At 42.6% G+C, this 144,179-nt stretch overlaps 1 protein-coding gene across 1 annotated transcript; it reads right to left on the bottom strand.

Annotated features, from left to right (window-relative positions):
* Positions 1 to 23,920: 23,920 nt before the first annotated feature.
* VMA21 (vacuolar ATPase assembly factor VMA21) lies at positions 23,921 to 139,830 on the bottom strand. Its single transcript, XM_078688662.1, has 3 exons — positions 139,535 to 139,830; positions 56,286 to 56,395; positions 23,921 to 26,210 (listed from the first exon to the last, which is right to left on the bottom strand). The coding sequence occupies exons 1-3, from the start codon at positions 139,651 to 139,653 to the stop codon at positions 26,068 to 26,070; spliced, it is 372 nt and encodes a 123-aa protein (XP_078544788.1). The 5' UTR covers positions 139,654 to 139,830; the 3' UTR covers positions 23,921 to 26,067.
* Positions 139,831 to 144,179: the final 4,349 nt, after the last annotated feature.

The following is a 144,179-nucleotide window of genomic DNA, read 5'->3' as shown; positions in this document are numbered from 1 at the left end:
TGGGATGTGGGTGTGGGGAGTGTGTGGGTGTGTGGGTGTGGGGTTGTGTGCATGTGGGTGTGTGTGGGACACACTTGTAGGTACCTAAAACAGCCACAGAACCCAAAAGCTCTTTTCAGAGCTACCCTACCTGTAATCACTCAAAATGATTATTTTACACTATTATTTTCACTATTTTTCACCAAAGTACGCTCCCCGGTACGCTCCCCGGTGTGCGTACCGGGCGCTCCCCCCTTTTGCTCATTTCCCCCTTTGATTTTTGCCACCTCTTGTATCTCAATCCTACCGAGACACAAGATGGTGGCCGCTGCTGACTTTTTTGAATGTTTACAGACACCCGAGAACCAATCAGCTTGCCGTGCGCAAGTCTAGTGGCGCGCCCGGAGCGCTCCCCGGTACGCGTTCCGGGGCGCGCTTACAGATATATAAAAGAATTTAAACCTAAATTACTCAAAATCCTCTGGAGCAAATATCTTGAGACATAGCAAAGGCACATCGGACTACCACACCCTACAATTTTGCCAAGTTTGGTGAAAATCCATTCAGCCGTTCGAGCTAAAAGTGCGACAGACCGCCCTATGGAAATTAACATGGGGAAAACATGTTTTGGGACCCCCCTTTTATCTCAGCCCCCGTTTGACGAATCCCCCCCAAACTTTCAGGGAAGGAGCGGAGCGCCGCGAGGCAAAGTTGCTGAAACATTCAGCCTGATTGCTCAACCGGCGCCAAAGTTATTCCAAATAGAATGTTGCGATTTCCCTATGGAAATCAATCCTAACTATATATACCTACTGGTGACCGCCAGTAGGTAATATATATATATATATCTCCCAACACAGAGTTGCCTGCGAATGAGGGAGCCCACAAAAAGTCATTTTCTTCTGCCAAGGAATTTTAATGGAGAGAAAACAGAACAGGACAGCAGCCGTGCCTCGCTGAAATAAACTGCCTCGCCCGACGCGTTTCATGCTGAAAAGCACTTTCTCAAGGGCCATGGACATCGTGTAGAGTAATGGACACGGTAGGTTTCAATGACCACAGTTTTTAAAGATTAATGTCCGATTAACACCGAGACTACAGCTACCACAAGCCACTGGGGTGGCCACACCCAGATGGGCGGGAACGCAGATTCTAAAACGGAACTCTCCATTTGGGGGCGTGGCAATAAGGGACTACTTTACATCCCGGGTAGTGTCAGGACTCGCACTACTTAGACCGGCATCGCCTTTGAGAAAGAAGTTTGTACTTCGAAACGAGTCAGGCGTATTAATGAAGGTCTCACTGTGAATGGATTTGGCAGTGCGTGGCAGTGTTCAAACCGTATAAAGGGCTGTGACCGTATGCTGCTTTTTCGAGTGCTCTTCATCCGGTGGGGAACTTTGTAGCATACAATACAATACAATATATATATATATATATATATATATATATATATATATATATATATATATATATATATATATTCACTGAAAAAACCATAGGTTATAGACCATATATAGTTAGGGATTAGCATTTACAAAACCTTATTTTACTCACACAAAACCATTGAAATTCCATATATAGTTAGTTGTACTAACTATATATCGCGCACCCGCAATCCACTGCTGATCATGTCACATATTACATCATTCATGACATGGTCAGTGACATCACTGATGACATCACTGATGACATCTCAAATGACATCACTGATGACATCACTGATGACATCTCAATGACATGACTGATGACATCACTGATGACATCTCAAATGACATCACTGATGACATCTCAAATGTCTTACATATTGAAGAATGAGTGGATGTATAAGTGTCTGGATGAAGGATTTAGTAGGTGTGTGACTGACTGTATGAGTGAGTGATTAAATGTGTGTCACTGAGTGCATGGGTTAGTGAGTAAACTGTCTTAATTTGTGCATCATTATGTCTGTTGTTCTGTAAACTGCTGCATGTGTTGATCAGTAGCTATATGAGTAAGTATATGGGTTATTGATTGGTTGCCCAAGTATTTGTATGGGAGACTGAGTGTGTGTGTGGGTGGCTGGGAGGTGTATGACTCTGTGCATAGATGTGTAAGCAGTTGATTCACTAGATATATGGATTCAAAAGTGCATGAGGAAACAGGTGTATGGGCGGTTGACTGAGTGCATTGGTGAGTGAATGGATATCTGAGTGCTACATGTCAAAGTAAGAACATATGTAAAACACAGTACATGTGAGAGTTGACATATATAAATAACTGTGCATAAGAGCCCGTGAATGTGTGAGTGGCTGTATTGATCATTGTGAACTTGTATCAGGGATTGTAAAAGAGAGTAAATATGTGTTAGTATATGTTTGAATAAGTAAGGTATGTATAACTGTATAGTTGAGGAAATGGAGGTGTAATTGATTCTTTGCATGACTGAGTAGGTGTGTGAGTAACTCCATGGATGAGTGACAGTCTGTGAGTGTCTGTTTACACTGAGTGTATCTAAGGTTATTTTAGAGTCTGAAGAAGTTCATCGTATTATCACATGAATGATGTCATCAGTGATGTCATCAGTAATGTCAAATGAGATGTCATCAGTGATGTCATCAGTCATGTCATTTGAGATGTCATCAGTGATGTCATCAGTGATGTCACTGACCATGTCATGAATGATGTAATATGTGACATGATCAGCAGTGGATTGCGGGTGCGCGATATATAGTTAGTACAACTAACTATATATGGAATTTCAATGGTTTTGTGTGAGTAAAATAAGGTTTTGTAAATGCTAATCCCTAACTATATATGGTCTATAACCCATGGTTTTTTCAGTGAATTTTCAAGGTTTTGTAAATGCTAATTCCTAACTATATATGGTCTATAACCTATGGTTTTTTCAGTGAATTTCAATGGTTTTTTAATAGCAAATATCAAAACCTTTACAATGTATTCTTCTTTAAATCGAAAAATATTTTTTACATGTTTTTAATACAATTTTTTTTTAATTATTTTTATTGTTTCGCTCCCGGTACGCGAACCGGTTAGCTTCCCGTTAGCTCAATTCGGAGCCGCGACCCGGTCCGCGAACCGGTAAACGTTCCGTTTGCGCAACTGTCGCGTTAGAAAACAACATCGTGACGCGTCGCGTCAGCATGACGTTTCGCGTTCTCGCGTGATACGTCATATGACGTGCTACGTTAGCGTACCCGGAAGCGCAGCGGTACGCGAACCGGAAGCGATCCGCTGCGCCGACCGCGTAACGTAAACACAGCAGGTCATGTGACTCGGTAATAACACTTTTCATTGGTTCATTTCACTGTTGGTTTCCTAATGATGTAATACTAGGTCATGTGATCTAAAATGAACACTTTTCATTGGTTTAGAACTTTTGCTTTTCCCAAATGATGAAAACCCCTCCTTCTTTCCTCACTCTGACTTTCATCTTGGTGAGAGAAAGACCCTTTATTTACATTGTGACATGGCTTCATTAGTAGCTTCAGCTGGTTCTAACCCACCACCTCCACCAAATCCAAAGAAGAGAGGACCACCTGCTGAAGTAATTTTACAACAAGAAGAGGAAGAACAGGAAGAGGAGGAAGAGGAGGAAGAGCCAAGGTTTTTGCCAGAGGAGCCCAGGAGGTATAATCGAAAAGAGAACTACATTTGGCAATTCTATAAATTTCCTGAGGGGCAAAAAAAAGTAAATGCACGCTACGTGTTTTGCCGTATATGCGGTGATAGACTGTCAAGGGGAACTGAAAAAAAATACAGTTACGGCAATTACACTATGCATCGGCATATGAGTAGGTGGCATCCTAATAATTATAGTGCTGCCCAGCTACGTGATGAGCAACAAAATCCCCTTCCGATGGCAAGAAGATCGGTTGTTCCAGAGGTGTCGGGACCAGAGGCGAGGGAGATGATCCCAAACATTCAAATGTTGTTTGGGCACGTGAAGCAAGTGTGCGTGCACTGCGGCGATTTCATTTGCTACAGGGAAAGTAGCATCATTTTGATTATGAGAGCTATTCAGAATCATGTTAATGTTTGTCCGAAACGCCCCAAAAAATAAATTCTTTTTTTTTTGTTGCTCCTGTTGAGCCCTTTACAATGGATCGTTTTTGTTTCCCCCCCCCAAAAAAAACCCAAAAAAATATAAAAACGTTCAGAAAATACAAAAAAAGTAAAAAAATGTTCAAAAAATACTAAAAAAAATATAAAACAACAAAAACATTAAAAAAAAAAGTTCTTTTCAGAACTACCTCCCCGTTATAAAAAAATTGGTAGAATATTTGGAACTCTGCCAACCTCTATTTCTCTTAGTTCGCTCCCCGGAGCGCTACCCGGTACGCGAACCGGAAGCTAACCAAAAAAATTCTTTTTTAAAAAAAAGAACAGTAAGTATAAGGGAAGGAAACAGACAGTTATGTGAAAAGAAAGACAGCTCTAGGGAGTAAAAAAGAGATACTGTTACCCACAATCCACTGCTGATGATGTCACATATTACATCATTCATGACATGGTCAGTAACATCATCAGCAGTGGATTGCGGGTAACAGTATCCTTAGTTTACTCCCTATAGCTGTCTTTCTTTTAACATAACTGTCTGTTTCCTTCCCTTATAGTTACTGTTCTTTTTTTAAAAAAATTTTTTTGATCAGTCAGAAACAGTGACATTAATAGAAACAGAGAGAGTGAACAAGAGTGAAGAACTATGGTCCTCCTCAGCCACCCTCAGAAAACCAAGGGGGTCAAGATACATCTACCGTGCCCCCTTCTACCCATTCTGAACATTATTTGCCCTCCATCTTGTATCTTGATTCGACCGAAACACAAAATGGTGGACTCCCGTAACGCTGCTGGTTTGCGAACCGTGCCACTTCCCGGGAAGCGGTCCAAAAAAAAAGGTGGGAAAGTAATTCACAGACACTAAGAGTAATAGAGACGGAGTGAGTGAACAAGACTGAGGAACTATGAGAAGAGAGGGACTGAGAAAAAGAGTGGAAGGAGTTGAGTAAGTAGGTAATAGAGAAAGGAATGAGGAAAGTAGCAAAGGCAGGAAACTGAGGGTTAAAGAAGTGAAGCAGTGGAACTAATAGTAGGTGAATGTGATAGAAATGTAACGAAAAGAGTACAAAATATTTACCTTATAATTGCCGTTAAATTACTCACTTTTTGTTTTTATACTTTCAATCTGTGAAAGAGAACCAACATTTGAAAAATATTAAAACATGTATTTAAAAATTACAAAAGACAAGGGAAAAGATTGAAGGACAAATAGTTTTTCAACAACTTTGACACTGACAGAAGCTTCTGCTTCTCCAGGCCCCCTACACAGTCCTAAAGATATACATTTTAAACTAACAGTATCTTGATGCAGATGAAGTGAGGCCTATCTTAAAACATGGTGCATCTTTTGCATTGCTCTTGTTTCAGAAAAGTGTCGCTTCAGGATGCCAATAACATGTCTCCTATCCAGAGGTTTGTTTGAGGTGAGGCCTACTCAGAGTTCAAGATGAGATTTACACTTGTTGAAGTGTACAGAGGAGATAATATCTGTGAAAGTCTACCAATGAAGTGAGTCATGTCCACTGCACTCTTCAACAAAGTACAAACCTCCTATGTTTCCCTGGACAGACCTAAACTTGATCTGCACAATGTGATTCGTAATGATAGGAAACACAGGTGATGTAATTGAAATACGTGCAATTTATTTTGCTCATTTCTCAATCACATCACTTGCGTTTCCTTTGCTTAGGTATCTCATTGTGCAGATGTAGTCTAGCATATGAAAGAATACGCAGAAGTGCAGCACTGTATGCAACACCTTTGACACTTACAGAAGCCTCACCTTCTCCATGCCTCCTACACAGTTCTACATGTACATCATAAATGCAAACAGTACAGAATTAATTATACATGTTAAATGGTTTATTTTTGCTGTTCTCAGAATGTATCAAAATTCACTAAAAACAGTGACTTAAAGGTATTCATCATATAACAGCGGGGAAAAAAAAACACAATCAAAATGATTGTGTTTAAAAAACCCATACAACATCAGAAATCAGAATTCAGAACTCCTTAAAGTTAACTTACTTTCCATGACGTCCAAGGATGTCCTATGAACAGCTTACACTCTTTTGTGCTGTTATTACTTTCAGCCCGCCACTTTCTGAAAGAAAATCTCCATCGTTTTTAAAAACACGTTACATCGAATAAATGACTTCTTGCTCTCTACCACAAGTTTCCTCAAGGCCAAATCTGGTCAGAGCCATTTATAACTCTTGGATTTCTTGTAAGCCAATCCCGTCATTTGGAATTTCCGCAACTTTCAGAATTAAAATGTTGAAGATCATTTTCACAATCCTGGAATAGTAATATCTTCCCCTTCTTGCTCAGTCATGTTCTACATTTCCTATGGCACTGATACTGCTTACTATGAAGCAGACTTACACTACCTCTATGACTACTACAATTATTTAATTCTCTACATCACTTTTAATCACAAAGCAATGTAAAACAGTAGACAGCATTGCAGACTTACATTCCCTCTACTCCATGTTTTGATTGGCTGCTTCAATTAGCTTATAAAAAGAAACAGTTTTTCTGAACTCATTCAAAGTGCACATATTTCTCCATGACGTCCAGTCCTATGGTTAGAAGTTATGTCTCTGAACTACACTTATCCTCAAGGCCAAATTGTGTAGGAGCCATTAGAACTTCTTGAAATTCCACAGAGCACATCCCGAGATTATTTCCCTAAAATTTTGGTTTTAAAAACTCCAGGTAAGAGTTTTTAAGGTCATACGGCAATTTTTTTTTGAAAATTAAAACAGAATCATTGCAGAATGACCAGCCATTTCTAGACTTTAAATAAGCTGTGTAATGTCCTGATGTTATTGAAGGGCCGTCATGATATATAATTGCTGCAGTTACAAAAGTCCTTCCTGATATTGACAACTGCGAAGCTACAAAAATTTTAATTAAAGTTGTCAATTTTGTTCCATCAGGCCTACATCGTTGGAACATTAAAATGACGTACTGGCCATATGTTCGTATAAATAATGTGGACATCATTTCAGATTTACATTGGCTACACTCCATGTTGTGATCAGCTGCTTTTACTAGCTTATTAAAGGAGACTGATTTACTGTCTGGCAAAGTTAAATATATAAATCTTTCTGAGTCTACACTAGTAGTACTTGATACCATACAGTTCTCGCAGTCATGCTGCCATTGATAAGAAAGCCCAAACAGCTGATCTACATCTACACCTTCAGCATGTAATACATCAAGCATGTACATTAAAAACTCCTGACAATCTTGCTGAATATTTTGAGAGAATTGTGTTTGGCCTGAACATCTGTCTAACAGATTTCGAATTTCAGACACACTTTCTATGTTTCTTCTATCAGTGCTACATTTCTCTAACACAGAATTTAACAAACTGCAAAATCTTTGATCAGAATTGACCACAATCTCTTCTTTTACATTTTCTAGAGAAAACAAAACATTAACCACTACATTAGCATAGCAGTTGACACCAGAACTGTTTTCAAACTGAAAACCAACAACATCTTCAACAGAATCCTTTTTGTTTCTGCTTGTAATTTTAGGTTCATTGACTTTTTGTCTTTTTGCTACAACCTCCCCAGTATTGTTCTCATTTCTTCGTTTCCGGCCTACCACACGTTTCTCAAACAAAGGATACTGAGGCAAATGTGGCGCATACTCTCTTCTTAACCTATTGTATTCCTTAACACAATCTAGATCCGCACAAATGTTTGTGACATCACACTCAATCAAGTACAATCCCGATAAAGTTCTAACTCGTGACAATGCCACATATGCCATACCCTCCTTGAACACAGAACTGCCAATATTCACCAATGCACTGTCTACACTTAAACCTTGCGATTTATGGATTGTCACCGCATATGCCAAGCAAACAGGAAACTGCTTACGGCGAACATATAAGTCTTTTACAAGCAAAAATCTAGCAGAACGACGACCAATTAGCTGTACTTCCTCAATGCCATCAAATTTAATTTTTAAAAATTCAATTCCATCTCTATTTCTGTATTTCACAAAATCAACAACATTACCCATTGATCCATTTACCAGACCTCTTTCAACATGTAAATTCCTTCTTAAAATTATACGGCAGTTCAAGCACACATTCAGAGTCTTTTCAAAACCTGCAGTTTTAGATATACTCTTCTCTAATGAATCCAATTTTGTTTTCAGATTCTCAGACAAAATAATTGTTGATCCCATATGCTCTACTCTATCAATAGCTTCCAGTTTCACAATCTCTTGCTTTTCTAAATGCAACATTTTGTTGTTAAATTTGGCACATTCTGCAAGAGTTGGCATCAAACATATTCCAGATTTCTTATCAGTAATTTTCTGAAAAATATTCTCAGGCACAACATCTTGTTCTGGATATAAATTTGACAGTAATCGTGCATGTAAAGCTTCTTTCCCATGCTCGGTCACTTTTCCAATTCTAACATCTTGTAGAATAGTCTTGTAAACTTCATCCTTCGCCTGACGCATATTTTCATGCAGTTCAGCATAATTGAAGTTTAACCATATATTGACGTTGCCAATGCTGCCTAGGCACTTCCTGGTATCTTCATGCGTGAGCATTTTGAACACAGGTTGCCCTTTCACTGGTGTCAGCTGCAAAAGATCTCCGAAAACAATGATGTGTTTGCCACCAAATAACACATCATACTCTGTTTTGAGAACTTCTTGCATCCTCAAATGCACAAAGGCAAGCATGACATTGGAAACCATGCTTACTTCGTCAATGATAAGAAGTTTCATTTTCCTCAAGATTCTTGAAACTTCAAAACAAGCATCTCCAGATAGCTTGTGATATTGTAATTTGTTGTCATGCTCCACTGGCAGCATCAGTAAACGATGTAAAGTAATCCCTTTAATATTATGTGCTGCCAGTCCAGTTGGAGCAGTGACAACACAAGACAGCGATGACTCTGTCCTTTCCTGCAAATAGCATGATATTGCTTTAATGAGGAAACTTTTTCCAGTTCCCGCTTCTCCACTCACGTACAGTCGGACAGGCTTCAACGACGTACATGAGCACTCTTTCTTATCATGACTTAATCCATGATCAATTTGCATGGTAACTTCGTCATATATTTTCCTCTGCTCAACGTTGAGTTGTCTTTCCAACTCTTCTAAGTTAACCGCATCCTCCTGAGCACGTGCCATGGCTCTTTCCACTTCATTCATAGCAGTGGCAGCTTCATTTTCGATAACAGGTCCTCCTAGTGGATCCTGACTCAATGAAGCAGAACTCTGACTGTCCTGAGAACTGTCTCTGGCAATCTCGGCTGCAATTGTTGCTTCCTGCTCAATTTCCGCATTCAACATTTCTACATATTTGGGAAAAGCAGGACATTCTATGGTCTCCTTGGCGGCATTGAAAGAGTCTTCGTAACAGAGGAAATCTCCAAGCAGTTCCTCTTCTGCACGCCAAGGCTTGAAAAGTTGCAAAAGTGCTAAATAGAAAAACTCCTTTTTTTCAGGAGATTCGCCACTCAATTTTCGATGGTTTACCAAGTGGCATTTTCTTTGCTTGACCAGACATCCCTCACTTCCTATTACAGCATACACTCCTTTCTCAGTATCTTCTTTGATGTTCCTCTTGAATATGTAATTTTGCAGAACCTCATACAGACAAACATTCTCGAGGTGACTGCTTCGATTTGGATAATATGTATCCAACATGTTTGTCTTCAAAATGTCGGTACTGTTTGGCTCCTTTTCCGCCAAATACTCAATTTCCCGCACAGGTTTGAGAACTCGATTACGCGTTGCAGCAAGACCAAGACTCGCCCAAACGATACTCCTGGACTTGGCATAGAGACTTGCTGAAGACAACCGGTCAGAACATTCGTACGCTCCGATTTCTCGATGCGACAACATCTTCAGACTGAAACTGTACAACTTCTTGCTGAGGCTCTTTTCATGGGAAATGTCCTCCCACATATCCTTCAATTCTGTCTTCTCTTTTTTGGTGATGTAAGACGTCACATACCGAGCCACAGCCATACAGTTATCAGCCACAAACTGTATATCCATGTTAGCATTCCACATGGACAAAATCACCGGGTTGTAGTCGTTGATGTACTTGGACTCTTCGTTCCTCTTCAAATTGTAAGTGTTTTTAGGTGATTTCTTCATGACATTGTGTCGCAGCGAAGACATCAAACTGTTTAATCTTCCTTTAGAAATCACCGGTCGTGGAAAGCCGAAACGACATTTAGTGTAGAACTTGTCTTTGTTTCGGAATTTACGACGGCAGTACTTTCCACATCGATGGCTTTGGAAACGCAGAACTTTTTCTCTTAGGCTTTTCTTCTCCTTTGCGTTTGGAACAGCACACGTAGAATACTGTTGGATGAAACTCATCACTGAGTCTTCTGGATCCGTTCCAAATTTAGGTGCATCCTTGATCCACAGCAACATATGTATATGAGGAGCACCTCTTGCTTGGTACTCTTTTCTCCAGAAGAAATCCAACACCTCTCCAAGAGGTGGATTCTTCTTATTCATGATGAAAGACATCATAGCTTCAAATCTATGATTGAAGTACCTACATACATTGACTGGATCCAAAGAGCACAGTTCTCCGGGTGTCTTGAATTCGATGTTATCTACGTTAGCATTTGCCTCTCGTAGAAATTCAAGTAAGTCTTCCCAGCCATACTCGGCACAGCTCAGAGTGAGGAACCATGTGGGAGTACCTAAGTTCCTCAGCATACATTTTAAATCACCATGACGACGGTACCAGTACTCATTAGTACCACGCTGACACGCCATGAGATTAATCAAGTGAGAATCCAAAATACTATCTTGGACATTGACTTTATCCATAAAGTCACTTGCTGAGATGTTTTGCATGTGTATACCACTTTTCAAGATGTGGTTCACTGCATATGACAGTCCAGACAGATCGCTTTCAAACAGGAGATGAAACAAATAAGGAATGCATTGTCGAAACCTAGCATCTCCTGCATACAATCGCAAAGTCCGGTATTCAGAAGCAGGAATTTGATGAGGTCGCTCATCATATCTTCCTCCCTGACCTGTTGGAAAAAGCTGTGGGAAACACCGAGCTTCCAAACTTTCCTCCCAAACACTAATGGGACTCCCTTTGGCTTGTTTCATTTGAAACAACTCAATAGCATTCCCCATGACTTCCTTGGAATGCAAAGGATGAACACTATAATGTTCATATATTTCTTCACTAGTAGAGGGTTCTACTTTCTCAATTTGACCAGCACACAAATCGCTATCCTCTTCCTCACTTACTTCCTCTTCTGCAACATATACATTCTTATAGTATTTATTATTTTTTTTCAAATACAATGTTGCCTTTTTGACTTTCCTAACATCTACTAAATCTTGCCATATTTTCTTATTCTTTGTCGGAACCCCATTAACTAAGATAACCAGAGGTTCCTCTTCCACTTTTTCTACTCCAATTGTGTTAATGTTTTTCTTCAAATCTAGAGGCAAATAAACAACTCTTCCCTTTAATCCTCTCTGTAAATCTGATGGAGGCAATTTCCCTGTCTTTGGCTCCATTCTTACAATAGCCTGAAAGGGATGGATACTTTGAATCAAAATAGATTCATAAGTATTTAAATCCTTCAATTCAGAAGGAATCTCAACCAATTCCAGATTATTATGAACTGCTCTAGCAGGCATCTGGTTTTGATTTAATTTGCAACAACAATAAGTACACACACGTTGATCCAATCCCAAATCAAAACAATTTTCTACCATCAAGTATGTTGCAAAATCCTTCCATTCACTATTATTTTCCCTTTCACTTTTTGCATATAAATCCACTAACTTAGTCTGATTCTTATAATAAGTGCGTCGACAACACACACAAGTGAAATTAGGCCTCTCACTTGATTTCACCTCAAACGTCGCAATTTCCCTCTGGAAATTATCTGTACTGGAAACCTGTACACTATTTTCCACATGACCCTCTTCTTCTTGCTCAATTTCAACATTCTCCTCTTTACTTCCAAAGTAACAAAACTCAATTTCTTCACATATATTCTTCACATCTATTTCAGAACCATGCAAAAGAGCAGCGCATAATTGTTTAAGCATAATTGCTGGACTCTTAGCATAATACAACATTCTAACTAATTTCCTCACTTTGTTATGATGCACTGCTAGCATCCTGAAATGATGAAAAACACTCTGGCATACTCTCCTGGAAAGACAAGCCAGTGAATGTCCATGCAAACCTGTCACTTCTCTTACTCTGCAAGGATCTATTTCTTGCAACAACATCATTTTCTGCTTCAAACTTTTCTTATTAAATGACCGTACAAAATCACAAAGCAAATTGATGGAATCCTGTCGCACACTGCAAATACTACTACACTTCCAGGTGTACACAGGACCCTTAGCACGTCTTCCTAAAACCTCATTACCTAACACCTCTTCTGCCTCTGTTGTCACAAGTTTTTCTTTTTCAACTGGACAACCATCTTTCACTTCATAAGCACGACCACTGGTGTCAACTGCATGCACCAAATCATTATCCTGGAAATAACTCTCCTCATTAAAAAATGCCTCACAGCTTGAACTATGCATCCATTCTCCAGAAAAAACTTCACAAAAATTACTACGATTAACTATTCTCTTCCATCTACTATTTCTTTTGAAATCAAAAATTGCCTTGTTTAGCTTCCTAATTCTATTGATTATCAAAATAAATAACTTACGTTTAATTTCAAATGCCTGATCAATAACTTTCTCAACTTTTTTTTTTGTCTTATAAAAAACCAGTTTCTGTTGACCTTTCTTAATATTTTTTAACAAATTGCCAATCATCCTGTTCCGGAACATTCGTTTACGAATCTCCCTAAACTGTTGTTTCCTTCTACTATCATGCACAGAGTTATCTCTTGCTCTAGCAGTAACATTTTTCATTGGCCTTTCCTTTCCATTTGATTTCCTTCTCGTTTTATGGACTGAAACATTTTCTGTAGTAATATTTTTTTTACTACACATATTTCTTATAAATTGTTTTGTGCTCTTACCCGGTGCTTTCTTCGTGACTTGACAAATCTTTTTGTTAGAGGACTGCTGCATATTTTTTTTCACCTGCTGTCTTTGACGTTTTGCAGCCTTTATCTGTCTTTCTATTGTAGGCATGGTGAAATCTTGAAATGATCTGCAGTTGAATCTGTGGAAAAATATAATAAATAATGTTATTAACCATTATTACCAAACAGTAAATCAGTAATAGTGATCAAAAACATAACACACTACTTGACATTTTAATTAGAAGATTTTTTAGTCGTTGGCAAATTTACAATACAGAAATACCAGAAAAGAAATGACATTTATATTTATGTTACCTATGCTATTTTATATGTGAATCTGATCTAATTTTATGAGCATATTTTAATATTTTATTGAAGACACTACACAACCTGCTTTTGAAGGTGTCTTTATTTTTAAATTAAACGGTTTACCTTTTTACTTTTTATTAATTAAACATTTTAAAAATAAATGTTTATATTTCCAAAGGCTCAAGCAGGTCAGCTTCCCATCCTATATCATATAATTCGGACAAATCTGCATCCTCATCACGCTCTTCTTCATCCTCAGGATTTAAATCATCCAAGGGATCAACATCCACTGATGTTTCAATTACAAGTTCAATGATGAGGTCAAAATCAACTGATTGCAGATTGTCGCTCATGTTGAGGTTGTCTTTATCTTTAAAGAAAGATAACAACAATGAGATGTTGCAGAGTAAGAGACAAATCTCACAGATTATAATAGTAAAATTGTTTAACAAGAGTAACATTTTGCAGCTATTATTTAGCCATGTCCAGCGATGCTGAGCAGGTGAAGCCTATGTCTAATTTTTCACTGAACAGGACTCATCTCTTCTTAACCTTGGATAAGTGTCACCGACTCTGTGTCCCCTGCACATACTTAAATGTAAAGGGGCAGATTTATGTTAAATGGCACATCCCCAGGCATGCACCAGTTAACGTGCACCACTGCTCTGCCACCCATGGTGTGCCGCATTTACAATCAGATAGGAGAAACCTGCGTCAAAACCCTGCGCCTGCTTGAAGCAGGCATAGGTCTTGACGCAACATTGTGGAGATGGTGCACCCCTGAGCCTTGCTGGAGCTGCATCGCACTTGCGATACAACTCCAGCAATGCGCCACCTTAACGGCACAGATGCGTCAAGCATCTGTGCCGTTTTTGCCCCATGCTGCGCCGCATTGTAAATGCAGCACACCATGGGTGGCGGAACACCGGCGCAAGATGACTGGCACATCCCTGGTGATGCGCCAGTCATCATAAATCTATCCCTAAGCTTCTTATCTTGTTAGAGATGAACTGCCATATGTATCATCAAAATATTTTGCATTTCCTAAATAGCTAATTTTAAGGAATAAATAGCGATTCTTTACCATTCCTAATTTGCGATGAGCAAATTGCTAATTGCAAGTTACCCATTCATTTCCATGGGCTAGGAGGCTCATAGGAATGAAGGTTTAATTTGCGATTAGCAATTTGCTCATCACAAATTAGGAATTTTTCCAAGGGTGCAGGGGTGTCTCAAGAACACCCTGCTGCACCCCTGAAAAAGAAATTTGGGGGCATATGGCACACATACATGCCCTAAGGGCATGTGTTGGCGTCATATGGGACCTTTTGTTTTTTTTAAAAAAAGCTTTTTGAAAAGAATTCACAAATTACCACCAATTTACCACAATAGTTTCCAAATCCTTAATGTCATTTTTTACATATTTTTTGTTTGATACATTGCATTTAAGTAGTCACAAAATTTGCAAATCCTTCAGTGCAATTGCAAAATAAGGAATAGCAAATTTTGCTACTCCTTATTTTGCATCAAACTTGTTTGATACATACCATTTGTCTAATTAACATTCGCAAAGGCCAAAATTCGTAGAATTTTGATCTTTGCGAATGCTAATTAGCTTGATACATATGGCCCCAAGTGAGGCCTGTCTTACGACATGGTGCATCTTTTGCATCACTGCTGCATCGGTTTCATGTGGTACGTTTTTTTTACACCATGACATATCTGCCTAAATGCATCAATTTGTAATGTTGTCGCCTCATAGCAAATCTTTTGCACCACCGCTGCATCATAAAAGTGACGCACAGTGGCACAAAAGAGGCATACACCTATCATAAATCTGTCCCTACCATTTTAAATGATTAATCCAGGATGACAATAAGGTGTGGCCTATCCAAAGGTTTGTTTAAGTTGAGGCCTACTCAGGATTGCAGATTAAAGTTACGCTTGATGAAGAATACAGAGGAGATAATACATGTAAAGGCCTACCAATGAAGTAAGTAATGTCCACTTTATTGCGCCAGTCATCATAAATGTATCCCTAAGCTTCTTATCTTGTTACAGATGAACCACCATATGTACCATCAAACTATTTTGCATTTCCTAAATAGCAAATTTTAAGGAATAAATAGCAATTCTTTACTATTCCTAATTTGCAATTAGCAAATTGCTAATTGCAAATTACCCATTCATTTCCATGGGCTAGGAGGCTCATAGGAATGAAGGTTGCAATTTGCGATTAGCAATTAGCTCATCACAAAATAGGAATTTTTTCAAGCGTGCAGGGGTATCTCAAGAACACCCTGCTGCACCCCTGAAAAATAAATTTAGGGGCATATGGCACACATACATGCCCTAAGGACATGTATGGGCGTCATATGGGACCTTTTGTTTTTTAGAAAAAAATGCTTTTTGAAAAGAATTCGCAAATTACCACAAACTAGAAGTTGGTGGTAGTTTCCAAATCCTTAATATCATTTTTTACATATTTTTTGTTTGATACATTGCATTTAAGGAATCGTAAAATTTGCAAATCCTTCAGTGCAATCGCAAAATAAGGAATAGCAAATTTTGAATTAAGGACATTTTAAGTCATTTCCATATGTGCAGTGTTTTGAAATTATGATTTGAAAATCGTTTTTGGGGAAAAGTAATGGTTTGCAAATTTATGACAAGGACATAATGGTGTATGCTTCTCTATAAGGCATTTCAGTGTCTCTGATGTCATTTTTCCCATATTACATTATAAGACCTTTCCCCATGGAGCACATTCCTTGTAAATATGCTCCCACCTGAGCATGGCGAATTTAGATTTTGACTGTTTGAGTCACATAACCATGTTAAAAGTGACCCAAAAAAATTGCAAACGTTTTAAAAAAACACATTCATGTGTCTTAAGGACATTTTAAGTCATTTCCCCATGGACAGTGTTTTTTAAGTGGCGCAAAAGAGGCATACACCTATCATAAATCTGTCCCTAGCATTTTAAATGATTAATTCAGGATGACAATAAGATGTGGCCTATCCAGAGGTTTGTTTAAGGTGAGGCCTACTCAGGATTGCAGATTAAAGTTACGCTTGATGAAGAATACAGAGGACATAATACATGTAAAGCTCTACCAATGAAGTAAGTGATGTCAACTTCATTGCGCCAGTCATCATAAATGTATCCCTAAGCTTCTTATCTTCTTAGACATCAACCGCCATATGTATCATATAACTATTTTGCATTTCCAAAATAGCGAATTTTAAGGAATAAATAGCGATTCTTTACCATTCCAAATTTGCGATGAGCAAATTGCTAATTGCAAATTACCCATTCATTTCCATGGGCTAGGAGGCTCATAGGAATGAAGGTGCAATTTGCGATTAACAATTTGCTCATCGCAAATTAGGAATTTTTCCAAAGCTGCAGGGGTGTCTCAATAACACCCTGCTGCACCCCTGAAAAAGAAATTTGGGGGCATATGGCGCACATAAATTTTAACAACATTCCTTTACCTCAAAAACGATTTTCAAATCATAATTTCAAAACACTGCACATGGGAAAATGACTTAAAATGTCCTTAAGACACATGAAAGCGTTTTTTGATTGCCTTTCCAGCATGGTTGGGTCACTTTTAACATGGCTATGTAACACAAACATTTAAAATCTAAATTTACCATGCACAGGTGGGAGCATATTTACAAGCAATTTGCGCCACAGAGAAAAGTCAGGGACAGTCAATTGCCTTATAAAGAAGCATACACCATTATGTCCTTGTCATAAATTTAAAAACAATTCCTTTACCTCAAAAACGATTTTCAAATCATAATTTCAAAACACTGCACATGGGAAAATTACTTAAAATGTCCTTAAGACACATAAAAGCGTTTTTTGATTGCCTTTCCTGCATGGTTGGGTCACTTTTAACATGGCTATGTAACACAAACATTCAAAATCTAAATTTTCCATGCACAGGTGGGAGCATATTTACAAGCAATTTGCGCCACATAATTCATAATTTTCTCCTTAAAGCACACTATTCTCTAAATTAAAGAAATATTTTCTCACCTTAGCAAATACTTTGAGTTTGAAAACAGTCTCAGAAACACACCAATTTGTCTTCAGCAGAGCAAAAGGTATGCACTCCAGAGTCTGCAGCTATCAAAAGCACAGAAATGCTGTAATTCTTCACACATATTTCTCATGTCACCCAATCAAAACTCTTCCCTCACTTTTTTTCAAATGAAAACCCTTCCCCCCTCTGCCCTTTCTGTCTTTTCTGCATGGCAACCACCTCTTGGAAGACTTCTGGTGTTTGCAAGTTCACACAACTTTGTTGCAATTGAACTCTGAACTCTCAGTGCACCTGCATATCCAGTGCATTCTTTCATTTAATGATTTTTTATTGACCATTCAAAATACATCTTTCAAAGAACACATCCGTGCACCCTAACTTTCTGTTTTCAGCAATCAAAATCCACCAATCACTGTTACTGCTTCATGAACACAGAAACTCCACAGTTTTTTTCATTTTAAACTCTCATTTTTTCAACTGCCATTTCATTGCCACACTTCATCTGACTGCAGGAGAACCTTCTCTCACCATGTTTTCTGTCTGGATTGTTGGACATAGTTATATTCACTGGGCTCAAAGGTACGTTGAAAACAGGAAATTACCTAACCTCAATTTACAAGATGTGGAAATTAAGTGGTTTGGCCACAGAGGATTAAAATGTCACCAATTGATACCATTGGTGAAAACCTTTATGCATTTGCCCAAACCTGACCTGTTAATTGTGCACTGTGGAGGTAATGACTTGGGCACTTTGACTGGTGTAGGTCTGGAAATGCTTTTAAAGGACACCTTTGAGCAATTAATGGCACTTTTTCCTCAGACTGCCTTGGTATATTCAAATATATGCCAAAGACAGAAATGGAGGTGGTCAAACCAATTTTGTCCACAAATTGAGAAGTCGAGGAAGCATGTAAACAAATCTGTTTCAGCTTACATGAGAGACCATGGAATGGGCTCCCTGTACAACAATAACTTGCGTTACTACATGCAAGATATCTACAGAGGAGATGGAGTTCACTTCTCAGATGAGGGCAACAGAGTTTTTACTCTGAATTTAAGAATGTGCATTGGTACCTACTTATAAGTACCTAAATGTACCATAAACCCAAAAGCTCTTCTCAGAGCTACCCTACATCTGATCACTCACAATTATTATTTTACTCTAACATTTTTCACTAATTTCCAACAAAGTACGCTCCCTGGGGCGCTACCCGGTACGCGAACCGGGAGCTAACCTCGCGAAATTTTTTTTAAAAATGTTTTTTTTTCGCACATATAAGCCTCCTCAGCCACCCTCAGAAAACCTAGGGGGTCAAGATAACTCTACCGTGCCCCCTTCTACCCATTCTGAACATTATTTGCCCTCCATCTTGTATCTTAATTCGACCGAAACACAAAATGGTGGACTCCCGGAACGCTTAAGGTTCGCGAACCGGGGCGCTCAACGGTTCGCGTACCGGGTCGCTCTCTGGGAAGCGCACCATCAAAAAAGGTGGGAAAGTAGTTCACAGAAAAGCCACTGGAGACAATTTCACCAAATATAGATTAGCTCATACTACATACCAATCCCTACCATTTTCACAAATTTGATTGGAATTCCATTTAGTCATTTAGCCTGTAGACCTCTCTAAATACCCTGAGGTAAATTACTTCACAAAACACATCTGAAGTGTTGGAATTGACAACCAATGAAAATGTTACTTTCATTTTCAATTTTTTTTACCTGACATTTCATTGGTTATATACCTGAATATATATAAAGGAAGAGAAGAAAACACAGCCATTTTGACTACTACTTCTTGCTGTACATTTCAATAGTATTTTCACTAATTCCTTCAACTTCTTTCTAAAGGTAAGTTTTTATTTTTAAAACTGAAGTATATTGTGCACTATAAGTTAATATGGTAAACTTTTTCTGATAGATATATACTATCCCTCTGTAGTAGTTATAGATTTAGAGAGACTTCTCTGTTATAGTTATGGATGGAGTTAGGCTTCTCTTGTATAATTATGAATTTACTTACGTTAAATCACATACACTTTTTTATATTCCTACTTCCACTCTGATACTATACACTGCCCAAAGATAAATTCACTGATAAAAAATGCCTATCTAAAATTATTCCCAACATTGCCCTATCTCTACTAATATATATTTTTTTAATCCAAATTTCAGGCAAAATGGAAGGCGAAAACCAAGTTTCTTTTGAAATGGACCTGCAAGAGAGCAGCCAAGAATTGATTGATACAATTGATCAAATTGACATTGAATTTTTCGATGAAACTTGGGACAATGAACTACTGCAATGTGTACAAGCAGTAGATAACCTCCTTGCAAATGAGGACATTTTACACCCTCAGAGACTACAATGTATATTCCATGATAATTATGAAATTTCTGACAATGAAATGTTAGAAAGTTTAATAAATTATGAAACACAATCACATTTAAAAAAAATGCTTAAAAAATAAAGAAAATAAAAAATAATCAACAAAAACAACAATCAATTAACATACAGCATTTGAAAAGTCTATCATTCATTTTTCATTGCAGTACGCTGCCCAGAACGCTTCCCGGTTCGCGGACCGGGCGCTCCCCACGCAAAAAAAACAAAAAAATGTTTGTTTTTTTTGCCCCGCGGGGCCCTTTTAAAACCTCCACATTAAACCTAGGGGGTCAGGGAGGATCTAGTATGCCCCCTTATGGTCATTTTCGCCTTTGTTTTGGCCTCCTCTTGTCTCTCAATCCTACCGAGAGACAAGATGGCGGCCGCTCCGGACTGTTTAGAATGTTGACAGACACCGGAGAGCCAATCAGCTTAGCTACGCGAAGTTCCGGTACGCTTAAGGTCCGCGGACCGGAGCGCTGCCCGGAGCGCGCTTACAGATATATATATCTTTTTTTAAACGTTAATTTCTCAAAATCCACTGGAGCACATATATTGAGACCTAGAAAAGGCACATCGGGCTACCAGTCCCTACAATTTTGCCAAGTTTCATGGAAATCCATTCAGCCGTTCGGGCTAAAAGTGAGGCCAACAGCCCTATGGAAAACTCAATGTTAAAAACACGTTTTGGGACCCCCCTTTTTTCTCGGCCCCCCTTGACGAAACCCCCCCAAAATTCCAAGGGCTGCTCAGAAACAAAATGTTCCATTTTCCAGAAAATTTCAGCCAATTCCGTCCACAAACGCCAAAGTTATTAGACATAGAATTTTCAAAAATCCCATAGGGAAAAAATCCTAACTATATATACCTACTGGCGACCGCCAGTAGGTAATATTAATATATATATATATATATATATATATATATATATATATATTCACTGAAAAAAACCATAGGTTTCACACATGTTATAGTTAGGAATAAGCATTTAAAAAAACCTTAGAAATTCACTGAAAAAACCATAGGTTTGACACGTTATAGTTAGCTTGACATTTCACTCATACAAAACCATTGAAATTCCACCGTTATAGTTAGTTCAGCTAACTATCACTCGCTCGAATGCAATGCACTGCACTGCACTGCTGATGACGTCACATATTACATCACTCATGACATGGTCAGTGACATCACTGATGACATCTCAAATGACATCACTGATGACATCATCCTTGTGAAAGAGTGGCAGAGCTCCTCTCACCCTAATATAACCTTTGATACACACATTGAAAAATAGAAACTAACATTTTCAAAACAATTGATACCCCAATACCAGTTAGAACAACCTAATCAGTAATTCCAAAATCTACATACACATCCACTCATTCACCAACGGTTCTATATAGTCACTCATCGTATGTACTTATACACCTATACATTCTGCTACACCTACACTCATACATAGAGTTACTCACACATGCAATTAAACTATCAAACATCCATTTACTTGCATATACAGCTACACACACACCACTACACTTACTTCTACAGAAACGTACACATACTTACTCTCTTAAACAATCACTTATACAAACACATACTTATTTATACAGGAACTCTTCCAATCTGTCACTCTCACATATACTCACTTATATACATCAATACTCACATATACTAGTTTAAAACATATGTACTTACTCATAAAGATACTATTGAGACAGTTATTTACTCACTAACACATCCATACACACACTTATCCAACCATACAGTCCTGCGCACATGCTGTCTTCAAAACACATACACACAGTGAGTCAGTCATTCATGCATCTATGCACTAAGTAATATCCCCCACCGAACCATACAGACACTCATTCTGATACTCAAAAAACCAACTAATAACCCACCGACACTCATGTAGCTACTCACCAACCCAGGCAGCCACTTATAGACAAAGGGAGACACTGATACAGATATTTACTTATTTAAACATTACTCGCTAATACATGTATTCACTAAGATACACTTTGTAAGTGAGTTATGCAATCTTTTTTACAAAACAAATCCATTTAGACACTTATTTACCCATCTATTTTTCCTTCGACCTTTAGATATACATATATAAAAAATATTTATTTTTCAGAAAGACACATTCACTGGATGATGTCATCAGAGGTCACTGACCATGTCATGAGTGATGTAATATGCGACGTCATCAGCAGTGCATTGCGGGCGCGCGAGTTATAGGTAGCTGAACTAACTATAACGGGGGAATTTTAATGGTTTTTTATGAGTGAAATGTCCAGCTAACTATAACATGTGTGAAACATATGGTTTTTTCAGTGAATTTCTAAGGTTTTTTAAATGCTAATTCCTAACTATAATGTGGCTGAAACCTATGGTTTTTTCAGTGAAATTCGAAGGTTTTTTTAAATGCTTATTCCCAACTATAATGTGGCTGAAACCTATGGGTTTTTTCAGTGATTTTCAAAGGTTTTGTAAATGATAATTTTGAAATGTATTAATTGTTATATTTTTATACTAATTTACTACATTGTATTAAAGTATTTATTTTTAGATATTTTATTTTTAAAATTACATTACATATTTTTAATATAAATTGGGAATTTTTTTTTTTTTTAAATATTGAAATTAAAATTTTTATTTTATTTTATATTTTTTTAATTTATATATATTTTATATAGCAGCCAATGATATCCTATGGAAGTAAATTCAAGTTACTGGTAAGTACAGTTACATTTTCTTTTCAGGAACAGTAGTGAGCTGAAAGATGCAGCACTGAGGTCTCTCCAGATAACAGGTGAGTAAATCGGAATTCATAGTTCGGCTGATTTTTGAGGAATTTTTTTAATTTCCAAAACTCCACACTTAGAAAAATTTCCAAGTGAAACCAGCCGATGTTAGCCTATGGAAGGAAATTCAAGTTACTGTAACTATGATTAGAATTACTTTTCAGGATCAGTAGTGGGCTGAAAGATGCAGCACTGAGGTCTCTCCTGATAACAGGTGAGTAAAAGGAATTCGTAGTTCGGCTGCGAGTCAACAAGCCCACCAGGTACCTCCAGTATGCACCAGGGAGCTGCGTTGCAGAGAGGTGTTCACAGGGCATGTCCCCTTTTTACAACACTCTGCCACGCAGCTATGTGGCGCTTACTAGAGGTACCTGTTGTACTAGTTGGCCACTAAGGGACCTCTGGAGTGGGGAGTGGGTGAAGCTTCTATCTGTACTGAACTACCACAGCTCTTCGCAAAGCAGCGCTGGCTCACCCTCGACCTAAAAATCAAGACCTTCTATGAGGTTTATCATTTAGGTGTTGTCTTTGACATTTATACCTATTAGGGGGATGAGGTCTTTGATAAAGATATGTTGCTCAATGGGTTCTAGTACTTACCCACAGCCTGACCGAATGGACCTGCTAGGGGCTTCGGTAACACTTTTGTGTATCTTAGGCAAGGTATACAGAACCAGTGTCCTTCACGATTTTTTATTGAGATATTCAAATTCCGGTTGCGTATGAAAGCTTTCATTGAGGCAAAGTGTAGTGGTCCTCAGTATTTTAGATTTGATGTTAGAAAGAGGGTTTCCAGATAGTTTCATATAGTGGTCTGGATTGTCTAGCAGTCTAAGAATTTTAGAATCGTAGGCGTCTGTGTCTCGGTCTTGTAGGGTCAAACCGCTGTCGACACCTCTGCCGACAAACTATTGATCATTATAGCACTATGTGACTTAAACATAGTGCTGCTGCACTGTTCAAAATTATACATTATATGGTTGCTTGCGTAACCAATATACCCTGTACCATGTTCACTATTTTCACATTTAGACTCGCTTATGGTATTTCACTTCGGGTTCACTCTACACACCTTGTTTTTTCCCCTCTTGTCAATAATGTGCAGTAAATAGAATTGTGATGACTGAAACCTTACAAGTATACAGATCTTCTTGAAGTCTTTATTTTACAGTAACTGTTCTGAATCATTAATATATGTTGTTAAATGAGTTCCATGTGAACAATTGAACACATTATTAAAGCTCATTTTTTTTTTTAAATGAAAACTTCAAGACGTCAAATAACCAAAGCAAAACATTTCTTTATTAAAACCACAATTTGTTTTAACAATTGGGACCTGCTGGTGGGTTTTTACAACCAAAAATAGCTTAAAAATAAACATATTGTTCAATTGATTACTGGATGGAAACATTTCACACAAACTTTCCAGCATCCAATTAGCCAGGCACAACATCTCTAATACTACAGACATTAAATATGTTCCTGTAAGTAATATGATACAGTGGTGTCTTGCTGAAATCAAAACACATGCCCATTCGGAAAAACAAAGATGGTAACAGAGTTCTAATGTCAATCACACTACCTAAAGAAAAGAATACCTATACTTGCGGTTACTTTTTGACATTTCATTATTCTCACAAACTTCCAGAGTATTTCATGGCATTGACTGGTGCATATTGATTTGCACTCTTCCAAAGTGGGAGGAAATGCAATTTGCAAAAAAGAATCTAATTGTGTTGCTTGCTTCTAAGATAAACATTTATTTTTATTCTTCTGCTTGTAGATCTTCATGGGCAGCTTTGGATTGATTTTATGAGTTTCAAGAGAATCAAGACTTACCCTGAACTATCTTTTACACTATTCTTTGGCGTCACACGTTTTACAGTGGAACTTGCATCATTTTGTGGCCAAAACACTGAACAACTTACATTGAGGTTGGTGTGAGGAGGTGGGCTGATTTTTAGCTCAAGTGCCACATGAAAACACTGTTCACAATGTCGCTCATCCCCAGTTGAAAAATAAACTCTTGGATAGTGTTTTTAAATAAAAGGTTGGCCTTCAAAATAGGATACCTAGGGATTTTAAAAATAGCAAAATATAATGGTATTGTGTGATCAGTCCGAGAGGGGAACACAAACTTGAAATTTGCACTGATTTAACTTGGTACCATTTCTTCGAAGGAGAGTTTCATGAAATATATGTTGTGTATCTAAGAACCCATGAAAGACAAAAGAGCACAAAACAGCAAAGCCACACAATCTGTCCATCAAACACGTCCTGTGTGAATTTCATGTGGAGTACGTTTATACTATACTATCATTCAGAGTTCAATATTGATTTCATAAATCAGCCTCACCAGCATGTTTGACAAGTGCTAGACAGCAGCACAGTATGAAGCTCTAAAATTATTCATGCGCAATTGGTTTTACACTAATTTCACCACATTTCTGTACTTTGAGTAACAATGTGGGGAGCTCAATCATCGTGCATTTTCTAAATATTCAAACAATTAAAACAAAAGGGAATGTTAACCAAAATAAACTGTTAGACTTGCTATATTTAAATTGCTTATTTTCAACTTGACCTACAAAAATGCATTTGATAGAAGCTTGAGCTGATTCTTTAAACACATAATTTACAATCTCACTAGAAAACATGCTACATTTAAGCAACTATATAAAAATATTTACACATGATCCCCTCCCCCCCAATTACCCTTTCTACAGGATCTTTATAATTGTAGCAGAAACAAAAAGTCCTTTGATGGAGTAAGCGGTGGGGTATGCTTCACAATCCCACCAAAGCTGATCAATATTTATTGCATGAATTTACCCTTTGGAAAATACACAGAATGTGTAGTTGGACAATGAGCATTAAATAAAACAGTTTCCAATTTTAGGTTTCGAATGATGGTCCCACAACATGATTACTGTACACCATCAAAAAATAAAAAAGTTAAGGACAACCTAATTTCACTGTACTAATTTTGTCCAGGGAATTGACACGTCAAAGTAAAAGAATATGAAAAGCTAGTGCCGGATGTAAACGTCTTACTTACAAACTTGTCAACCTTCCTAAGAATATTTGTATCAGTGCAACAGTGTGCATCTCTAAGTTGTAGCTGTGTTTTGAAAACTGCATTTATATTACAAAAAATGCTGCGTTTCTAAACATTTGTTAATAGTAAATGATTATTTCTAAAGATCGTAAATTGATATACAAGCTTGAAAAACCAGATTGTTGTATATACGTCACTGTGATAATTTCACAAATCCATATATACAGTCAGATACCTTATTTTCAAAAGAATCGCGCTACCTCTCAGTTTACAGGACTACCATTATTGTGCCCTTCATAAAGCCAGGATAGTTTTCAGTCCACACATTTTTCCTTGTTACAGCAATATATTGAATTCAAGAGTTCATTTTTAATCCTGTTTTCCTTCACGCCACTGTCGTGAGCCTTCATTCCACGCTACGTAGACAAACATTGCAAGTACTACATGAACAGCAACTACAGCTACAATAGCAGCGTAAAAGTAGCTGTCTCTGTTGGACATTCCAAAGGAAGCTGGAAAAAAAAAAAAGGATGCATGTTAAAAAACAAAAGCTTTTTAAGATCGAGAGGGTAATACACAAAGATTTTAAAGGTTCTAGGTCATAGCATCAGACAAATGAGTTAACCAATTGCAAAGTTAGATTACAAGCTGCATAGTATTTTAGCTTTCAAGAAACGTGTTAGTTAAGTAAAGTAATTATTATGCAATGGTGCATAGGACAGTGTTGTCTGATGGTTTCATAAAACCTTCCAATCACCATGTAAGTGTAGCCATTAGTTCTAGCTATACAATGGGCATAACGCTCCATCTGAGAATTTACTAAGCATTTTTGTACAGAAAAATATTATTTCACAATCCCAGGTGTTATTAGTATTCTTAATAATTTACTATCTTGGCATGCTTAATCATATTCTTCAAATCTCCTTGAATTTCTTGACAGGATGCATTATCTTTCACCCTCTCGAACTTTTTCCAATCTGAACTAATTTCTGGTAGTCTTTAATTTTCGTTGTAACCACTTTTTGATCTCATGGGTATTGGATCTTGCCATCCTTAGAGTCCCAGGAACCAGTACATTAAAAACAGGTTGAGGTAATTATTAAAGAGGTTAACTGTTCTCCGATCTATACTGTCTTGAACAAGTGTCTAACGGTCAAACCTAAGATAATATTAAGATGCCAAAAGAAAAAAATATATTGTCATATTACAACAAATTCTTAACAGTAAAGCTCAAACCAACAAGGTTACCATGAATGTTTTCAACTATCGCCATAATTTCTGGGAAAAAAAACATTTGATCACGACAATCTTAAAACTCCTTTGGCCCTAGCTTTTGTTAATTTCATAACAAATTCTGTTAACCCTTATATCTAGGGTTAAGAATACATTTTATTCATAGGATTCAAGAGGCTCACACAAAAAAAGTTAGGCTTACTCTCAGTCTAAGTCTTGGAAAACAAGATCCGTGTGTATTCTGTTTTGGAGGTAGGAGCATGTTCCACAAGGGTATCCAGTTCTGGTTTGGCCTACTAACCTCAAATGCTAAGGGATCAAGACTAAGCTAATAATGTAAAGTCTTCTCTTTTCCTATTTTTCCTTTATGTATGTGAGGCACATCAGGTAACAGGATACATAGTGCTTAGAATGGGTCTCCAACCTTTTCAGAAATAAGTGCTACTTTTGTTCAATGAAAATCATTAAGAGCTATTAATATTACTGTACTGTAATAGTAACCACAGTCCGGATTCCATTACTGTCCACCATATGCAAGATCACCAGCAGTGATCAATTGGGCATCCGGTTTGGCTGCCAACATTAGGGGGAAAAAGGCTTGTCAATATGGAATGTCTCTATGTAGATAATAGCCATAGCTGCAATGCTTCTGGTAACAAGATAAGTAATAGGTTTCCCTAAGCCCATATGATTTAACAATCTAGCATCAGTTTTAAATACATTTTGGAAATTCAACATTTTTTTCTCTAATCATCAGCTAATTAGCTCTAAAAAATACACACACTGTTCTTGAATACACGCTTTTCAATTTTAGTATAAGCACATTCTTTTAATTTAGCAGCCTGGGCTGCACACAGGAGAGCTACTTAAAGGTAAATGGAGAGCTGTCAGATGTCTGGCCTAAAAACATCAGAGTAGACTGATCTATAATTGTCACCATTGCAGACTACTATTACAGAGAGCTTGACCTAGGCCAAACTGCCTCGGATGTAACAGTTGCCTATTTCCTGAAAATGAAAAACTTGGGAATGTGTGAGAAGTGAGGGCAAAAGCATTGGATTATGAAAATGACAGTTTAGGAAATATAAGGGGTACGACAGCAGCTCTAACAGTGCAGTGGGTCAGCAATTTTTGCTATGTTAAGTTTATGCAGAGACTAGTGCTACTGATGCAAAATCTTTAAGTAGTTACATTTTTAGTATTGCCTCCCTCAAACCATTATCATGCATACACATCAAGTTGTCCAATTCTTCATGTCTTGCGATGTGGGGGTTAAAAATGTCGGATCTATTAATACTTTGTATAAGCGGATGCCATGCCCTTATAGAAATCCCATTACTGTATGCATTTTACAATGGGCAATACTGGCAAGTCTGACAGTGAGCATCCCGATTAATGTGTCATGCAATGTGGAAGTTGCAGGTATCTCCACCATTGTGTTTCCCATAAGTTAATTTAATGGCAGTTCTGTTGTTTTGTATTCAACCCTTTGGTTAAATCATTAAGGCTATGAATTCCTTTACAAACACAAGGAGATGATGGATGGAGCACTGGAACTTTTCTGACACTCACCCCCAGTCACAGATCTGGGATGAATCCATCATCGTTCTTTAGCTCACTTCGCCAACCCAGTTCAGACCCAGCCATATGCAAATGGGTTTGTTATGTATGCCTTTACTCTACCCCAGTTCCAATTTTGTGCTCAATCAATATGCTTCGGTTATGACAAATCGGGGCTCTAGTACGTAGTCTGCTGTTTACTCTTACAAGCTTATGATCTCTGCTCTATTCAGGAGCTTGTGATTGACTAATGCAGGTCACATCTTTTTTCACTTTTATTTGTCTGAATGTATACCCGATTCAAGACACCGGTAGATCGGGTCAATTCTTACTTGATACGCGCCCACAGTGGTGAATTAGCATACGTTGGTAGTATGTCAGTTGTAATAGTTGATATACAGTCCAGTATCTCTCTATATGTGGTAGTCTCCGACCTTCTGGTTTCACTGAGGCGTGAAATCGTTCTATTTTAATCCTTGATCTGGTCTGACCTCAAACATAGTTTTATGCAATTTTCCAAGGCTTTTAGTATTGTGGTAGGTATTTTTAAGGGCATCTTTGCGAATAGTTAGAGGATTGCCCCATAATGAAAACTGTCATCTGGACCATCTATCAATTGCTTTCATCATTGCGTACATCAGTGGTTCTACAATGTGTGACATGTTTTCCAGACCCTTGTTTATTAGTATGCAGTCAGTGGCAGGGCTTTGCATATATCCCAATTCATCCTGTACCCCGAAAATTCTGAGAAAGAGAAAATAAATAACATCAATGGAGGAACTTCGGTTTATTTCACAGTCGTTATTATATCATCTGTGGACAGTATTTTCTTCTACTCTGCCACTGCAAGTATTATTCCATGCAGGTCATTTTATTGTCTAATTGATGCTGTGCTGATATGAAAGCAATATGGAAAGCGGTCACTGCTGTTTCATACCTTTAGATGTTCAAAAGATCGAGGAGAGGAACGACCTGCAACTTACCAATGCCACAGGCTCAGTATACAGCCATTGCATTTTTCTTATAAAATCAGTGCCCAGGCCTATACTCCTTAAGATGTCACCTAAATACTTCAATTCCAAGCAGTCAAATATTTTTTTCACATTTAAGAACACAACTACTGAATAACTGTGATAAGGTTCATAAATGGTGACTGAAGATCGAATCGGTATGAATTAGGCCTGTGACAGGAGGATCACTGCAGACCATTTCCCGTCTAGTCACAAAAAATGTTGTCAATTTCTTTTAAAACTGATATTGGTCTGTAACTACTACATAAGAGTAGGTCTTTGTTAGAATTTAGTATTACTGTTATTTTAGCTCTATTGAATTCTGGTGAAATAGTATCCTTGTCTAAGGTTTCTTCATCGATTTTATATAATCAGGGGTCCTATTTTAATTTTTTTCTTATCCTATAAAATTAAATGCGTACTCTGCCCTCGGGAGGAGGGTGGGCGAAGTGTCTTCCCCGTTGTTCTTACTCTGATTTCTCCTTCTTGTAGTTGCCTTAAAATACCATGATCAGATTTCCTCTGGAATGCTTCCAGACTATCATCTCTCCATTCAGATTTACATAGAGTACCATAGAATGTTTATAATGTATTTATAGTGTCTATTGAACTAGTGATCAATCTGCCTCCATGGTCTTTTATGCCTTTGATTGAGTTCGAAGTTTTCAATTGGTTTAGTTGTAGTGGTCCACCTTCTCCCTTTGTTCATATGCTTTTTTTTTTATATTAGAGTGAGCATTTTTAGTTATGGATGTGTATAATGGATTTAATTCCTTGTTTTTTCCTAGTCAGTATTGTCAGAGTTGCAGGCTGTGGAAATTATTACAGACTTGTGTTAACTGCCCTATTGTTCCAGTTGGGTCTGTACTTCCTTGGGTTTGTGCTTGATGAGGGCCCTTCCCTCATCATGGCGACCTGACAGATGCTTTCCCTGCTGCCCAGAGTTTGTGGTGAGCAGATGGATCCTTTGCGGTTTTGTAAATAAGGAGCTTAGTCGTTTTTGTCTACGGGTAATGGATATCTGTGCATGTTCAATCGCCATTGATCAGTCTGTCGACTGTTCAGTCCTCATCTAGTTGTAATCTGGTTAAGACATGGTCCGATACGCTGATAGAAAGTATCTGTCAAGAAGTCTACTCAATATCAGGAGAAAAAAAATCTATGCAGTACCTACTACTGCGTACACATGATTTCAATGTGTAGTCTTTTTCCATCGGATCAACTAGTCTCCAAGGTTCTGAAAGTGTGTGTAGTCTGAGATGAGTTACTGTAAGGATCATTTGTCATTCTAGCTTTGTAGGTCAATGTGACCTGATCTATCCAACTACATGGCAGTCTCGGCCAACAATTATGTTAGATCGCAGCATTAATAATAGGGTACTAGAATATGTGCATAGAATTCAGCTTTTTCAACCGTGGGTGCATATGTTGATCCTAATTTAAGCGCTGTCCACTGTGTGAGACGTTTAACTAAGACAGAGTCCTCTAGGGTATGACCAGATCTGAAGAATTATTGGTAAGAACTTTTGTTTTTAATCAAAATTGCTACTCTACTTTTCCCATCCTATTCTGCTGGTGTTTTATTTAGGTGCACTGGTCTTTAGTTGCATAGATTGCCTTCCTGGCCCAGTCTCATTTAAGAGCGTCACATTCTTTTGGTGTTAGTTGGGTCTCTTGTAACTAACCCTGGGTGAAGCACAACGCTTGCTTAGTTTGCGAAGTTTGCGCCACTACGCGAACTGTAAGTAGCACAGTGCTAACACACGTAGCGTCATTTTTTGCTTGCTCGCGGTCCTCAATGGCAAGTTGGCAACCGCGAGCGAGCAAAATGACATTCCGGCTATACTTTTTCCTCGTTCGCGATCAGCAACATCAAGTTGCCGATCGAGAGCGTGGAAAATAAACCTTCCGGCGAGATTCTCAACGCGGGGAGGTCAGGTTTCTCATTGCGAGTGGTCGCGTATGCTCGCGGCAAGAAACTACCAGTCAGCATTGAGAAAGCTTCCACTCGAGTAGAAATCTACTCGAGCGGTAGAAAACGACCGCTTGCACTGTGCAAGATGCAGTTTGCACTGATTGCACAGTGCGGACAAACATCTGGCACTGTTCAATCAGTGCGAACAGCATTTTGCACAGTGCAGTTCGCATAGCTGACGTAGTGCGAAGTGCACTTCCACTAGCTATGTGTAGTGCTACTACATGAACTAGGCCCAGGGTTATTGTAACAGCACCATGTCGGAGTGCTTAGATCAGTGAATGCTAGCACTTTTTCCTTTATATAATGCGTCAATCCGTTGACATGCAATGACACTACGGAGATGCTGGTGGTGTCAGTGAGATGCATAATTAGTCATGTCAATAAATGTTTAACACCAAAACTGTGTTGGAGTTGTTGTGTAGAGTGAGTTGGGTGCGGACTATTCAAGTAGGAGTAGCATCTGTAAGGCCATCATGGGACATATGGTACCCATCCAATCAAGGACTAACATATAGACTATAAACAGAGGAGGAATGGCCTGGTTGAGCATCCAGTCCTCAGTTCGTCATACATTTTAAAATGTCCATCTCCATCCGGACTTCCATTGGTTAACAAGTAAACACAGGTTTTTTGGTTACAACCATTATTCATTTAGGTTAATTTAGGGACCACACTGAACCGTGTAGTGAGCAATCTCATAATGTTAATCCAAGCATCCTAGATTTTGTGTTTATATTCATAAACTTGTCCAATCACAAGCAGATTCAGAAGGATCAGCAATTCAACAACTCCGGTTTAAGTCTATAATAAAGTCTCTCATCTCCCCTCTACCCCATGTGCCATGTATCAGACTGCCCCATAGTCTCTGCTATCATTATATTACCATGGTTCTTCTTTCTCATGACAATGTATGTGTAACACTGTCTCTATAAAGCCAATATGCATGTTTTCATCTATTGCTCTCCTAACCATTGTTCCTCTATTGTTCTTGAATTCCTTTTGCTTGCAAAGACCTATATATATATATATATATATATATATATATATATATATATTCATTGAAAAAACCATAGGTTATAGACCATATATAGTTAGGAATTAGCATTTACAAAACCTTGAAAATTCACTGAAAAAACCATAGGTTATAGACCATATATAGTTAGGGATTAGCATTTAAAAAACCTTATTTTACTCACACAAAACCATTGAAATTCCATATATAGTTAGTTGCACTAACTATATATCGCGCACCCGCAATCCACTGCTGATGATGTCACATATTACATCATTCATGACATGGTCAGTGACATCACTGATGACATCTCAAATGACATCACTGATGACATCATCTAGTGTCTGTGTGTTTTTGTAAAGTTTAAATACGTTTTACATATTGAAGAATGACTGGATGTATGGAAGACTGAGTGTGTGTGTGGCTGGCTGGGAGGTGTGTGACTGCATATCAATGTGTACTTGTATCAGTGATTGTATAAGAGAGTAAGTATGTGTTAGTATATGTGTGAAAAGTATGGTGTTCTGTGTTTAACTATAGATGAGGAAATCGAAGTGTGATTGATTCTTCACAGGACTGACTAGGTGTATGAGTGCATATGATAGTGTTCTAATAATACGTGACTGTATGTATGAGTAATTGTATGGGTGAATGAATGAATGTGTGTGTAGACGTACGAATCAGTGAGTGCGTATGTAGTAACTGGTATTGGTGTGTCATGATGTCATCAGTGATGTCATTTGAGATGTCATCAGTGATGTCATTTCAGATGTCATTAGTGATGTCATCAGTGATGTCACTGAAGTATGGTGTTCTGTGTTTAACTGTATAGATGAAGAAATGGAAGTGTGATTGATTCTTTACAGGACTGACTTGGTGTGTGAGTAACTCCATGGATGAGTGGCAGTGTGTGACTGTCTGCATAGGTGTATGAGTGCATATGATAGTGTTGTAATAATAAGTGACTGTATGTATGAGTCATTGTATGGGTGAATGAGTGAATGTGTGTGTAGACGTAGGAATCAGTGAGTGCGTATGTAGTAACTGGTATTGGTGTGTCATGATGTCATCAGTGATGTCATTTGAGATGTCATCAGTGATGTCATCAGTGATGTCATTTGAGATGTCATCAGTTTTAAGACAGTTTAGTCACTAACCCATGCACTCAGTGACACACATTTAATCACTCACTCATACAGTCAGTCATGCACCTACTAAATCCTTCATCAAGACACTTATACATCCACTCATTCTTCAATATGTAAGACATATTTTAACTTTACAGAAACATACAGTCACTGGATGTTGTCATCAGTGATGTCATTTGAGATGTCATCAGTGATGTCATCAGTGATGTCACTGACCATGTCATGAATGATGTAATATGTGACATCATCAGCAGTGGATTGCGGGTGCGCGATATATAGTTAGTGCAACTAACTATATATGGAATTTCAATGGTTTTGTGTGAGTAAAATAAGGTTTTTTAAATGCTAATTCCTAACTATATATGGTCTATAACCTATGGTTTTTTCAGTGAATTTTCAAGGTTTTGTAAATGCTAATTCCTAACTATATATGGTCTATAACCTATGGTTTTTTCAGTGAATTTTCAAGGTTTTGTAAATGCTAATTCCTAACTATATATGGTCTATAACCTATGGTTTTTTCAATGAATTTCATTGGTTTTTTAAAAGCTAATATCTATAGCTGTAAAATGTATTCTTCTTTAAATACAAAAATATATTTTATATGTTTATTAATAATTTTTTTTAAATATTTTTTTGTTTCGCTCCCGGTCCGCGAACCGGGAAGCTTTCCGTTAGCTCAAATAGATGCCGCGACCCGGTCCGCGAACCGATAAGAAATCAACATAGTGACGGTATCGCGTTGCCGCGAAATGCGTCTTGTGACGTATCGCGTTTATTAACGCTGCCTTTTGCTTTATATAAGTTTTCAAATTGTATGAAATATATACCAATAGGTCGTTATGAACCTTTAGGTAGTGCTTTTCTTCATGAGGTCTGGTCGCTTCCATACACATACAGATGTTTCAAAGATGATCAAGAAGTTTATCTGAATGGAGAGGAATGCACTGAGACGCCAGATCATTCACTAATGTGTAGGCACATACAGTTACACGGTTCATGCAACAAACACCGACCAAATATGGCTTGCGTGTTGCAAGGCACGCCAGTTCCTGCTATCATCCCCACGTTCAAGTTGTTGGAAAATGGTAGTTATTTGATTCTCAATAATGAAGATTGTTCTGAGTTAATTAAAAGTATTCCTTTTATCGTAACAGTAAGTGAACGGGTTATTTGCTGCAGAAATGTTCTATTTCCTCCCACACATGAACATAGGGAGTTTTCAATCTGGCCACAAATACCAACCTTGGGAGAGATTTCAACGGCATGGCAAGAATAAGAGCTCTTTTGTCTCAGAGAGAGGTGGCCTTGAGTTCGGCCCGTGAAACTTTCGTGCTTCACATAGCGAACACCCGTACAGAGGTGCAGACCCTTCTCAATTCAGATTTGCCTTTCAATTTCAGCAAGATGGTTCGGACTATCTTTAACGCATCCTCCACAAAGGCCCTGGCGCACTTTTTTAAAGTTGTTACCAGTGGTCTCGTGACTTCATTTGAGAAAATCTTTGGAGTCATCCCTGCTTTCTTTCATTCTATTTTCTCCACTCTGCTTCGTGGATTGGCATTTTTACTTGCATTACCAGCGGACGCTCTTGTGCTTTTTTACATTTTTAAATATGGATGTCCCTCCTATGCAACCTCCCACCCTGCAGCTGCTGACACTGTTCCGCAATCGCATGCTAGAATATTATGGCACAATGCCGTTGGCGATATTAAGCACGGCATATGGATTATCTTTTCGATTCTCCTACTTCACCTGTGTCCAGCCTGTATTTCACTGCCTGACCTGTGATTTCGATTGGGCCATTGATTTGTGTCTCTGCGGACCGGTTTCTCCTGACGTCGACTTTAATCAGCTGATGACTCCTATCATTACTCACGAGTTGGTTTGTCCTGGCGAAAGGATTATGGCTGTGGCATTGATGCATGGACTAATTGGTCCCTGGAATTTACTGACGGCAGCACAGTCTTTCTTGGAACAGAGCTTTCTTGAAAACCCACCGAGCTGTCCTCTGATGGTGATAGAGGATCCGGTGCTGGGAGAGCACGTATGTTCTTTTCCGCTTTTAAATTGGATGGCTGAACTGTTTTCGGATGAAGACGGTGACTTCCTATTGGAGGCTGTTGCAGCTTATTTTGCATACACAGTTATGTCATAGACCTTTTTCATGTTTGATATGCTGAGTACTAGCATTTCATTGACTTATTTGTCAAGTTTTTATTATTTACCTTGCCTATTGGCTTAAGACTCGATAAAGTACTTGGCTGTTTTATTTTTCTTTAGCATTAAATTTTCCTAGTTTTTAATGCTTTACCTTGCGGACCGTCCACATATAAACTTGCAATCTGCTCTCATGAGATGGCACTTCTATTATCTTATTCAGTTCGTTTCCGGATCATGGGGAGGTGTCATCTAGGTCCTGGATATCTTTACACCGTGTTAAGTTAGCATGGGCTCATTACCGGTTTAAACGCCATTTTTCCTTTTTTGCAACTTCTGCACACGACACTTAGTTGTTGCTTTAGCTTTCCACCTAGTAGTTCATCGTGGTTTACATAAGAATAATATGTTATTGCTCTACTATCTGCTTGTTAAACTATATCTGTACAGCGAGTGCTAAAGTTTCAAGAACAACACGATACAGAATTGTTATGAGGTCTGATCTCCACGACTTCATACTCATAACATAAGTGCAACTTCTGCCAATTCTGGGCATGAGGCGGGTTTTATATTGCTTTGCCGAACACACATACACAACAGTTGATGCGGTTCACATGAAGAGAGAGCTGGTGTATGCTGATGTGATTCCTTCAAATCTAAGACACTAAAGTATGGGCACGCCCTAAACCAACACAAAGAGACCTTCTTAGCAAATAATATAATATGTGTATTAGGGAGGGTGAGATATAAGCAGCCGCGGGCCGTGGAGGGAGTTACGGTGAGGCAGGGAGGCGGGGAGGGGGAGAAGCAGGGTGGAGCCCTCTCTACCCTGCCCCTCCCCCTCCCCGCCTCCCTGCCCCACCGTAACTCCCTCCACGGCCCGCGGCTGCTTATAAGTGTTGCTAACTCTTATTCATTTACAGCATGTTAACATACTGTCACCATTCGCTTTTTATGTACTAGTAACTATGCTGGTAATTTTGCTACTGATAATATGTGTACTTGTATTCTCCACCCTGCTTCTCCCCCTCCCTGCCTCACCGTAACTCCCTCCACGGCCCGCGGCTGCTTATAAGTGTTGCTAACTCTTATTCATTTACAGCATGTTAACATACTATCACCATTCGCTTTTTATGTACTAGTAACTATGCTGGTAATTTTGCTACTGATAATATGTGTACTTGTATTATCTAAGATACTACGCCTGAGAAGACGGCATTAGTAAATAAACATTTCAAATACACATGTGTTCTTCTTAACTCCATGTTCTGGTTTCTAAGAAATATATAACGACCGACTGTTCATGAGTTCCACGTATCCTGAGGTACTATAAGTTCATATTCTGGATTGTCTAAACATTGAGAGTTTGTTATATCCAATGTGACACTGTACCTAGCTTGCTAAGGGGTTTTTGATTACTAACGTGAGTTTTGGGACACCCTAATTCGCCGAGGTTCCAATCCTCTGTCCACAGTTCTGTGTGAGAACAGAAACCCTGCGACAGGGGCACCCCCGACCCTTGCTGGAGCTTCATCACACTTGCGATACAACTCCAGCAATGCGCCACCTTTACGGCACAGATACATCATGCATCTGTGCTGTTTTTGCCCCATGATGCGCCGCATTGTAAATGCAGCACACCATAGGTGACGGAACAGCGGCACAGAATGACTAACACATCCCTGGTGATGCGCCAGTCATCATAAATGTATCCCTATGCTTCTTATCTTGTTAGAGATGAACCGCCATATGTATCATCAAAGTTTTTTGCATTTCCTAAATAGCGAACTTTAAGGAATAAATAGCGATTCTTTACCATTCCTAGTTTGCGATTAGCTATTTGCTAATTACAAATTACCCATTCATTTCCTTCATTTCCATAGGGCGGTTGGACTCACTTTTAGCTCGAACGGCTGAATGGATTTCCACGAAACTTGGCAAAATTGTAGGGACTGGTAGCCCGATGTGCCTTTGCTATGTCTCAAGATATATGCTCCAGTGGTTTTTACGAAAATTAACTTTGAAAAATATATATTGGGCTACATTGGCCTATATATATGTTGGAGCCCAAATGTAGCCCAATGAAGCCCAATGTAGCCCAATGTAGCCCAATGTAGCCCAATGTAGCCCAAAGATGGCCGCCAGACACACAAAAAAACAAATGTAGCCCAAATATCAGCCAGATGTAGCCCAACTATAGCCCAGTGACAGAATGACCAATCAGCTTCGCAAACCTCCGTTACGCGAAGCGGAGCGCTGTTACAGATATATATCTTTTTTTGAACGTTAATTTCTCAAAATCCACTGGAGCACATATATTGAGACCTAGCAAAGGCACATCGGGCTACCAGTCCCTAATATTTTGCCAAGTTTCGTGCAAATCCATTCAGCCGTTCGATTATTATTATTATTATTTTTTTTGCCCCGCGGGGCCCTTTTAAAACCTCCACATCAAACCTAGGGGGTCAGCGAAGATCTACTATGCCCCCTTATGGTTATTTCCCCCTTTGCTTTGGCCTCCTCTTGTCTCTCGATCCTACCGAGAGACAAGATGGCGGCCGCTACGGACTTTTTGGAATGTTGACAGACGCCAGAGAACCAATCAGCTTTGCTTCACAAAGCTCCGTTGCGCGAAAAGTACGCGTCCTAGAACGCTGCCCGGTCCGCTGTTACAGATATATATCTTTTTTTAAACGTTAATTTCTCAAAATCCACTGGAGCACATATATTGAGACCTACAAAAGGCACATCGGGCTACCAGTCCCTACAATTTTGCCAAGTTTCGTGCAAATCGGGGGGCGCTAGAGGGCGCACTGCGGAATGGCTGGCTAACTAGGCAGCTCCGCCGGACGGCTTCTTTTCTTTGCCAAAACAACGGGTAAAAGTCACTGGTTCTTATGCAAAACTAAACGATGCAGTGGCGGAAGAGATCCAGCGCGGAATGAAGTAATCATTATTGCTGAGTAAACTGCTGAACGGAAGTATTCTGACCCGGAGTGTTCGCTGCTGTGCGAGTCCAAAGCAGGCAAGATGATGGCTGCCCGGAAACTAACAGTGGAGTAGGCGACTCGTAATGCTGGGCACCTGATGATAAAGACACACTGATGTCAAGACGCGACCCTGTGAGTACGTGTGGCAGACAAAGATGCTGTAGGCTGCCGTGGTGGAGAAACTGCATTCTGCTGTGCCGTGAACATTGCTTGTACATTTGTGGTGACTCACACGAGGTTTCTGGCGGTCAGTGAGCGTATACGGCTGCGCGAATGTACCGGCACGCATCTCACAGTGCACAGCACGATCGGGTATGATGCCACAAAAATTACTGTGTATTATTATGTCGGAGGTGGGACGGGCGCTGAAAAGTCTGATTCAAAGCGGCAGTGTCTGAATAAGGGCGCGAAAACCGAGCGCTAAGATGGCGGCGCCCAGATCGCTGAAATACTGATCCCAGACCACCGATTGTGGCAGCTAGCTGTGTATGTAAAGCGCAGACGAATGTGAGGTGCGCCACGGACCTATATCCTAACTATCCATGTTGTGCTGTGGGACCTGTGGACACTGATTTGCGATGAGAATTGTTCAGTCGATGCTTATGTCTGCGAACTAGACGCTGGGAAATGTTAAAGTGTTGGGATGCGAAATAACAATGGCGTTGCTGATTACAAATGTATATTGAGGGATCGAGGGTGTTGCTGACCTCGCAACCTTTCCACCATTGCAGTTGACACCGGTTTATTGCCAAACACTACTAAGCACAGCTGGTACATGCGGAGGGATGCAATGTTCTCCACCATTTACTGCCGCAAACAGAAGGAACGAGCTGCCACATACTATACACATACTATGACTAATAATTTGTGCCCATACGTCCTACCAGTCTAACTACTGTTGGCAGACACTACCTTTACGCCAGTTAGCGTTGGGGCGACTACCGCTTTACACGGAGAACACGGGATGTCGGCCATTTCGGAAAGTGCGGACCATGCAAGTGACGCACTGCAAGACACGGCATGAGCAACTGCCACCATCTATCGATAATACGCCTGCTCCACTATAACACAGTGCACGGCAGTATCGACCAACGCTTTTAAGCACCACATCATTCACGCAGCATATGCCAGCACTGTGGGGAACTAACTATTGATCGCATTTACCATATACCCTCCAGAACTAGACTACATACTCCATTCAACATCGCAGACGCCCGAGGTTGGTACTGCAATAATAGCGTGAACCACGGCACTGCGTGCCAGTACAACGCCATAGGAGATTACGCGTGATCTACAAGGAGGGAACGATAGAGGATACCACCGCCACAGCACTGAAGAAGGTGAAGACCCCACACAATGGGGAAACCAGACAAACAACAACCAAAACTCAACTTCGAGCAACGGAGATCTGTTAGAGGACCGCACCCACATTCAGATACGGAGACTGAAGCAGAACGCACGCCACCCAAAGGCATGGAGGCTATGCTGAAGGCAATACAAGACAGTCTGCAGGACATGCATGGCAAAATGGACCATCTAACGACACGAATGGACACCATGGCTGCCAAAGTAGACCGTCATGGAGAGCGGCTGGATGAAGCAGAGACCAGGATATCTGCAGTAGAAGATGAATCGCGCGCAAGCACCTCCAAATGCACGGGTTTCGAGAAGATTCTGGAAGTTATCAAGTCCAAGTCTGAGGATTTGGAAGCGAGATCACGCCGAAACAACGTTCGCATAGCGGGCGTACCGGAATCGACGAACATAGGTAACATGGAGACGTATGTGGAGGAAATGTGCCTTTCTTTGTTTGGCAACGACAAGCTATCCCATGTTTTCATTGTGGAAAGAGCACATAGAACATTGGCGCCACGACCACCTCCGGGAACACCACCAAGACCGATTGTGGCCCGCATACTAAACTACCGCGACAGAGATGCGATTCTGCGCATGGCACGGGAACAGAAGGATCTCCAATACCAATCCAACAAGCTTGCATTCTACCCCGACTTCACACAAGCAGTCCAACAAGCTCGCAGGGAATTCAACGGCGCAAAGACAAAACTGCGTGAACTACAAGTGGAATACGCCATGCTCTACCCAGCGAGACTGAAAGTGACATGGGAAGGTAAACCAACACTTCTCACTTCTCCTAAAGCGGCGGCCGACTTCATAAAGAAAATCATACACCACCGCAAAACCGGCCACCGTCAGCAACAGGATCAGGATGAAGACTGACAATAAATGTTATGATTCAGTTTATCTTCAGGTCTGCTGAGTTGTGTACGAATTAGTTGGGTAATGTCACCGCATCGATCCAGTGTTATTATGTAGACGCAGACAAGACATCGATTGGGTAAGACTTAACCATATCTCCTTATTGACTAATGCTAGGTGGATTGACCTCTCCACTGTGTACATTGGAGTGTATATATGGATTTCTACATACGACAAGATATGGGAGGAACGTGAGGGGAGATACAGTGGTAGTATCATGTCTATGCCAGGAGGAGAGATATACTGTACACACACGCTATAGTAGACTGAACTGTTGTGTGGTACAAACCATCAATGACTATAACGAGGATGCTTCCTTGCATCACAGAGCGTTACTTAGACTTGAGGCTCACTACTTATTGTGGTCGGTAGTGTAACAACCATTGACTGCTAGGGATACACCGCCATAAAAGCTGCTATCTATATTAAAGCAAAGCATCCAAATGTTAGATCATAACTCAATACTGTACCCTCCTTCCTGCTCTGTGCCCTAACTACAGTGGATTGGACATTACATTTCACTATTACTATACAGGCATACTCCTCTTGTTTTTGAAAATGTTTCTGCTCCAGGAATTGCATGTTATTCGCACGATGTGGTGACATACACACCGCACAGTGCCGACATCACACTAGCAGTTTGCAGAGAGCATGCATATTGAATCTAAGCTGTAGATGCGCACTTGCCCGCACTTCTGTGTGAGTATTGAAGATTGTCACTATCACATCACTCACTCTCCGATGTTGGATGGACCATATACACTGTTGTTGAATACATGACAAGAATCCAGTGCCTACATGTACTAACGTAACCGTCCACATCCGCTAGCTCGGATGTTGTTGAGCAGTCCGGGCGGACCCCCCGATTGGGTGTTCCCCGACAAAGTTAAATGCAAATGGGATGTTTGTTGAGGGTATGGCATCAGCAGATTTGGGCTGCTGTTGTGGGGCGGGGGGAGGTGGGGGGGATTGTTATGGTTATTTATAGATCAGACTGCTTGAGATGCATTGCCTACAACCGGCTGTACCACTTTCATCACTATACACATAGAAACCGCCTGCGCTGTTACTACAATGTCCTAGGGCTCCTCCTCGTTCGGAGTGGGGAGACTGGTATACTAACTTACAACTCTTCCTATGGCTAGTACTATCTCTCCGTCCAATGCACTGAATATCCTGTCATGGAATGTTAGGGGTTATACTAACCCCAAGAAAATACGTCACATATTTGCTTGTTTAGACAGGTGGCACATTGACATTGTAATGTTTCAGGAGACGCACGAATCTCCGCATTCGTGTTCACATGTGGGAAGAAGATGGGCTGAATCGCTGCACTGTTCCAAATACTCGACCTATGCTAGAGGTGTTTCTATCCTGGTAAAAAAGGGCACGAATTTCAAGGTAAACACAACAACACTGGACACAAATGGGAGATATGTGATAGTGAGAGGTAGCATGCGTGGAAGACAGATAACACTGGTGAACACTTACGGCCCGAATACGGATTCACCAGAATTCTTCCGGGACGTCTGGCAACACCTAAATACGGATGCAAATCAACTACTATTGTGGGGTGGCGATTTCAATATTGCACTAGACGATACACTTGACAGGTCAGGGAACACGACAGAACAACACACACGTGCTAGGGCCGAATTACTGGACATTATGCTCGACTTATCACTGAAGGATGTATGGAGGGTGAGGCATCCTGGATCCACAGAAGCGACACATACATCTGATAAGGGGGGTCTGTATAAGCACGACCGCTGGCATACTAAAAGACATCAGAGCACAGATTTCAAGATGTGAAACCTCACTACGTGCTTTAGAACGCCAATATGAATTAACCTCTAATCCAGTCATACTCAAAGACATTAGAAACTTGCTCACAGAACATCAGAACTTTGCTGCAGACGAAATCAAATATCTAAGTAAACGACATGTAGCTAGGTCGTACGGGGAAGGCGGTAGACCAGGTAGGGCCTTAGCTACTAAAATATGCACTGGACACAAACCACAAGCAATCACGAAGACTGTTGGGGATGATGGAATACCACACACTGATCAGACGGGCATTTTACAAAGCTTCGTACACACTTACCAGGACCTATATACATCACGACCAGTTGCCTCACAGCGCGAAACACTGGAATACCTTGATGATGTTGCTATTGCTTGGCTGTCAGACAGCCAGAGGCAATATCTAGCCCAACCATTAACGAGGGAGGAAATAACTGAAGTCATAGCATCGTTGCCAAACGGAAAAGCACCTGGACCAGATGGATTCACTTGTGAATTCTACAAAACATTCAGTGACATGTTGTCTTCTTATCTGGTGGATATGTTCGGGGAGGCACTTGAAGCACAGGTTCTTCCAGCTACGCTGCGAGAGGCAATGATAATAGCACTGCTAAAGCCAGGGAAAAACCCCGAACATTGCAACTCCTATCGCCCCCTATCCCTGATAAATGTGGATTCCAAAATATTAGCTAAAGTACTAGCTACCCGATTGCAACCACTTATGTCGGCACTTGTTCTCCCGGATCAATCGGGGTTCATCCCCTCTAGGAACACTACACACAACACCAGAACATTATTTGCTACTGCACATTATCTTACACCGTCCACCAAAGCAGCGGCGATTATGCTGGATGCTGCTAAAGCATTCGACTCCATAGAATGGTCATATCTGATAACGATTTTATATCGAATGGGATTTCCTCGGATATTCATTCAATGGATCTAATTACTTTACACCAAACCACTGGCTAGGATTAAAATAAATGGCTATGTATCAGAGACCATCACCATAGAGAGAGGGACAAGACAGGGTTGCCCCCTGTCCCCTCTACTATTCGCACTAGCGCTGGAACCACTAGCTTGCATAGTACGTCAGAAACATCATCACCTAGCAATCCAATTTCCAAATAGACCATTGCATATCTCCCTATATGCAGATGACATGTTATTGTACGTCAAAGACCCGGCTGTCAACCTAGACCCACTCCTGAGAGTATACATTCGATTCGGGGGATTTTCGGGCCTGCAAATAAATTGGGACAAATCCTCCATATTTCCATTGACCGACTCCACACACCGACATACCACAGAATACCCGCTAGAATGGCAGACAGACCCTATAAGATACCTCGGCATTTGGTTTCATCGTGACCCTGAGGTGGTTATCAGAACCAATTATGGTAGAGCGATTGACACACTCGATGACAAAGTCACGCGATGGATCCAACTCCCACTATCGCTAGCCGATAGGATGGCGATCGTGAAGATGGTAGTACTCCCCAAAATACTCTATCTTTTTAACAACATTCCAATTCAACCCCCTAAGGAGGTGTTCAAACGCATAACAACTATGATGCTGAAGCTGATATGGGCAGGCAAAAAGGCGCGCATAAAATTAGACACGTTGACGCTACCTATTCACAAGGGAGGCTGGGGAGTACCAGACTTCTGGTTATATTACCTATGTGCTCAGGCTCAATTTGCCACACACTGGTACCACATAACACCATATCTAACTCACGTTGCGGTAGAGGAGGGCGATGCAGCCCCGATTCCGTTAGATGCTATAATAACACATACCAGACCTCCACTACACAATAACGACATAAACACAATCGACACCACAAATTCAGCTTGGAGAACTCTAGGCCAAATGATGCGCAAGCTTCCACTCTATGCCCCAGCGTTACCACTACATCACCACCCTAACCTGTCTGTCACTAGTGAAGAAGTGGGTATGAACTTGTTAAAAAAAGTGGGTCTATGTACAATGGGCGACATTTATAAAGACGGTGCTTTTATTACAGACCAGGACTTAGACTACATTCAGAACTCGACAATGCTCTTCCGTTTTACATTTCACAGACTTAAAGAGGCGTTGAAAAAGCACTTTCCGAACTTCCCGCAATGGATACACTACAGCTGTTGATTACATCCACGAACACATCGCATTTGGTCTCACGACTCTATACTCAAGCGCAAACAGAATTAGACCATAGGGCAACCAAAGCACTGGACAAGTGGAATACAATTTTATACGCACCACTCACAGATAAAGGAAAACTGGGAAACTACATGCACACTCACGAAAATGCTCACGCCAAACGGCAACCTACGAATAATCCACTTCAAATATCTGCACCAAGTATATTACACTCCAGCCCAATTATATCGTTACGGATTACGTGAGGAAGCGAGGTGTAAAAGATGCGGGCATGACCAAGCAGATTTTATACACTTGGCCTGGAACTGTGGGCAGATACAGGCCTACTGGGTGGCAGTGGTAGAAAAGCTAACTGAAATGGTAGGTGTGCCAATTGAATGCACGGTCACATGCTGTCTCTTGGGAATATTATATAACGTAAGGTCGACAAAACGTAAATTTTGCGTCTTAGCATTATTGTTAGCCAAACGCAGAATTTCTATGTGCTGGGACAGCTCTAATACACCCCAGGTGAAACAATGGATGAAGGACATGACATATTGCCAAGACACTCTCCGGACGTACGAAGAGTCCCTTCCTCCGAGATCTAGAGCCAGAGACTACTGGTCATACTTTACAACATTCTTAAACGCACAGGTGGAAGTATAAGAGACAAGATGCAACTAGCCATTTCTGATAGCTACAACAAAGATTACTGGACAGGGGTTTCACATACACCGTAACATTGATTGTGGAGCTGAGGGTGGAGTGCAGTAGCGGGCTGATCTGGTTCTGTTATGAATATGTTATTTAAATGAATCTGTAAAAACTGAGACCAACTGACATTGTAAACGCGGCCGGCCCACAGTGGTTGTAGGCGACTTGCTGTGTAATCCATCAAATATTGCTCATACCACTCGCTTAATTTTCCTAGATTCTACACCACGCTGCCGGCCTATACTAGGTTGTGGGCACTAAGCTGTGTACACTATGTGCAAATATATAATAAAGGTCTTGGAACTATAAAAAAAAAAAAAAAAAGTTTCGTGCAAATCCATTCAGCCGTTCGGGCTAAAAGTGAGGCCAACCGCCCTATGGAAAACTCAATGTTAAAAACACGTTTTGGGACCCCCCTTTTTTCTCGGCCCCCCCTTGACGAACCCCCCCAAATTTTCAAGGGCTGCTCAGAAACAAAATGTGCCATTTTCCTGAAAATTTCAGCCAATTCCGTCCACAAACGCCAATGTTATTAGACATAGAATTTTCAAAAATCCCATAGAGAAAAAATCCTAACTATATATACCTACTGGCGACCGCCAGTAGGTAATAAATAAATTATATATATTACCTACTGGCGGTCGCCAGTAGGTATATATAGTTAGGATTTTTTCTCTATGGGTTTTTTGAAAATTCTATGTCTAATAACTTTGGCGTTTGTGGACGGAATCGGCTGAAATTTTCAGGAAAATGGCACATTTTGTTTCTGAGCAGCCCTTGAAAATTTGGGGGGGGTTCGTCCAGTGGGGGCCGAGAAAAAAGGGGGGTCCCAAAACGTGTTTTTAACATTGAGTTTTCCATAGGGCGGTTGGCCTCACTTTTAGCCCGAACGGCTGAATGGATTTGCACGAAACTTGGCAAAATTGTAGGGACTGGTAGCCCGATGTGCCTTTTGTAGGTCTCAATATATGTGCTCCAGTGGATTTTGAGAAATTAACGTTTAAAAAAAGATATATATCTGTAACAGCGGACCGGTTAGCGCTCTGGTTCGCGGACTTTTCGCGCAACGGAGCTTTGTGAAGCGAAGCGGATTGGTTCTCCGGCGTCTGTCAACATTCCAAACAGTCCGTAGCGGCCGCCATCTTGTCTCTCGGTAGGATCGAGAGACAAGAGGAGGTCAAAACAAAGGGGGAAATAACTATAAGGGGGCATAGTAGATCCTCGCTGACCCCCTAGGTTTGATGTGGAGGTTTTAAAAGGGCCCCGCGGGGCAAAAAAAAATAATAAAAATAATAATTGAACGGCTGAATGGATTTGCACGAAACTTGGCAAAATATTAGGGACTGGTAGCCCGATGTGCCTTTGCTAGGTCTCAATATATGTGCTCCAGTGGATTTTGAGAAATTAACGTTCAAAAAAAGATATATATCTGTAACAGCGCTCTGCTTCGCGTAACGGAGGTTTGCGAAGCTGATTGGTCATTCTGTCACTGGGCTATAGTTGGGCTACATCTGGCTGATATTTGGGCTACATTTGTTTTTTTGTGTGTCTGGCGGCCATCTTTGGGCTACATTGGGCTACATTGGGCTTCATTGGGCTACATTCGGCTAATTAGCAAATAGCTCATCGCAAACTAGGAATGGTAAAGAATCGCTATTTATTCCTTAAAGTTCGCTATTTAGGAAATGCAAATAACTTTGATGATACATATGGCGGTTCATCTCTAACAAGATAAGAAGCATAGGGATAGATTTATGATGACTGGCGCATCACCAGGGATGTGTTAGTCATTCTGTGCCGCTGTTCCGTCACCTATGGTGTGCTGCATTTACAATGCGGCGCATCACGGGGCAAAAACAGCACAGATGCGTGATGTATCTGTGCCGTAAAGGTGGCGCATTGCTGGAGTTGTATCGCAAGTGTGATGAAGCTCCAGCAAGGGTCGGGGGTGCCCCTGTCGCAGGGTTTCTGTTCTCACACAGAACTGTGGACAGAGGATTGGAACCTCGGCGAATTAGGGTGTCCCAAAACTCACGTTAGTAATCAAAAACTATTTAGCAAGCTAGGTACAGTGTCACATTGGATATAACAAACTCTCAATGTTTAGACAATCCAGAATATGAACTTATAGTACCTCAGGATACGTGGAACTCATGAACAGTCGGTCGTTATATATTTCTTAGAAACCAGAACATGGAGTTAAGAAGAACACATGTGTATTTGAAATGTTTATTTACTAATGCCGTCTTCTCAGGCGTAGTACCTTAGATAATAAAAGTACACATATTATCAGTAGCAAAATTACCAGCATAGTTACTAGTACATAAAAAGTGAATGGTGATAGTATGTTAACATGCTGTAAATGAATAAGAGTTAGCAACACTTATAAGCAGCCGCGGGCCGTGGAGGGAGTTACGGTGAGGCAGGGAGGCGGGGAGGGGGAGAAGCAGGGTGGAGAATACAAGTACACATATTATCAGTAGCAAAATTACCAGCATAGTTACTAGTACATAAAAAGCGAATGGTGACAGTATGTTAACATGCTGTAAATGAATAAGAGTTAGCAACACTTATAAGCAGCCGCGGGCCGTGGAGGGAGTTACGGTGGGGCAGGGAGGCGGGGAGGGGGAGGGGCAAGGTAGAGAGGGCTCCACCCTGCTTCTCCCCCTCCCCGCCTCCCTGCCTCACCGTAACTCCCTCCACGGCCCGCGGCTGCTTATATCTCACCCTCCCTAATACACATATTATATTATTTGCTAAGAAGGTCTCTTTGTGTTGGTTTAGGGCGTGCCCATACTTTAGTGTCTTAGATTTGAAGGAATCACATCAGCATACACCAGCTCTCTCTTCATGTGAACCGCATCAACTGTTGTGTATGTGTGTTCGGCAAAGCAATATAAAACCCGCCTCATGCCCAGAATTGGCAGAAGTTGCACTTATGTTATGAGTATGAAGTCGTGGAGATCAGACCTCATAACAATTCTGTATCGTGTTGTTCTTGAAACTTTAGCACTCGCTGTACAGATATAGTTTAACAAGTAAAGCAGATAGTAGACCAATAACATATTATTCTCATGTAAACCACGATGAACTACTAGGTGGAAAGCTAAAGCAACAACTAAATGTCGTGTGCAGAAGTTGCAAAAAAGGAAAAATGGCGTTTAAACCGGTAATGAGCCCATGCTAACTTAACACGGTGTAAAGATATCCAGGACCTAGATGACACCTCCCCATGATCCGGAAACGAACTGAATAAGATAATAGAAGTGCCATCTCATGAGAGCAGATTGCAAGTTTATATGTGGACGGTCCGCAAGGTAAAGCATTAAAAACTAGGAAAATTCAATGCTAAAGAAAAATAAAACAGCCAAGTACTTTATCGAGTCTTAAGCCAATAGGCAAGGTAAATAATAAAAACTTGACAATTAAGTCAATGAATTGTCAATGAAATGCTAGTACTCAGCATATGAAACATGAAAAAGGTCTATGACATAACTGTGTATGCAAAATAAGCTGCAACAGCCTCCAACAGGAAGTCACCGTCTTCATCCGAAAACAGTTCAGCCATCCAATTTAAAAGCGGAAAAGAACATACGTGCTCTCCCAGCACCGGATCCTCTATCACCATCAGAGGACAGCTCGGTGGGTTTTCAAGAAAGCTGTGTTCCAAGAAAGACTGTGCTGCCGCCAGTAAATTCCAGGGACCAAGTAGTCCATGCATCAATGCCACAGCCATAATCCTTTCGCCAGGACAAACCAACTCGTGAGTAATGATAGGAGTCATCAGCTGATTAAAGTCGACGTCAGGAGAAACCGGTCCGCAGAGACACAAATCAATGGCCCAATCGAAATCACAGGTCAGGCAGTGAAATACAGGCTGGACACAGGTGAAGTAGGAGAACCGAAAAGATAATCCATATGCCGTGCTTAATATCGCCAACGGCATTGTGCCATAATATTCTAGCATGCGATTGCGGAACAGTGTCAGCAGCTGCAGGGTCGGAGGTTGCATAGGAGGGACATCCATATTTAAAAATGTAAAAAAGCACAAGAGCGTCCGCTGGTAATGCAAGTAAAAATGCAATCCACGAACCAGAGTGGAGAAAATGGAATGAAAGGGAGCAGGGATGACTCCAAAGATTTTCTCAAATGAAGTCACGAGACCACTGGTAACAACTTTAAAAAAGTGTGCCAGGGATTTTGTGGAGGATGCGTTAAAGATAGTCGGAAACATGTTGCTGAAATTGAAAGGCAAACCTGTGTACGGGTGTTCGCTATGTGAAGTACGAAAGTTTCACGGGCCGAACTCAAGGCCACCTCTCTCTGAGACAAAAGAGCTCTTATTCTTGTCATGCCGTTGAAACGTGTCCCAAGGTTGGTATTTGTGGCCAGATTGAAAACTCCCTATGTTCATGTGTGGGAGGAAATAGAACATTTCTGCAGCAAATAACCCGTTCACTTACTGTTACGATAAAAGGAATACTTTTAATTAACTCAGAACAATCTTCATTATTGAGCATCAAATAACTACCATTTTCCAACAACTTGAACGTGGGGATGATAGCAGGAACTGGCGTGCCTTGCAACACGCAAGCCATATTTGGTCGGTGTTTGTTGCATGAATCGTGTAACTGTATGTGCCTACACATTAGTGAATGATCTGGCGTCTCAGTGCATTCCTCTCCATTCAGATAAACTTCTTGATCATCTTTGAAACATCTGTATGTGTATGGAAGCGACCAGACCTCATGAACAAAAGCACTACCTAAAGGTTCATAAAGACCTATTGGTATATATTTCATACAATTTGAAAACTTATATAAAGCAAAAGGCAGCGTTATTAAACCGTGGATAAGGCATGTTGCCAAAAAACCCGCAATCCTCTGCTGATGATGTCACTGAGCATGTCATGAATGATGTAATATGTGACATCATCAGTAGTGGATTATGGGTAATAGTATCTCTAGTTTACTCCCCTATAGCTGTCTTTCTTTTAACATAAGTGTGTGTTTCCTTCCCTTATACTTACTGTTTTTGGTTCGCTTCCAGTTCGCGTACCAGCGAGCGAACTAGGAAGCGAACTAAGAGAAATAGAGGTTGGCACAGTTCCAAATATTGTACCAATTTTTTAATAACGGGGAGGTAGTTCTGAAAAGAACTTTTTTTTTTATTTTTCTGAACATTTTTTTAATGTTTTTGAATTTTTCGGAACAGTTTTATATTTTTTTGGGTTTTTCTTGGAGGGGGCAATGAAAACGATTCATTGTAAAGGGCTCAACAGGAGCAACAAAACAAAAAAAAGAAGTATTTATTATTTTGGGCGTTTCGGACAAACTTGCATATGATAGTCAATAGCTCTGTTGATCAGAGTGATGCTTCTTTCTCCGTAGGAAATGAATCCATCGCAAAATACGCAGGTGTGTTTTACTTCACCAAATCTCATTTGTATATTTGGCACCATCTCCCTGCCCTCTGGTCCCGTTACTTCCGGTACAACAGATCTTCTGGCCATAATAGGGAGATTATCTAGGTCGTTCCGAAACTGTGCAGCACTGTAGTTGTTAGGATGCCACCTAGTCATATGGCGATGCATTGTGTAGTTTCCGAAACTGTATTTTTTGTCGGTCCCTCTGGACAGTCTATCTTGACATATAAGGCAAGTTACGTATCTTGCATTTACTTTTTTCTGACCTTTGGGAATTTTAAAAAATTGCCAAATGAAGTTTTCTTTCCGGTGAGACGTCTTGGGCTGCTCAGGCAAAAACTGCCTCTCTTCGTGCTCGTCCTCCTGTTCCTCTTCTTCTTCTTCTTGTTGAATTACAACTTGAGCAGGTGGTCCTCTCTTCCTTGGAGGTGGTGGAGGTGGTGGGGAAGCACCAGCTGAAGCTACTAAAGAAGCCATTGCTCAGTGATCACAAAGGGTCTTTCTCTCACAATGATGAAAGTCAGAGTGAGGAAAGAAGGAGGGATTTTCATCATTTGGGAAAAACAAGAGTTCTCAACCAATCAAAAGTGTTCATTTTAGATTATATGACCTAGTCTTACATCATTAGGAAACCAAAAGTGAAATGAACCAATGAAAAGTGTTATTACCAAGTCACATGACTTGCTGTGTTTACGTTAAGCGCTTTGCAGGGCCTCCCGGTTTGCTTCCAGAAACCTGCGCTTTGGCACTCGCTTCGCGTACCAGTTCGCTAACGTAGCACGTCATATGACGTATCACGCGACAACGTGGAACGTCATGCGGACGGGAGGCGTCACGATGTTGTTTTCTAACGCGGCACTTGCGGTAAAGAAACGTTTACCGGCTCGCGGTCTATTTCGCGGCATCAAGGTCAGCTAACGGGAAGCTTCCCGATTCGCGAAGCGGGAACGAAGAAAAAAAAATATTTAAAAAAAAAATTATTCATAAACATATAAAATATATTTTTGGATTTAAAGAAGAATACATTTTACAGCTACAGATATTAGCTGTTAAAAAACCAATGAAATTCACAGAAAAAACCATAGGTTATAGACCATATATAGTTAGGAATTAGCATTTACAAAACCTTGAAAATTCACTGAAAAAACCATAGGTTATAGACCATATATAGTTAGGAATTAGCATTTAGAAAACCTTATTTTACTCACACAAAACCATTGAAATTCCATATATAGTTAGTTGCACTAACTATATATCGCGCACCCGCAATCCACTGCTGATGATGTCACATATTACATCATTCATGACATGGTCAGTGACATCACTGATGACATCACTGATGACATCTCAAATGACATCACTGATGACAACATCCAGTGACTGTATGTTTCTGTAAAGTTAAAATATGTCTTAGATATTGAAGAATGAGTGGATGTATAAGTGTCTGGATGAAGGATTTAGTAGGTGCGTGACTGACTGTATGAGTGAGTGATTAAATGTGTCTCACTGAATGCATGGGTTAGTGACTAAACTGTCTTAATTTGTGCATCATTATGTCTGTTGTGATGTAAACTGCTGCATGTGTTGATCATTAGCTATACGAGAGGCTATATGTGTTATTAATTGGTTGCCCAAGTATTTCTATGGGAGATTGAGTTTGTGTGGGGGTGGCTGGGAGGTGTGTGACTGTGCATAGATGTGTGAGCAGTTGATTCACTAGGTGTATGAGTTCAAGAGTGCATGTGGAAAAAGCTACATGGGCGGTTGACTGTGTGCATGAGTGTATTGATGAGTGAATGGATATCTCAATGCTACATGTCATAGTAAGTACATATGTAAAACACAGTACATGTGAGAGTTGGCATATATAAATAACTGTGCATGAGAGCCACTGAATGTGTGAGTGGCTGTATGGATCATTGTGAACTTGTATCAGGGATTGTATAAGAGAGTAAATATGTGTTAGTATATGTTTGAATAAGTAAGGTGTGTATAACTGTATAGTTGAGGAAATGGAGGTGAGATTGTTTCTTTGCATGACTGACTAGGTGTGTGAGTAACTCCATGGATGAGTGACAGTGTGTGAGTGTCTGTATACACTGAGTGTATCTAAGGTTATATTAGAGTCTGAAGAGGTTTATTGTATTAGCACAAGAATGATGTCAAATGAGATGTCATCAGTGATGTCATCAGTGATGTCATTTGAGATGTCATCAGTGATGTCATCAGTGATGTCACTGACCATGTCATGAATGATGTAATATGTGACATCATCAGCAGTGGATTGCGGGTGCGCGATATATAGTTAGTGCAACTAACTATATATGGAATTTCAATGGTTTTGTGTGAGTAAAATAAGGTTTTCTAAATGCTAATTCCTAACTATATATGGTCTATAACCTATGGTTTTTTCAGTGAATTTTCAAGGTTTTGTAAATGCTAATTCCTAACTATATATGGTCTATAACCTATGGTTTTTTCTGTGAATATATATATATATATATATCTTTGCAAGCAAAAGGAATTCAAGAACAATAGAGGAACTCCTTTTGCTTGCAAAGACCTATATATATATATATATATATATATATATAGCGTTAAGGGGTGACCTCGACTCGTTTCTTGGTCCTTGTCAACTATTCCATTTATGTTTATACACCAGTCATTCTTCATAGTGTCTCAGAAGGTGTACTGTTTTTCTCCTTCATCATTCCAGATATGCGTTGCCCTGGCACTTGACGTGATTCTGTTCTCTTATCTTCATAGTATCCATAGCTGAGTACTCTATGGAATCCAGCAATTTATTTTACTTCTTCTGGATCTTCATATTCTTCATATTCTCTCATTTGATCATCTAGCGGTCACCAGCCTAATTGTAAGATCCAATACACCAAATCTGATGTCCCATTTTTTTAAGCATTGCCCAAGAGCCAGGAATTTTTTCCTCTTTTGATTGGTTTCATTTAAAAATCCTGGCAGGCATTCTTTTTTGTTTACGTACTGAAAATGGCACAGCTTTTTGGCGGTTTGTGTGGCCTGTTGAGATCCCAGGAAGAAGGCTCAATCCCGCATTCTGCTGTCTGGCACGGATTCTATGCACTCTTTGACAGAGGAAAATCAAATTGAAGTTTTGCGATAGTCGGCAAACATTTTCAGAGGATGGCATTCAAGTTTTCCACTTCTAGTTTTTCTGGTAGCCCTGAAAACTCATCTCTCCAGCTTCTGTCTCCCAATTCTATCACATTTCTCTGAAGGTTCCAATGATCCTGCTCCCAAACAAGTCCGACAATTTCTGTTCCATGACATTCAGAAATTCTTCGATTTCATCCAGGTGCTTGGTAAAAGCTGTAATATCCAATCTTAATGCCTGTATCTCATGGTAATTTTAGTGGTTTCTTCTACTGTGTTCATCAGCTTTTTTATTGTGGTCTGTTCATTAGGTATAGAGTCCACCACTGTATCAGCGAACGAAGACTATGTTTTTCCCATACAAGGTTTAGGAGTCTTTCCAGCTACATCTTCAGTGAAAAGTAGCTGTGATATTTAAGAGGTAGCGGATACCTCGCATTGTTTCTCACTGGTATATGGTAATGAGACACCTTTTGCGTCTATTTAAGTAAGATTATTCAATGTATTGTTCTAAACGAGAAAGGCACAAGCTTTCAGGGGCTCACTGTAAAGTTCATGCTGGTTATTGCAGTTCTCATCCAGTATAGAACCATTCTCAGAGTGAATCTTCAACTGGTCTGGCAGCCAAATGCCTTCACAGCCCATCTTGTTTTTGTAATTTTCTTTGTTTGCAGTATAGCAGGGCTGGGTTCTTAACTGTCGGCCGAAACTATACGTAGGAGCCTCCATAAGTGCTGGATATCACTGCTTCCTCGAGTGTCTCGGTCGATCTCTGGTGAACTTCTAATTCAATTTGCCTGAGTTTTATTCGCTGTTTTACAAGGCCAGATATGCTGTGCAACACAGGCTGGTTCATAATGCATCAGTTCAATATAAAAGCCAGCATTTTAAGTTTGCATGATTTGGGAATGAAGATGCTTGGTTAAGGCTGCAATATCCGATCTTAACGCCAGTATCTCAATGGTAATTTTAATTGTTGTTTGTGCTAGTCAACATTTTAAATGCAAACATAAGGTGCAAGTGTGGCTCTTAAAATTATTTGTAGGGGCATGAATCTTCTAAACTGCCAAGTCACAAGGCTCCTATATTTACCAAGATAAGCATCAAGGTTCGCATTATGCAGAAAACTGCCAGCCATCAACGGACTTCAGAGTGAATGAAGCCCTTTCTTCTCGTGGCAGATATCAGAAACCACTGTCTAGGGTCTATCCAGCATTTGAAGTGTGCATGATTTGGGAATGAAGATACCAAACAGAGACAAGTATTGGGAAAAATTAAACAGGCAAACCGGTATACGGATTCAAAACTATAATGATGTTTATTTTGTGGAATATATTTCTAGAAGGTAGTAGAGCTACCATCGGACCGAAGTGAACAAAAGCAAATGAATACTAAGGAGTCTCAGCAATACTATCGAAAGGAAGCAAGCTACCTCTGTTAAGGTTCAGTGTACCTTACATTTTTAATGCACCTGAAATACATTTTTCCAGGTTAAGAAAACCCTCTCTGCAGCCCAAATAAATTTATAAACAGTTTCTCACACTTGCTTAGTACAGTTAATTAAAACTTTAAAAAGGTACAAAAGTTAAAGTAGCACAGTTCAGAACGCAACTCTCTGGGTAGGTGGTGAATACGCTCAAAGTTACAACTTTCTGTGTTTACCAATATTTCAAATGATCCCAACTCTTGTGCCTTCATTGGAAATGGCCATATTACCAATCAAAACCGACGACTGCAGAAAAGTCAGCCTATTCATTATCTACGGTCAAAGGCTACCTGTGCAAGTGTTACTGCCTGCAGATATACATTTACGACAAAGGATATGGTGCTTGCACTACAGATGCAACGTTTACACACATACAAAGAACTGATGTGCACAAAATGCTGTGATTCTGTACTTGTACTCAAGATCGTTCTTTGCTCTCACTTTTTTCACCACTTTTGATGCACACGACCTACTCAACCAAAGAGTGGTTCCAAACTTAGTTCTATGATCACTTACCTTCAAACACATACACCTTAGAAGCGAAGTAGAGCCCGATGGGTAAAATTATCATCAGTGCAGTGAAGAATAAAAGAGTCTTTAGTGTAGAGACCAAGGAGCCATCATTTCTGAAAGAAGCAAAAAATGGAAGAAATCCAAAAATGAAATATCACACTTACTACACTTCGTATAAACCACTGTAGAAAAGTATTTAAAGCATACAAACCACACGTACACAACCCCCACCACCCCAACCAAGGTCGTTAAATTATCAGCATCACCCTATATACAAAAATCTTTCACCATATTGAATTTTAGTATTCTCAAATTGTACACTTGCCATGTTGTAAAGTCACAATTTGTACTATGGCCCTCCTACCACTAGGTGTCAAAAGCGCATATACCCGTCTTAATCCTGAAAGTGGAGTGGGGAGGGCGAGGAGAAAGGGCGACATGATCATAACCAAATATTAACGTTTTTGCTCAATCGATGACAATCTTGGTGTTACAGAAGGTTCCACGTAGCTGTCCCCTGAAACAGATTATAGCAGTGGTTTGCTTGTAGAGATGGGTAGTTGAGTTCACACCCACCTTACTTCACATGCGTGGACTCACAAATTAATCAAATTCGCTATGATTCCTTGAGTTATAAAGAACGTGCTTCACAATCATGCTTGTGAGAAGCAAGAGACTGCAAGGGCTCAATGCAGCTTTCATATTACCAACTACTTGCCCAAATGTAGTGGCTGTTAACCGACAAAAGCTTTAGGCATACTTCGCACTTACCTCATTGCCAAACCATAAACTATTCTTTCCTTGAGATCTTCGGACTGATTTTGTAGTTGTTGTGCGGGTACGGACTATATTATAGCATTTTTATATAAATGAGCTAAAAGAACAGTATGAACATTTGCAGGGAAAGAAGAGAATTAAAAATTCTCTAAACATCGGGTGGATCTAACCCTAGATGTATCAGCATCCTTTTTTGCATTTCCTAAAAGAATGATTTATAACCTTCTGTGGATGAACATATTCTCCAATGGAGAACTGGATAAGACAAACATCTGCTTTGATATTAGTGACACAGTTTGTAGCCTGTAGTAAAGGGAGACATCCTTGCTTCACTGACATGAAATTTAAATTTTGGAGGACTGTTTTAATCTGGGGAAGAGAACAAAATAACAGGAAAAAAAAAAAGATATCTGTAAGGGCAGAGCTCAAGATCCATGTGAAGGGGAACGGAATAAATATGAATTGACCTCAGCGTACAGGGATGTTCCCAATATGTGGCTTGTGTTGTCACAGGTAGGACGAAGACATTATGGAGTTTGAGGTCTCCACCTACCGGAACCAAGGAGCTATTCCAAGAATTTTCCATATCTGGTTTGAAGCCTGAAGGATTCAGAAGGCGAGGAATCTGTAGACAGAAGTATTCACCAGAAACACAGGTTTTCAAATTCAGCAATCAATCAAGGTCAGAGTAAAACTATGGAGAGTGACAGAAGGATATCAAACCTGTGTGTAGAATAAGACTAATGTGTTTGGAGAAATGCATTCTACCTTAAAAAAAAACATTATTAAAAAAAAGGGACTTCGATGACGTCTCAAAATATAGCAATGTGTCTCTCCTAGCACTTCCTGAGGGTACTTAGGATGGTAACTAAGGAGAGTGTCTGTTTGAATTATTAATTGTTATCAAAAGAAAGTGTAGTTCCTCCTGAGCCAGAGGGGTACACGTAGTTGTACCAAAAGGCTCTGTTGTGTGTCGCTGAAAGATCTGAAAATCCGATCTAAGTGCCCTCACACACCTGTCAGGGTATCATGCTTCATCATTGGGTGCTCCTCGTCAGGCCAGGCTGGCGGGCCAGACGGGCCTGGGGACTTCTTTATCGGAGATCTTTTGATCTGAGGGTGCTGTGTAGCTGAAGGCAAGTGAGTCAGTGGAAGGGTTGTGTGGGTGCGTAGTGACTAAAATTGGTCTTGATAGCCTAGGACAAAAACACTTTTAATGAGAAAGGGTACCAGGACTAAGTAAAAACAGAGGTGCTATTGTGTGGTCTTGAGGTACCAGGATAGCTACTAGTCTCAGGTGTTGACTAATTAGATGTGGTCGGTTAACATGTTTCGTGCCATGAAAGCCCCATGGTCGGGCGGCACTTTATCAGGACCTAGAAAAAAAGTATTGTACCAGCCCTTGTCTGAGGTAGGGGTCTACTCACTATAAGAGGATGGCCTATTAGTGTGGACGGGATACCCCGGAATGGGTGCCGGTCAATGATTCCACCTCAATTGAGGCAAAGTTGGGCTCCTTAGGCAAAATGGAGGGTCCCGACCAATATAAGACTTTGTGGATGTTCCGGACACTGCCATGACACCTACCCACCTCCATTCAGCCTGGAACGCGAGATATTATTAAACAGTGTGTCAATCAATAATTCTATTGTCATGAATACACAAGTTACTGAAGCACAGAGTATTCACTCACTTGGAGGTGGAAAAGCAGGATATTCAATGTCTACTTATAATCTGCAATTCCTCCAGAAAAAGATGAATAACTTGAGAACAGGAAACAAGGGAAGCCAAGTTTTAATTGCAGCCTCCTTTCGAGTACAGCATGTGGCGGCCAGACTAGTTGTAGTTCCTCCAAAACATTTTGACAGTTAATTAATTTTTGTTTTTTTTTACGTTTGATGTACTTAGGATGTTGGAGCTAGGGAATTACTCCATTAATTGGTAGAGTCAGTACAAAGAGAACAAATTATGCCAAGATGATTATTGTAAAGGTGCACGGACGAGTGAGGATTATAGTCCTCCATCTGACAATGGCATGGATTCAACTATTTCTAGTACTTCTGATAAAGAGTAAATTCATAAATTACAAAGTTATAAGGCACTTAAACTTAATGGTATATCTGGTATCACTGTAGTACTTTTGTGGGATTTTACAGCATTTTGTGAAACTACTCTGGGCCATAGCGGCAAACTTATTTTAAAATAGATCAAAAACATAAATTCCCCTACCTATCACCACTTAAGACCTACTACTTACCTAGAACTAAGGTTGTAACACAAAGTTTAGTAACAACAGTATGGCTGCCTTTTCCTCCTCTAAAAACAGCCATTACCCAATTATATACTTACTTGTTATCGCCATGTACCATGCTATATTGCGCACCTATGTACGCCACCCCACGCTATTACACTCTACCCCACGCCACTGTACACCACTTCAGGCTACACCACTCCACTGTATGCCACTCCACTGAACACTATTACACTCTACACCACTCCACTGTACAACATTCTGCAACACGCCAATCTATGATGCGCAACTCCACTCTTTGTAATTGCAATGTACAGAACTCCACTTTACGCATATTCAGTCTATGCAACTCCGCTAGAAGATACTCCAGTATATGCTATTGGCTCCTAATTGGAATTTACAATTAAAAAGGTGTTAAAGCCAACGCCAATATTAATCAGTGGGATAAATAGGCCTTGTAGTAGTGTAAAACTAATTTAAGTATTTCACTGCTAGGACATGTAAAACTTAAAAGTACATGTCTTACTTTTGTAATATATTCTGCACCCTACCCATGGGGCTACCTAGGGCCTACCTTAAGGGTTACTTACATGTAATAAAAAGGAAGATTTGGGCCTGGCAAATAGGTTAACTTGCCAGGTCGAAATGGTAGTTTAAAAATGTACACACAGGCTCTGCAGTGGCAGACCTGAACAATGTTTAAAGGGCTACGGAGTGGGTGGCACAATCAGTGCTGCAGACCCACTAGTAGCACTTCATTTACAGGCCCTGGGCACATATAGCACACTTTACCAGGGATTTATACTTAAACATGCTAATTGTGGAAAAGCCAATGTTACCATGTTTAGAGTACAGAGCAAATGCACTTTAGCACTGGTTTGCAGTGATAACGTGCCCAGAATCCTAAAGCCAGCAAAAAATGAAGCCTGCTTAACAGGTGGTCAGAAGGCAAAACCATGCCAGGTCTAAAAGATATATAGATATAAAACATGATGTTATAAGTTAGAACACATTAAGCAACTTTAAATGAAAAACACCCATGCACAGTTCCACAGTGACTCTGAGCTCATGCAGTATCTCTTCCAGTTGCTCCATGTTAAGAATGGTAATCAAGGAGGATCATTTAGGTTTTCCTAAGCTATTCAAAGAAATTGGGATGTTGGAAGGTGTGTACTGACAGTGTGAAATGTATTTGAAAAAAGTACAATCACAATGCTTTCCTCAAGCCTCCAAAAATTCACTTGCCCACTCCACTCATTATTCAGAGTCAGATTTTACCAGGGCAAGTTATTTTTAGGGCCCAGTAGCCCAGTCTGGTAAGAAAGCTCGAGCTAGCTAAGAACATTTATTCTGTTCATTCAGAATGTAAAAATGAATAAAGATGCCTTTAAATCTTGCTTTCATCTTGTCACATTTGCTGGGTGTTCAAAGACAGAGATCAAATGTCTTCAATAATCTTTATTCGGTTTAAGAAAAAAACCCATAAAAGATACAAATTGATGACAGATCAAATATTCCAAATGAGAACAGTTACAATAATCGTCTCCATACTCAGTCCTTAAGCAAGTTATAAATATTAGATTTTCATTATATGTTGTAGTGTAGTTCCTATTATCCCAATAGGCTCTGCGCATTGGAATAATATCTTCAATAGTATAGACCTAGGGCAGAGGTTAACTAGGTCTTCTACCGACGATATTATACTCAAAGTTTTGTGTTTGCAAGCTAGCTCAGAGTTCACTAGAAACTTTCTCGAATAGACAAGGAGGAGTTTAACCTTCCTGGATAGACAAGAAGGGATTTAGTTTCTGACAACCATAGAACATGACAACTTTGCTCTCCCCTAATCAAGAGTGTATCTCTAGAGTCGTGTGAAAACAATAGACAACTTATTTTACTCAGTCAGTACGTGCATTCTTAGTTTCACCAGTTTGTAGAGAAATAAGAGATGGGCGTGTTTCAATAAAAGATGTTATTTATTGATCAGTCTCTTTTCTCATACAAGAGAAATGAATCGCTATTATTGCAATACTTGTAGTTAAGTAAAGTGCATACAGTAGAGACAGAATTATAAAATAATACTGCAAAAGCATTGATATGGTTTCTGAGCCATATGATACTTTAAAATGGATAAAATAGATACATACATATATACATTTGACTAATCGTACTCAACTGGTGCTTCTAACCACGCCTACCCCAATGTACCTGACCTAAGCCTAATACGTGGGCGGGAGTAGATAAGTAGCAGTTTAAGTTAAGTTTGTTTTGCCAAGGGACTGACTCGAGAATTCTCTGCAAGGGGTTATTCAGTTCTGTACCTGAGATCTAGAATGATGGAGGGCTGGTATCTCTTATCCCAGGTCTTGATATTCCAGCTGCCTGCGAGGGCTGCTTGGAAGCGCCGGAGCTGGATTTCTCGGCAGGAGAAAGGCAGCGTCTCGTTCTCAGCGCGTCAGGAAGGCGGGGCAGCGTCTGTGGGCTTCGCTCTCTGCTGGGCTCCTCAGCACGTCTCGCTGCTCCGATCTCGTCACCACCGCATGTGTTTGCTTAAGGCAATGTCGGTAATATTTATACCTGAAAGGTGCCGAGATTGACGTAAGGATGGACATATATACGTCAATAAGGATGTCATATGAACGGGCTCGTTCGCACATTCTTTTGCTGAAGTTCTCGGTGAAATCAAAACAATGGCTATGGGAATTTCCCAGGTCGCTGTAGGTTTGATTTGAGAACTCCATATGCCTTATCAGGGGCTGGAGGAATATCGCTTGTCTAATTAGATGGCATGCGTTATGACCTAATCAGATAACGCGCTTCTGTGCCGTGGTGTGGCTTAATCAGATAACGGTTTTTGCACCGTTGGATGGCTACTAGTTAATTATTAACCAAATCAGGGTCAGGAATAGGGGAATCGATACAGTACCTATAGGAATACATCACACCCACTCCACGTGGAGTATTTCCATATTTACAAATCTAGGCATAGTGAAACCAGTAGCGTTTGTGTATACCGTACCACCCCAAAATACAATCATATGTATTTAGAAAATTGGAATTTTGAAATATATGAAACACAATCACATGTACTATCACGTGTACTATATGCACAAGCAGTCTAATAATGCTAAACAAATAATGCATATTTTAAATTCAGCATCAATAAACGTGAAAATTATACATGAAATGGCTCTAAATACAGAAAAAAAAATTTGCGAGACCATTTCATCACAATCATAAATTTATGTATAACAGTGCTAGCATAGCGAATGTTTCGTGACTACCTAAAATAGAAATTTAGTTCTCTAAGAATAATGTCTACTTTAAGCAGAAGATAAGTGTCCCAAAAAATCGGAAATATTTTGGAATTGGGGAAAAGTTCTTGCAGTCTGAAAAAATTTTTAGAGAATTTTTCATATCGCCTTTTTTTTTTTTTTTTAAGTTGAAGGCCAAATTCAGCATGTAGGGAACTCCGAGTGCCAATTTGCTCAAAGTTATTCCTGCTGTTCTGGTGAAAACATCATATCATTTAGACTGTTGAAAAAACTGTCAACAGCTTCTTGCGTAAGTTCCACTAATTCGGAAAAAGTTGTTACCATGCATTCATGAGCTTGAGCATGATTGCCTCCATTGATGTTTTGATCAGCATAGCTGACTGAAGGTCGTACCTGATCGATGCTGTTCATCTTGTACTTCACTACCCCTCAATCGTAGTGGTGAAGACTCCACGAATGCCGTCATCAGGATTGGTAGCCGCTGGGGACAGCACAATGCATGAGCCGTTACCGGACCCCACAAGGTATCTGCGTCCATTGGCACATCCGATTGTAGTGCCAGACAGGTGTCCAACACGCATTCTTCGCCACATAGCAAGCATCTTAATACAGGCATAACACAACTTTGCCACATTGGTCTAAATGAAAGAAACCAAGTCATGTTCAGGTCTCCAAGCCGGGATAGTCCAAGGATTTTAGTTACCCGGTCCCGGTAGCCAATGGCTAGGATCATTTCTTCCCTTGTCGCAGGTGTTTTGTCTGTGACACGGTTTGCCATAGCGAAATAACAGGATCAAAAATAGAATACCCGCTACTAGTCCTAAAAGGAGAGGAAGTCCGCCAAAAATGGAATGGACAAAGTCTGGAAAAATACCCAGGATGGCTTTGAATGGAGTTAAAGCACCTGAAAACACTGCTTTAAATACACTGGAGATACCAGTGGTATCAGAAATATTTAAGATTTCGTTCAGTATTTCTGCGAAATGTATGGGGGAATTAGTTGATAACAATGAATGAATCTCTTCTGTTGTTCTTGCAACTTGGAGATCATACGTTTCTTTTGATGACGTGAGCCTCGTCGGCGTCTGTAGGAGCACAGTTTTCATTCTGCTTAAAGTATCTATTCGAATAGAAGCAATTTTCAAATCGGGCCATAGCCTTGCCTCCCTGTCTGCAGAGTCGCTGGGGAACAATACATGTTCACAGCACATGACCTTCTTAGTCACATTTATGAGATAAGGTTTTCCGGGCAGCAAACTACAACATCTGCGATCTACAATTAGAATGCAACTCCCGTTCGAGAGTCTCCTAAAGAATGGTTCTATTCGTGTTGCAGGTGTGCCTAGCTGGTAACATGAAAGGTTATTTGAAGTCCCTTCACAGGCTCCGTGCAAACTAATACCCTGACACAGAAGTGTACCGCTCAGTGATCTTGCACAATTATCGCCACTGAGAAACACTTTCTGGCCTTTATTGCTGACACATTCGTGTGTATAGGGCAAGTTCCATATTGACTTAATGTATCCTTTACCCAACCTTTCATACTGGCCTGCCGGTATATATTTTTGGCAGAATTGAAACTGGAAAGTAGTTATCGGAATATTTATTATTCCATGTATTATCCACTCAATGACAGGTCGTTCTGACATTGTCAATGGTAATCTCTCAAGTTTTTCAATGCTCAGAATTGTATAGTCAGCACCCTTCTGTGCCAAACTGATTTGTTTATCAGTGAGATTAAAGATATTAAATAATGACGTTGTGTTGATTAAACGCCAAGGCACATAGCCAGAACGCAAATTTTGTAACGTCCAGCCAAGCTGTACAATAGAACGCAATTGGGACTGACCGTGTTGTAACATCAGTAAGTCTTGCGATATTATATTGTTGGACAGGCCGCATGGTCGGGCTGTTCCCCCTCCCCGCAACGGGGCCCGGACCCTGGCTCTCCCTGAATCCCCAACCAGAGTCCCCGGCGACCACCCGAAGTAACCTGCAATCCCTCCACCACAAGACACCAGCTCCAGACCCAGCTGGCCCGGGTCACCATCCGCACCCCGGCCTCGGCCCAGCCGCCATTTTGGGGTACTACAGCACGAGGCCGCGTGGCCTCAACTCGACCCTAACCCTGGGCCCGGCCGGCCCCGACATCGAGGCACCAACCTCCTCCCAGGAGGCAGAGTGGCCACTTGGCGAGTCAATGGGAGAAGGAATCGTCAACGGCTCTCCTCCGCCAGGTGTCGATCACCCCAGGCCGCCCTGGGCGCTGGCTCCACCCCCCTGCTGGGTGTCTGGACTCCCTCATCCCGGACCTCCCGGCCCCCAGGCGCGAGGGTCCGGACATCAAAGGGGACCAGACCTATAACTGGGGCAGGGCCAGACCAGGAAGGCAGTTGTATCCTGGAGTCGAGAGACCCGAGAAGAACTCATCCGTGACTGGCCTGCTGGCGCTGCCGCGGCCCTCTGCCTCGTGAAACCATCGTCTTGGCCTGCTGGCGCTGCCGCGGCCCTCTGCCTCGTGAAACCATCGTCTTGGCCTGCTGGCGCTGCCGCGGCCCTTTGCCTCGTGAAATCATCGTCTTGGCCTGCTGGCGCTGCCGCGGCCCTCTGCCTCGTGAAACCATCGTCTTGGCCTGCTGGCGCTGCCGCGGCCCTCTGCCTCGTGAAACCATCGCCTTGGCCTGCTGGCGCTGCCGCGGCCCGACTCACAGACTCTCCAGCTCGAGGATTGTGAGCTCGCCTCTTGCCACCCCCTGTACCGACCCGGTACCAAGACTGTGCCGCTACCCCCTTTTCCCTACAGAGACTAGAAGTGAGAGGACCCTCCGGTCTGAGATATCCTGTATCGCTAATATCCTTGCCTTACGTACCTTATATAAAAGCATTGAACTCAACCTGGTGTGGTGCCTATTTGTGGGGAGGGAGGTGACTTGTCTGTACGATCGCCGGAGACGGTCCTCCTCGGGGACCTCTCCCTCAGTATTCGGCCGACCCTCAGAGTCCCCGTCTAACATATATCGATTGCTGAAGACACAATGCTGTCCAGAGAATATATTCTGGAGGACAGAGTCATTAACCCATTGTCCACCACAGAAAGTGATTTTTCCAAATTAATACGGTCAATTTCCCGTATTTTTTCTGCTGTCTCAATTTGAGTAACTTTCCAAATTTCGTTATAAGCTGCATATATAGAGGCCGCTATGAAACGTTTCTGACGCTGTTTGCGTGGTCCCAATATGAAATCACGCAAGTCAGCACCTTCTGTAAGTAAAGTTAGGTGTTGCTTAATTTCAGCCAGTGTGGACGTTTGTAGCCATTGAAGGCAGAGCTTGCCCACGCTGTAGGTGGTTACTATCCCTGGATGTTGTCTTTGGGAATATCTAGGGTCTGGCCTAGTCAATGTGAACCCCTGTTCTTTGTTCAGGAATCTGTCTTGACAGTTATTTGTATCTGTGGGCCAGATCAACCATTTTTTCCATTCAGGATGTGTTCTGTTTTGGTTTAATATATGGTTTACGTCTATCTCAACATCTATAGAGCTATTACTGTTCACTGTTGGCTTTGGAATAGACGGTTTGTTCAAATCTTTGATTTTGGCTAAGCCAAGACATGTAGTTTGTTGAATAGTGTCGTTCAAAAATATAATTTGTTCTGGGATCATGCAGGCTCTAAACAATGATTCTATACCTTGTACTTGCCAATCTCTTGTACCCCAAACAGTTTTTGCTTCAATATTATTGTTCCAGAAATCAAACCCAAATGTATTCATTTGTTCAAAGAATGAATCGGAATATATCAATTTTGTGTTTGTAAGCATGGTCTTCATACCTGTCTTATTTGACAATTTGAAATAAAATGTTTCTGCATTACTTGTGTTAAACCCTGAAAAGTATGAATATTTATCATAAAATGTTTTCGAGCTATCTTTTGGAGGAGTAGCACAATGTTCCCATTGGTTGTAATTTAAAACATTTCTAGGTTGAGCAGATTTATGTAGATAATGGTTACCATAATGGTTGTAGCAGAACATCTGATCATAATTAGACGAACCCTGCAAATAATCATGTTCTGTGAATTTAGCAGACATAACAAGATCAGACATCATATCATTGATACTTTCAAAGTCCCAATCATCTGCAAATGTGCTTGGTTTTACAAAGTCACTCAATGAGATCTTGAATTGGTGTGGATACTTCAGGATTTCAACCGGACCATAGATTTCATAATCAGTTTTGTCCCATGCTACACCGCCTGGTATAGGATTGGCTGTGAAGTTTACTGAAGAAAGTTCTCTTTTCTCGATGTGTGCAGTTTAAGGACCAAGTTGATTTTCTGGCTTGCTGTGTCCATTTTAGCATATTTCCCCTCAATGAAATGTCCCAAACATATTACTAAGATGAGCCACAGAATGAGGATAAATGCACCGAATGCCACCCAAAATTCAATCCATGGAGAGATCAGATAGGTTTCTTTCAGCTGTTGAAAAAGTTCCTTAGCTTTGTCTTTAAAAGTTTTTGTTGATGGCTGTTTCTTTGCTTCACTCAGGTCTTCAGATGAATCATCGAAGTTGATGAAGTAGCCGGATGCTGTTCTGTCAATTGTTCCAATTGCTTTTGGATTTTGCTTTGTTTCATTAGCAAAGTCTGCAGTTACATCATCATAGGTGTTTCTTGATGAAAAGTTTTAATTTGGGTTTTAAGAGGTTCAAGTTCCATTGCTTTGTTGCATAGTCCTTGTTGATTCACTGTAGATTTCCCAAATGTGATCAGTCTTCCAGTTTGAGCCTCTGTATTTGTAGCAAACATTGGTGTTCTGCTACTTCTTGGGAGTGCACTTGGCCTACTGTTTGTTATCGGCCACATGATTGTGGTTTAACCAGGTCGATGGATACAACTCGGTTCTCCTTTTTACCAGCAAGGGGCGGTAGTACTACTGATCTTGTCCCGTTGACAGACAAGACAGGAACTGCTTTTCTGTAAGAAGGCCCAAATTCCTTCTTTACCGCGATCTTTTCTCTGACTAGATCCCCGACTTTTGGAATCCAGACAGGCCTTGCTGAGACAGGTGGTTTCTCTTCAGTGGTTGTTGGCTGTTTCAGTTTTAGGTTGCTCAGGTCTTTTCTTGTTTCATTTAAGTCCTGCAAAATAGCCAAACGATCTTTGATATCAAAGCTTTCGTCTTTAACCACTGAAGTCTGACTATCAAGATCTTGGATTATCATTCTAGTCCCGAACAATAGTTCGTACGGACTGAACCCTTTCAGAGAATTCCTTGGCAGGTTATTTAGACTACGTTGGACACTTATTAGATGTTTGACCCACCCAGCTCCCGAACCTAATACCTTTGCTGTTATAGATTGCTTTATGTCACGGTTTTTTCTTTCTACGATTCCGTTTCCCTCGGGATGAAATGGACAAGAGTACCGCAATGCAATGCCCATGCTGGTCATGGCCTCCTTATAAGCCCGTGAGCTAAAAGCCGGACCCTGGTCAGAATGTAGCATGCCAATTGCGTATGTGCCGATAAAGACTCGCAAATCTTTTATAACAGTTCTGGCGTCAGCCGATCGCTGGGGCCACATCCATATGAATCTCATGCAGGAATCCACTGCGACCAAGATATATTTATAGTTACCATCCCTTTGTAAGGGACCCCAGTGGTTCAGGTAAACACATGCTGATGATTTATCTGAGATTAGAAGGGGCGTCTGTGCTGGTCGTTTCACTGTTGATACTTTCATTCGTTGACATGTATCACATTCTAGAACATAGTTCCTTGTTTGTCTTCTCATTTGTGGCCACCAATATCTCTGTTTTAATAATGATACTGTGGCTGAAACGCCAGCATGTACAGAAGCAAGCCCTTCGTGTGCCGCTATAATGAGCCCTAACCTATGTTCCATGTTTGGAATTGCCCTATCCCCCACTCCAGGGATTCGAGCAAACGGAACGTTATTTGCATCAGTTATGTAGGAGTACTTTACTGGAAAGCCTTTCGGGAGTGTTTCTATCGCATCTTTTTCTGTAGCGCTGACAACCTGTAATATTTCGCTGTCTATTTTTGTTTTTGACCGAGTGATAGCAGCTACGGAAGCCGTTTGCACTGCTGCCTTCGCTGCTTCGTCAGCCAATAAATTCCCTGCAACGTGAACGCCATCACGTTGATGACTCAGTGTATGTATCACGTGAGTCTTTTGTAGTTCTTTTTGAAAAAGAACTATTTGTTCCCAAAGCATTTTATGTTTGATTGTGCCAGCTTTTGCATCTTTAAAACCATTCAGAACCCAGATCTGTAAGTATTCATTGTAAGATTGGACGCAGTAGTACGAATCGCACACAATAAGTGTGGGGAATTCTCGATCGGTATTTTCAAGCGCCATCTTGAATGCCAGTAGTTCAGCTCTTTGAGCTGTACAGTCTCCTAGAGATTACGTTTTAGTGACCACAGGTTTAAATTTTCCTTCGTGCCAGCGACCTTTAACAATCGCGCACGCAGCACTGTAGGCTTGCTTACCCCCCACTGCGGGTTGTGCTGATCCATCTGTATATATTATACAGCCGTAGTCTTCTAGAGGCAGAATTTCGGTCGGCGGAGGACATTCGAATTCATATTGGAGAAATTCTTGTGTTTTTAAATTGGGATCAAATTCGTATACCACGTCCATTGCAGCAAGAGAGTTAGCCCACTGTATCCATCTTGGATGGAGTGCTTTAGCATTCGGAATGCTTGCCTTTGTTACCGCCTCTAGGGCTGGTATCGGTGTCACGATGATTATTCGTTTACCCTGTGCTAGGGCCCGCTCCTTTGCTACAGCAGTCTGTACCGCGGTCAGAATTTTTTCCGTTGGGCTAAATTTCATTTCAGCTTTTGTGTACAAATGTGATTTGTATGCTATTGGTACCTTCTCTCCCTCATTAGAGGTCAGGTATGTGAATCTGCATCTTCCTGGGATGACTCGAATCACAAGGTTGCGTGTGTTGTCACGTGTTTGTAATTTTGTTTTAATTAACATGTCTGTTTGTAAAGATCTCAACATTTCTGTGTGTTTTTGAGTCCAATTGATTCTTTTAAAATCTGGTTTTATTAGATCATAAAGGGGTTTGACCCTTTCTGCATAATTTATAATATAAGTTCTTCCGAAATTCAGGAAGCCTAGAATTGATTGTAGGTTTTTTAGTGTTCTGGGTGCTTGGATTACAGCACATTTCTCTAGGAAATTGTCAGCCAGGCTTTTGCCTTCACTTGATAGTTCATATCCTAAAAACAGGACTGTTAGATGGGCAATTCTTGACTTTTTAAAGTTGAATTTGTAACCCTCTGCTGCGAACCCAAGTATTATGGTGTTCACTCTCTTCAAGTGAGTATCCAAGTCATCGTCTGTTAGATAGATGTCGTCGACATAAGATAATGCCTCGTCATCATATGTTTGTAGTAATTCGGTTACTCTCGCTGAGAATAATCCTGGGCTGTTCTTGAACCCCTGGGGCAAACGACAGAAATTCTTTTGCGTGCCATTTATTGAGAACGCCGTCAAATATCTGCTTTCTGGTGCTATATTTTGACAAAAGAAACCATTAGAAATGTCTAAGGTTGTTTTGTATTTTTTGCGCACTATGTTATTCATTAGTGCAGCACTGTGCGAGTTTTGTACTGCAAATGTTTTGCAACACGAGTTAAGGTGTCTGTAGTCCAAAACAAGACGATATGAATTGTCTGGCTTGGAGACAGGAAACAAAGGGTTGTTCATTTGTGAGGTGCAAGTTTCAATCACCCCCTGGTATTCAAGTTGATCTAGGATCTCTTTTACCTGTTTTTTAGCTTCTTGCTTAATCGGGTACTGCCTCTGGGCAGTCGGTTGTGATTTTAACTGGATTTTGTGAGGAGGAGAGTCCTCATCCCATCCCACATGATTTTTATATAAGGCAGGGGCTTGAGCTACTGCCCACTTTCTTGCAAGTGTATATTTTTTATGAATTGGAATATGGTTTGAGAAGGCAGGCATAATTATTTCTTCGCCATGTGGGCACTCCCTGACAAACTCTGGAGGCCAGTCTTGTTCAGCTAGAAGGATGTCATAGCCCTTGGACAAATTATCCCAAAATAGTCCCCTTATTTTCCTAGTCTTATCCCCCTCTATACGCAATGTTTTTTCATATATTTTATGAGGTTTGCTAACTCTGGTATCTGCAGTTTCCACCTGAATGTATTCATTCGTGTCCACTGTCTCCAGATGATTCATAAGGACTTTGCGAGCTATGCTCACTTCTGCTGCGCTGTCTAGCATTGTCTGAGCCCATTCTCCGTTTTTCAGCGGTGTCCTCAGTATTCTCGGCATTGTTGATTACTTTAATACTGGCTACCTTCTTTTTTGGAAATTGTAATTTTTTATTCAGATGAGCAGGTTCTTTGTCTTTGGACTTGACGTGCTCTTTCCTTTGTTCTGATCGTCCTCTTCTTTCCGATTTCTGCGAGGAAGTCTGAAAAGATTGAGAGGGACGTGTATCAATATCTTGATATCTATCAGGTTTCTTTATATTATCCCTATTTCTAAGGTTGTATTTTTTCACAGAGGGCTCCCGTTGGGGAGACTTGCGTCCTTGGTCGAGAGATCTTTCTCTCTGCCAAGGAGACCTTCCTCTGGACTGGAATCTTTTTTCTTTAGGATTGGATTGTTTATTTCCATCCCAGCTCTTTTTTTGAGTGTTTAAGTTATTTTTTATAAATACCTTTTCCGGACTGTCAACTAGTTGAGGTTTCACTGGTATTCCACCCAAACTATCTCTTCCTAGTTCTTCATAGGATTTTTCTAGGATTCTGGCAATTTCAGATGGTTGGTCTGCTATATTTGTCTCTTTCAACCTCTGGAGGATCGCCACATTTGCTGCTTCTCCCTTTATATTTGCTAATAATATTGCCGAGACCTGCTTGAAATCTTTCAGTAATTTCATACCGAGAGTTAAGGCGGGTTCTGGACCGTATTCATCTTGAATCTGTTTTAGCACATCTGGTATTACTGACATGGATGGTACACCATGTGTTTTTGTGTAAATGGAAGCAAAGACTGTTCCCCAAGTGTCACAGTCCTCCACATGTGGTGCGATTCCCATTGGAAGACAGATAGTCAGAATCCTATGTTTCTCAACCGGGGTGGTATCTGGAAACACCGCCTCTATTGGAGTTATTTTTTGTGCTAGCCAGAAAGGAATTTGTTCCCGTTTTGCGGGTACCTTACCTAGACAGAACTGTATGTTCTGTGGTGTAATTTTATTTGTGTTGCCCTAATGACTGGTCAGCTGTGGAATTTTAATTGCTGGTTGGATTGTTGAAGTCCGCATTAAATATTGGACTAATTGTCTATGTATTTTTATTAATTGTTTTAGCTGTGTTAAAAGCTCTGGTGCGCGCATTTCTTCAATGTCTGGATGTGGTGTATATCCGGCTAGGACCGGCCACGTTGCTCCTGGTCTACCTAGTGGACCGAGCCTGGTGATGTGATTATTATGTTTTAGGGCGCCATTAAACAAGAGCAGGTGCTCTTGAAATTTGAGTGGTATTTCCACTTCCTTGAAAGGAGTGTACTCACTAGGAGGTTCCTCTATTTTGTAATAGTGGAAGTCCTTTGTTACAGCGTTTGCTGCTGGAAAGTTTATCCATGAATAGAATACCTCTGTCTGCCGATATTCGTGTGCCTCAATTACGAATATGACTGTACCACCTCTTGGTGTCAGTCCATTTTCTATAAGTTTTAAGGTTATAGATTTCCTTATGTTGACCGGGATGAGTATTGCATTTGGGTCATTTTCCAGCAGAGTATTGTCTGCTTCTAGGAGTTCAGCTGCTAGTCTAGCTGTCTCCCTTTCTTCTTCAGTTTCTGACATACTATTGTCAAGAAGATTTTTTTATTTATTTGCAGATCAGGTTTCTATGGAAACAAAGATTAGATGCACAATATTTTGGAACAGTGTATCCTTCAACGTTGAATAAACCAAGAACCATACATAGGAGTCTCCTCCTGCGAGGTTTGGCGGATATGACCTCCAGACGTCTTTGAAGTATTATGGGAAAAAAGGGGTTCTGTGTGAAAAAGCACGACTGAGTTACTCTAATGTCTTGCGTTAGTTTTATCGCCTATCCAAACGTTGGGCGCCATGTAGTGTAGTTCCTATTATCCCAATAGGCTCTGCGCATTGGAATAATATCTTCAATAGTATAGACCTAGGGCAGAGGTTAACTAGGTCTTCTACCGACGATATTAGACTTAAAGTTTTGTGTTTGCCAGCTAGCTCAGAGTTCACTAGAAACTTTCTCGAATAGACAAGGAGGAGTTTAACCTTCCTGGATAGACAAGAAGGGATTTAGTTTCTGACAACCATAGAACATGACAACTTTGCTCTCCCCTAATCAAGAGTGTATCTCTAGAGTCGTGTGAAAACAATAGACAACTTATTTTACTCAGTCAGTACGTGCATTCTTAGTTTCACCAGTTTGTAGAGAAATAAGAGATGGGCGTGTTTCAATAAAAGATGTTATTTATTGATCAGTCTCTTTTCTCATACAAGAGAAATGAATCGCTATTATTGCAATACTTGTAGTTAAGTAAAGTGAATACAGTAGAGACAGAATTATAAAATAATACTGCAAAAGCATTGATATGGTTTCTGAACCATATGATACTTTAAAATGGATAAAATAGATACATACATATATACATTTGACTAATCGTACTCAACTGGTGCTTCTAACCACGCCTACCCCAATGTACCTGACCTAAGCCTAATACGTGGGCGGGAGTAGATAAGTAGCAGTTTAAGTTAAGTTTGTTTTGCCAAGGGACTGACTCGAGAATTCTCTGCAAGGGGTTATTCAGTTCTGTACCTGAGATCTAGAAAGATGGAGGGCTGGTATCTTATCCCAGGTCTTGATATTCCAGCTGCCTGCGAGGGCTGCTTGGAAGCGCCGGAGCTGGATTTCTCGGCAGGAGAAAGGCAGCGTCTCGTTCTCAGCGCGTCAGGAAGGCGGGGCAGCGTCTGTGGGCTTCGCTCTCTGCTGGGCTCCTCAGCACGTCTCGCTGCTCCGATCTCGTCACCACCGCATGTGTTTGCTTAAGGCAATGTCGGTAATATTTATACCTGAAAGGTGCCGAGATTGACGTAAGGATGGACATATATACGTCAATAAGGATGTCATATGAACGGGCTCGTTCGCACATTCTTTTGCTGAAGTTCTCGTGAAATCAAAACAATGGCTATGGGAATTTCCCAAGTCGCTGTAGGTTTGATTTGTTTTGAGAACTCCGTATGCCTTATCAGGGGCGGGAGGAATATCGCTTGTCTAATTAGATGGCATGCGTTATGACCTAATCAGATAACGCGCTTCTGTGCCGTGGTGTGGCTTAATCAGATAACGGTTTTTGCACCGTTGGATGGCTACTAGTTAATTATTAACCAAACCAGGGTCAGGAATAGGGGAATCGATACAGTACCTATAGGAATACATCACAATGTATAGGTCAAGCTTAATAAAAACACATGAAATTCAATAAAAAGAATAATCAATTTTCTGATCTGTACATTTAAAACAGAGGGTAATGTAGGTTCCAGGCAGGGAATGAAGTACTACAGATGCTACAACACTTCATTTAAAACAAGCAAAAAACAATATCAACTTCCTCCATGGGTTTCGGGGCAGAATTATAGTGCAAATGCTATAAAGTGCAAGGAATCCTGTAACTCCTAGAGATTTCAACATACCCTCTATTCATGAAGTAAATGACAATTACTAGCTAGTAAAGTGCATACGAGTGCATGAGAAGATCTCATACCAGAATAGAATGTTAAAAGGTCATGCTCCTTTTGTTTTTATAGATTAACAGCAAATAGAAATATGCTGACACTAAAAACAATTTTCTGAGTAGTGTCCGTTTTTAAAGCTCTTGTCGTATCAGAACAGGATCTACTTGCCAAGTTGCGACATATAGGCTTGATCCATTTTCGCCTTGGAACCGAATATGCTGGACAAAAAAAATATATGTGGGAGTCATTTTCTGGTGTATTGAATTGGCATAGACGGCAAAGATCATTATTAGACACCATTTTTACTGTGTTAAAATGCACTTGCAAAACAACATAGCGAAGCTTCATGTACAAGGATTTTGCAAGTTGGGGTTGAACTTCATCCAGATATGGATCAAAAAGCGGGAGGGGTTTTGGTAAAAGAAACAGATGTGTCAACCTACCAATTACAGAACTATGGAAGATACTATTTAGCATGTATACCCAAAATGCAATTTCCACATTTTTTTCTAAGAGTATGTAAGTAGGTGTTTCCCAAGAGATGTTAAGCCCTAGTTTGCAGAACCATGTGCGCACATGCTTGACCCACAGAAAGCTGGTAGATTGATCAAACGTTAGAATCTCTTCTAAGGAGCCTTTGTACCTCGTTAGCTCTGGAGTGCTCCATAGACGCACCAGGAATAACAATGGTCTTAAGATGGCTTGGTGGTCTAAACGCTTTATGTTCAGATCAATGATAATCGGGATCATAGGTTATCTTACGGGAAGGCGTAACAGCATCCTAAAAAAACTTATTTTCTTGCCCCGGAAACATATTTCTGCAAGTAACCGCCCCCGCCCCCCAAGTTCTGCTGCATAGTGGGTAGCCGATTGTGCCCTAGATTTATATACTTCGAGTGCAGGAGACACTGCCTTGCTAGTGCTATTCTGATTTTTTTTTTCAAAATGTCAGTTTGTCTTCCTACAAATTGCTGCTTTTTTTTTTCCTGGAGACTGGGGTTTACTTTTTTTCTCAATGCAAAATTAGAAGATTTTGTAAAGTGAACTGTCTGACAATCGCGCTGGGCACACAACATTTAAATAGCTAGTAAATGTAATGTAAATGTGTTGGACTTGTAAAGCGCACAGCTGCCCGTAAGCGTCCCGGCGCTTGCTTAGGGAACCCGTCCGGGTATTCCCCTGTGAGAAACCCCGGCAGGGTGTCCACAAGGTGAAAGCCAGGCATCCCGCCGCGAGGGGCCGTAGTGGAGATTAAGCAAGCTATTGCCCAGAGTCGCAGAGTGTGACCCCGAGAGTTGAGTAGGCACCAGAGCGAGAATTGTCGAGTCCATGGAATGTTGAGCCCGAGACCCGCCGAGGCGGGGAATCGAACCCTGGTCCACGGTCGATCTCAGCTTCCGGGTCTGCCGCCTCGAACCACTGAGCCACGCTTCTCCACTGTACAATAACTAGTACAATAATTGTAGAAGTATTTCAAAATATATTTAAGTCTGGGTGGTTAACGGCGCTCAGCTAACTTAGTTTGCAGTTTTTAGTACTCTGAGTGCGAAGTTTTGCAAAAAAATACGACACCTGCCGCGGTGCAGAGTTTACCGCCGCCGTCCCCAATAAAATGCAATTTGCCTGACCTGAATGTGGGAGCTCCTCGGGACAGGCTCTTCCTGGGTGCAGTTTGACATGCGCACTAGTTCTCCTCACAGTAGCGGACTTCCTCAAGATTGAATTAGAGGAGCAGGAGCAGACAGCAGAGGCTTCCTTTCAGTGTCAGCGTGCAGCCAGGATCATGACAGTGGAGGCTAAAGTCTTGCGGGTTGCACCTTTGTACCCCCACATGAAGGTAAGCTGACCATCCTGCTGGGATTGGTAGGGAATGTAATGCTTTAAATCTAACCTGCTACTGGCCTAGTAGGTTTTTATTAGGAAAGTGCTTATAGAACGTGCCAGTAACTATTCTCCCCGCTTGTAGTTTCAATAGTGGGTTGCGTGTAGAACTGGTTGAAATATTAGTTCTGTCAAGCATAATGTTTGGGCAAGGTTATTCTATATTACACCACTGGCTGGCATAAAGGGTTAAATAAGATAATGGCATCATTTCTATAGTTGGAGGGATTTCATGATTTTGTAATCAATTAACACTTTTACTAAAGTTTGGGACATTTTCAGATTTTTGTGCTGTCCTCAAAGTAGAGATTATATTAATGCTCAAAGAGCAGCTACGAGTTAAAGTTATCCAGGCCTTTTTTAGATTAAGCCATTGTCGTTTTTTTATTTGGTTCTTTGGTATACAGGAGTCAGTGAAAGGGAGATTCATTACATTATTTACTTAGTAAGTCTAAGCTTCCATGACCCGACCTTTAGAGCATACTAGGCAGAAATGTCTGAGAAAACATCAAGGAAGTCATTTTAGTTACAGCATTGAACCATGGTATGTTTAAGAAATGATGAGAGATTTATTTAATTTGGATGGGCAATAGACTCAAGGAAGTGTCCAAATTATTCATCCCCGACTGATTTATTGCTATCTGGGTTGGGCATTATTAAGTCTAGAACATTTCCAACTGTGATCGTAGTGCAGTGCTAGGTTTGAGAGGAGAAATAATGTTATCAAAATCAGTCTGCTTTGGAGAGTTTGGTCCCGAGCGTGAAGATGGAAGTTCTTCCAGCCCATTCTACATCTATTAAGAAATGGTTAATGGCGGCTGAGCAAGGAAAAGTTCAGCGAATGGAAGGTGGACTGCATGCAATGTTGGAGTATGCTATGTCAAGCTGAAATGTGTGTGCCCTACTATGCTATTAACGAGAAGAATGAACTGCGTTGTCAACATACATTATGGAGAATCCTAGAGTTAAAGAACAACACAATTTGAGAAAGGATACCCCACAGACACCCTGGTAAGACTTTGAGGGTGTGTGGGGGGATCAGATTTATCTGCGCAGGATGTGAGAATGCTCAGAGTTTACCAGTGAACCTAGATTGGCACTTTGAGCTTCCTGCTTGACTAAGAGGCACTGGCTCAAGCCAAATACAGGAATGGCACATGAGGGTAGGTAAACAGATGGCCATTTTCCAATAATCAAAATATGCAATAAGGGTGTCTACGAAGAGTGTTTGGACATTTTGATACAGGTAGCATTGTATGGCAAGACCATTAATCAGTGAGAATTGCATGGGGGACCATGGCCAATCGCAGCGCAAGGTGGCGGATCGGAGGTCCAGCCCAAGTGAACCTGCATCCTGCAAGAAACAGCCTTGAGATTGCAGGAGGGAAGTCGCAGTTAGTCGAGCACAGCCACCATAGCTCATGGCACTGCATACTCCCAGAGGATGTCGGGGGCCCGACTGAGGCGTGTATGATAACCAGCCGGCTGAACCACTGACCTGGAAATCCTCCTGTGGAAAGGGAGCCCGGAGATCAGCAGTGCCACAGGAACCACAGAGGTACCAACAGTAGCATTTAGGGGCTCTATGACGCTCAGATGGTGGGTGGGGGGACCCTTGAACCTTGTGGCACTAGCCTTATTGACCCAGGGACGTGGGTGGAGGCGCTGAGAAGGGGTCATGAGTGGGCGAGTGATACACTAACAAAGGCCTGGCTTCCCACCAGTGGTGGCGCACCACAGTAAACTAGGGGACACCATCAGCCCAACCAGGCAAACTGACTGCAACATCCATAGCCATAGCCTTAAGTATGGGGAGAACATGCTCCATGAAGGATGTGGGGGGCTCTTGAAATTAAAAGAAGAGTAACTGTACAACAGGTAAGTTGGTGAATAAGCTTTATTCACTTAAGTATCCCCTACTACAAATGGTAGCTGTTCCTCTGCCAGCCAGACTCCAACTCACTTAATTGGAGCGCGACCACCCTAACAGGAATCTGGAACACAACTAAGCATTCCAGGTTCCTCACAAAGTGAGTTAGATACAAGTATAAAACAGGCACTGCTGGAGATGATACTCCACCGCTTCTCCCAGCAGAACCGGATAAGATTGGAGTCGTCCAGCCCCCGCAGCACTGAAGATAAGCGGGATAGGATACTGAAGGTGGTATATAGCTTAAAAAAAATGCCTGGAGGGCAAAACTGACAAAGTGGCAATTGACCTGGGCATATTGAAAAATGACCACAGCAAATTAGCAGATAAGGTGAAACAGCAGGAGGAGGCAGTAGAGATGTGTCGTATGGTGATAGAATTATGGTCTTGGGTAATTGACTTGCTGAGCAGGGTAAAGAGCCTGGATAAGAGAGCAGACGATGCGGAGGGCCGGAGATGCTGTAATACCATCAGGTGGACAGGTCTTCCAGAGCAGGTGGCGAGCAAAGACCTGATGGAATAAGAGCAAAGGGTGCCGGCCCAGCATTGCCAGCCTGGCCGGGGGTGGTGAGAGTCCTCCACTATAAGGACAGAGATCGACCATTATGGAAGGAGTGCCTCAAGCCCAACAGAGTGCATACCATGGCTGTGCGAAGACAGAGGTCCTCGTTTTTGCAGGTTAAGAGGGACTTGGGAGGGACGGGCGTCTGTTATGTTCTTAGCTTGTTTGTATTTAAGCTCATAGAAATGGAATTTTACTCCTTGTGTTCTGTATTCTATAGGACTTCAGCCAGTACGGTTGCTGCTGCTGAAGTGGACAGACCTGTTTCTTGTAACTAGAATAAAGCTACCTTTCTTCCATAATTTATCCTCATCCTTTATACAACAATTTATTGGCGACGGGCTGGCGGAGGAACCTGGATGGATAATTACTGCAACTCAATTTATGTGAGTTGGAAGAAATTTAGTAGATTTTTATGATTTAAAGAAAGGTAATGGCATTTATCGGAGTTCAGAGCGATATACAATTCCTGTAAGAAATTGGATGAGAGCGTCGGACAGTTGGTCTGCTTTCAGAATTAAATTGCTGGGGTAAAAGCAATTTCGGAGAAAGAAAATACAAAACGCAGTTGGAAGTGTCGGAAAAGAATATCCGAGAAATAAAGGTACGGTTATAATTTATTATTTCACCATAGTATAGCGTGGGACAATCGGTCCGCTATATATTTGTTTTGCTGTCTTTTTGTGCCTCTTGCACGACAATCGGAAACTAGCTACGCGCTACTGTTATACATTCTTGTGCCTCTTGAAAAATGCACGACATTTGAAAACTCACCGTGCGATTGCCTCAAGCAACCTCCACTGTGTTCCAGCATTCAGGGTTGAGAATTCAACGTGCAGCGTCGCAACAAATACTTACTACGTAATTATCATGGTGCATCATCACGCACGCAAATTAACTCGGCGAGGTCTCGCAACGTAACCCGACACGGTTACGTTGGCCACATACAGACAGCAAGAATAAGAATTTACAGCCAGCTTTTAGAGGATTACAAGAAACAGGTGGGAGTCCTAAGTATTTATTATTGTATTTCAGTTTATTTCTGAGAAGATCATACTTATTTTGTACTTATTACAAAGTTTAAACAGACTATTGTTATCTTTATTGGTAAACTTGGCCCAGCAAAAGTTTACGATTAATTCACCTCACAGTTTTTGGGTCTCAGGTAATAAACCTGGCATGGTGTGAACTGAGTGGAAGGAGTATTTTGTTAACTATATCGCTGCTATTGATGAAAATAAAAAAATGTCAGCAGATGAAGAAAAAAAAAAAAGGGAATTTTACTATTGTCACTTGGGCCTAAAGGATTGAAGAATTATAACAGAATGCCAAAAAGCACTGTGAGTGGTGATAGTAATGCATATTTAACAGCGTTGAGTGACCTAGACAAATACTTCACACCCAAAGTATGTATAGGGGTTACAAGATACACATTTTTCCAAAACAAACAACTTAAAGGCGAATCCGTTGATGATTTCGTTGCTGAGCTTAAGAAATTGGCTATCAATTGCAAGTTTGGTGAAAATCATGATGATTTTATAAGGGAACAAGTAGTAATGCACAGTAACAATAGTTCCATACAAGATTGTTTCTGGATTAATGGAGACTTATTGGATGTAGTCAATTTAGTGAGGAAAGCGGAGTTGTCTGGAAGATGTGCTAATGAAGTACAACAACCAGATAAAGAAAGGTCTAATGTTTGTAAAGTCAGTCATAAGAAAAATGAAAAAAAACAAAAAGTATGATCAAAAATGGAAACAAAATATTTCAGAATGGAAACAGAGTAGCTCGGATTGGACATGCTATCGCTGTGGTAGCAAAGATCACCTTGCAAACAGTAAAGCATGCTCTGCCCTTAAACAAAAGTGTATGAACTGTGGAATAATGGAGCATTTTGCAAAGAGTTGTCACAGGAAAAAAGTAAGAGTGAAATGTGTACACAAATTAAGTTCTAGCAGCAGTGAGAATGATAATGAGGAAGATGACAAGTCTTCGAGCGTATTGAATCTTCAGGAAAGGAGATTAGTACTAAATATTGATGAAAAATGTACAAAAGGGAAACCAGAGTGCGACATGTGCATTGGTGGTGTCAACATTAGAATAAATGCTGACTCGGGTTCACCATTTACTTTAGTAAATGAAGACATTTGGAACAGCAAATTTAAAAATAAGATTGGTGAACATTTATCTCCACCGGATATAAACCCAGAAAGTTTCACTGGTGAAAGTATTGATATTATTGGTTACAGGTAGTTATCGTTTGAATTTAAAAGCAGGTGTGCATGTGGAAAGTTATATGTAGCTAAAAATGGTCAGTCAGTGCTGGGATGGATGGGCCAAGGCACCTTACATATTATCCTGGATCCAAACAGTGTGGAGAAAGTTTTCATTGTTGATGACATTGCGTCAATTGGAAAAGAAATGCAGAATACATTTCCTGGCGTATTTAAAGAAACATTAGGCACACTAAAGGGATTCGAACATGAGATCATTCTCAAGGATGAAGCAATTCCAAAGGTACACAAAATGAGGATGATACCCATCACTCTGCGAGAGGAGGTAGAAAAGTAACTCAAAAAGTTGGTGGAACTAGACGCAATTGAACTAGTTGAGTCGTCAGACTGGATTTCTCCGGTCGTAGTGGCTCGACGTAGCAATGGAAAAATTAATCTGCGTGTAGATTTACGCCATGTGAACAATAATATACTTAATGACCGATTTCCTCTACCAAAAATCACAGAGATGGTTTTGTCTTTTAATGGAGCGTCGTGGTTTTCTACCATTGACCTTTCAAAAGCATACCATCAGATACTATTGTCAAAGAAGTCTAGAAAAATAACAGCCTTCATCACACCTTTTGGGTGCTTTCAATACAAACGCATGCCATTCGGCTTAGCATCAGCAGCCACCGTATTTCAAAGACTTATGTACAACTTGTTTAAGGAGGAAAATGTAGTATCATTCTTCCAAGATGACATTTTCGTCTATTGAGAGGACAAAGGTCAACATGATGGAAGACTACAAAGGGTTTTAGACATTTTGGAATGTAATCGGTTAACCATTGAGTTGAATAAATGTATGTTTCAGGAAAGAAATGTTTCGCATCTAGGTCATATCATCTCTGCAGAAGGTGTCAAACTAAACTGGAGTTAATTAATGCTATAAAGAATACTCCTTCCACAAGCAACAAGGACAGGGTAAGATCCTTTTTAGGCATGGCAGAGTATTGTGCGAAGTTTGTACCAAACTTTGCAGGAAAAGTATTTAATACAAGGCAACTACTTAAAAAACACTTGGGATCCTTTATGTGAGGAAGAGTTTCAGTACATCAAGGAGTTTTTGGATAAAGTTCCTCATCTTGCTAGTTTCAACCCGTGCTCATATACCTACATTACTGATGATGCAAGTAGCAAGGGTTTGGGGGCAGTACTAACGCAAACAGACACCAATAGTAAGGAAAAGGTTATATTATTTGCTTCAAGGTCAATTTCACCTTCTGAAGAGAAGTATCCTATAATGAGCGAGACTCTTGCCTGCGCTTGGTCTCTCGACCATTTTAGGGCTTTCATCTGGGGTAAACGTATTGTTTTGTTTTGCATACTGACCACAAGCCACTAATTAAACTGCTTTCCACTGAAGGGATTTTATCTGCCTCTGCAAGGCTTGCACGTTTATCTATCAGAATGAAAGATTATAACTACAAAATGTTGTACCTGCCTGGTAAACACAATCTTTTTGCAGATTTCCTGTCACGTCTACCTAACCCCTTGGATACATGTGAGGGTGACCCTTGGAGTGACTTTAAAGTTGCTTTGGTACACGATTCAGGGTTATCTGCTATTAAACATGATGATTGGGTTTTAGAACATTTTAAAGACAAAGTTTTATGCAATGTGGCAAAGTTTATGTCTGAAGGGTGGCCAAGAAAAGATTAATTGTCTAAAGAATGCAAAGCCTTTAGGGATGCAAGATCTGAACTATCCTTTGAAAGTGATATTATTTTTAGAGGTTGCAGAGTGATTCCTCTTTTTGGTATGGTATGAGAAATACCATCTTACATTTATGCCATGAAGGACACTTTGGGGTGGTAAGAACAAAAACATAGTGAAGGAATCATTCTGGTGGCCATTTATTGACAAAGAAGTAGAAAAGTTTGCAAATGATTGTGTATTTTGTTCCAGTTCTGATAAAACTCTTTGCACCACAAATCCACCAATGTCAAATGTTACCATCCCTAATCAACCTTGGGAGAATGTTGCACTTGATATAATGGGTCCAATTAGTGAATTCCGAGAATATATACTTGTTTTGATGGATTTATTTACCAAGTGGCCTGTTATTGTCATTGTGACAAAGGATGATACAAATTCTGTATTGGAATTTTTAGATCAAGTTTTTATTTCTGAAGGCATACCGGATTACACTTTTGAGCGATAATGGTGTACAATTCACTTCTTTGGCAGCAAAAGAGTATTTTGACAGAATTGGATTGAAGCATAAAACTACTGCCTTATATAATCTGAGTGGGAATGGAAATGTAGAAAGGTTAAATAGATTGTTAAAAGGAGTTATTCAAGGTGCATTCGCAAACAATACTGACTGGAAGTTAGCAGTTAAAAAAGCTGTATGGGCATATAGAATTACAAAGAATGATGTAGCAAAGTTATCACCTTTTTCAATGATGCGAGGTAGACCTCGAAGGTGTAAATTTAATCCGGGTTGGGTAATGGAGTGTTCTGTTTTTATACGGTCAGCAGAAGAAGTTAAAGGAATACTTTCTATGGACAAACACAAAACTAGAGAGTATTACAATACTCATAAGAACATCTCCGTTACTCAAATTAAGGTAGGTGATTGGGTAAGAATTAAAAACCCTATGAGAGTCTCTAAAGATGCTAGCAAATGTTATGAACCCATTAAAGTTATTGAGGTTCTAAACAATGCTGTTCGAGTAGAAAATGGGTAAGTATGGAATTTGAAGAGAGTTTTCTTATGCAAAGAGAATATAAAGAGGAAAACCATACAAAATGTGCACATTGATCCTCTTCGGTCTAATGAGATTAATGTACCTCAAGAACATATTCGTGATGATAACTGCAAAGTATGTAATGATGAAATGTTGGGCAACAATGGAACAGATAATTCTTCTTCTGATGAGAAATGTGAAAGAAAGGGGAAATGCCTGTATGGTTGAAGGATTTCGTTGTTGGATAATGAAATTACCTATGCTTGTATTATCTTTTCGTTATTTATTTAAATTGTATTGTATTAATGAGGGGGTAGGTGATATAGAACAAGTTAGATGTGTTTATTTATTATGCATGTATGTATTGTTATACCAATTATAATGTTATTCTTCTGTTAATCATACAAAGAAGGGGGATGTGTTAAGTTCTTAGTTTGTTTGTATTTATGCTCATAGAACTGGAATTGTATTCCTTGTGTTCTGTATTCTATAGGACTTCAGCCAGTACGGTTGCTGCTGAAGTGGACAGACCTGTTTCTTGCAACTTGAATAAAGCTACCTTTCTTCCATAATTTATCCTCATCCTTTATACAAGTTGCTCATCTTTCTCACGCAGTTGAAGATCACGGTTGCACTCACTACTTTGACGCTCCTAACGGAGGCGTGAGACTGGCTAGAGCAGTATAAAGGCAGGACCGCTGCAAAATCATGAGCAACAAACACACCTGCCCGGTGCAAACGCTAGAGACGACAGAACAGACAGGTAGATGGAATTGTGTCATGTGCCTGACCCCCAATCACAAGAGGATTGTCTAACTGTCTCGCAGCGATGTAGCACTGAACCGGACTCCTCCAGCGGGAGGGTACAGCCCAGACCCAAACTAACCCCCTGACCTGCTGATGAGGGGTGCCACCATGCTGGATGGGGCCCTGGCAGGTCTCTCTGACTGACTGACTTATTGATACCCTGGAAACCCTGCCGCAGGCCCTGAAAGGGCCCCATATGTGCACTTACCAGAGACTTTCCAGATGCATTGCTGGATTACGTGACAGTCTAGGAATGATGATATCTGACCTCCTCCCCACCTTCCTCCCCTCCATCCCACCTCCCCCCACTACTTCTATGCCTTAGTGCTGGGGAGTATGAACATTAGAACTTCTTGACTGTTATAAGTTGTTGGGCGGCTGATACTAATCACTATGCTGGGGAATGGGAGTTGCGGATTGTTGCTTTTTTTGTTGAACCATGCCTAGGACATAGTGATCCCTCTGTACACATGTCTAGGCTGCGCTCACCGCAACTAATGCAGAGTACCTATTGCTGTCATAAAGAGAAATAGACCATTTTAACATGCAATGTGAGAGCCAAGGAGTCCATAAGAAAGCGGCACATGGTTCAAGCCTTCCTGAGACATTGAGTGGCCAACATAGCCCTGCTGCAAGAAATACATCTTGACCGGGTGGAAATTCCACAGCAGCAGTGGCGGGACAGGTATATGCCACAAGGTACTCAGCGTTCCCCCCCCGTGGAGCGCTGATCTAATCTGAGAATTACCTACTCATATTCACAAGGAGGGCAGTTTGTATTGGTCTTAGGCACACTGGATGGTATACATATCCAGGTGGGTAGTATCTACATGCCGAACGTGGGTCAGACACTGCTCTTGGACAGCTCATCTGCAGTATTAGCGCAGTACACCCAACTGCCCAAGCTGCTGGGTGAGGATTAGAATTGTGTCATGGACATGGACCTTGATAGTTCAACACCCCCATTACGCGATTCACGTAATCGGGTTGCCGCCATGGAAAGGCATGCAGATTCTGCTGTTGGGTGCCCGTTGAGAGTCCCCAGGGTGCTGGGGGGGTGCACATGAGGTGTACCTATGGTACCACCCCCCCTCATTGCAATGCACTATGTGGCAGGCACCACGTGGTGCCTGCCATGTAATGCATGGCAATGCTGTGCACAGTACTTTTACATTGCGAGTGGGTCTGCAGCCAGCAGATCCACCCACAATGTAAAAGGCCCAGGATGCGCCCGCCATTGTGGTGGGTGCATCCTCATGCCAATGGCGGGACCGCCGCAACTTCGGCGGTCGGTCCCATGCTCCCTTGCGAGCCAGCCATCGGAATAGCCCCCATAGTTTGAATGCCATAATGGTTACTGTGGACAAATCCTGCCCTAGCTGCTCCCTGGTGGATGCAGGATTCCTGCATATGGCAGAAGAAGGCCAATGATCTGTGCATATTGGCAGCAAGTGGTCCATGACCTGGGACGTGTCCCAAACCGCCCAAACTACGAAACATTAGAAGTTGGTCTGCTGGGCCCTGACTGCAGATCCTCAGTTAACAAAGTGAGCTCCAAGTTTGACCTGGGACTTGCATTAGCAGGTGAAAGGGGCAGCTCGAGATGGATAGTAGCTGAGGAGGTAGCTTTGCGACAGGAAGAGCAAAGAGGACTTCACCACCATCCCATAGCAGCAGACTGGGTATCTCTCATTGCTATTTTGCGAGAGGGGAAAACATCTGGACCGCAGTCCCCGGAGGGGAATACAGAACACTCTGGCTGATCTAAGTAACTTTGGCCATCATTCACTTGTGGTGGAGACTGATGGCAGAGGTGGGCGAACTACACTACACAAATGTTCTTGATAAGCGATTGTTTGACCGAAAGAGAGAAATCTGTCTAGGCGCAAATGGTTCAGAGATGGTTCCAATGTTATTCCTTTACCTACCAAAAGTCTGCGATGTATATTGCACCACAGACCGATGTCAAGTAATTTCAGCAACGATGCCCTGCGAAGCGACCGAGGTATCCACTTGTAGATGAGGCAGAACACTGAATACCTTGTTATTGAATAAAATATCAATAAAAAGATTTATAAAAAATAATACATTAAAACCGTATAGAAATGTTTGATAAGCGACCTACTTGAAACAAAGGACAGGGCTCTCACCTGATTAGTTTTTAATCTACCATCTGCCATCAACAAATACAGAATATTAAGTGTAACCTTGGGGTTACTTTTCAGATGTAATGAACCTCAATACGGCTGTGAACACTAAACGACGGAGAACATCAGTGTGTACAGAGGTGTGTAGTTATGTAGTTAAAAAGAGATACGAAATATGAAAAGCAAAAAAATCAAGTTGAGGAATCATAAATTTGAACTAGAACAATCAAACATTGTTCTATTTTTTTCCAATCTCCTCTCCCCTTACAAATGGTCAGGATTTTTCCCATCCAAAGCTATATTTCCACTGTCTCATTATTTCATGGATACCATGGAAGGTGACCAGTAAGTGAGTGGGATTACAAGGTAAAGTCAGAGTATGAGCTACAAATATGCCTATCTAGTGACTGCAAGGGTAACGAGTTGGCTTTGTCAAGGTTCATTTCCATTGGCAGAGGAAAAAATAAAATTCCAACTGTGCAAGAACATTTCAATTTCTTGCCTACAGAGCCCTTAGGGCAGCAAAGGGTTTAGTGAATGTGGGAAGGCACATTTATTGTTCTAACTTCCTTCCTAGAATGTCTGAGAAAAGTAAGACCCCCCCCTCCAAAAAAAAGACACGGGGCGAATTTAGTATTCTTATTCCAGTCCTGAAATATTTGAAGGACATTTCAAATTCCCCCCCAAAAAAGGTGGACATTTTGTGGTTTTGCATTGAAAGAAAGTGCTGCCATGAGAGCGCATCTCAAGGCAAAAAAATAAGAACACCCCTGTGCAAGCACAGATGCCATCTTAGAAGGATTTTCCTTGATGAGAAAAAACATTACAGGATGGCCACCGGTGCATTATGACACATGCGCAACACTTAGGTGGCCACCTTGGAATGGTTTTTCTAATTAATAGCAGCAAATTATGAACACCAGGTTCAAAAACAAGTTATGCATGCGAAGCCACACAAATAAATATAAGAGCAGTGTACAGCTATTGGACCCTTACAAAAATAAATATACATATTAAAAAATGTGTGGTACAGGAATCTAAAGGTTGAAGGACCAACAAACAAGTGGGGAGGTACGAAGCCATAAGAGGGCGGGTATGTCCAGATGGGCAGGAGAAAGTAAAGGCATGAGCACACAAGAAAAATGAAAAAGTAAGTAGGTCCCTCATGTCAGCAGTGGCATGATACAGGCCATCCAAAAGAATTGTAATGCACCTTTAGGAGCAAGACAAAAATAAGAATAGAGAGAGAAGAGACTGTAACGTAAGCAAAACTACTAACACAGAAGTAAAGCTATCCAAACAGAAGAGACTGACCAAAAACCAGCTCTTTGTGTTATTGTATTGTTTACAGTAGGTGTTCAACAACAACAGCTAGAGGTGTTTGTAGGCAAGATCTAACAAGCATTTGCAATGCAAAAGGTCTCGCAATTACACGAGTTTGAGCTATTGGCATTGTTAATGACAATGCCTTTTATTTATGTTTTGGTTTCTTAAATCTAAATAAAATGCATTGTCATTTACAAAGCCAATAGCTTACACTTGCGTAAATGCGAGACCTATTGCATTGCAAATGGTCAAATTAAATGTACTCTTTTAGTCCATGCATAGAAACATTTTAGACGACAAGTGTTTCTGGGGGAGGCCTTGGGAACCAATACAATGATATCTGATGGTCGCCTATTGTCTTCTTTGAAATTTTAATCCCGTATATATCTGCAAGGCAAATAACCTGATCTTGCATAACTGTTTAAAATCGAGAACAGCGCAATGGAAAACAATATTTTCACTATTTGTTCTGGTGCATGGGCTTCAGAGGCGTCACACGAGTGCTGTGGGTCCGTGCACAAGCAAAGAAAATGGACCCTTCTTCCCATAATTTGGTAGTAAAACATAGCCATAAATGGGGTCTGAAGGTCCACTCAAACCCCCAGGCCCCTGTGCCAGTGCACCAGATAGCTTTGCCGGTTCTATCAGAAGTCTTTGCTAGACCTCTCTGTGGCGTGATTTGAAAAGAGGGCCATAACTGGGATCGAAAGGGCCTTTCAAAACCTTGGGCCCCGGTGCCACTGCACCTGCTGCACTGATACCCACACCACTGGTGGGCCATTAAAATCTGCTTCACATAGTCTGCAGGTTAACACTCAGGCCGCCCCTGGCATGCTCTGCATATTAAACCAGTACCACGCTGTGGGTGCAGGCCAGAAGTACAAACCGTCATATTTTACAAGTTGAAAGACAATTCCTTGCAGTAAAATAAATTTCTTCATGACCATGTTGTCTCACTGCCCAAAAAAGCGCAGGCATTTTGCATCAAGATGACCGTAAATCACGGAAACATTATTGGTGGTGTGGCACACAGCATCTTGCATCATTCAAAAGCCGGTCAGAGGAATGCAATCATGAATTACACTTAATTACAATAAACGTTTCACGGCATCATTCACTGCTATGCAAGTTGGCATTTTCTTTTCGCGGTGCATTTTTTGTCATTACTGACTATTTACGGTCTGTGTTCCCTTTGATCGGAGTCTGCTGTTTAGTGTCAACCTCCCTGTCTTTTGGCCCTGATCCTACAGTCAACACTCATTGGCAAGGCCAACAAGTGGGAGTGATGTTGCGTGACATCTAATAATGCTGTTTACATGCGTTGCAACAAAACTGTTTATCAGAATGAGGTACGATCAAAAGACTTTGCCAATGCTAGATAAAAAGTAGCAACAAGTTGAGATGCACAGTGAATTAAAGCTTTGCATGTTATGGAATGCAGCGTCCCGCGAGTGGTGCGCGCACGCCACACCAAGACATCTGTTTCCTATTATCGCGCACGCCTTTGTGCAAGATTATTGCAAACAGATGTCAGGGCGGCAGGTAACCAACACCAATAGGCCATGGGTTGAGAAATGCGCCCGGCTTTGGCCAATGGCGTGCTGTCTTTGTTAAAAAGACACACACAAAGGCCAATAGCGTGGGCCAAAACAAAAAGCATGCGCACGAGCGTGTGCGATTCTTAGGTTAGTTTTGAAACCCCCTACATGAAGTCTTCGCCAGAACAGCGCATGCACGCTGTTCCAGGCTCAACCTAAAAAGGAGTGACAAGCGTTTTTTTTTGTTGTATCTTGATTGCCAAAGACAAAAGAGTTACAACCTTATATTACAAAGTACAAGCAGACTGTGGTTTAGTTTTACAAGAGCTTTCAGACAGACCCTCCATCGTTTCGCGATTCACAAAAAAAAAAAACCCCACATCATCTGACAAGTGCGATGGCTGCGATATTTACAATTTTGGCTGCGATATTCACAAAAAAGTGTCCACCGGGAGATAGCAAAACAAGCAATGCCCTTTTATTGGCTGTGCGTGAACAGGTCACTACGTACCGCCGTCCAATATCTGCTTCCTCTCGGCCAAAAAATAGTTTTTGAATCGGCATCTTTTTGTTTTGCTGGTGAATAGGTGTGGTCTCATTTCTAAAAAGCATATGTGTAATGTTCTGTGCTGTGCCTCCCTGGCACCTCTAGTTAGAACTCTCTGTCATGAGGGTTCTATGACGGTTTGAGAATGTTGGCAATTTCGCCAGTTGAAACCTGGTGTCTCTTGTGTCGCTGTGTGAACCTATGTGTCTGAATAAAACAACCAATTCAGCCACCACGTTTCCTGTATTCCTGACTTCGATACTACAAAATTCATGGCGACGATCTGCGGAGAAACCACGTAAATTGCCTCGTACCTGACAGCTGAACATATCGAGGAAGTTGCCAGACAGCTGATTCCCCATCTGAGCTGCGCGGATTTTTCTCTTCGTTTGGGATGAGGAGCGGAGCGCTTCTATCGAGATAAGTCTGCTGCGCGCACAACGCAAAGTTTTGTTTCTGAAAGCGTTTTCCTGTATTTACCGGTACTGCGCAATGAAGGGGAATTAGCCGCGTGGTTGGCATCACGGACTCGCGTATGATTGGCAACGCTGTTACACGCCGGTGACGTCAGAGGCGGCCATTTTGTGTGTCAAAAAAAAAAAAAGAGGAAAATTCTTTGTTGTGTGCACGCATTAGCTGCAGCGCGCTGTAAAACCAACGTTACCACAGCAACGACCAGCACGTCATTGGCCGTTTCGAGAGGGTGGTCTGTAATCACAAGACAAAGCCACGTTAATCTAAAGGAATTAAGGAAGAATTTAAAATAAAAACACTTTTTGAAAAAGAGTAAAATTTTTCCTTGTACATACAGTGACAGGCTAACACATTTCTTCCTTGTTTTCGCTGCAACAAACCTTGTGTTCATCCCAAATCTTTAATCAACACAGCGTTTATTTGGGATAAACTCACGCAGTTCTGTACAAGTCCCTAGTACACCATGCAATCAGTTTCTCCTCCTCCACCTTTTCTTGAGACACCGGGTAATCCACCCATTCCTTGGAGGAAGTGGTTCGACGCATTTGAAACCTATATAGGGGCGATTGGCGCGTCAAGATATCGCGCAGAAAGGAAGAAATTTTTGTTACTGCATTCATTGGGTTTTGAAGGCCGAGAGATTTTTAAACATTTACCTCCTCTAGTAAGGAATAACGCGGAAGAAGATGTGGATGAATATGTCGAAACGAGGATGAGACTGGAGTTAAGATTTGACATCAAACCAAGTCTTGTGGTAATCAGACATAAATTCTTCAAAAGAGAACAGCTGCCTGGTGAAGACGTTGAGACCTATGTGTCTGGTTTGAGGTTGTTGAGCGCGGAATGCGAATTTGAGGGTTTCAGGGAGCAGCTAATCAGAGACCAATACATATGCAAATGCACTGACAAGCCGATACAGCAGAAGTTGCTTACCTTAGGAAATCCTACTCTCGAAGAGACTATCCGCACTGCTAAAAGTATCGAGTTGTCTAAAAAAGAAGTTAAGGAGCTCGAAAAGAAGAATGATGAAGCAGTTTCTGTGGTGAGGACTAAGGAGAACAGGGACAACAGATCAGCTCCTGGACAACAACGCTTCGAGAGGAGCAGCGTTCCCAATTTTCAACGTTCTGAAAGAAACCTGTTTCCTAGAAATGACATTTGTTATAGGTGTGGGAATCCCTCACACAACAAGAATAACAAATTTTGTCCTGCTAGGAGTTCTGTTTGTCGTAACTGTGGAAAATATGGTCATTTTGCCAAAATTTGTCAGAATTCTAGACAGGGTAACTCCACTGTTGTCAGTAAGCCACAAGGTCTAAGCAATGTAAATGGAGTAGGAAATGTTTCCGATATGCTGGATAATACAAGTATGGGTACAAGTCCAGTTAACAGCATCCAAGACGATCTCAGAGATATGGTTGTAGTGGTACGTGAAAATCCAGATTTGGGTGATTTTGACAAACACGAAACTAAGGTGGTGGTTGTGGCTGTGCGTGAAGATGGAGTCATTGTTGGTGACCCTTCTGATTGTGTTGACCCCTACGAGAATTTTGGTGTAGGTGATAAAGTGGTTTCCCTACTGGTAGATTCAGGGGCAAGAGTAACCATGATCACCCAGGAATTGTTTGAGGAAACATGGCCTGGAAAGAAACTTGAACCTCCTGATAGAGCTCCTGTTTCTTTTGAAGGACGTAGAATAGCTCTGCTTGGTTATTTTGAGGATGTCCTACAGTTCAGGGGCAGGAGAATTTTTGGGAAAATTTATGTCGCAATCAAAGGGTTGAACATCTTGGGGTGGTTTCATGGTGGTTTGTTCGGATTAATCCTGAGACCTGGGGCAAAAGAACAAGTTGGATTAGCTGAACCCGACAATTGTATTGCGAGTCTTGCCGTTGTTGACTCCGATTACTATGTTGAGAGTCTGTCTCGCAAATTTCCCACTGTTTTTGGAAAGGGACTGGGGAGGATCAAGGACTTTAGCCATGAGATCAAGGTTAAAGATGGGGCTATCCCCGTCAAACATAAAGTCAGAAGCGTCCCTTTTAGTGTGAGGGATAGCCTTGAGACCGAACTTATCGAGCTATGCAAGAAGGGGATCATTGAACCGATTGAGTCATCCTTGTGGTTGTCCCCTCTTGTTGTCGCCAGGAAAAGGAATGGTGATCTGCGCGTCTGTGTGGATTTGCGCAGTCTAAACAAAAACATCTGGATTGACTCACACCCCTTGCCAAAAATTACAGATTTGCTATCCCTCACCAGAGGCGCAAAATGGTTCACCAAGTTAGACCTAGCCTCCGCGTACCATCAGGTTGTGTTGAGTGAGTCCTCTAAACATTTGACTGCATTTGTCTCTCCATTTGGTAGCTTCCAGTATTGCAGAATGCCGTTCGGTCTTGCATCAGCGGCAGCTGTTTTCCAAAGGCTGATGAGTCAGATGTTCAAAGACACTCCTGGAGTAATTGTTTTCCAGGATGATGTTTTGATTGTTGGCCAAAATATTGAGGATCATAATGGTTCTTTGAATCAAGTTTTGGAAATAATGCAAAACAAGGGCATTGTTCTCAAGCGAGAGAAGTGTGTTTTTCTTAGGGAAAAGATGGAATTTCTTGGCCATGTTGTTTCACACAATGGGGTTGAGCCACGTCCAGGTTTGGTAAAGGCAATTGTGGATGCATCTCCTCCAGTCGATAAGGCAGGTTTGAAGTCCTTCATAGGGCTCAGTGAGTTCTATTCCAGATTTAACAAGGATTATGCGACAAAAGTTCACCCACTTACCAATATGTTAAAAAAAAATGTACCTTTTGTTTGGGATAAGAACTGCCAAGAAATCTTCATGTGGATTAAGTCTCAATTGGTGAGTGACAGTGTCCTCAAAGCGTTTGATCCAAATAAGGAGTGTGTGGTAACTGTAGATGCAAGTGGATTTGGTCTTGGAGCCGTGCTCACTCAGAAGAGTGGTCAGGTTGACAACACTATTGCGTATGCTTCAAGGGTGTTGCGTGGTGCTGAAGTGAATTTTTCTGTGATAGAGAAAGAGCTTTTGGCTTGTTGGTGGGCGGTAAGGAAATTCAACTCTTTTCTTTGGGGTAGTCACTTTGTTATACGCACTGATCATAATCCCTTAGTTTCTATTTTGTCTGGCGACAAGATCAAAGAGCATACCCCGCGCATTGCGAGGTTGTCAACCAAGCTACTCCAGTACAATTTTAATGTGGTCTATTTGCCAGGTTCGAAGAATGTCAGGGCGGACTATTTTTCACGTTTCCCCATTTCTGGTCATGAATCCGATGATGAAAGGGATGACGAGGAGGAAGATTGCTTTGTTGCTGCCTTGGATCTTGAGGGAATGTGTGCGGTCAATGAGGCAGAATGGAGAAGGGAGTTGTTGAAGGATGAGGTACTTGTTCAGGTCCTAAGTTTCTTAAAAAAAGGTTGGCCTAAAGAGAAAAATGTCTCTGGACAATTCCAGACTTTTGTTAAGGTGGCTGATGAGCTCACGGTTGAAGATGGGATCCTTATGCGGGGTGGCAGGCTCATTCCCCCCCGAGAGTTTAAGGAGACGTCTTGTTGATGGGGCGCATGAAGGCCATTTGGGAAAAACATTCACCAAACGAAGACTACGAGATGTGTTTTGGTGGCCACTCATGGATGTTTCTGTGGATGCTCTAGTGGATGGTTGTGTTATCTGTAGATCATCTGACAAGAGTTACAAACCCAGAATACACCCTTTGGAACCCATTATGCTTCCCGAGAGAGCATGGGAAAGGATTGGTGTTGACTTAGTTGGTCCTTTCAATCTTTTACCCTCTTCTTCGCGTTTTGCCATTGTTGCCATTGATTACTATTCTAAATGGCCAGAGATTCGTTTTATCAGTGAGCCTTCCTCAGCCAACGTCATTTCTTTTCTTAAAGATGTTTTCCTTAGGGAAGGGTTTCCCTCTGTTGTCATGACGGATAATGGGGTGCAGTTTGTGAGTTCTGAATTTGAGTCTTTTCTCGAACAAGGTGGCGTCTCACATAGGAAGAGTTCCCTCTATCATCCTCAGGCCAATGGGCTTGTGGAGAGAATGAATCGTGTGTTGAACAATTGTGTGCAATGGGCCATCGCCTGCAAGTGTGTGCTTGAAAATGCTGTTCGTTCCATGTTGTGGTTTTATCGCACTACTGCTCATTCGTCCACTGGTGTGTCTCCGTTCGCACTTCTAAGAGGGAGAAAACCCTCCACAAAAATTTGTCCAGGGTGGATGTCGAAGTGGGTTAAGTTGAATGTCATGGACGGGATAGATGGGTTTGTAAGGGACAATGTTATGAAGGTTCAAGCAAAACAGAAAGCCAATTTTGATGAAAGGAATAGGACTGTGCCACATAGTATCTGTGCTGGAGATATTGTGCGTATCAAGAGCCCTGTTCATGTCACCAAGGGAAGGAGTAAATTTTCTGAGCCTTTAGTTGTCGATAAGGTTTGCGGAAATGCTGTTCGTCTTAGCAACAATCACTGGTGGAATGTCAGTAAAGTTGTGAAAGTCAATGTCAGTGAACCGGTTTCTCGCCATGATGCCATGTGTTCTGACGATGTTAATAATGAAGATGATGGTAGTCTTGCACTTCGCAGGAGCTCAAGAGTTCCAAGAGTTCCTGCCAGATTTAGGTAGTTGTTTCTCTCTTCATTAAATTCTAGCTGTTAACTCCAGTTGTTCTTCTACTCTTCGCTGTCTTTGTTTCTTTTCTTTTCTGTTCTTTTCTTCTTTTCCCTTGCTCCCTCTTTCCCGGTCTTTTCTCTTTTCTTTTCTTCCCTGTGTTCCTCCTCTTTTGGTTATAGAAAAGGGGATAATGTAATGTTCTGTGCTGTGCCTCCCTGGCACCTGTAGTTAGAACTCTCTGTCATGAGGGTTCTATGACGGTTTGAGAATGTTGGCAATTTCGCCAGTTGAAACCTGGTGTCTCTTGTGTCGCTGTGTGAACCTATGTGTCTGAATAAAACAACCAATTCAGCCACCACGTTTCCTGTATTCCTGACTTCGATACTACAATATGCCACTACTAGATCAAATAAAAACGTTTGAAAAGCATTACAACTTTTAGCAGAATGTGTCCTTGTGTAACGAAATTGGTGCTCGTGTAAAGAGCTCCAATACTTTCGGATTGAGTTGGCACCATCTAAAAACGGAGAGAGGAAAACAAATGCAAGGGGGGATTTGAGTTTGGCTCGAGTGAAAGCAGCCTACTAGCATGAAAACTGTCCTTTTTATTTGCACATTTGTTGATTTCACTACACCCGACAGAAATAAACACCTCCCCCTTTCACTATCCCTTTAGTGGGCATGCTGTGTAATTGCTGTGTGTTGGGCCCAAACGAGAGTTAAAGGAAATGGGTTAGTGGAGGAAGCAAACCTACTGGGAAAGTGTGGGAAATGCTCTGACTTCTATCTGCGGCCCTCAGAAGAGTTAACATCTAAATGGCTCTCCTGGAGTTGCCCGCCCTGCGCACACTTAGCTGCCACATCCATTGTGTGGCCTGCCCTTACCTTAATGTCTGCCAGTGTTTGTTTATTCAGTATCAGACTACAGGAGGTAGCCCATAAACCCGAAGGAGACTAGGGCAAACATCTGTAACATACCGATCAAACATACTTAATGTGTGCACTGCGTTACATTGAATGACATGTAACCTGTTGGATACTGTGCACAAGTGCTCGTGAAGGATTATGACGGTGCAAGTGACATGTGATGTGGTATGTACAGCGATGGCGATGTGCACTTTACAAATTCCCATTTCGATCTAATGACAGAGCAAGTCCGTTTCCATCCATGGGAGCCTTCTGCGGCAGATTATTAAAGGGAGCGTTGGAGTGCAGACATTTGCAAGTCATCAATTGCATGGCCACGTGCGCCCCTGCGCTGAAGAGTGGCTCTCCATCAAGCCCTCCTCACTCTCCTCTTCAGCAGTCTCCTGGCCTACTGACCTGGGCACCTTCTTACAGAGCACTGCACGGTGAACAGAGCCTGGTCAAGCTCTATCTGTCTTACTGCTTGTCTTTGTGAACTACAACCGTCACACTAAACGCAAGAAAGCAAAAAATACAGTGTCTTGCCATGTAGCACAATGTGTACTATTCCCAAAAGGCTGCTGGTGCAGTCTCCTCTCTCTTTCGGTAGGCTCCAGTGCATCTACCACTGGCTAACTGGCAGGAGCAGGGGCCTGCTGTGCCCTTAATCGCAAGTCTGAAGACTTGCAGAGAACTTTAATGTCTACACCCAGGGCTTTAAGTGGGCCAGGTCTGGCCGGTGCTCAACACTGGTAGTTCTTAAAAGCAGGTGCCAAGTTGGATCCCTATCAGGCTCTCTATTTTTACCCTCAGGGTGAGAAAAAAAGCAGCAGCTGTCACTGTTTTAGATGCAAGTTTAAAGAAACTTGTTTTTCAGCGCCACCTAGGAGCGATTTACATGAGCCCCACCACACAAGGACATATTTATGTTTTGAATAATAAATAGGAAGTTGAGCAGGCATGAGGCTCGAACCTGCTTTCTCAGTTCGAAAGGCGGCAACTCTAGCCTTACGCCGCAACCTCGCAAACATTTTCAAAATGATATACAACGAAGTCATAGTTGTTGCTTATTTATCTTATGCAATTTACAAACATTGACAAAGCCAATAGTCCTGGCTCGTTGTAGGTGTAATGTTACTTGTTGTGTTATATATCTGAATGAATGGACAGAAGCAGCAAAATACCATTCGGGGCAGCACACTATACTAGGTGCCGATTTTTAGCTTAAGTGTTTTAAGCCATGCCCTTAATTACATCAACCACGCCCCTGTAAGAGACCCCCCAGTTTTTGCATCCCACTTAAAGTTCTGCACACACGCCTCAGCTGTTACTGAATTGCAGCCTTCTTTCCAAACCTAAGTCACGTGCAGCTGGAGCCGTGTAGATTAGCACACAAGAACAGTCACACTGGCCCAGATGCAATCACTCCTCTTGGCCCATATGTGTAGCACATTCTGGACGGGTTCAGAAGGCAGCGGTGCCCCATCACGGGTGCTAGAACACCCCAGGGAAAAACAGTGCCCCCTCTCACAAGATGTAGATTGGAGCTGTGCTTCCGTAGAGCCGCAGACACTTTAAACATGCCTATTTCACTGTGGAATACTCTGCTAAATCAGTTTACATCGCGTTAACGTTGAAAGAGAACGATTATGCGTAAAATAAAGTGCCACAATACTGCCTCAAAGTTTCCTTTTTTTGTGCTGCAAAACTTCCATTTTTGTGCCGTTAAATTTGCAAATCCATGCTGCAATATCCCGAGGGGTCGGTTTAGATATTAAGAGGAGCACCTCACACCATGCTTCTGGTCACACGTGATGTCGGTCTGTTAAGACCTATACACATTTGCCCCAAGAAATTTACCAGCCATCCCAAGACAGCGGCAGTAGCTCACACAATAGGTAGGCAAATGGCAATTCCAGTAGGGCACTAGACATGTGAGTTGCATTACATAGCATTATAAAGCCCCACAGAAGTGCCAAGTGAGGTACTACAATGCACATTTCTGGAGGCCTTCTACAAAGCTGGCACTGTGGTGAAAGGCTTTTTGATGGTGTGGTGACACCTGGAGTCAAGGTACATGGTTGGAAGATGCCATAAGACTGAGACCAGGAGCAGTGGCTCCTTTGAGATGTCGACAGAAGAGGCACAGAAGGGAGTACTTTGTTCCCTCTCTGACATGCCATTGGCCCATGCAACTAATGCTTAAAGGGAGGCTCACCTAAATCAGACAATGTCTTAAGAGGTCTAACCAAAAGAGTGAGTGAGTGAGTGAGTGAGAGAGAGAGACTCCTACGCTGTGGGGACCGTCTGCAGTTTTAAGCAAAAAACTATACTTTTCCTTTCTCTCTTGTTGGAAAATCCTCCACTTCTTCGCAAATAAATAGGAAAATGAATTGACATTTGTTTCCTAACTAGCCCTCTTCTGTCTCCAAATGTTAGGATACATGTTTTAACATACAACACTTGAAACAAGTAAGTGGTAAGTTTTTTATTGGGGGTATTTAATTTCTCCATTGACTAGCAAGGAGTCGGGAGAGGTTTTATGCAGAAGGAAACAGACTCCTTTGGACAATTACTTCATGAGAGCCCCGATGGGTTTGAACACCAATCTAGTCTTGAAAGTGGTGCCCTCCACCCGAGATGAAAACTCGGAATTGTAAAAGTATAGGGTATAGAGCTCAGAGGCGCAACATGGTATATAGCTTCAGCTTGTGATTGAATGTCGCAAATGTTTCAATTTTACTGGCTAATAGCGAAGGGTTGTTCGCTTTTAACGATCCTCTGCTGCCATCTACAGACAGAAGGAACATTGTGGCTTTAAAATAAGAAAGCAAATACATATTTTTCCTGAGAGTCTCAGAAACGGTTACGTGTACACTGACTGAATGCTAGTAACATGTTGGTGGGATTCATAACCTAGAGATTTAGAAGACAAAGACAAATACGCCTTGGCAAAGCCGATAGGTTTCTGCAATGTCCGAGCGCTTGGTGTGGTTAACGTGAAGGTTTTTTAGCCGAATGTTTCATAGTTGCCAGAGATCTCTAAACATCCCCGAGCGTGGCAGGAGTAGAGCCTGAGTGGGGGCTTTACTGTGTCGCCTGATGGAGCAGCATTTTCTGTGCTCACCGTAAATCATGGCTTGGCAGTTCGGGCTGGACTGTTCCCATGAGGCACAGGGTCAGACTGATTTGCATATGGCCATGTCTGAACTGGGGTGGCTGAGTGAGCTAAAGAATGATGGATTAAACCTAGATCAGTTGACTGGGGGTGAGGGTTTGATTTGCTCAAGCACTCCGTCCATCATCCCCTTTGGTATCGCTTTGTTTGTCCTAAGTTGGCAGGGTATGCCCAGACGTGGGTCCCTTGCTCACTTGGCCACTGGATTCAAGATAGCCTGGCTGATTAGGATTATGAATCCGAAACCGGTCCCAGGATGCTTGTTTCCGGTCCGGGGAGGACATGGCTTGGCAGTTCGGGCTGGACTAATCCCATGAGGCACAGGGTCAGACTGATTTGCATCTTCGTCAGAATCTGGGCTTTGTGATATACGAGCCCAAGTCTATGCTCTCCCCTTCTCAGTGCATCACGTTTCTTGGCTTCGAGATCGACTCAAAGTCCTCCACTCTCAGCCTCCCGGCTCGGAAGGTGGCGAAGATTTGTCACGAGCTTCAGAGGACGCTCTCCAAAGATCAAGTCTCTCTCAGGGACCTCGCGAGGGCAGCCGGCTTGCGGCCAGCCTCTATTCAGGTTATTTTCCTGGGGGCCCTTCATTATCTGGCGCTGCAGCGTCTCAAGGCCCAGCATCTCCGGGCCGGCCGTCCTTAAACTCACAAGATGTCCCTTTCTATGGACGCTCGGGAAGAGATTCACTGGTGGCTTCAGCACATGGAGGCCTGGAACGGCCGGGCTATTTTCGGGTCCGCTTCCGATTATGTCATAGAATCAGACGCCAGCACTCGGGGATGGGGGGCCAGGTGCGGCAATTTTTCTACCAGAGGACTCTGGTCTCCAGACGAACGCAGGTTATATATCAACTGTCTGGAGCTCATGGCGGGCTCATTCGCGGTTCGTTGATGGACGAGAGATTCCATTCATTCTTCAGTCCTATTGAAAATGGACAACATTTCCGCGGTCCGTTACATCAGCCACCTGGGTGGAACGCGGTCCAAGGCCCTTTCTGACCTCGCGGCCAGTTTTTGGCAGTACTGTCTAGACCACCCGGTTTCCGTGACAGCGGAATACCTTCCGGGGAAGGACAACCAGGTGGCGGACTTAGTCACGTCATTTTGCAGACTCCAGACTGTGAAAACTCGACGCAACAGTTTTTCATTCACTGACCGAGCTTTGGGGTTTCTTTTCAGTAGACCTCTTTGCCTCCAGGCTGGACTTCCAGGTCCCCGGTTCTTCAGTTGGAGGCCAGATCCTGCGACGGATGCGTTCCTGCGGGATTGGAGCCGGGAGGACGGTTATGCGTTCCCTCCCTTTGCAATGATCACTCAGAAACTGCCCAGGTGCGGAGGCAGGAGGCGGACATTGTTCTCCTGTCTCCTCTTTGGCGGTCTCAAGTCTGGTTTCCGGTTCTTCTGGAACTTTCTTGGGATTCTCCAATCCTACTCCCCCTCCTTCCGACTCTCTTCCTCAATCCCGACGGGGTAGCTCATCCTCTAGTTCTGCAGAACTCCCTGCAGCTCATGGCATGGAGGATTACCGGCAACGCTGGGAAATCCATGGCCTTTCGGCGAAGGCTGGTGAGCTTATGACGCGAGCATGGGCAGATAGCACAGTCCAGCGCTACGCATCTGCTTGGGGCCGCTGGTCTCGGTGTGTGCGAAGGGGTGTCAATCTTGTGGAAGCTGATATAGTTTACATCCTGAATTTTTTGGCCCATTTAGCGGACAAAGGTTTGGCTTACAGATCCATCAATTCCTTTTGTTCTGCTATCTCTGCGGGCCACTTGTCCCTGGACGGCTCTCCCGTTGGCGAGTATCCCCTGGTTTGCAAGCTTCTTCGGGGCATCCGATTGTCCTTACCACCGGATACACGTTATTCTGCGCTCTGGAGTGTGAATCAGGTCCTCAATTTGTTCCTTACCTGGCAACCAAACAGTTTTTTGTCATGAAAACAGCTTTTCAGCTAAGCTAGCAATGCTTTTGTGCCTTATTTCATGTCGACGAGTGTCGGATGTCAGGGCATTGGACATTACGTCCAGGATGTTCTACCCCTCTGGAGTTACTTTTACTCTCCATAGGCATACTAAATGTAACACCAGGACCACTTCTAACCCAGAGTTTCCAGATGCTCCTAAGTTGTGTGTGGTAAGATGTTTGAAGGCTTATGAGGAGATGACGGAGAGTTCAGACCTCCTGGTGAGCGGCAATTGCTCATTACTCTCAGGAAGCCCTTTAAAGCAGTCTCCTCTCCCACCATAGCCTGCTAGGTCAGGTGGGTAATGCGGGAAGCGGGCATTAGTCTAAAGGACTTTGGCGCCCAATCTGGTCGAGGGGAAATGGCCTCAAAAGCTTTTGACTTGGGCGCACGCCTGGAGGATATCCTAAACGCTGCAGATTGGTCTTCCGACTCCACCTTCAAGAGGATCTATTTTAGGCCTGTGCTAGACATGGCTCATCTCGTGGTAAGCAAGCTTTGAACTAGCATAATCCTCGTCTCCAGTCCTGACATAGAATGAAAAATTCCCTAGCTATCGTAACGGAAAGTTTCCATTCTATTAAAGAATTCGGAGGAGAGGATTATCCCGCCCTAAGGATTGCTAGATGATTTCCCGCCCGTATGAAAGTAAGTATGATATTTTGCTTCTTGGTTGGGTTTTGTTTCACCATTGTGGCTTGCACTGTGTTGTTTGGCTGTTTCATGACCCATTTCTCATGTGTCATTTGCATATGCTGCGTTGTTGCCTATGCTTTATCAGCATTGGCATATGCTGCGTTGTTGCCTATGCTTTATCAGCATTGGCATATGCTATGTTGTTGCCTATGATTTATCTCGGTCTTATGATAGCATACAATATGTTATGGGTGTTATCTGTATCGGACGTTCCTCTATTGTTCCTCCTAGGTTCAGATGTGGGTCAACAAGACGCTTGAATTTGGATCTCCGGCTGGCTGGGAGCTCAGAAAGAGGACAAGGGGACACTGAGAGCAGACTATGTTGGGACTGCTGCGCCCTTATTGGTCACAGAGACATTTGCTTTGTTGTAATTGGTTGTTTTTTGTTGACTTCCTTTTTCCCGGAGGTTCATGGCAAAAGTAGTCTGGTTTCTCTTCGTTGGCTGCTGTATGGAATAAAGCAAAGAGAGAAGGCATAATCCTTGCCTCCGAGTCCTTAATAGAATTGAAACTTTCCGTTACGATACCTAGGATATTTTTCATTATGGCTTGGTATGTTATGTTAATAGCCTTTTATATAGCGCACGTACACCCAGGAGCTTCATGGCGCTGACTAACAGAGAAAACCCAGATGGACAAAGGGTTGAGCCTAGGCCAGAGAGAAAAGTCAGGTCTTAAGCAGTTTCTTAAACGCTAGAAGGTCGGTACAGGAGAGGATCCCTAAAGGAAGGGAATTCCAGAGTTTGGATGCAAGGATAGCAAATCTGCATCCGCCCTGGCATTGCAGCTTAAAGGTTGGCGTGGACAGAATGTGAAGGTTGGCAGAGCGGAGATTGCGGGAAGGGGTATACCTAGACAGGAGGGTGTTGATAAATAGGGGGCTACGAGCATGGAGAGACTTGAAGACAATACAGGCAGTTTTAAATTGCACTCGTTGGGGAAAGGGGAGCCAGTGGAGTTGTTTTAACAGTGGCCTGGCTGACTGCCAACGGGGCTGCTGATGGATCAGTCTGGCAGCTTGGTTCTGGACCAGTTGGAGACGTTTGCCAAGATATAGAGGGAGGCCTAGATAGATGGAATTGGCATAATCTAGGTGGGATAGAACTAACGCTATCACCACCTGGGTCAGAGCTGACTGGGTCAACATCCGACTGATTTTCTTTATCCTGCGGAGCTGGTAGAAGCAGGAGGATACCACCATGCCCACCTGAGTCTTCAGTGATAGGTCTTTATCGATAACTACTCCCAGACTTTTAACCGATGTAGAGGGAATGGGAGCAAGGCCTAATTCCGGGGGCCAGTATTGTGGGCTCCAAGATATTTGGCTTTTGCCGTTGAGGATTATTTCCGTCTTTCCAGGATTCAATTTTAAATGATTGGCATCCATCCAACAACGGATATGTAGCATGGTGTCCTGGAATTCTCCGATTGAGTCGGGAGAACTATCAATATCGAAGATGAGCTGAAGGTCGTCAGCATAATGGAATGTGGCGACTTTAAACTTTCCCAAGGACTGGATCAGAGGGACAAGGTACAAATTAACCAGGAGAGGGGACAACGATGAGCCCTGAGGAACCCCACAGGTCGTCGGAATTTTAGAAGCAGTGAAGGGGGCCAGGCGGACCGCTTGAGTGCGGTCGCTAAGGAAAGACCTAATCCAATTATAGGCAGAGCTTCGGATGCCTGCCTGTTCGACACGGTCCAATAAGATGGCATGGTCGACCGTGTCGAACGCGGCAGACAGGTCTAATAGGACTAGAGCCTGAGGTATTCCCTTGTCCGCATTGTCACGGAGAGAATCCATGACAGCGGTGATGACAGTCTCGGTGGAATGGGCTGGCCGAAACCCAGCCTGGTGGGAATCCAGGTAGTTGGAATCTTCAATAAAATTGGAAAGGTGAGTAGTGACATAAGCTTTGAGGATTTTAGCCAGATAAGGAAGGAGAGAAATTGGCCTGTATTTGGAGAGAACTGAGGAATCCGCACCTGTTTTTTTTAGCAAGGGTACGATTACTGCCTCTTTGAAGGCCTTAGGGACCACACCCTGTGAGAGGGAATCATTGAGAAAGGTCAGAATGGGGGCAGAGTGGACTGAAAGAATTTCCTTTAAAATATACAGGGGCAACAATCCCTAGGGGAGCCAGATTTCACCCTTGTGATGAGGGTTTGTAAGGAATCTGCATTGAGGGAAGGAAAGTGATAGAAGGAGTGATCGCTAGGGGCCAGAGGGGTGGTATTCAATTTGGGGGCAGTAACTGGAATGCTGGCTTTAATTGTAGAGATTTTATCCCGTAAGTATAGGTTAAGGGAGTTACACAAGTCTTGGGTCACCGTAGACAGCTTATTAACAATGGCAAAGATGTCCTTAGACTTATTTTTCAGAGTGGATGATTATATTTGAAAAATAACGTGCCTTGACCTGGACGATAGCTTGTTTATAAGCAGTGCGAGCAGCTATATAAATAGATTTTCTTAAACTTTGCAACTAAATTAAGTCAGGCTCACCGGCAGACCCCCTTAAACCTGCACAATTCAGAGAAGCAGACTGGATAATACTTGGTCCTCTTCGAAATATTATTAACGAGTCCTTCTCAACTGCCAACATCCCTTCCAGATGGAAACAAGTCTGGGTCACCCCCATTATAAAAAACCCACGTTAGACCCTAGTCTACCCGAAAACTTCAGGCCCATTTCACTACTCCCTTGGCCAGCTAAAGTGGCAGAGTCCTATGTCAATACCATCTTGACCAAATTCCTGGTGGCTAATTCCACTCTAGACAGGTCCCAACACGGATTCCGTGCTGGACACAGCACCGAAACTGCCCTCCTGAGTGTGACGGAACAGCTTCGGACTATACTTGATTCCGGCAGGACGGCAGCACTGATTCTATTAGACCTCAGTGCTGCCTTCGACACGGTCTCACATGAGGTGCTGTTGCTCAGGCTTGAGGAGGCAGGAATATCAGGACAGGCCCTAAACTGGCTTAAGGCTTTTCTATCTGGGAGACCTTTCAGGGTCTCTACCCCGCCGTTTCTTTCTAAAGAGTGTCCCATCAAGCAAGGAGTGCCCCAGGGGTCGGCACTCAGTCCCACCTTATTTAATATTTATGTCCAACCCCTGGCGGAGGTGGCCAGGAGGCATGGGTTGTCATTGGTGTCTTATGCCGATGACACCCAGTTAGTGGTGGCACTGAAGGACAAGGGCGGTTTGAGCGTGCAGAACTTCAAACAGACCCTCGCCGACAACGCTAGCTGGATGACCTCTAACTACCTTCAGCTTAACGCCAGCAAGACGGAGGTCCTGCTGGTGGGCACAGAGACAGCAGCTTGGGGCAACAAATGGTGGCCTGAGTCATTGAGCAAACCACCTGAGCCTAAAAACTGTGTAAAAAATCTTGGCGTATGGGTGGACTATCAGACAAAAAAAGTTGCTGCCACCTGCTTTGGGATCCTTCGGAACCTTAAACCAATCCTAAAATTCTTTGACCATCAGACACGCCAGCTTGTGGTACAATCAGCCATTCTTTCGCGGTTGGACTATGCCAGCTCCCTACTGTTAGGGGCAAACGTAGCGGAGAAAACTAGACTGCAACGTGTCCAGAATGCCGCAGCCAGAGCACTGATTGGCCTTCCCCGGCATCAGTCAGTGACAAATACTCTAGCAAAACTCCACTGGCTTCCGGTAGAGAAGAGGATTCACTTTAAGACCCGGTGTCTTGCATTTAAAATCTTGAAAATGGCCTCCCCACCCATGCTAAGTCCACTTCTCACAGCATATGTGCCCAGACGTACTTTGCGCTCAGAGGGACAGAACCTGGCAGTTGTCCCCCGTATCAAACTTGCCCGGACAGGGCGACGCTCCTTCCGGTATCTTGCAGCTAAGCTCTGGAACGCCCTGCCGTCCCAGACTCGTGGTCTGAATGACCTACTATCCTTCAGAAAGGCTATAAAAACCCACCTCTTCTGCTAAGTTCTGCTATGTTACTGCAAGTTCCATCTACAGCGGTCCTCCCTCCTTTCCAGGCAGAAAGCGCCGAGACACCCTTTTGCTGGGGCAGCCGTGCGCTATACAAGTTTCTGTAACATAACATAACATTTGGCCTGAGGGTCGTAGTTTCTCCTCCACTTTTGTTCCTTTTGGCGAATGTCTAGTTTTTTTGCCCTCAAGTCCTACGAAAACCACTTCTGGGAGTCCGGACGGCAGCCGGTTCTGAATTTCTTCAGGGGGGGTGTAAGTTGCTTGCAGCCAGCAACCAATGAGAGATGTTCATTTCGGCCTGCTCAAGATCTGTATTGTCAGCAGGGATGGTGCTTGCTAAGTTGTCTAGGAAGGCTTGTTTATTAAGGGTGCTCCATTTCCTGATAAGACCTCCAGCCATTGTCGGAGATTTACTATCGCTTCCCATGGAGATAGTAAATTTTATCAAAGAATGATCCGACCATATGCAAGGGCTTATGATGGGAGTGGAGATGGTAAGGTTATTACTCCACACCTGATCAAGGATATGACCTTTAATGTGCGTGGCAGAGGTGATATGGTGGCAAAAGTTGAGGAGCTCCAGGAGTTCAGTGGCCTGCGGGCCGCCTGACTCATCATTACACCAATAGTTGAAATCACTGAGCAGGAGAATTTTCGTGTAGTCTGTAACCACGGTAACTAACGTTTCGCACAGGGAGAGGGGGGGGGGGGGGAAGAGGCCATATATTGGGGGGGGGGGTCTATAAATAAGAGCGCAGATTAATGGGCCAGTCTTAGATTCTAGTTTGATGATTAGGTTATCTACTCCAGGATGATTCAAGGTGGACATAGAAGTGAATACATGCTCTTTTTTGATGATTGCAGCTACTCCACCCCCCGTCTTTCCTTGCGCCTGATCGGCATGCAAAATGTGATATGGCTCTGGGAGGGCAACCAGGATGTCTGGGGAGGAGTCAATGTTCAGCCATGTTTCCGTAATGAAAAATACATCAGGCTTGTTGTCAAGGAGAAGCAAAAATATATCCAATTGGTGCTTAACCAAAGAGCGGGTATTAAGATATGAAATATGGAGTTTAACATTGGGGACTGGAGATAAAATAGGGCTTTGGCAAGGGATAGCGGGTAAAGGGTCAAATACATTAGGGGGGTCACGGAGGATATCAAGATGAATCAAATATTCAAGGGTGACTGGACAAAGCAGAAATACAGACTGATGCAGTGTTCGTAAGTCCTCCGAGGAATAGTTAATCGTTTAGGCAGGGGTGCTAGCCCCTAGGCCCGTCCTGGCGCGGGTGGGCGCAGACGGGCTTGCCTTTGGCGCGCCCGCTGCGCGCCCGAAAGGGTGTGGCCATTTTATGGCAATGAGGGCGGGAGGGCCGAACAACTGGTCAGCCAACCCGAGACCTCACCAAAGATGGCGGCTGAGAGCCCCCCCGACAGCACCTAATCGGCTGCGGTGGGAATGCGGCAAAAATACAGGTATGTGCAAAGTTAAAATACAATTTTTAAAAGTTAGAAATGCAATTTTTGAGAGCGAGGTTGGCGCTATGCTTCATTCCCGGCTTCCGCCTCAGGAATGATCGTATCTCTTAGTCTGCGCGCTTGGGCAGGAGCGCGACTTTTGTGGCGATGAGGGCGGGAGGGCCGAACAACTGTACCATGTACATCCTGGCCCTGTTGCATGCTCTATAAAAAAAGAAAGTTTAACTTGGGAAGGATAGAACTGAAAGGACATCCATACCTCAAAAAATTCTTAAAAACAAAACAGACAAGCAGTGGCCAAGCCAACAGGTTTGAGTTCACTATGCAAACACATGCAGCACCAGCACATTAAGCGAGATAAACAGTAGGGAGCCAGCAGGAGTGAAGATAGGGCTACAATTGAAAAGTAGACCCTCATGCAGTTCATTGCAAGAGTGGAGAAGGGTTGATACAGGCAAATCGCCAATAAGACTAGGTGAGATATGAATACTCCACTGGGCTTAGCCAAGGTACGAGTGACAAAGTCTAAGGCCAATGACTGGTTAAAGAAAGCCAACATTGAAAGAGGCGGACCCCAAAGCCTACTCTATGAATAGTGTTAGTAGGAGGTCGGTCTGACAGCTCAGCTGTCAAAACCGAGACATAAAAATGGTTAAAAAAAATGCATAATCAAATTGCAGTAATGTCTTGAATAAATAAAACTAATAAATGTACCTACTGAAACGTGATATCAGAGGTGCAAAACTGAGCTAACTAGCAAATAGGGTGATATGGTGCAGAGGGGATCAGGAAGGGGAGAGGAAGACACTTGAGTAGGGGTGTAGCGATTTGGACAGGGAGAGGCCGAAAATTTAGTTAGGGGTGCAGCAGGTGACGGTGCCCTGAAGGATTGAAATAAGTTGTTCTACATCTTGCACTTAAATAGCTGTGTTATTTGATGGATACAAATCAACTGTCAAAATATTTTGCGTCAAGGATTTGTTATTGTTTTATAGATTAATTTCCACAAATAGTAATACAAATCTGTGCGGCTAAAGAGAGGACAGATGGATGTGCCCTATAAACTAATGCTAACTTATTGTGTTGCCACGAAGGTATCAGCAACATTCAGCAGTGACAAGACTTCACACACAAAATTACACATAGTTAGCCATCAACAACAGGCCAGTTTTATGGGCGGACTATCTAGATCCAAATGTAAATGTGGCTAGCAGGCTGTGTGCGAATATAAATCCCCATTTCTCTCAAAAGATCCTTTTCTCAATATGAGTATATTAGCTGCATTAAATTGCCAAACTGTGGGTGTTATTCTGGAATTGATCCATTACATTACGGCTTTGCCTAATAAATTAATGGGAATAACAAAACACCTAGTACCTCTTAGTTTCCACATTGGTCACTTATCGTGCATTCATGTAATGAACTTCAGTAGTCCATTAAATGTAAATACAGCCCTACATATTTTCTCATTGGTAGAAGAGTGATAATTCAGGGCAGTTCGAATTTAGAAATAACAGCCAAAAAGCTAATAAATACCTTGAGCAACAGCTAATTCTCCTCACTAATCATCCTCCCAGATAGCTATATGGTACTGTATCATCACAACTCAAAGAAATAATTTCAGAGGAACAGGGACATATATTTCTAATTCTGTCTGTGCTTCACCTCACATTCGAAGCCAGTTAACATGAAATTCTGCAATACCATGATGGAGTCGGCCAGGGCCTCATTCTTTATGATGTAATTTAACTCTCAGTAGAAGGATATCATCATAATGTCGAGAAGCAAGCAGTGTAATACGTCTGAAAAGGTGTGTGCATAAGTAGGCTATGGTAAGGAATGACTGTGTAATGGCAAAGACAATCGACTGCTGACATTCCATTGTTGCCTGGCTGTGCAGAGGCAAAGCTATAACAATGTATGGGTTGCATGCAAGGTTCCGCCAAGTAACAGATTAGCTCCGGACCTCCCTGCTCGCTGAGCTCAGTTTTTATCAGGAGGCGAATCTGCTACTGTTTGAGCAGTTGTGTCAGGATCACAACATTCTACTGAATCAGCTTGTTCTACACGGACAGTTACCGGAAGTGGTCAGGTTACTATGGGGTGTATTGACACAGAACCGCCAACCCATGCAGTAATACATACACTAAATATCGTGGGTGAAGGATGGCACCTTTTCACATGGTTTTACAGAGCAATTAGGGAACATGCGGAGTCCCACTAACTCAACTCTGGCAGGAATGGGATTTAGATCTGGGGCGCCTCTTCCACGATGTGGAAAGGACATGGGCACCCAAGTCCCCCCACATCATCTCTAGAAACGTACGTTTTGAAAACATACAATCTATAATCCTTCATAGGGCTTACCTCACACCGTCATGTTTGAATCCTATTTTCCCAACGGCCAACCTCACCTGCCCAACAGTTGATGTCACACATTCACCCCCAGTACAGAGATCTGGGCCTAAATCCATCGTTTTTTGCTCACCGTGCCATTCCAGTTTGAACCCAGCCATATGCAAATCAGTCTTGACCCATTGCCTCATGGAAACAGTCTAGCCCGAACTGCCAAGCCAGGACTGGAAACCAGCTTCCTACGACCGGTTTCTGGGTTTCACCCCTCTTCAGCCGGGATCACTTGATTCCAGTGGCATGGAGAGCAAGGGACCCACGTCTGGGCATACTAGTCCCACTCGGGATGACAAACGCAAAAACAACAGTTGATGGACAGAATGCAGAACAATGTCATACATCCACCCCATTTCAGAGTTCTGGGCCTAAATCCATCGCTTTTTGCTCACCATGCCATTCCAGTTTGAACCCAGCCATATGCAAATCAGGCTTGACCCTCTGCCTCAGGGAACAGTCCAGCCCGAACTGCCAAGAGAAAGAGCTGTAAGGGGAGTGTGCGTTTCGCAAATCTAGCACAACGTCTGTGAAAGCGCCTACTGACCATGCATTGGCGGGCACAGCAGTCCCTTTCTTTTGCCCAGTGGATTAGGGCTTTGTACCGTAGGGGATGATGTGGAGAAGCCCCTAAAATCTGGAGTCGACCCACTGCGGCCACCTGGGACACCATGCTGCTGCTGTTTAAAGATCTCCTGGCTTAGGTATCCCCTGCTCATAATGTATTCTATAAGTACTCTTCTCAGTGGGTGATTAGAAACTGAGAATATTCGGAGGCTTTCCCTGCATAGGATATCCTCCCCATCCATTGCTTTCCCTAGTGGTTGGTTGGATATTTAAAACACCAAGGCTCCCCTTGCCCAGAAGCCCTCCCGCCCATTCAACCACCTATCTATGTTAATGCTTGTGCACCCCCCGTCCATTTGAAACTCCCCAACTTAATTTCAATAAATTATGTCATTAGAACCAGTCACAGCAATATATATGAGACTAAAAGCTTTAAGATAATAAAGGCTCATTTTAAACCCAATTGTGTGCTGTTGTTTCCTCACTTGCATTTTGTATGTCTGGATACATTACAGGGTTCTCTAAATACATACAGCAGAATGATGCGTACTGAATTGTGTTACGTAACATTGTTTACATTTTTTTTTAAGTACTACTAAAAACATTTGAAATACTGCAGAGATCAGTTTGAAATTATGCGGCTGTTCAAGTCAGCCGACTTTTACCGAAGCATCATCCGGAAACAAAAATGTTTTACATTTAATTATTCAGCACAACAAGTGCGCTAGACAGGTAAATTCCAATCTTGTATTTTGTGCACGACCGGAAGGTAAAGATTTAGCAATGATGGAAATCAGCTCACCCAAAACTGAGTATCAGTATCTGTCAAAGGCCCTGGCAACACCAGAAGGAAGCAGAGCTCAAGACGCCAATTAAGAGCGTTATCATAACCTGGTTCAAGTACAATATTAAATACCTCAGCAAATCCTACATGGTCAATGAAATAAAACAGAAACAGGCCTGCCTGCCCATATCCGTTTTTATCAATGAATAATTCTTCTTCTGAAAGTAACACCAATAGTTCACTGCAAAGAGACCCGAAACGCAGCTGAGCTGCAAACAAGTCTCCCCAATTCAAAGATCCATCCTGGGGCACCATAACGCCCGGCTTGGTGTGAATTTATCATTTATAATAGTATTCAGCTAGCATGTGTTTCCTCACTAAAACCTAAAGCAATTGGAGACGTGATGCCTCCACCCGGAGAGCACAGACACATTATCACATTTGCACCAGGTTTCCACATGAACGACCTCCATGAGAAAACAAGCAGTTTCAAGAGTAATGGTGTCCCACAAGCAGTGCGGTTAGACTCCTTGTTGTGCTTGGGCCCAGTTTCTTGCATTTTCAGGTCTCGCCTAGCGTTAGCAGCGCATGCGCTGCTCTCGCCAGGCAAGTGCCTTTTGCTATCGATACACTTTCCAAACTTACTTAAAGGCACTCCCTTGTTTTCAATTGCCGCGCGTCATCGTATATGTTAAACGCTGACGCGTGATTGAAACCTGGGCTTTCAAGTTACTGACTTGTCCACTTTTAAAGGTGGCTCATGTGGACAAGACCACGCCATCTTTGTTTCTGGCAGTGCACACTGCTGTGCGCTCCTTAAGCCAGCCCTCCCAGGACAGACACCACAACAGGGTTCCCTTCACAATATCACATGCCGCTTGACACACACACACACACACACACACACGTTGTCGCTGGTAGTAAGACACAAGGGGGTGCGGGACATTAACAGGTTATGCACCTTCCCCATCAGCGCCCATCCCCTTTCATCACCGCCATTGCATAAAAGCAGTCGCTCTGTTGAGTCAGATGTTCAGCGCTTCATATCTCCCTAAATCACGCTACTCGTTAATTCCCGGCGTGTCCAAGATCCCACAGATCGCCCTATAGACAGGAGGACGATTCCCAGGTGACACCGTGCGGGGAAAGACGCTTGCCCTCATCTCGCACACACACACACACACACACACAGGCTGAGTACCATTGTGAGCCCATGCCCACCAGGTGGCACACCGCACGCCGACATGTGCTTGTCGTTGCTGGTAGTAAGACACAGGGGGGTGCGGAACATTTATAGGTTATGTACCGTCCCCATCAGCGCCCATCCCCTTTCATCGCCGCCACTGTATAAAAGCATTTACAACAAGGGGTGGTGATGGACAGAGTCTCTGAATTAAGCAAAATACTCTCACCCAGTCAAGAGATCAGGGCTAGATCCAACACCGTTTTTTAGCTCATTGCACCATCCCAGTTTCAGAACCTGGCTGTATGCAAATTAGTCTGTCCCTGGCCCAGTGCATCATGGGAACAGGGCAGACCAGACTACAAAAGCCAATTCTTACACTGGGAAGGAAACAAGCTTCTGGGGACCGGTTTCTGGCATTTCAGCCGTCTTCAGCCCGGCTTGCTTGAATCCTGATGGTGCAATGAGCAAGGGACTCACATCGGAGTATACCCTTCCACGCTTAGGGTGGACAAAAATATTTACAACAAGGGGTGGTGATGGACAGAGTCTCTGAATTAAGCAGAATACTCTCACCCAGTCAAGAGATCAGGGCTAGATCCAACACCGTTTTTGTATAAAAGCAGTCGCTCTGTTGAGAGTCAGATGTTCAGCGCTTCACATCTCCCTAAATCTCGCTGCTCGTTAATTCCCGGCGTGCCTAAGATTACACAGATCGCCCTACAGACAGGAGGACAATTCCCAGGTGACACTGTGTGGAGAAAAGTAGGACAGAATGCACATAGTGTGGCTCGTTAAGTTATGCAGAAGGGTGGTTGTGCAAAGGGACAGACGGCAACTACCTGTGCGACTTCAGCGGTTTTTTGGGGCATTTGGAGCCAGTGTGGTCTTCACAAAAACAAAGTACGCAACAGAGTGCCGATATAAGAGGGAAAGTGAAAACTTTCTTGCATTTATGTGACAGGAAAAAAAAAAAAAAAAAAAAAAAATCTAAAAAAAAAAAAAACAGAACAAGGTAGGCTCCCGCGCAAGCACAGAGAGGCTGGGGACTGTTGTCTACGTCCATCTAGCACTAGGCGGAGTCCAGACGCGGTCCCCAGGGTACTATGCCGCCATATCATCTGACAAGTAATCTCATAAACAACCCCCGAAAAAAGAGAAACATATGCCGGCTGACAATTGTAACGAGGTCCACAATGATTTAGACCTTCTTCGATCGAGCCCAGCATCATTATCTGCTATGGTTTCAAATTAATGAACAATATGACAATTGATGTAGCGACAGCCCAACCCGAAGAGGCAATCAGATGTTCATTATTATTTTATTTTTCTTCTTGGTTAACCGGTAATGCAGGAATAAGTTTCACCTGATGACCCTTTTATATATCTTGCAAAATAGTTATAATAATTCCTATTTGTAAAGCGCGAACATATCACCCCCTTAAAGTTACAAGGTACTGGGGGCCTTCGGGAAGATCAAGTGAGCTATTGCCCAGAGTCACATGATGCGGACCCGAGGTGCCGCTGGCCAAGATTGAACTGTGAACCCTGTGCTCCAGAGTCAGTCACTCTGGCCGCTGCGCCACACCTAAAATAGAGCATGTGTACCCTCTACTGGTTTCCAACACTACTGTTATTATGAAAGAGGACTGACCCGCACACATTCGAAAAGAGCAATTTGTACAATATTGTACACAACAGAAAATTGCCAGAGATCAAATTCAAGTACACACGCCTTACTGTATTTGTACAATATTGTACACAACATACATACATCTGCAAATTAGTCATGTGTCCACGGAAAGTACTGCCACATTGGGTGATGTATGCACGGTCACCCATTTATAAAAGAAATTTAGAAAGTAGTCCCAAAATAATGGATGAAAATGGCCGCTATGTATGTTTAAAAGAAGCTGAGCGGTGCACTCGCGGAGGTCTAAACACTGGAAGAGCCATGGCGTATGCATGCCCTTGACAAATGGGGAGAACAAAAAATGGAGCGGCATCGATGGAGCCAGCAAATGGGAAGAATATGGGTGGCTATAGCCCCAAAGTATATGCCACATGTCTCGATTCGAGACAGCGCATGCGCACAATCTAGAGAGGAGACTAAAAAATGGTAAATCGAAGTACAACACTTGCGGGAGTATTTAGACTGGCTAATCAGAATACTTTGTTTCCTTTTATTCATCTGCAACATGCTATGGGCTGATCCAAGTATTAATAAACAATCCATTCAGCCAACGTTTAAGGGGTGGATCAACCAAACCAGCCATGGCTGAATAGGACTGACCAAACACCCCTTCTGTATGTATGGATGGGTGTGCTGTGTAGTGGCCTCATTGGGTCTTTTCAGACAGCTAAAACTGTCGACAGACTGTATATGTATACCCTATCAAGCAATTGGCAGCTTTGGGTCCTACAAGCCAGCCGAAAACAAATTGAAAAACAAGAAAGGTCATGCGAAAGAAACAGATAATGTTGGATAGGTTGGGTTAGAAGTTTCCTCGGTCACTAGGCAGCACAAAAAGAATGAACAATAAAAAAAATGCTGATTTCCCACCTGTCAGAAACTATTCAAATGTCATGACGACTCATTGTTAAAAAGAAAACAAATTGCTAACCACTTACTAATTGATAAGCCCATGTTAAAGCCGTTCTGTAGCATGCCTGCCAAAAAAGAGCTTGCTCTTAAAAATAATCAAGTAATGAACAAGTTCGATCCCAGGAAAAACTCTGCACTTTAGGCATGCAAATGACTAAGAACCAGAAAGGTATACTGCGTTTCAGGAACTGCTAGATACAACTCGTTTCTACGAGCTACTGACTGGATTGCAACGACCTGTGTATTTACTGCAAAACAGAAGCAAGCCTCCCCCTTTAACAAACACTCCCAGGATCATTCAAGTGTGTATAGATTAAACACCGTATGTGGTCTGTTATGCATGCACCTACAACCAACCTTTCCAAGATTACACTCTCCTCTGGGTGCAGGGGTTTTCACTCTTAGTACTGAATAGTAATTCCAATAGAACTTAACATTTAGAAAGGCAGGACATTATATATCAAGGTCCATTCAAACAACGCGATTATTTTGATTCATGTTAAGAGAAAAGAATATTAAAGGTTTTGGATCTAAACTTCCAACCTGCAGTATGATTTAGACGAGGTGAGGCTGGTACTTTTACCAAAAACCAGTCAAAATGATGCCTGCCCTACACAAAGTTTTGTAACCCTATTATGAATGAGTGCATTGGAAGGAGCCTTTGCATAAATCATTAGGTACTATGAACTCCACCAAAAATAGTGCCGAACCAGTCTCCGAATTGAGGGCTGCTGATGTACCACCATTTTCAGTGACATCTACTCCAAGAAAGGCTGGTAAGAAAACCACAGAGCTCTTTAGTGTAATGTCATCCATGTGTTGCTAACATGCAGCGAGAGGCTTTCAGTACTTCAGGGGCACTTTAAATTTAGTACAACCAATCTTATCTCAATTTAATATTACATTTCCAGTAGTCACATAAAGTAACAGTAATTCTGCTCGTGCGCACAACGCCCATAGGGCTAAAAGAGCTTCAGCGCCGTCGTCGTGTCTCAGCCCCGGCTGCTGCAGCTCGAGCTGCTGTTGGCTCGGCTGGGTAGTGCCTGGAGTTTTATCTACGGCACGCCCGAGTTTTTCACAGGTCTTTAAAGACCATTTCCATATTTACATGCTTTTCTAAACAGGTTACAGAGGCTTAGGTTTTTTTCTGGTCCCAGTACCCCGTGTGCCCCAACTCCGCCTGTTCCTTACATTTGTATTTTACATTTACTGCCCTTGTGTGAGAATGCATTTCGTGAAAAGTACTATATAGTAGGGTTACCAAAAGACATATAGAGCCTGCAAAGACCTCCTCTTGACACTTAATAGGGTTATAAATAAAACAAGCATTGGCATAGCCAATAGGTCTCGCTTTTGGGACCTTATAAGTATTTAGTTATGCAGCACAATTTCCTTGGTGCAACAACATCAACTGTTGCGTGGCTAAACACTTATAAGGTCCCATTGGCGAGACCTGTTGGCTATGCCAATGTTTGTTGTGTTTCTGTGCGTTTTGGGAGGTTTGACCACGCGTCCCGGATTTGCAGGGACAGTACCAGGGTTTCACCTGCTGTCCTGACAGATTTCCGGAAATCAAATGTCCCGGTTTTTAGAGAGAGTTGACTGAAAACGTTGGCAGGTGTCTTTTTATGTTTTACAAAGCAGGGATAGTTGCCAGCTGTTAGAAGAAAATGGTTTAATTAACAGGCATGATACTGGCTTTAAAGATTGTATTTTAATTATGTTCTTATCGCCTCTTCTGTAATTCTACAATGATGAGCGATATCAGTCTGTGAGCTCAGTTATAATAAAATTGTAGCCCTTCTATTTTAGTGAAATGTCCTGGTTTTTGGCTTGAAAATTCAGGTCATCCTAGTTTTGGGGTACACAAGAAGCGTCTCGTGCCAGAGGAATGACACTTCTTGAATACTCAACTACAGCGGGCTTCGAGCTCCTTCCAGGTTAGCAAGGGCTGCAGTTGGCGTTCGCACAGCTTCAGGGAGCAGCACTTTTAATCACTATCTCCTTGTGCAAAGTTTAAGGGACACTTCGCACGCTTTGGTGAACAGGAACCCTTTAATCCGGATTGTTTCGGGAGTATTTCCCTATTGTTGTTAACGGTTCATAGGATACAATAGAAGCAAAAAAGCTGTATAGAAATGACACGGTCTGGCTACACGTTTACCTCTGTGTCTCTTCACGCAGCGCCTTGACTCTCTTCGGAGCCTTTACTGCGCTACAAAAATCCGCAAAATAATATGAGAGGTCTTGAAAGTTAACAAACAACACAGGCCTGAGGCTGATAACACACATATCTTATTAAAACTGCCCCCTTCGCCTGGCCTACGTAATATCCCAACCACTCGAAAAACATGGAAGAGAAGCGAAAGGAACTGTTTCCTTGCAGGCACAGCTACCACAGAAAGCACCTTGTTGTCTCTGAATATATAACAACTGCGTCACACGGAGAAGGGTGTCACTTGATTTGCAACCGCGAGGCGCGGAGGCAGTAACACGAGCGCACTGGAGATAGTGTTTAACGTCAGTAGAGTCGACTATAAATCTAAGAGCACACATTGTCGCCTCCCAGAAGCGGAGCGCCGGGATTACGCAGGCATATTCAAGCCCTCTGTGTCACATGACTTGTCTGTTGTCGCACCAAGGAGCCATGACGTAGACAGACTGCAAGGACACACATCTGTCGGATTTCATGGAGTACTCCCAGGAAATGAAACGCCTGCGGACATTTACAGAAAAGAGAATTAATTGTCATAAATGCGTCCAAAACCCTGTCAGTGTCTTGAAAGACGGCTTCTGTCCTGGGCGAGCAGCACAGCCATACCTCGCCCTTCACTGGCTCCTCAGGCGATGCAGAATTTGGTGTAACAAACACGAGCTGCACGAAAACATTGACCAGATTATCTTAAAGTTCGATTTCTTAATTTAATATTGTCGGAGTAGGTCCAGACCCATTGTTCTTGCTCCCTAAAAGCATAATTAAGGTCTCATTTCCAATGTAAAGTACTATACTACACAGCGGTAAAAGTACATTAAACAAGGAGGGTCCACTGCAATGCCTCCTTCCAGCAAAGAGAACGAGGCAACAATGACGAAAACCGCACGCACAAAAAAAAAAAAAGGGGGCGGGAACAGCTACTGAATCCCTCCCCTCCAGGACTCCGTGACCGGCCTCGTGGTTGCCATAGCAATGTTTCTGGAAATCGGCTTGCGATACCAGAAGTCAGGTCACGGAGTCCTGAAAAGGAGGGATCACAGCCGGACAAATCATCCAAACAGGGGCATTGTCCAATGGCAGGCCTCTGTTTCGCGAGGCCGGCCAAAGGCAGAAGGGGCGTGGTTTCATGCCCCTTCTTGTTTACAAGAATTCTCGCCTGCAGCAGCGCATGCGCTGCAACGCAGGCTTCGACCTAAAAACGACTGCACCAATTTGCAACTTCTACCAAAAAGCACCTTTTACACCACATAGGCTATATTTCTGCTAAATGCATTCAACATGACATGCCACTCCACTTCACTGTACGACACACCACTCCTCTCTTTAGTATGTCACCCAAGTATACGATGAGCCACTCCACTGTATGACAGTCCACCTAACTATGACACTTGAGTCAACACCACTCTACGCTCCTACACCCTATGCCACTCCATCCTACGCTGTTGCACCCTATGATACTTTGCTCTGCCCTGCTCCACTCCTTGCCACTCCACTCTGTGCCACTCCAATTCACTCTACGCCACTGCACTCTACCTCATTCCACTCTGCCATTCCTCTTTACGCCACTCTACTCTACCACACTCCACTCTACACTACACATTAAGTCACAACACTGCGCCATGACGCTGTACACCAGTTCCCTATACACCACTTCACTCTCTACCACTCCACTCTACGCTATTTCACTATATGTCACTCCACTGTACACTACTCTACACCACTCCAGCCTATGCCACTCTACACCACTGCACTCATTGACAGTAAACTCTATGTCACTCTACGCCACTCCACTCTATGCTACGCCACTTTACTCTACATCACTCTACTCTATGCCATTCCACTCAACTTCACACTATGCAACTCTGCTGTGTGCCACTTCACACAACACCACTCCACTCCACTCCACTCTGCGCCACTCCACTCTATGCCCTTCTACACTACACTAGTGCACTCTGGCCCACTCCACTTTACACCACTTCTCTCAATGATACTCCACTCTATGCCACTCCACTCTACACCAATCCACACTAAGCCATTCCATTCTACTCCACTCCACTCTAGACTATTCCACTGGACTCGACTCAACTCTACCAGACTACACTCTACCCCACTCCATTCTATGGCACTCCACTCTGGCACTCCATGCTACAGTGCTCCACTCTGTGGTACTCTAGTCTGCGCCACGCCACTCCACGTCACACCACTCTACGGCACTCCACTCTACACAACTGCACTCTAAGCCACACCAGTCTACCCTACTCTCCACTCTACGCCACGCCACTCTAGGCCACTCCACTCTACCCCATTCCACTCTACTCCACTTTATGCCACTCTACTCTACACCAATCCACTCAACACTACGTCACTAAGCCATCTCTCCATACCTTCCGTCTAGAGAACTTCGCTCCACTCACCTGGCCCTTCTGTCAGTTCCTCGTTTCAGGAAACAGAAGGCCGGGGGGGCCAGATTTGCTGTGCTGGCTCCATCCTTTTGGAATTCACTTCCACCTGCCCTCAGGATGTCTCCCTCCTATCTGGAGTTTCGCAAGCAATTGAAGACCCTCTTGTTCTCCAGATCTGTTGCAGCCTAGCTCGCTTCCCACTGACCCTCGGCTATCTAGCGCCATGAAACCGGTTTCGGTATAAGAGCGCTTTATAAATATTTTAAAATTCAAATTCACAATTCAAAGTCACTCTAGGGCACTGTCCTCTATGCACTCCACTATACACCATTCTACTCTATGCCTTTCTACTCTACGTCATCACTCCACTCTACAACACTCGACTCTATGCTATTTCAATCTACTCCACTCTATGCCATTCCACTGTACGCCAGTCAACTCTGCAAAACTCCACTCTACATCACTCCACTCTAAGCTAATTGATTCTATGCCACTCCACTATCCACCACTCTACTATATGCCACTCCACTCTACACCAGTCTACCCCACTTCTCTCCACCCCATTATACTTCATACCACTCTGCTCTCTATACGCCACTCTACTCTACGCCACTCTACTGTATACTACAAAAAAGCTGCATTTTCGGTGTTTAGCTTAGACTCTTCATTGGTAGTCAGTGGAGAGACAAGGCTGAAAAAGTGGTGTGAAACCTTCTCCTTTGGGTAAAAATAAGGGGTGGGCATCAAAGTTTTCACTCTTTACATATCACCAATTTAATTGTAGGTGGATTTATGCAACTTCAACTAAATTAGACACTGCAAGATACAGCTATAACAAGACTGAGGTGGCTAAGACAATAAAGCATGCTTTTGAGCACAATATTTACTTGAGGGATGAAAGAAAGGTCTAAAGCAAAGATGTGGAGAAGCGTGGCTCAATGGTTAGAGCGGCAGACCCTGATGCAGAGATCTGGCCCGGGACCAGGGTTCAATCCCGCCTTGGCGGCTCTTGGACTCAATCTCTCCGGACCTGATAATTCTCGCCTCAGTGCCTAGTCTAATCATGGGTCCCACTCTGTGACTCTGGGCAATAGCTTGTTTAATCTCCACAACGACCCCAGAAGCGCTTGGATGCCTGGCTACACCTTGGGGGTGCCCAGGAGTGGACATTTCACAGGAAAGCCAGGAAGGGTTCCACAGCGGTATGAATACAGCGCTACGAGACCTCTGGGTAGAAGTGCGCTATATATAAATACAAACACATTTACATTCATTGGATTGAGAAGCACGCCTAATGTTTATTTTTTAATTTTATTTCTAGAGCCATTGAGTATTTCATCTCCAATGTTTACTCCTACATATTATATTGGCCCTGATCCAAAACGCCATTCGTGCATATAAGTTATACATATGTACATACACACTGCTTGGTTTATCAGTGTTTTGTGTTTACAGATTGTTGAAATGACTCACACATATTGCATGAATCTGGTGTAATGTAAATTGTGAGAAACTATGCTCATGGGGGTGAAACGTGGATTAGCCAAAGCAGGAAGCCTTGAAAAGTGATGAAAATCCCCAAATAAGCAAGTTTGTGGGCATTCAAAAACTTTTGAGAGGCACATCACCACCTTAGATACAGTTAGACATTTACCCCGATCAAGGGTGGGAGTAAATCTGTAACAATGGTGGGAACATTAAAGGAAACCCCCAACTTTACTGGGGATGTAAAGGTAGGAGCTTTTCAATTCTAAAAAAGATTTTTCCTTTGGAGATAAAAGAAACAGTTTTACAGTGCAGTTGCACTAATGCGAGATGTTAAAATGTGCATAAATTACACAAGAAAAACTTGTAATTCTCAAAATAATTTTAGAAATACTCCTAATAGTGGTCGTGTCTGCCTATATGTGGCCATGACCTGCAATGTTACATTTGGTAAAAACATATATGTATGTACATTTATACTTGTTCAAAAACATCATCATTCCATCATTACAAGCAGGTCTTGTCAGATATGATAATTATTGCATCCTAGAAAACTCCAACACTGAGATGTTTGAGATTTGTCAGATGAGATCATTTTTGCAAAATCTGGGTTTTTGAGGAATAGTATGTGGGTTCGGGTACGTCCTGGTAAAGACTGTTCCTTTTTCCCCCTGTTTAAATCATACAAGTCTGACCTACTGAAATATAACAAACGATGAGATCTTTATTGAACCTAGTAATTCTCAGGTGCTATAAACATCGCATTACTTATGATCATGATTACTGAGCAGGCAGGTGTTTGCACAGGGATCAGTTTAACAGACCACTTTTAAAAAGGCCCTATGTTTGTATGGTGGAGCTGGAAACATGAGGTCAGTGGCGGGGAGGGGATCATAATATCCTTTTTAAAACACTTACCTCCTCATGGCTGCCGCCTTCTCTCCTTTGCCATTGCTTCACAGACGAGTCCCGGAAGCACACAGACTCTCCCAAGCCAATCACAACGTTGCAGCATTGTGATTGGTCTGAGTACTGTGGGTTGTCGCTCAGACATGAAGTGGGACCCTGGGCATTTTCCCCACCCAGGCTGTGTATTACAGCCCGGTGGAAGACATGGTAAGTGCGCATGACTGTTTGGCCGGCTCAAGACGGCCAGCCAAACTGTCATGCGCACTTAAGTGCATGAGCGATTCCTCCTCCTGTGACATCAGCCCTGCCATGCCCTAACTGAACCCCATAACTCTGAAAAATAAAATTAAAATAACGATTTTATCATCATTTTATTTTTCCTTTTTCCTGTTCTGAGAGCAGTGGGGCAATGCTCCTCCGCCTTAGTGGAGGAGCCGCCCCTGCATGAGGTGACTGTGTGTTCAAAACAAAGGGCTTACACAGTACCTAACATCTGTCCAAGCAATCTGTCATCAATTATGAATATGGCTATGTTATGTTATGTTAATCTTGTTTGTAAAGCGCGCAGATACTCAATAGAGTGTCCCGGCGCTCAGTCAGTGGACAACCGGCCAGGCCACCTAGACTGACTGTTTAAAGAGCCAGGTCTTTAGTTTCCTCTTGAAGATGTCCAGGTTGTGTGCTAAACGAAGGTAGGTTTGAAGCTTGTTACAGTTAAGTGGACCCAAATAGGAAAAGGATCTCCCTCCTATTCTAAGGCGGTTGATGCACGGCATTCTTGCAAGGCGCGCAGAGGAAGAGGGCAGGGTGCGTGCTCGAATGTATTTGCTGATCCTCTCTCCGAGATAGACCATGCCCGTACCCTGCATGGGTTTATGCATTAGGACCATAGCCATAAAGATAACCCTCTTTTTTTTTATAGGAAGCCAGTGCATGAACCTCAAATGAGGGGCCAGATGAAACCTAGGTGGGAGTCTGAGTAGCAGTCTCAACGCCGAATTCTGCACCACCTGCAGTCTGTTGAGAATATAGTTAGGGAAACCGAGGTAAAGAGCATTCCCATATTTGTGTCTCATCGTGATCAAGGCCTGCACCACCTTCTACCAGCAGACTCAGATAGGAGAGGTAAAAACATTTTTAGCATGCTTAAACAAGAGCCAGCAAAGGCTTGAATCTGCGGTTGGAGGGAGAGGGAGCTGTCAATTTTAATCCCTAAGTTCTTCACACAGTTTTCGGGGGAGCCGGGGGGCAGCATATCAAATGGTCAGGAGGCTTCCACTAAATTGTGAGGGACATCTCCCAAAGTCACGATCTCGGTTTTATCCGGATTGCAACTCATTTGGTGTACGTTCAGCCAATGAAACACCTTGGCGAGACACCGAGAGATATGCTTCCCATCTAGGTCACTTCCCTTCTCACAAGCAAAAGGAAGCTGCATGTTATCCGTGTAAGAGATGACTTTTGCACCCGGGGACTTAGCAAGAGTAGCCAAGGGCATTGGATATACATTAAACAGGGTGGGACTGGGAGCCGAGCCCAAAGGTATGCCTAATCTCAGAGTTCTGGCTTGTGAGGTGTGAGGAGGCAGCCATACTTCCAGAGTACGCTTATCCAGAAATTATGAGAGCCAATTTAAGGCCGAGTGTCTAATCCATATCTCATGAAGATGCTCAAGCAGTTTAAAGTGGGGCACAGTATTGAAAGCTGTGTTCGACCACTTCAAGAAGCATGGTCTCCCTGCTGAAAGGAGGGCAAAACCCGTATTGGCTGTAATGAAGTATTTTATTATCATCCAAGTAGTGGTAAAGTTGGTGATTAACTTCCTTTTCCATAAACTTCAAAAGGGCAGGGAGATGGGCCTATAATTTACCACTTGCTTGGGATCAGCAGCCTTTTTTTCCAGCAGCAAGAGCACTTTTGCGTTTTTCCAGGCCAGCAGAACCACACCTGAATTTCAGGCTCTTTAATGCCGAGAGTGACTGATCAAGAGAGAGGGGAGTGAATTTGTCTAGGGAGGGGGACGTGAGGAGGGAAACAGATTCTTTACGCATCGGACCTGTATTTGGAAAATGTGAGCACTATTCTGGAAGGTGTTCTGAATGGTCTTGAATTTTCATAGAAAAAAAGTATTAATTTCTTCTGTGTGACAGGTAAACATTGCTGCCCCAGCCCGTGCCCACAGTAACACAGCACTGGGACATCAATTTAAAACTTTTGTTCACACTGGATACTATTGCACGAAAGAGAACAATTGTTTTCAGCAGACATGATCTAACACAGCAGGATACGTCACATATATCAGAGACAGGGTGAAATTTAAGTCGCTTTGTGTGGCCCATAAAATCTTGCAGGGGAAGGGTCCACCCATTCTGGGGGACATGGTTCAGCCGTATAAGGCCTCTCGTTCCCTTCGCTCGGACCATCAACACTTGCTGCAGGTTGCGAGGGTGAAGAAGGCAAGAACTGGGGGGAGAAGATTTTCTGTAAATGTGGCCATGCTATGGAATTCTCTGCCTCTGTATTTACGCGCGGAAACGAGTCTCCTTCGCTTCCGTAAGCTATTAAAAACTCACCTATTTACTGTCTAGTTCCTGTGTTTACAGTGGCAGCGTCTTCTTCTGGATTAGCGCTGGGATGCCCAAGGGTAACCAGGCGCTATATAAAACTCGTTAATAATAATAATAATAATAATAAATCACTCAGTACTTCTGTGATCCATTGGTAGACTTCCTCGTACTCTTGTTTAAGGTTTTGGTAGCATCTGGGCCAATGATAGAGGCTTGGCGAATCTAAGTGAATTGCTGTTTAACCACTGCTTGTGAGTGTTGTTATTGTTTTAACAAGTAGAGCATGTCAGAAACACCGACAGTAAAGCTTGTGGATGAATTCAGTTCGATTTTACTATAATATGTGTCTGCGTTCACCATTTGATTAGCAGTAATACATATAAATAGTACAAATAAACATGGATGCTTAGTGAGTGATGGTACAGTAAACCAATGCATGAGACAAACATCAGAACCTAGGATCTGCCTTTCTGTTTTGAAGCAGCACAAGCAAAACTTGTGTCAAATTCCTGTAGAAATATCAGGAGCAGATGCATCCTATTTCAACATCACAGAAATTTACCATTAAAATGAAAAATAATGAGAAATATTAATGTTTTTCTTCTAATGTATAAGAAGGTTCAGATATCCACTAGTAGCATAGTAAGAAAACTCTGTTTACGTCCAAATTCCGTATTATGTGGAATATTCTGAATTTAATTCCGAGGTTTTGTGGTAAACACCCCACCATCACAATTTTCCCCAGACAAATTTTGGCAGATGAAACCGCAAAAAATATTGAGGGAAGAGGGCCTGAGAAATGCAAAACACGCAGAATTCAGTACATTATCACGGATTCTACATATTGAACCTCACTGGCCCTCGAGAAACTTGGAATAGGAGGTATATACTATACATTATATAACTGTATTTTGTGGTGTGTAAACACCACATGTTTTCCTGACCCACTCAGAATCACACCGTAAACGTTTGTCACCCTAAAATAACAGGAGACGTATTGAACATGAACGGTATACAAATAAACGTTAAACAATGATAAGGTCAGCAGAGAGAGAATAGCACAGCGACATACACATATTAAAATAGCAAATCTTGAAAAGGCCAGTAGGTTTGACACATTGACATAAGTGAAATAAACATGGAAATATGTAGACAGATCAACATATGGGCAGACATCCATGCACACACAGTTCAACACACTTTGAGTCACCCATGCACATAAACCAACAAACAACAAGCAAACAAATCCCCCCCAGCCCTCACTTACCTAACGCTGGAACAGCACACCGCAAGTCGGCCTCGAGCGCGCCTCAGAAGAGACGCGGGAGGACAGGAGCGTGACGCGCGTGAACGTGCACGTTGGCGTTCACGGACCTGAGTCGGCTCGTGCCCAGGTTTGGAGCTGCTCGTTCACAGCTCTGACTCCCTTGGCAGGGAGGAAGGTGACTATAGTCTCGCTGGCGGGAGCGCTTCGCGCTCCAACGCCAGCTCGACCTAAAAAGTATGTATTCATTTGTAATGTGACTTTTCAATCTTTGTTCCCTTTACTTATCAGTTATGGATCATTCAGGCAGTGCTAGAACACAATTAAAAGTGCTTTCGCTTTCTATTTAGATTTGCTGTTCGAAGTATGCACAGCTAAGTCCTGAAAATAAGGATTTAGGTGACTGCTTACTTTTATACTGTCTGGGACATCAAAATAATGAGCTGGCAACCCTAAACATAAAACTGGAAGTTTGTTGCAGGATCAGCACATTATTTATTTCCTCCACCCTCAATCCCGGATTAATGCCATAACAACAATAGTTTAACTTGTATCTGAAACCCTACACTGCCATAAATAACATGCGGAGTTACTTCAAGTGTCTGGGAATGCACCCTGCATTCAGACAACTCGTTCCTCATTCAAGACCTTCACTTTCACGCTCACCATGTACTCACACTGATCACCATGCACTCACACTGATCACCACTCACCCTGCACTCACAGTGATCACTCTGCACTCACAATGCACTTGCACTGTTCACCCTGTACCTCACCCTGCAGTCACACAAGCACTACTCACCCTGTACTCATGTGACACCTCACTCACCTGTCCCCCTCACTGTTCAATCTGCAATCTCACTCAAACAACCCCATCACTAACCATGCATTAATTAGTCCCACTCTGCACTTACATCCTCACCCAAATTCATATGGTCACCTCACTCCCCCTGCAGTCACTCCTCTTACCCTACTCTCACACTGTTGCATGGGTCACCGGGCACTCACATGGGCACTCTTGCCACCCACACAATGCAGAGGGTTAATGTGCCCGCTACAAAAAAGGTATACCATGTAGTTCACATATCGGAGTGTGAGTAAACTAGGCGTACAGCTATAAAATATTTATTTTTTTGTCAGAAAGGTGCTATAGAGAGATGAGGTGCATTGTTGGTGAATATTAGTGAGGGAATTAATGGAGAAAGAGGATTTTTAAAAAAAACATTTTTTAAAAAGGACTGTTGCACCGAATGATACCAGTGCTAGGGCCAGCCCTTGCCGCGAGTGTGGCACCATACATGTTTTCAGTGATCAGTAGGGCAAGGATGTAGGTGTGCCTGAAAGACTGTACAGTGCAGGATGGATAGCACAAGCAGCTGCATGTGTATGCTAGGAGGTGTGCGTGCCTGCGTGAAGGTATATGACATAGGAGATAGTGCGCTCATGCAACATTACACACTAGGATGCAAGTGTACCCAGGAAGAGGTGCAGTACATTCGAGAGTGAGCACATCGGAATACATGTGTACACAGGAATATGCGCGCTTGTGAAGGGCACAATACATGAAGAACACTGGGTTTCTTTTTGGGAGACACAGACCTTGCTGGAGGAGCATGGAGTGGTGGAGGTTCCCCTCAGACAGATTTGTGGATTAATGCTTTTCTGAGAGCGGAGTGGGACATACATGGGAAGAAGGAAGATCTAGGCTTTTTGGTGCACTTCAATAAGAGCTTTCTCATTCTGAAAAGTCACTGGTCAAAATGGTCTGTGCACATCTGAAGGAGGAGATGGGGCTGATAGGAGAATCATAAAGAGCATGGCTGGGGAACTGTGGTAACCTTTTCAACCACTTGTCACTGAGACCAGCATACAGGTGGGAACCCCTAGTCACTCCCTCGGCTTGTGTTTAGGGCTATCAAGATTGGAAACGGTCTGCTGTGATAGACTGCTCTGTGAAGAAAGAACATAACAAAGTAGTGGGCACTTCAAAGTGAGATACCCCCCCAAAGAAAAAAAAAACTTCAAATACAAAATCACTACATTGCAAGTGTGTCTGGAAATGGGTAAAAGAAACTGCCTGAGATTCCCAAGTTGTCAAACAGAGCTTTGAGCCGACGGGCTCCTGGATGACGCACCTGCGTGCCGGTTCGGGCATCGAGGCCTTTGACGGTTGCTTGGCGGCCTTCTCTTCCACCCCTAACTATTTTCTCTACTGATGAGGGAAGTTATCCCGAAACCCGAGCCATGTCTCGGGCGATATCCAAAAACCCGGAACATGTATCGGGTCTAGAGATCATCAGTCCAACAAGTACCTACTTGCACCCACTGGGGTGAACCACTCAAGAACTCCATGTACCAGATTCCCTAGGGGCGATCCGGAGGAGGTGCTGACGGTGTGCGGTCCATTGCGATTGTGTCTGAAACTGTACATTAGCGTGTAACTCAGCACAAGTTCTGCCTCTTGTGACCAGGGTGAGGGGACAACACCCAGAGGACCAAGAACACTTGTCTGACCCAAGACCAGCGGGCCCTGTGAAGTGACGGAGAACGCTTGAATGGAGCAAGGTCCAGAGAGGATCTTGCTGCATGGATCTCGGGAGCAGATGGTGAGATTTGGGTCCACAAGGACAGACGCACCAGTTGGGTGGATGGCCTGTGTGCCTAAGTCTGTGACCCTCTTGCCAGCATAAGGTAACCATCCTTGTGCTGCAGAGTGAGATAAAGGGGGATTTCACCATTCTTTTGTCACCTGCCTACCCCATATGCCAGGTTGGAGCAGCAGTGAAGAGAAAGAGCAGCCGTCCTGAATGTGCTGCTACGGCTCTACCTGTGTGTTGGAAGGAATTGGCCATGAAGGAGGAAAAGGACCCTCACCCTGATCCCACGTGCAGCAGAGAGGACACCTTGGGCTTTGGCCCATGGACAGTGAGAGCAACAACTTCAGCTCTCCCAGTCAGGGAAGACCTGCCCCCGATCCCAGGGGAGACTTACTGCATCAGAGGAGCACCAAGGATGGCAGCCGTCAAGGCCACATCATCCCGCTGTCTGGACACCACCGGATGGCCAAAGGAGCCTGGGAACTCTGAACCATCACTCCACAAAAGCGGGTAAGACAGAAAGCTGGCCACCAGGCCCTGGGGGAACTTGCTCTGAATTAACACGCACCAGCACATGGATTTCAGGATCCACGATTTCCTTGGGGATCAGGGGTGTCATGTTCTGAGGTTGCACACACATTTGTTACCCTGTCAGGTTAGGGGTGCAGATGGTGCACTGTGGGCTAGCAGGCATACATGCCAACATACCGTGAGAGTGAGCATGGAAGCAGTCTTGCACGATTTTACTGAGGCATTACAAGCCATAAGACAAGGAAAGCCAGGAGGGGGGGGGGCATTGTGTTTAAAAACAGCTATAAATGCAATGCCAAAGAAATAGATATACCAGCATGTGAAGCTATGGCATTCTAATTGGAACTCACTAATAGCTTCACAGTGACAGGTATATTATTGTATCAGCCACCGGCAATGCCATAAACTAGTGACGACACTCCTAGACATCCTTGCTCCAGAAATTCCCAGTGCTACAAATGTTATGCTATTGGGAGATTTAAATGTACATCTGGAGGAGAACAATTTCTATGTAGGGCAATCTATGACTGCAGATCTATGGGGAGTTCACATGGAATTTATGAATGAGGGACCACGAATAGAGTGGGACATCTGCTAGACCCAATGTTTTCAAATAGTCATTTAAGATTAGTCCAGCCATACTGTTAGTATGGTCAGATCATTACGTAGTCCCTTTTTCAATCTGTACAAGTAACAGACTGGCCAAGGCAGGGGGCAGAGCCCAAGACCATTGAGACAGTGGTCTTGGTTAGATATCCCTAGGCCGAATGACCAATTAATGAAATCAAGGCCCATAATAGGATCAACCCACAACAGATGTCTAGATGAGGGAGGCAGTAAATAAAGTGTTGCCAGTAAAAATCAGTGACCAAGCAAGATGTAATCTGCCAGCCCCATGGTTCACAGAAGCATTGAGACTAAGAAATCCAGCGGGAAAGTATGACAGGCTCTGTAAAGCAGCCTGAAAAACGTATTATATGATGGATCAAATTAAAGCAAAAAAAATAAAAAAACTCAAACTTTTTTTTTTTTTTAAATATGTTCATTATTTGTCCTAGATAACACAGCAATATACAATATAATTCATCAAGCACAGTGTAGCTAAAATCAAACCAACAATAGAAAGCAGTAACAAGCATTTGCAATGCAATAGGTCTCGCAGCATTAAAGTTTGAGTTACTGGCATTGTAAATGACAATGCTTTGCATAATTTTTATTTCTTTAATTTGCAATTGGTATATAAACATTGTTTGTGAATGGTTAGCTGTTGCTTATGCGAGTTAGTGTTAGTGTTTTCCGACTCTAGAGCAAGCTGTGATGGCGGACCCATTACCGTGCGCTGTCACTGTGCCCCTGTTCCATCCTCGCTGTACGTATATCAGGGTGTCTTTGCGTCTGCCAGAGCATGTCGGTATATCAACACAAGTGTCCGTTAGCGTCTCCTGTGTCGCTATCTACGGTCTCTGAATGAGCCTATCTCTTCCTGCCCGAGTACAATTTCAGTGTTGCCTGTTAATACTTTGTCACACTGTTCTGTGCTCGTGCCTGTTAAACGCCCTGTGGCAGTGTCTCCTTCAGACAGTGCTGTCCTTGATACCCGTCATTGCACTGTCAGTGTCTCATTGCCCAGTTTCAGCTCTTTAGGACAAAAAGCATGAAATAGTCACAGCAGGGTCTCCCTATAGTGTGCGGTCTCCCGTCTCCCTCTAGTGTGCCGTCTCCCTCTAGTGTGCCGTCTCCCTCTAGTGTGCCGTCTCCCTCTAGTGTGCCGTCTCCCTATAGTGTGCCGTCTCCCTATAGTGTGCCGTCTCCCTATAGTGTGCCGTCTCCCTATAGTGTGCCGTCTCCCTATAGTGTGCCGTCTCCCTATAGTGTGCCGTCTCCCTATAGTGTGCCGTCTCCCTATAGTGTGCCGTCTCCCTATAGTGTGCCGTCTCCCTATAGTGTGCTGTCTCCCTATAGTGTGCTGTCTCCCTATAGTGTGCTGTCTCCCTATAGTGTGCTGTCTCCCTATAGTGTGCTGTCTCCCTATAGTGTGCTGTCTCCCTATAGTGTGCTGTCTCCTCTTGTAGAGTGTAGTCAGTCTTTCGTGCCCAAGTGTAAGTGAATGTCGGCCACTTGACTCAATGCCTTGCCATCCTAATGCACATAAGTGTCTCCCTAATTGAACATGTCAGTGTCTCATCTCCATTCTGTCCGTTTCCAATGTCCCAGTGTACTGCATGCGACTCCTGTCCTAGCGGTCACCGTCTCTTGTTCCAGTGTACAATGGTGTCTTATTTTCAAATGCTCGCACCAGACCTAAACAAGGAATGAAAGCAGATAGCTTTCTGTCTTGGAGTAAAATAATTGGACAGCCAGGCGCCTTATATTTCTTGACAGTACCGCAGTTATTTGTTCTGCGAGGCGCAGCCAGGGATTGGTGCAATATCCAAGCAGTAAATGACCTGTCAGTTAACAGAACACCCCAATGACTATTCCTCCCTGGGGCGGGTCCTCTAGTGAGGGCTTTGCTCCCCCAGTTTGGTTGTTTGAGCTGTGTCACAAAGTATCCCTAGATGAAATAGGTTTACTAAATATTCCCACCCGAGGAAAGACACACAACCTGAAAATGCGAGGATAGGGCACCTGTTCAGCAGCCCAGGGACTGCTGAAACTATGTCTCTCACCTGGTTCTCGCACGACAAATAACACAAGTAAATCATGAAATGATAGAAACCCCTATGAACTGCATTTAATACTGCTTCCTGCAGTGGGAAAATAACGATAATTTAGTACAACACCTACGAGGAAAAATAAATTCGATATTTACTAAGTAAGCTTTACACACTAATCAGTACATAAGATGTGCATCTAGTAATTGTATACATTCTTGTTCATCAGTAAACTAGAGCCCAGTGAAAAGTGCAGTTCCGAGGTAGTGTCCCAAAGTTCCCTGTCCCCATTGTGCACCCCGGATGCAATACCTTGAAAGTTTGGACCTGTTGTTGCACTTACTACCTGATAGTGGAAGGTGCTGTAAAGTCTGCAGCAGAGCTAGCTCCCACAATGCAGGTTGGATGCATGGTTTGTAAAAGCTGCACTCTCCCAAGTAACGATGCTGTATGCAGCGCACATAAAGCGACAATTTTACAGGTTGCAGCTTAGCACAGCATTCACCTGCCAGACTATACCGCTTTTATCTGCATGATATCGCTGAACATACTGGGGGTGGCAGATTTCATTGGGGTAGAATTGGACGAACTGGGCATTGGTCAATGAAAACGTGAATGACCTCCATTATAGAATGAGTGTAGCTCTGATCAACATTGCTGGTCCTTCGTAAATAATAAGAAATCGCTTTATAAGTGTTACAAAAGAGAGCGGAGAGCATCTTTAGGCCGGGCATTCCTTCTGGCCGTGCTAGCGGTTCGATTCTGTTGACTGGAGATCAGAATCAGTCATAACGTTTGAGTTTTCAGTATATTTGTATTTCCGAAGGGGCAGTAGGTCCGTGGTTTCCTGTTGCTGTGGGCTGGAGTGCTGAAATGAGGTCTGCTGCTGACATGGAGGAGGACGCTACTGCGCGCGCACTCCTAAAAACGAAACCTATGGTGGGGGCGGGACTTCCGTTTTGTGAAGCCCGCGCCCACGGAGTGCCTGGAGGAGCAGTGGTGACGCGGGGCTCCCATGCCCGAGGGAGAGCCCCGCGGTCGGAGGCTGCACAAGTCCGGAGTGCCGGTGAGCGGGGAAGGGGGGGGGGATGCCTGTATGTGTGCGTTCGTCTGTGTGTGCGACGGCGGAGGGGTGGGGGGGGGATGTCTCTCCGTGCGTGTATGTGTGCTTGTGTATGTGTGTGCGCATGCGTGCAGGGGGAGATGTGCCTGTGTATGTTTGCGCTTCCCAGGAGACAGCCACGGCGAGCGCGTTCGCGCGCGCGTGGCCTGCGCCGATCGCCTTTTGCGAGATGCGCGCGGCCAGGTGCTGTCTCCTGGGAAGCACAGTCAGCAACAAAAGATCTCCTGGCGGACACCAGCGCTGACGCGCTGGTTACGCCACGAGACCTAAAAAGGATATAAATATTAATATACATTCACGGTGGTCCTGAAACATAGTACCTTAAGTTATGCTAAGAGAAATCGAAAAATATCTATAAGATCAACTTCATAGTGCGGTACGCAAAATCAGGCTAAAAACAGAGTCATATTAAATTGAATCATATGCATACCTAAGCTATAAAAACGAGAGGCGAATGAAATACATATATTATACCAAAACCATGATAATGGCCACAAGAGGTTAAGAACTTGAGTAACTTTCTGAAAGTGACATATGAAGTTTGAAAATAGTCCATCAATTATTTTGATACAAACAGGTTCAAGCTCAAGAGGGTTGGAGCGGCATAGGTAGAGAACCTTTGGGAACATAGCCATTTTGAGGACATTAAACCTTCCTATTATTGAAAGGTGCAGTTTGTCGACCCTTCTTAAATTCCTATTGTTTTTGGCTATCATGGGTCCATGTTTGTTGGCTAGATTAAGTCCACATTAGCAGTTATACCAATCCCGAGATATGTGGCCACTTGAGACCTGCGTGGATCCTGACGCATAATGTTCTGGGTGCAAATGATGTGTGTCTTCTCAGTATTTCGGAGATAGCCAGCCTGCCTGCCAAATTCCTTAGCCAGGATTTCTACCTGTATAATCTCACTCCGTGGATCAAGTGTTACAAAAGCTATGTCATCAGCATACGCTAAAACTTTAGTTTCATAGCCCCCGACCGATAATGGCTTAATCTTCTGGTTAAACAAAATTGCTCAGAGTGGGTCGATATATAGGGCAAAAAGAATCATCGAACAAGGACACCCCGGTCTTGTCCCTCTAGCAACTTCAATCCTTCCAGGTTCCCTGCCCATCATTTGTATTCTAGCATAGGGATGCGAATACATAGCACTGATGGCAGTAATTATATGTGGTCTGAAGCCAATCAGCCGTAAAATGTCCCAAAGACAGTCCCATGAAACTCGATCAAAAGCTTTTTGGGCATCAAAGAGAATCAGTGCTATCTGTTCTCCTGAGATAACCGCTATGTCAAATAAAATAATGATTCATCGGATATGTCAAATAAAATAATGACTCATCAGATATGATCAGTAGTCCCTCTCCCCGGTATAAAGCCATGTTGCCACGGACTTACAACCCTAGATATAAACTTGCCTAATCGTACCGTAAATATTTTAGAGTACAGTTTTGCATCGGCATTAATAAGGGAGATGCTAGGTACTCTGGGGATTTCCCTTTCTTTAAAAAAAAAACACTATCATTGCCTAGCCAGGATTGCGGGGGCTACCCCCTACACTGAACAGCCAGAAATAGATCTAATAATAGGGGGCCAGTACTGCATGAAGCATCTCAAACTTTGACGGAGATTCTATCCGGGCCAGTGCCTTCTGAGGCCATTATCTGGAATGCCTCTGTAACTTCCACTAATGTAATATCAGTCTCCAGTTCTTGCAGTACTGGGGAAGCAGCCCCTACAATCCTCCCCATCAGTGCTTAGCCCTCCTATCTCTGATGCAATAACGTGTGTTTCTGCCCGGTATAGTCCTCCCCAAAAAAAACTCTGTGAAGACCCTAAGAACCTCATGTGAGTCAGTCGTATAAGTCCCATTCTTTCTTCTAATCTTAGCAATATTATTTCTAGTGGAGTTCTGTCTCATACGTAGAGCTAGGTGTTTACCGGTGGTCTCTCCATACTCATATTATTTCTGCTATAGGCTTCGGTTATTTTTTATTATAATAATTATTGATCTCAGCTTTGATCCAAATAACCTATCTGTAGTTGGGCTTGTAGCTCTTCCTGTCTACAGACTCTTGTGGTGGTATATTTCTCCTCAAGTGAGGTAAGTTGTCTGATCAGCCGGTGCATCTCATGCGGCTGCCTTTTCTTGTGGTATCCAACGAAGCTAGCGACCTCACCCCTAAATACTGCCTTAAACATAGCCCACACTATTTCCCTTGGGGCACTATATCTATTTGTATCAAATAAATGTTGAGCCCAGCCCCATATATGCTCTATAAAAGAGTCATTAGCAAACCGTTTCCTGTTGAATGTCCATTTGGATTGGAGTTTCAAATGCCCTTGAACCATGATGTCAAAAACCAAAGGGTTATGGTCCGAAAGTATTTTGGGCAACTTCCTAATATTTCCGCCATCAAGTATTGTAGTGGATACAAAAAAATAGTCTAGCCTCACATACCTCTTGTGGGGAAAAGAATAATAGGTATAGCCAGGATTCAAGGGATTCCTCTTGGCCTAGACATCCACTAAACCATGGCTAGTCGTTAGTGAGACTACTGCCTTACTGGCTTTCTCCCCTAATTCCATCTTGAGTTATTCCAGTACCCTAGGATCAACTTTATTAGAACATAGTGTTACTTATGCCCATCGTACCCATTTATTTTCCAGGACTCAACTGGCTAGAGCCAGATTATTTGACACAAGGATTGCAATCCCTCTGATTGTAGAAGTCTGAGTAGAGCAGGCCACCAGTGTATATCCTGGAATTTAAATTGATCCTCTCCTATCCCACGGAATAAGGGTTACTTGTTGACATATTTTGTCACATCCCAGGGATCTTAATGCCTCTCCAACCCTACGTTTTACCGGACCTTTAAGACCACTGATGTATATTGAGCCGATGGACATTCTACCCATACTTATAACAGTTAACCAACCTGTAAATAGCCACACAAAAATCATTACGTCCTCGCTGGTCCTCTGGGTTTTTTCTCCCACTGCTGCACCAACCCACCACCACCCCCTTCCATATCCTCTCCCAAATCTCCCTCGCCAATCGTCCTCCACCACCCTATCCCTCCCACCCTTGAGCACCCCTATATTGAGGAAATACAGACCTGAATCGGTCTATGGTGGATGGGGAGCAGCTCCCCCAACCAGTGGCTGCAATTACCTATAATAACTGACTAAATCACAACCCTGTACCCATCTAACAGAACTTCTAACCTAACCATATAAATTACTCATAAGGGCCCTGTGAACAAGTCAAGCAAATTAGCACAGTCGTACAACGAACGATTATATTCCACCCTCCGCAAGAAACTCCTTGGCTTTAATTTCTGAAGTGAAGAACCTGGTCCGATCAACCCAAATCACTTTCAAACAGGTTGGGTTAATTAAAAAGGCCTGGACACCCTTTTCCTGAAATGTTTTATCATTTGACGTAGGAGCCAGCGCTGTTCAACAGTTATGTGACAAAAATCTGGCATGGCAAAAAATGAAGTCCTCAACAGGCTGTCGTGCTTCAGGCCTAGCTTTCTCAAAGATATTCTGTCACAGCAAAGGGGTTCCAAAGTACACCCACACAGCACTGGGGTTTGTATCCGTTTTTGCTGGTTGTCGCAGGGAGAAGGGAACTATGTGTGCTCTTTGCACCTCATGATGCCAATTCTATCCTTCTAAGTTCAGTAAAGCCTTACGCAACAGCTCTACCATGTACGACCGTATATCAGACCCTTCCCTTCCTTCAGGAATCCCTAAAAACCTAAGATTATTGCGCCTTCTCTGGGTCTTCCAACTTCCACTCGATGTCAATAAGTTGGGATTCATGAGCTTCCGCTTGTCCACGGGCGCCAGCAATCTGTCTCGAGGGCAGGAGCTCTTAGCTCTAGGTCCGTTAGCCGCTCACTGATGGCATTACACGTCTTAGCTATCTTCCTGACAGACGCCTGCAGCTTAAGAGCTGCAGTCTGTGAGCAGTGGCTTTCCTGCCAAGCCTCTTCACGATGTGACATAACACACTGTCAGATAGTATCCAGAGTAGGTGGTATCTGGAGACCCAGTTGCGCCACTTCCAACCAGCTGATCACCCGGGGAGTAATCTCATTTGCGATCTTTACCTCCTTTACTGTCACAGCCTCCAGGTTTCCTGCTCACTTTCCGTGCAGCAGTTGCTGAGTCAACTCCGATAGTTCCCGGCAGGCTCTCAGTCTCACATGAATACATACTGGATTCTGACCCATCTACTGACCAGGTGCCATCCAGCAAGGGAAAAAAAGCAATAATTCGCCTCCAGATCGTGATCATAAGTATTTACCAACTTCCACCCCTGAGCAACAACTTTGCTTCACTTTCTGGTTTGATCATAAGGGATCTGTCACATCTCCCACTACTGGGCCATTTTGAGTCTCTATATGGGCTTTACTCACTTCTCTGCTCTTGCCCAATACGATTTTTATACAATCTAGGCAACACCCCCTGAAAGATTTCATGTGGCCGGACACTTTCCATTGCAATATTCCTTGCTGTGTCACTCAGAGTACCCGGCTCACCCCCTTCTACCAACACCCTTTTGGTTGCATTCTCCTTTACATTCTCCACAGATGTCCAAACTACCATCTCCCCGGAGGCTGAGGCTAAGGCTGAGACTGAAGCTGTGGAATCCAGAGCCAGGAGAGTCTCCTCACCCTGTTGTGGGCAAGAGTATAGAAGGGAGTAAAGCCCATATAGAGACTCAAGATGGCCCAGTAGTGGGAGATGTGATAGAACCCTTATGATCAAACCAGAAAGTGGAGCAAAGTCGTCGCTCAGCCCCCCATTGTAAGGGGGTGGAAATTGATAAAGACTTCAGACGGCCATTTCAAGCAGCTGCCATCTTTGTTCCTCTAAAAAGAAAAAAAAAAAAGTCCAGCTATACCGTTCGTATGGTCAGATCACTACGCAGTCCCTTTTTCAATCTGGACAGGTAACAGACTGGCCAAGGCAGGGGACACAGCCCCAAGACCATTGAGAAAAAGATTTTCAATAAGAACTGTTTGCTACATTAAGTACACACTTTCGTCAAGTTCAATCTGGGCTATGGATACTCCTGATGCACTGTTCAAATATATTGCTCCTTTCCTCTTTACTTAAGTATATAAAAAAAAGTAATGGATAGAATTATTTAATTAATGTCAGCCACTGGTAATTACTCAGGACACATCCCAATCCATCATTATTTTGCACATCATGCCGCCTGAGTTTTAACCCAGCCATATGGAAATCAGTCTTGACCCTTCTCCACTAGGAACTGTCTAGACTGAACTTCAAGGCTTGGTCTTCCCTAAACTGAAATGCAAGCAACTCAGGACCCGTTTTGCCATTTAGGGCTCTTCAGTCTTGTATAGCTTGGTTCCAGTGCACAGTGAGCACAGGAACCATGTCTGTGCATTCCAGTCCATCATTATTTTGCACAGCATGCCATCCTGGCCTGGCAGTTCAGGCTGGACTGTTCTTCTTGGAGCAGGGTCAAGACTCAATTGCATATGGCTAAGCCCAAACTGAGTGTCATGGTGTGCAAAATAACAGTGGACTGTTATGCGCCTGAGTAATTAACAGTGGCCGAGATTAATATGAGCATTCCTTCCATTACTTATTTGTATACGACCTCTGTTTACAGCACACTGATGTTGAAAAGCGCATGGTTCACATTTTATAAAAGCACAAAATTAAAATATATTTAATTTTAAGAAAAACAAAGACTTGAACTATAGTATATATAATTTCTAATAAAAGCACTTATTGTTACAGAAACTGTCAGACTATTCAAGATGAATTGCAACCCCGTATAAACACACGAAGGTAAACAATTATGGGCTTTGGGAGTTATAAAAATGTGCATTCTATACCATAAAATTAAAAATATTAACACTATTTTAAGCCATAAATGTGTTTTTACACGCCAGATTTACAGTACATGTATGTAAATGGAGATTCCTAACACTGCACCACAAAGCCCAAGACATATTGAGGCGAGTTGTGGCGATAACCCTGTCATCTATCAATATAAGGACAACATCTCTCCAACCACACACCCTACACGGTGTAGCAAGTTACCTGCATAGGTAAGCGCTTCATAGCCCCACATAAGGATGGTATATAAATGCTGTAATATAATGCAACACAACTAATCACTCTCTTGGATCATTCACTTGCAACAGACCGACAGCATGGGGGTCCTGTGACACAACAGGAAAAAATACCAAGTCCCTTGAAATTCGTATCTTAAGATGTAGGAAAGAGTCACTATGCAAACATAATAACGACAAGATTTAGCTCACTTGGAAAACACGATGATGGGTTCAACATTTGGAGGTGCCCTTCTCCAACGGGCAGGGAGGGGAGGGATGGTAGTGGGGAAGTCTAAGGTGGCCAAATCACTGCAAGTAATCACAAACCATGTTTTCTAGTCCTTTGTTTTTCGTTCACTAATAAATGCAAGTGGTGTTCGGTGTAGTAGTCTATTTTAATGGAAGCGAACGAAGAATAAAACAGCCAGAATACATTCGGTTTTCAGAGGGACCCCTGGCATGCCAGTGGGCAGGTGGGCATGCCAGGCCAGTGGCCAGTGGGCTGGCCTTAAGCATGGAGAAGCCATACACAAATTACACCCTACCTCTTCCCTATCCAACCACTCATGTGAAAGGGCATGCAACTGTTCCACGAGAAGAGCCTTCACTGTTACCCTTTCTTTGGGAAAGGAGGGCATGTGTTTCCAAGGGGCTGACGAGGCAAAGCCCATGGCCACTGTTGCCAGCCTTCCGCCCCCGTGGCACGTGCTATAAAACCAGACTTACTGTCTGAAATCCGGGAGCGGGCCAGCAGCGTTCAGGGCAGTCTTATCCAACTTCTCCATTACAGCGGTTAGGGTGCAGCTAGATCTGACTGCACTTGCCTTCAGTGTGACAGTGAGCATAAAGACGTAGCACAGTCACGTGACTTCAAGGGCACGTGACACAAGAAGCATGGCCGCGGCGCTTCCCGTTCCTGCTTACCCTGCCTATTTGACAAAAAGCAGGTCACGTGATTGGACGGTCACTTGACACAGAAATGGCTGCGTCCCGTCAGTGTGTCTTTTCACTCGCTGCTCTTCGGCTGCCTCCGGGGCTCCTCCCTCTTACACACTCGTGGCTTTGAGCGTCTCAACGTTGAAGAGACATGGGATAGCTGCAATACTCCAAACCAATGCGGTTTTAGTGTTCGCCAGTCTGTTCGGTATTACACCAGGTTATCACATCGTTGAAAATATGAGAAAGCGTCTGTTTAATCCGCCGCCGAGTATGTATCTGTCACGCATTGTAACCATGGCTGCTCTGTAGGTGTAGCTATGAACTAGTGCAGCAGGTGCAGTGGAGCCGGGGCCTAGTGCCCGAGGAGCCAATGAACCTTCATTGTTGATTTATTTTGTGATCAAGCCGGCGGTTAGAGAGGCCGTTTTCTTGTTAGAACTAGGGCCCTTGGCATTTTTGTACGGCCACTGGCAAATTAGGGTTCTCAACAGAGTTTAATTTTTTTATCAGTGTTTTAATATCTTCGCAGCTCAAAGTATTGTAACATTGAGTGTTACATATCGGCTTGTAGTTTTTCAGTACTGGTACGTAAGCGCCACCTCGTGGTTTTAGTGAGAGCAATGGTAATCAATATCTGGCGACAAAGTATAATTTAAGGCCATTTGTAGATCTGTGTTAGACGACCTTTTTGTTTAACTAAAATTGTATACATTTATTTTAATGCAGACGTATAGCGCAAACTCGACCCGAAGGTATTGGAGTGCTTTACATGAGCACCGGTTACGTTACACTAGGACACTTTCAGGCACGGGGCAATAAAGTGATTGCACAATAAGAACAACCACACCAAATATTTGCACTTAGCATAAAAGGTCACTTTATTAGGCCAGGCAACATAAATTCAAATATTGCTACAATAAACATTCATGGAACAAAAACCCCATTGTCATTACTCTTGAAACTTTTTGCTATCCAATCAAATATTCCCCACAAGACTTCTCATCAAAAATACCCCATGAAATGCACAATCCCAATCAACCTTTCCAACCCCCTCCCCCACCCCAGAGGGAAGGATAAGCCCTCTCCAGACCATCCAACCCCCAAGAAAAAATGCCCCCAAAGGAAAATCAGCGAACCAGGAAAATGGTGCCTGACCTAACGTGACTTTAAAAAAAAAAAAAACATTTCTTGTATTGTATTTCTTATAAGGAGGGAGGGTGGGTCACAAAAACGACAGCCTCCCAATCTCCTCACAGAAAAAACACTGTTTTCCCTAACTGCCGCCTGCTCTGCTTGCGCTGCTAAGCCCCACCCCCAGCCTGCCTAGAGCCCTCACGTGCTGTGTGGACTGTTCCACCGCGCAAAATTCCCCAAGGGGACAGCGGCTCGTGCCGCGATCCCCTTGGGACCCCATCGCGCAATAAGAACAACCACACCAAATATTTGTACTTGGCATAAAAGGTCACTTTATTAGGCCAGGCAACATAAATTAGAATCTTGCTACAATAAACATTCTTGGAACAAAAACCCCATTGTCATTAATCTAGAAACTTTTTGCTATCCAACCAAATATTCCCCACAAGACTTCTCATCAAAAATACCCCATGAGATGCACAATCCCAATCAACCTAGAGCCCTCACGTGCTGTGTGGACTGTTCCACCGCGCAAAATTCCCCAAGGGGACAGCGGCTCGTGCCGCGATCCCGTTGGGACCCCATCGCGCAATAAGAACAACCACACCAAATATTTGTACTTGGCATAAAAGGTCACTTTATTAGGCCAGGCAACATATATTAGAATCTTGCTACAATAAACATTCTTGGAACAAAAACCCCATTGTGATTACTCTAGAAACTTTTTGCTATCCAACCAAATATTCCCCACAATACCTCTCATCAAAAATACCCCATGAGATGCACAATCCCAATCAACCTTTCCACAAGATCATTTTCCCCCAAATGAATTAATAACTCAGGGAAACCTCTAGCAGAAGACAGCTCAGAGAGCATAGGAAATAAATCATCCCACTTCATCCCCCCTTTCCCCTGCCATACAACTTCATGTTTATTTATTTATTTATAAGCAGTTTTCTATAGCGCGAACTAGACCCTTGGGTATTAGAGCGCTTAACATCACATGGCATAGGATAAAAACAGCAATGTAGTTAGATAATAAAAGAAACGATAAAAGACTGCTACAAAATTACAAGACACGAATAATACTGGTCTGAGGTAGTAGTTGATTGATTTCTCTCCTTTCCTGGATTGTCTCTTGCCTTCCGCCAGTGTCCTTTTACCGTGTGTCATTTTCTATAAATATCCCGATTTGTTATCTAATAGACCCCCACTGTATAGTCACAAATGGCGCATTGCCTACCTATAGGAGGAATTTGCTCATGAGAAAGATCTTAGTTTCTTTCTTAAATGATGCAGTGTTCGAAATGTTTCTGATGTTCGCAGGGAGAGAGTTCCAGATTCTAGGGGCTGCACCAGAGAACGCTCTCTCATAGGTTTTTTTCTTCCTGAAAATAGGTGGTCTCAGCAGCAGAAAATTGGCACTCCGGGCAGGTCTGTTTCCTCCTGATATTTCTATTTTCTGGGCAAGATATCTGGGTGTGTTGTGATGAATCGCTTTATGGGTGATACATGCCATTTTGTGCTGTATTCTAGCTTCGTAGGGTAGCCAGTTTAGAGCTTTCAAGTGAGGGGATATGTGGTCAAATTTCCTCGATCCTGTGATAAGTCTTGCCGCTGCATTGAGGCATGCTTTTAGAGGAGCTATGGAATTTTTTGGAAGACCTGCTAGTGTTGTGCACCCATATTCAATTCTTGAGATAACCAGTGATTGCACAGCTAGTTTTAGGTCATTCTCCGATAAAAATGACTTAATTTTTCTTAAGTAGTTCAGATGGAAGCGTGCGTTTTTTGCCATTACTTTAATGTGGGTTTTCATATCAAGGTGTTCATCCAGTGTGATTCCGAGAGACTTCGCTGACTCAACTAGAGTCAGGGTGCAGTTTAATGCTGTGATCATTTTGGACCACTCCTTCACTTCTACTTGATTGTTTTGTGGTGCGATGAGTAGGAATTCAGTTTTATTTGCGTTTAGCTTGAGATGATTGATAGTTAGCCATTTTAGCGTCATTTTGAGGGCCTCATTCATAATGGTTGTGTCTTCCAGTGATGCAATCTTGATGTGAAGTTGCGTGTCGTCCGCGTACATATGGTAAGATATTTTAGAATTGCGCAGGATTTCTGTAAGGGGTTCGATATATAAGTTAAACAGTGAAGGAGATAGAGTCGATCCTTGGGGTACTCCAATTGTGTTTGGGCAAGAAGGAGAAAGAGATTGGTTTACTAGGAATCTCTGAGTTCTATTCCCTTGCTAGGCAAAACAAGAGCTCGGCCATAATTCTGCTGTTGGGCGAAGCTGGCTGACCACTTTACAAACGAATGGCCCACTATCCATGTCCGCCTCTTTGATAATACTGAACTTTTAACACGACCTAGGCGGGAAAAAAACAAAATTAGTCCACATAGTAAATAACATCTCATTTCCTTACATAACGTGTGCAGCAATCAGATTTCCATCTCCCAATCTTTTTAATGTAATCAAAACCCCAACCCAGTCTGTAGGCTTCAGTCGCTGCCCCTATCCGAAAAGAGTGAGTCCCAAAAAGTGCAGGGTTTTTTCCCAACAATGACAAAGTTTTACGTAAAACTGCCAATAGTTGTCCACTAGTAATTTTACTCCCATTCTTGTGAATGAATATGTCCCCACTTTGAAGGCCTAAGGAAACAAAAAATGACTCCCATTCCTTCACTGGAGATCAATCCTGCACTCCGCTACCCTTTAAAAAGATACAAGTGCCTCTACCCAGTTGATCAGTTTTTGACTTCCTCAAAAGAATCCTAACCTTCCCACCTTGCACTTGAATATCCTCTACCTGCATGCCCTTCTGATCCCGCAAACCTAACAACTCAGAAGCTCTAAAAGCGCCAAAAAACAGCCAAATCATACAAAGTCTAAAACGTGAAACCTCCCACTAATCATAACAGCACACTGTTAACTGCTTTAAAATTTGTTGCAAAATGTGAAAAGTGATTGGTTCACGTAACTCCGAAGAAAAGGAACGCTCTCTCCCCAGACCCTTCAACATACGCCTTAATAAAATGTCCCCCGTAAACTCCTGTCCCCACCACAACTGACTATAAAACGAAATACCGGCCAATTTTCCTGAGATTGTTGTATGAGATAACCCCAAATTGACCAAATGCAAATCAAACCGTAACATAACCTCTCTGATACCCTCTGTAGAAAGAACCATTTTGTGTAATTTAACATAACTTAAAAACTCCAACCAGGCCTGACGATAACTGCGTCTAGTAGAAGGGGCTTTAGAATTTTCCACCAGATCAACGATTCTCATTC

Source organism: Lissotriton helveticus, chromosome 4_1, assembly GCF_964261635.1.
Source record: "Lissotriton helveticus chromosome 4_1, aLisHel1.1, whole genome shotgun sequence".
Lineage (NCBI taxonomy): Eukaryota > Metazoa > Chordata > Amphibia > Caudata > Salamandridae > Lissotriton > Lissotriton helveticus.
Note: the sequence above shows the minus strand (reverse complement) of the source record. Positions and strands in the feature narration are given on the sequence as shown.

What these genes read in the sequence shown, in the direction of transcription:
- VMA21 (XM_078688662.1), bottom strand. Translation starts at nt 139,653, where the DNA reads ATGCTCACTGTCACACTGAAGGCAAGTGCAGTCAGATCTAGCTGCACC. An exon ending in CCGCTCCCGGATTTCAGACA is followed by an intron (nt 56,396 to 139,534) that starts GTAAGTCTGGTT and finishes TGCTTCTTTCAG; the next exon opens with AAATGATGGCTCCTTGGTCT. An exon ending in TAAGGTGTATGTGTTTGAAG is followed by an intron (nt 26,211 to 56,285) that starts GTAAGTGATCAT and finishes TTTTTTTTCCAG; the next exon opens with CTTCCTTTGGAATGTCCAAC.